Source organism: Lygodium microphyllum, chromosome 12 (assembly GCF_053477565.2).
Source record: "Lygodium microphyllum isolate KBCC chromosome 12, Lygodium_microphyllum_v1.1.10, whole genome shotgun sequence".
NCBI classification, from domain to species: Eukaryota; Viridiplantae; Streptophyta; class Polypodiopsida; order Schizaeales; family Lygodiaceae; genus Lygodium; species Lygodium microphyllum.
In genome coordinates, this window is record NC_141146.1 from 110,151,837 (window position 1) to 110,296,015 (window position 144,179).

Below are 144,179 nucleotides of genomic sequence, written 5' to 3' on the forward strand. Positions count from 1 at the left end.
TGGATAAGTAGGACTGGCTGATTGATATATCAGTTTGGGGAAAGTAGGATTGTATTACAATCAGCTACAGGGACGGAATAATAATATGGAGTGGGGTCATGGATTTTTAGGAAACGGTAAGTCATAGGAAGATTGGGGTATCCCTTCCTTTCATACCCGTTCTTCTCATAGTGCCCTAACACTTTGATTTTGTCAGCAGAGATTACCCGGGTCACTTCTTCATAGACATACTTGTTCTGCTTGACTTGCCGTCTGCTAACGTGCAAAGTTGCATTTACGTGAGCTTTGACAAAGATGAACAACTTCACGATCTTTAAATCCCCCATCGACTTGATTCTCTTCAAGTTGGTCTGAAGGTACGCGAGTCGGTGGGCTACTAGGTAGTATATTCCTAAGTCTCTCGTCCATCTTCGTTCCGCATACAGAGGCCAAGGATTATAGATGCAGTCCAGAATATCCATCATGCCAAGCCTCTGACGATAATTCGAAGCATGCATTGCAGTCATAAACATGACCTGGAACACCAAGAACTTGCTCCATGCTCGTGACTCTGCAACCCAGCATCTAAGTGAGTAAAGAAATGTTTTCAACAGAAAACACTGCTCTATTCTACTCACCTTCCCCTGTTTATCCCCTTATTCTCTTTATTTTCCTCCATTAAGTTCCCTTGTAATCTTTAGATCTCATTGGTTCGCTCTGATACCAACTGTAACGTGTCCACTTGTCCAATTGTAGGACACGTCTTAGCAGCCCATCGGGAGGGGAGTCTAGAAAGCGCCACCTGGCACTTGCAAGGAACGTCACAGGGTTTGCGATCTAGGTCTTCTTGAGTCTGCCCCGAAGCAGAAGTATTCGACCATTCCCACTTAGGATTGACCTGAAGTCAGGGTTTCTTTCCTATTAGCCAAGTCTCTAGGAAGTAGCTAGCGTCGAGCTCCGGATGAACCACTTTGCATAGGAATAACAGAGTCGAAGCGCATTTATGTTGCACTTGGTTCATGGAGAATGGAAAACGAGAAGGATGCGAAGCTCAACCTCTCTGTCCGTAAGGCATAGTTCCATTCTGCTCCCCTAAAACAGCACAAATCGGGATTCTAACTCTACTGACTCTAGGTCTTCATAATGTTGTTATCACGTCTTTTGAGAAAAGTTCCCAGCTAACCGGGACCACCCTTCCGTAGGACAGACCCAAGTCACATCCACCGCACTTTCCTCAGGTTGCTTAGTTATCTAATTACCTACCACATTATGTTTGACATGCAAAAGCAACTTCCTTAATTACCCAATTTAAACATAGGTTCCTTCACGCAACTTAGGCACTGACAAAAGAAAACAATGTCAAGCGAGTTCTTTTTCCAAAATATTCGATCTTTAATTTTCATAGTCTTGGAATACATCAAGTATCATGCCCCAAGGCTATCCCAACAATCAACAGGATTGCTGCTCCAAGTTTCGCCCATAGACTAGTACACGGGCTTCGAGATCCCATCTTGAGTCATGTCGGCCTCTTGTGCGGGATCCGGATGTTGAGATATCGAGCTCCACTCGTGATATGCCAGGGTGACCGTTGTGCATTTATGTCACCGACTTGTTAGCTGCAGATGCGGTTGGTACACCGCCCATGAATAATAGCTAGATGACAGCTATCCTTATCTACTCTAGTTCATGGCTCAGTTAGTATGCCACCTTAGTTAGTTGAGTTTGGTTTGAGACCCATATATAGGGTTCTTCTATTTCTCTGTACTAGAGTTTTTTTGGCTTACACAACTAAGAAGAGGAAAATTGTTTTCAGCCTCCACCTTTGTGTGTATTCCCCCATTGTGTAAGTGAGAAAGCTACAAGTGAGAATCCTTCCTTCTCTCCCACAATCTTGACATGGTATCAGAGCCTGGTTCGTGGTAAGGAGCTCAAGAAAGCAAACCAAGTTCGCGGTGTTCTGGTAAGAGGACCAGTATTGCTTTCATTTTTCGAGTTTGGGAGTAAGTCTCTACAGGTAGCACAGCCGGAAAGTGGAAGAGTGCATTGTCTCAGATTGAGACACCCTTCGTGGTGTAGTAAGAGGGCAGTATATGCTGCGGGATAGGCCTTTAGCCCTTGGTTGCTTTGTTTTTTTTATTTGAGGCCATTTCGGGGCCTCTTTTGGAGGCGGAAGTTTTCTACACGCACTCAGGAAAAGGCCCTGTTTTATGCTGTGCGACCACTGTTCTACAGGTCGGTGAAAAGTTACCACAGAGATTGCATCGTATGCTTGTGTGCAGAGACATTGGGAGTTACAGAATCATCCTTGTTTCCTGTTTATGCAAAATCATCACTAGGAAGTGACTGTGTGGTCAAATACCACTTTCGCTAGTTTTGCAGATTTTTCCTTGTGAGGGTGAAGCTGTGGTTTTTGCAGTGACAGATTTTTTTGCAGTGTTCTGTAATGGCGTCTGATTCTCTTTCACAGATTGTAACTGAAAAGCTTGACAAGAACAACTTCCAAGCATGGAAGTTTAGAATGACGAACTTCCTTATGGGAAAAGGATATTGGGAATTCGTTGCAGGAAACGAAGAAGAACCAGTTCTTCCTTATGTTCCCAATTAACAGCAAATGCAGGCATTTTATGGATGGCATGAAAGAGCTAGGAAAGTTATGTATTGGCTGACTATCAGCATTTCAGACTCTATGATTGTGCATATTCAGGATGCAAGTACGCCAAAGGAGGCATGGGATACTTTGTCAAAAATGTATAGCATAAATACGCAAGCCAGGAAAATGCAGCTCAAGCAAGAGTTGCACAATGTGCAAAGAGAAAGTATGAGCATCAATGACTACCACATGAAGGTGAAGAAGATTGCAGATGCACTTGCTTCCATTGGGTCGCCAGTGGAAGATGATGATTTAGTTTCTGTGACCTTGAATGGTCTAGGAAAGGATTATGCACAGTTCCGAACATCGATTTCTGTCCGTGAAAGATTTTCTGATTTTGAAGAGTTGATTGCTCTTCTAATCTCTGAGGAGCAGAGAAATAGTGGTGCATCTTCTTCAGGAGGAATTTCAAAAGAAGCTGTCTTCTACTCAAATGCTGGAAGAGGTAGAGGCAGAGGTAGAGGAGGCCGATCTGGAGGCCGTGGTAGAAATCAGAATATGCAGCAAACTCAAGAAAACCAGTCCTATGGAGGAGTATGTGGTAACTCTAGAGGCAGGGGGAGTCAAAGAGGTCATGGTGGATGGCAAAGAGGTCAAAATGCAAACAACAATGTTGAATTCTACTACTGTGGTAAAATGGGTCATATGGCTAAAGACTGCTATAAAAAGCAGAATGACATCATGAATGGAAAATTGCAACAAGGAAATTATGCATCTTCTAGTAGACAGGGTGATGATAGAAATGAGCATTTGTTTATGGTGCAGCACATGACCAATTCTGTGACAAGTGCAGAAGAAAGCAACGATGTGTGGTATGTTGACTCAGGTGCATCAAACCACATGACAGGTCATGTAGAATGAATGCAGGATGCAAGGAAAATGGAAAAACCAGGATTTGTGGAGACTGGTGATGATACTGCACATCCTATTGTGCAGATTCAAAAATTTCCTTTGTCTATGCAGGATGGGAAAAAGAAATACTTGTTGGATGTATTTCGTGTCCCAAATATCACCAAGAACTTGGTTTTCGTTGGTCAAATGGCTGAGCAGGGCTTGCAGGTCAGATTTAATTCTCATGGATGCTTTGTTGAGGATATGAAAAATAAAGGTCGCTTGATAGCAAAAGGAAAGAAGAAGGGCAGAATGTTTACGTTGGATGCAGACATGCCTGAATTGAGTGCAGCAATGTTTGCACATGGGACCTGTATAGTTGCAGATATTGATATCTGGCATCAACGCATTGGTCATGTTAATGTACAGCGACTTAAAACAATGCAAGCCCAAAATATTGTTGCAGGATTGTCTAAATTCAAGGTTGCAGAAATGCATAAGGTATGTAAAGCTTGTCAATTTGGAAAACAGGCAAGGAAACCATTTCCTAGACATGTTCAAGAGAGTAAGAAGCCATTGGAATTAATCCACTCTGATGTGTGGACTACTAAAGCTGCATCTATTGGAGGCTGTCATTATTTTGTCACTTTTATTGATGACTATAGCAGAAAAGTTTGGGTGTATTTTATGAAAAAGAAAAGTGAAGTTTTTGGGCATTTCAAAACTCTTAAAGCTATGGTTGAAAAAGAAACATGCCTGCAAATAAAATGCCTAAGGTCAGATGGAGGGGGAGAGTACCTCTCAAATGAGTTTGCAAGGTTCTTGCAAGAGCATGGCATAAAGCAACAATATTCATGTAGTCATACCCCACAGCAAAATGGAATTGCAGAAAGAAAAAATAGGCATATTGGAGAGGTATCTTGTGCCATGCTCAATGAAAAAGACTTGCCAGATTTTTACTGGGCTGAGGCAGTTGCTACAGCAGTCTACATATGAGCAGGACTCCCACTGCAGCAATACATGGCATGACTCCAGAGGAAAGGTATACTGGTAGGAAACTAGATATTTCTCATTTGAAAATTTTTAGTTGCATTGCCTATGTTCATGTGCGAGATGAGTTGAGATCCAAGTTGGATCCAAAAGCTGAGAAGTGCATCTTTATTGGTTACTCTCTGCAGCAAAAAGGGTATAGATGCTATAACCCTTCTACTCGTAAGTTTACAGTGAGCAGATATATTGTTTTTGATGAGATGAGTAGCTAGTATAAACCAGTAAATGTGATTGATGATGTAGATGCACAAAATGGTAATGCTGCACCGAATTCACAGCAGCAATCACAAAATATTAGTGGACCTGGAGTGTCCTCTAGCAGTGGTTCACATTCTTCGCCATGGACATGCAAATTGAGATCAGGAGAATCTTCTCAAAACAATGCAGATAGTGGTATGCAGGTTTCATGAAAAGGAAAAGAGAAGGTAGATCAGCCCATGTTTGATGTGAATGCATGACACTCTTATGTGGATGGTGAATCCAGTGGCTCAGAACAGAGCATTGATGATGAGTTGGGTATTCCTTCTATTGTTACACCTGGAGTAAGGAAGACCAGGGATGTTTTGAGAGCACCTAGGAGTGAACCTAATTAGCCCAGGTCTACCAGAGCTAGGTATCCTATGGATAGGCTGAAATATGATGGATTTACAGCCATTCACTATGCCTATATGGTCAAAGTGATATAGGAACCAGAACTCACTTCTTTTGAGCAAGCCATGGGAAAAGAAAAATGGGAGAAAGCCATGGATGAAGAAATGGATGCCTTGGAAGCAAATGCTACATGGGAGTTGGTACCTTTGCCTAAAGATAAGAATGCAATTGGTTATAAGTGGGTTTATAAGGTGAAGCATAACACAGATGGTTCTGTGACAGATACAAGGCAAGATTAGTAATCAAGGGGTATGCACAAACATATGGAATTGACTATAAACAAACATTCAGTCCACTTGCAAGGATGGCAACCGTAAGAGCAGTCATTGCTATGGCTACATCAAAGGGATGGTCTTTACATCAGATGGATGTAAAGAATGCCTTCTTGCATGGTGATTTGCAAGAAGAGGTCTATATGGAGCAGCGACCAGGTTATGTGCATGCTGTTCATCCTGAGTTTGTTTGCAGGTTGAAGAAAGCCTTGTATGGCTTGAAGCAAGCACCTAGAGCATGGTCTGACAAGATAGGACAGTATCTTGTCACTATTGGCTTTCAGATTTCCAAGGCAGATTTCTCACTTTATGTGAGAAAAATAGAGACAGGTATTATGCTGCTTGTCATTTATGTTGATGATTTGATTATCACACGTGATAGTGATGAAGATATCCTTCATGTGAAAATGCTATTGAAGCAAAAGTTTGAGATGAAGGATTTGGGAGAGCTGCGTTATTTCTTGGGCATTGAGGTGATTAGATCACCAAGTGGGATATGGCTCTTGCAGAGGCAGTATGGATTGGACATGCTATCCAAATATGGGATGACAGGTTGTAAGGCTATTTCAGTTCCTTTGGAGCAGAATGTGAAGTTGAGCGCAGATGCAGGTGAGCTTCTCGAAGACCCTACTATGTACAGACGCATAGTAGGAAGTTTGATTTATATGACTATTACCAGGCCATATTTGAGCTATGTTGTTGGATTGGTAAGTCAATTTATGCAGGCTCCAAGGAAACCACATTTGGATGCGGCTAGATGCATACTCAGATATGTGAAGTCCACATTGCAGTATGGACTATTTTATGAGACTGGGGTTCAGATACAGTTGCATGGATACACTGATGCTGATTGAGCTAGTAGTATTTTTGATAGACGATCTACCAGTGGATATGTGTTCTCTTTTGGGAGTGCTGCAGTCACTTGGAGCAGCAAGAAACAGCCTACAGTTGCCTTGTCGAGCACAGAGGCTGAGTACAGGGGTGCAGCAATGGCTGCATGTGAGGTAGCTTGGTTGCATAAGCTACTTTATGATATGCATCAGCCTATAGATGGGCCAGTTGTCATTTATTGTGACAACATGAGTAGTATACACTTGGCAAATAACCCAGTCTATCATGCTAGAACAAAGCACATTGAGGTGCATTATCACTATGTGCGGAGAGAGGGTTTTATAGGTCTTATTGATCTAGTTTATGTCAGCATAGAGGATCAGGTAGCTGATATATTCACGAAGGCATTGGGCGTAGAGAAGCTGCACAAGTTCAAAGACCTGCTTGGTGTGCAGGAATTGGGATTGAGCTCGAAGGGGAGTGTTGAGATATCGAGCTCCACTCATGATATGCGAGGGTGACCGTTGTGCATTTATGTCACTGACTTGTCAGTTATTGCAGATGCGGTTGGTACACCGCCCATGAATAATAGCTAGATGATAGCTATCCTTATCTACTCTAGTTCGTGGCTCAGTTAGTATGCCACCTTAGTTAGTTGAGTTTGGTTTGAGAGCCATATATAGGGTTCTTCTATTTCTATGTACTAGAGCTTTTTTGGCTTACACAACTAAGAAGAGGAAAACTGTTTTCAGCCTCCACCTTTGTGTGTATTCCCCCATTGTGTAAGTGAGAAAGCTACAAGTAAGACTCCTTCCTTCTCTCCCACAATCTTGACACGGGATGTAAGGACTTTAAAGCCAGAGCCTCCCTTGGCACCCAAGCGTCCTCCCGCTCCAAGCAACACCCACGGAGAGACCTCTCACGGTAGGTTCGGTCCATATACCCGGCGCGGCTAACAACCCCCTTGGATAGGGCCAGGCAGGCAGTCGGATGTAACTGAACTTGCCTCTCCCTTCAAGCTATTAACTTGAAGCATTTAAGTGTTTGACCTTGAATTAGTTCCTTGAGCAAAGAAGTTCAAACAATGTACCTAAGTATGCAATCACGATCATTTCTGTGGTTGTTCGTACGACCAACTGCTAAGGTGTGAATCCTTCTTTCTGAATGCTCCCAGCATTCGGTCCTGGATCGTCCATGACTTGGCAAGATTCCAGGGGCTTGGCAAGCTAGGTTGCTTGTTTTCCCTTTTTCTTTGGGTTAGGGTTTGTACCCTACCGACCCTAATTATCCTTACCTTAGGTTTCCTTGTAAAACAGATCAATGACAACCCCGTCGTCCTCGGTCGGTCAATTTGCTGGTTATCTCCTAGATCCCTTGAAGTACCTATGTACCTTTATCTTTGATCTTACTTGATCAAGATTGTCTATCCCTTTGACCATGGTCGGTTAAGATGGTTCTGTTTAGAACAGTTCCTACTCCGTCTTAAGTATAATCTTCTTAAGCCCTCTTAGTAATGCTCACATGCACTAAGCTTTTACATATGCCTCTTGAAGTCACCAAGGAATTTGACATGGGACTCATGGATCTCAGTCCCATTTGGTAAATTACAAACAACGCTGAATTTTCCCAACTCTAATGCACGCAACGTAATGCCATGCCTTCATTTCAATGCTTACAATTTTGATATAATCCATACGGTATTTTATGCCACACATGTGAAGGTATTTTCTATGCATGCAATCTTAACATTATCCTCTATGTAATTATTTACACAATTTATAACCTTCTTGAATGATATGATCTTTATAACTTTATGTGATTATTGTATGGGTCTAGCTGCACTTTAATCTTTTCTGCAGTTTATTACACCTTAGAATCCATCTTGCGATATGGAGATGCACTTTGCTTCTTTCGATGTCCTCTGAAATGTATTTTGCAGGAACTTGTGCAAAGAGCAATGCACTTTATGCAAGAATTCATGCAAGAAATTTGTTTTGGGTAATTTACGATGCAATTACCTAATCAATTTCACCTATTATGATGTCATCTTACAACGAAATTTATCTTGTTTGTTGCAAACATCACAACTAAATTCATACCAAGGCAATTACCCATCAATTGCGCAATTAATGTGATGCGATTTAAAACTTTCCCGAACATTCCTATGATCTTTTAAAACAAAGCATTCAATCATAGTACATTTCAATACGATTAAGACTACTCTATGCGAGTTTATACTTATTATATCCATATCATGCGGAAATGAAGAAGGTGAATTTGCTTCCGCAGGAGGGGTATTGTCAGTTTTCGTGCTTCGGGTGGGGACTCCTACATGTGCACCTCTTACTCTCGCGTGTGCTCCTCTTATGTGGCGCTTGGGGGCCATTGCAGTCGAAACTTGGGAATAAGTCGGGCAGATGGAGGGTGTGCGGAAATTTCCTGCAAGTTGGCAGCTTCCCCTTCCCGCAAGGAACTCCCTTCACAGACAAACTGTGCCCCTTTACACGATCCGCAGGTGAAGCACCCTTACGAAGGCACTTTAAGGAAGCTTCTTAACCTTTTTTTTCTTTTGTTTCCTGCCTTTTGACAGGGGGTGTCGTGCTGAAGATGGGGAGGAAGACGAGAATGATGATGATGATCAGGTGGGGGGGCGGCGTTGTTGAACACAGAGGGGGGGGGGGGGGGGCGCTGCCTCAAGCCATGAGGGAGGGGGGGATTCCCCTTTTAAAGTGGAGGGAGGGGGTGGTTTATGGGGGGGGGGGGGAGATGGCTGTTCACGGCCGCCACCCCTTCCACTTGGGGGGCTGCATGCCCCCCCTTGTCTCTCTTTACTCCCTCTCTCTCTCTCTCTCTCCCCGTCATGCTATCGGCAAGGGGAGAGAGGGAGAGAGTAAAAAAAAATTGAATTAAATTTAATAAATTTTTAAAAGGAGGGGGGGTTCTCATGGGGGAGGCACGGGGGGGGCAGATATTACATGCTTGATGTTGAATCTTTCCCTCCTTGTTGATTTGATTTGCTGGGAATTGAGTGGAGTAGCAGATTAGAGTAGCAGTGACTTGGTTGAGCCAAGAGAAGTGAGAAAATGAAGTAATAAGTGAGCTTGGAGGTCAATGGCTAAGGTTGCCCTTTAGGGTTTCTTGGGCCTAACTAGTTTTTCTAATGTAGTAGCTCCAACAGTGGACTATTTGATCTCAAAATTTGTCAAAAGAGAGCCCATAGCATTATCTTCAAAAGCCCTAAGGTAGTTGGACTAATTGTGGCAAGTGTAGATGATGCATGCTATATGACAGGTGGACGACATAGATTTGACAACGAGCTAGAAAAATCGAAATGCTGAGCAATAGAGAGGCCAATGTTATGATGCAATGTGATAAGGAGTTGCACGCAAGAAGTCAGGGGAAAGATCTCCAGAAGGAAGCTCATTGAGATATGCTTTGTATAGAGAGATCCGAGAGCTCCAAGACAAGTAGGTATTGTTGGCTATGGAGGTTAAGAGTATAGAGTGAAACAAGCTCACATGTCTCTAATACCATGTTGAAAAACATGGATCTTAAGCAAGGTTAGCTATCGAGGTTGGAAGTTAGTGACAAGAAGCATGATGACTAATGACTGGACAAGACTCTTATTCAAGTGAATTAGGTTCCAATATAGATTATCTTAGACTCATAAACACAATCTTGAGTAGACATGGACAAAGATCGAAAGTACAAAGTACAATAGCATTGCATTCAAATGATTGTACCAGTTTCCTCCACTATGCCTATGGGATAAAGGTGGCTCTTCCTAAATTGAGTTGCATGTTCCTTGCCTAGCTGTTCCATACAAAGAGGCACATATGGGTGTGATTGCATATTTCTCAACAGCATATACATGGCTGCTACAACCCTCATGATCCAAAATGAGGTCAAGATGGGTCAATGATGTGATGATGTGACCTTGGTATCTAGTTGAATTTCATGCCACTTGCCAACCACCATCCCCCATGATTGGAGTGGAGATGATCTAGGTGTACCCTTTTGCTTGTTGTGTCATGTGTATTTTGAGTATCTAGCCATCATTTTAATTAAGACAATAATCCTAAAATTGATGTTCTAAGGTATCTTCTAGTTTTGCATTTCTTCTTGAAGCATAGTAGTAGCTCCATCTTCTCTCCTTTAGCTAAGGTCATGTTCTAGTCTACCACAAGTAGAGTGCATCTGTGAGAGATCTCTTCTTCCATTCTTTCTCTTCTTCCATTCTTTTTTATAGCACAACTCATGTTGAAGAGGCAAATAGGTGTGTACATAGTCCACAACTCCACTTCTTGCTTTTCAATGATCATTCACATGTCTAGTGTGAAGCTAGCTAGCATCATTAGCCCCCACACAAAGATGGGTTTGAGGTCACTTCTACTCAAGATCATTGTCCCTCCTTTCCCACTTATGTAGCTTCCCACAAAAGGGCAATATGCATAAATCAAAAAGCTTTGAGCCTCTAGCTCTCTCATTTTAATTTCTTGTAGGCCTAATAGGTTTGGCTTGCATTGCTTGATGAGTCTAAAGTGGTCAACCTTCTTTTTCTTATTTTCTTGTGAGCAAAGTCCATGGACATTCTAGAACATGACTATCATTTTCCCATATACTTTGCTCATTGGCATGAAGATGAGAATCCAAAAGTTAAAAATCCATCATCTTCCCCTTCAAAGATGCATAATATCTAGAGGCAATTGGGGCAACTCTATGACTTAGACTTTCTTCTTACCTTTACCTCACTCCATTGATTTGCTACAAGGGTATTCGTCAACATTGCCGGTTAGGTAAGGGCATGTACTATTGCAATGGTAAAATGATTCTTCTTTGAAAAATTACCCGAGTTAACATTAACATTGCTTACTCAAAGAGAGAGTGCTTATAACACCCTCCATAGCACCATCTTCCCTCATTGCCCTCTTGCTATTACTCTAATAGTATTTAATTACTATTCAGAAATTACATCACAGTTTCTGTCGAGACCTGCTAGAAGGGAGGAGGAGGAGATGCCGGGCTCCACGTCTGCTCCTGCAAGGGGGCCTCCCGATTCCCCTCGCTGGAAGCCATGGCCGAGATGCCTGCCTATCAACACCTCGTCTCCAAGTTACAGCAATGCAGACAGCAGAAGAATCCCTACCTGGCCAAGCAACTGCTCGACCACATGCGCAGACGCATGCTCGACACCCACCGCGTCCTCGGAAACCACCTTGTGCCCATGCTGGTCGATTGCAGAAGCCTGCCTGATGCGCAGCACGTCTTCGACGGCCTGCCCCTTCGCACAGAGCACTCTTGGAGCTCCCTCATCTCAGGTTACATAGAGAGTGGGCAATTCCAACATGCCTTCCAGGTCTATCATGACATGCATGCTGCCCATGTCCATCCCAGCAGTTTCACATTCGTTACCCTTCTGCGAGCCTGCGCTCTGCTTAAGGATGAGGAAAGGGGCAACAGCATACACGCAGAAGTCATCACACATGGCTTGGATCGGAATCCTTTTGTTGGGAATATCTTGATTGATATGTATGGTAAGTGTGGCTTGCTTGCAGAAGCTCAGTGTGTGTTTGACAAGCTTCCTTCCCTTACTACAGTGTCCTGGAATGCATTGATTGCAGGATATACTGAACAAGGTCTTGGGGATGAAGCATTGGGCCGCTTTGAACAAATGCACCAGCAAGGTGCATCTTTAAATGATGTTACATTCTCAATCGGCCTGAAAGCTTGTGCCAGCATGGGGTTGCTAGAGACAGGCCATGAAATACATGCCAAGATTGTCAGAAGGGGAATGGAAACGGACCTTTTTGTAAGCAACTCATTGATAGACATGTATGTCAAATGTAGTGCACTTGTGGAAGGAAAAGATGTGTTTGACAAGTTACTTGTTCGAGATGTTGTATCATGGAACTCCATGATTAAAGGATATGGTGAGAACCACAATGATAGAATGGCCATAAAGTGCTTTGATGACATGCAAAAGCAAGGCATGAAGCCAAATAATGTCACATTCACATGTCTTCTTGTTGCATGCAGCAATGCAAACTTGGTTGATAAGGGGAAGGAGTACTTTAAGTTGATGAGAGAGGAACATAAGATTGAGCCAATGATGGATCACTGTGTGTGTATGGTTGATCTTCTTGCACGGTCGGGACATTTTCATTTGGCAGAGGAATTTGCTGAAGGCATGCACTGCCTTGTGTCTAAAGAGATATTGAGAGCACTACTTGCTGCCTGCAAAACATATGGCAAAGTGGAATTGGGGTTGAAGTACTTTCAGCTTCTTGTACAGCTCAACGAAGAGACTGCTTCAGCTTACTTGCTTTTGGCAGATGTTTATGCAAGTGTGGGTAATTCTAGTGATGCTAATAGAATAGAAGAGATGAGAATACATGTAAAGGCAAAGAAGAAACTCGCAACTGCGACATTACTTATACAAAATGAGTTGCATGAATTTACTGTGGGTGGCAACCATTGCAAGGACCTAGCTTTATTGTTTGAAGCTTTGCAGTCGTACATGAAATTTGAAGGATATGTGCCACACCTGGATTTTGTCTTAAAACATCTAGCAGAAGAGGTAGTTGATACATTGTAGAAGAACACTGCACTTGCAGAAGTTCAGAATGCAACTAAATTGGGGCAAGTCATAGACTGCAGATGTAATAAATAGGCAGCTATTGGAATGGCTAATCAGCTTCCATAAGTGATCACTGGAATTGAGATACTTGCATCAGTGTTTTTCATGATAGTTGGACATCTGTGCTGCCAGGATGTTTTGAAAATTGATGTCTAGCCTGCATAAGCAAGCATTGGAAGCAAGAGACTTGTATCAGTTGAAATATCTTTGTCATGATCGTTGGATATCAGTGGGACCAAATGTTTTAATAGAGATGTCCATTCACAAGCTGCAATCTCATTCATGGTGTAGTGAACTACTACTTGAGAGGATTTCAAGGGAAAAAATAGGTGCAATCAATTAAGGCTTGTAATGAAGATATTATGATAGCATTCCAGCACAGAATATCTAGCAGTGTATCAATACATTATATGCTTGATGAACCTGCCCTTAGTCACAACATAACTGTGCTCCTGACCATCAGTAGTTGTATCATGGAGCTACAGGTCTTATAGCCCAATGATTTGGCTTGCCATGTGCCAAAGGGAACTCAAAAGCCAGAATCAGGATTGGGACAGTTTATATGTAGGACATGATGTACTCAGGGCCAACCCAATCAACACAATCGTGGTAAGCCACCATTTGTAACAGTCTTAGTTGAACAAAGTACTCCTAGTAGCTCCTCATAGTTGCTATACAACACATTGCAATTAATATGCCCCTATTAATAATTTCACAAGTATACTAAGACACTTTAAAAGCACACTCTAAACACGATATTGTACTACTAAAAACAAAATGAACAATGCATGATAAGACCAGTCAATGTGGCAAAATATGTATTCAACTCAAGACTCAAATCTATCTAAACAACGCTCAAGGATTGCTAGGCTCCTCCAAGTTGTCTAGGATAACACCTTCATCTCCCATCTCATTGCTACCCTCCACTATTGCCGCCTCAATTTCTCTAGCCTTTCGCACATTCCCTTGTGTATGCTCCTCTTTTGTTGTGTTAATGGGCTAGTAGAACATCTATAACATATCTAGAATGGAGCATGATCCATCTAGCCTATCTAGGTCCTACTTTCTTGTTAAGTCCTCTTCTTCATAGTGGAATTGGTACCAATGCTTGAACTAGTCTTGAGCTTTATCATTGCAATATCCATTGCTAAAGACCCTCTCTTTTCTATTTTGGTTTAGGGGGTCTAAAATGCAACATGCAAGGACATGTTATGACTTGTTTTCTATTAGTATTCTAAATGTTGAAACAAAAAATATGAAACACCTAATGTAAGCATGTTAAGGGAATGTGAAGATGAAGCAATAAAAAGTTGGGCAACACCTACTTGGGTGGGTGCATGTAGTTGAACAAATGTCCTAAAATAGGTATGGCAAATTCGAGTGCTAGCAATCTATTTAATAGTGTTTGGGTGACCTAAGTACTTTAGGACCAAGGGGCATTGCCATGGATTTCATGCTCATTGATGGAGTTGGCGAGGAGATTGTACAACGATGACATTATACTATTAACATTTGGAATGACTATTTCAAATTGTGAAAAAAGAAGTAACTTCATATAAAACAAAGAAAAGTGACATTAAATCCAAACTCCAAAATCGTAATCTAAAAAATCTAAAGGTTAAGAAATTATCCATTGAAACCCCAATATCAAAGAAACTAATGTTGGAGGTCTACATCTTAAAGAATCTATCAAGAATAAAATGCTAGCACTAAATGAATAAAAATAGAAACCCTTTAACTCAAAACAAGAACATAAATATTGATGTTTGAAACCTATACCTTTGAAACCCCATAGAAGACAAAGTATGAGAAAATAAATGCCATAAATGGCAACTTTGAAACCCCAAACATTAAGATATAGAAGAGGAAGTATGAGAAAATATATGCCATCGTAGATGATGAAGAAAAATAATGCTAAAATTTCAACTTCAAAACCCTAAAGATTAAGATATAGAAGATTAAGTGTGAGAAAATATATGGTATCATAGATGATGAAGAAAAATAGTGCTAAAATTTCAACTTTAAAATCTTAAAGCTTAATAAATCTAGCATCAAAACACTAATTTCAAAATAAAAAATATTTGAAACTTAAACATTTAGAACCTACATAGTGCACATGCGCATGATGCACGATGCAAATGTGCACAGTGCACTAGCACAAACCCATTCAATAGCCTCATTAATTCATCCACCCTACATCTAGTTCACCGCATCTTAGGACATCCTATAATGATGGCACATAATAAAGATGTGGTTTCACAATACGTTGTCAAGATTGTGGGAGAGAAGGAAGGAGTCTCACTTATAGCTTTCCTGCTTGCACAATGGGGGAATACACACAAAAGTGGAGGCTGAAAACAGTTTTCCTCTTCTTAGTTGTGTAAGCCAAAAGAACTCAAGTACATAGAAATAGAAGAACCCTATATATGGGTCTCAAACCAAACTCAACTAACTAAGGTGGCATACTAACTGAGCCACGAACTAGAGTAGATAAGGATAGCTATCATCTAGCTATTATTCATGGGCGGTGTATCAACCGCATCTGCAACTGACAAGTCGGTGACATAAATGCACAACGGTCACCCTGGCATATCACGAGTGGAGCTCGATATCTCAACACTCCCCCTCGAGCTCAATCCCAATTCCTGCACACCAAGCAGGTCTCTGAACTTGCGCAGCTTCTTTGCGCCCAATGCCTTCGTGAATATGTCAGCTATCTGATCCTCTGTGCTGACATAAACTAGATCAATAAGACCTAGTAAAACCCTCTCCCACACATAGTGATAATGCACTTCAATGTGCTTTGTTCTAGCATGATAGACTGGGTTATTTACCAAGTGTATACTGCTCATGTTGTCACAATAAATGACAACTGGCCCATCTGTAGGCTGATGCATATCATAAAGTAGCTTATGCAACAAAGTTACCTCACATGCAGCCATTGCTGCGACCCTATACTCGGCCTCTGTGCTCGACAAGGCAACTATAGGCTGTTTCTTGCTGCTCCAAGTAACTGCAGCACTTCCAAAAGAGAACACATATCCACTGGTAGATCATCTATCAGAAATACTACCAGCCCAATCAGCATCAGTGTATCCATGCAACTGTATCTGAACCCCAGTCTCATAAAGTAGTCCATACTACAATGTGGACTTCACATACCTGAGTATGCATCTAGCCGCATCCAAATGTGGTTTCCTTGGAGCTTGCATAAACTAACTTACCAATCCAACAGCATAGCTCAAATCTGGCCTGGTAATAGGCATATAAATCAAACTTCCTACTATGCGTTTGTACATAGTAGGGTCTTTCAAAATCTCACCTGCATCTGCGCTCAGCTTCACATTCTGCTCCAAAGAAATTGAAATAGGCTTGCAGCCTGTCATCCCATATTTGGACAGCCTGTCCAATCCATACTGCCTCTGCAAGAGCCGTATCCCACTTGGTGATCTAATCACCTCAATGCCCAAGAAATAACGCAGCTCTCCCAAATCCTTCATCTCAAACTTTTGCTTCAATAGCATTTTCACATGAAGGATATCTTCATCACTGTCACCTGTCATAATCAAATCATCACCATAAATGACAAGTAGCATAATACATTTCTCTGTTTTTCTCACATAAAGTGAAAAATCTGCCTTGGAAATCTGAAAGCCAATAGTGACAAGATATAGTCCTATCTTGTCAGACCATGCTCTAGGTGCTTGCTTCAAGCCATACAAGGCTTTCTTCAACCTGCAAACAAACTCAGGATAAACAGCATGCACATAACCTGGTGGCTGCTCCATATAGACCTCTTCTTGCAAATCACCATGTAAGAAGGCATTCTTTACGTCCATCTGATGTAAAGACCATCCCTTTGATGCAGCCATAGCAATGACTGCTCTTACGGTTGCCATCCTTGCAACCGGACTGAATGTTTCTTCATAATCAATGCCATATGTTTGTGCATACCCCTTGACTACTAATCTTGCCTTGTATCTATTCACAGAACCATCTGCATTGTGTTTCACCTTATAAACCCACTTACAACCAATTGCATTCTTATCTTTAGGCAAAGGTACCAATTCCCATGTAGCATTTGCTTCCAAGGCATCCATTTCTTCATCCATGGCTTTCTCCCATTTTTCTTTTCCCATGGCTTGCTCAAAAGAAGTGGGTTCTGGTTCATGTATCACTTTGACCATATATGCATAGTGAATGGCTGTAAATCCATCATATTTCAGCTTATCCATAGGATACCTAGCTCTGGTAGACCTACGCAAAGTAGGTTCACTCCCAGGTGCTCTCAAAACATCCCTGGTCTTCTTTACTCTAGGTGTAACAATAGAAGGAATACCCAACTCATCATCAATGCTCTGTTCTGAGCCACTGGATTCACCATCCACATAAGAGTGACCTGCATTCACATCAAACATGGGACGATCTACCTTCTCTTTTCCTTTTCGTGATACCTGCATACAACTATTGCATTGCTTTGAGAAGATTCTCCTGATCTCAATCTTCCTGTCCATGGCGAAGAATGTGAACCACTGCTAGAGGACGCTCCTGGTCCACTAATATCTTGTGACTGCTGCTGTGAATTCTGTGCAGCATTACCATTTTGTGCATCTACATTATCAATCACATTTACTGGTTTATACCAGCTACTCATCTCATAAAAAACAACATCTCTGCTCACTATAAACTTACGAGTAGAAGGGTTATAGCATCTATATCCTTTTTGCTGTCTGCAAAGAGTAACCAATAAAGATGCACTTCTCAGCTTTTGGATCCAACTTGGATCTCAACTCATCTGGCACATGAACATATGCAATGCAACAAAAAAATTTCAAATGAGAAATATCTGGTTTCCTACCAGTATACCTCTCCTCTAGAGTCATGCCATGTATTGCTGCAGTGGGAGTCTTGTTCATTATGTAGACTGCTGTAGCAACTGCTTCAGCCCAGTAAAAATCTGGCAAGTCTTTTTTATTGAGCATGGCACGACATACCTCTCCAATATGCTTGTTTTTCCTTTTTGCAATTCCATTTTGTTGTGGGGTATGACTGCATGAATATTGCTGCTTTATGCCATGCTCCTGCAGGAACCTTGCAAACTCATTTGAGAGGTACTCTCCCCCTCCATCTGACCTTAAGCATTTTATTTGCAGGCTTGTTTCTTTTTCAACCATAGCTTTAAGAGTTTTGAAATACCCAAAAACTTCACTTTTCTTTTTCATAAAATACACCCAAACTTTTCTGCTATAGTCATAAATAAAAGTGACAAAATAATGACAACCTCCAAGAGATGCAGCTTTAGTAGTCCACACATCAGAGTGGATTAATTCCAATGGCTTTTTACTCTCTTGAACATATCTAGGAAATGATTTTCTTGCCTGTTTTCCAAATTGGCAGGCTTCACATACCTTATGCATTTCTGCAACCTTGAATTTAGGCAATCCTGCAACAATATTTTGGGCTTGCATTGATTTAAGTCGCTGTACATTAACATGACCAATACATTTATGCCAGATATCAATATCTGCAACTACACCGGTCCCATGTGCAAACATTGCTGCACTCAATTCAGGCATGTCTGCATCCAACGTAAACATTCTGCCCTTCTTCTATCAATTAGCTATCAAGCGACCTTTATTTTTCATATCCTCAACAAAGCATCCATGCGAATTAAATCTGACCTGCAAGCCCTGCTCAACCATTTGACCAACAGAAACTAGGTTCTTGGTGATATTCGGGACATGAAATACATCCGACAGGTATTTCTTTTTCGCATCCTGCATAGACAAATGAATTCTTCTAATCTGCACAATAGGATGTGCAGTATCATCACCAGTCTCCACAAATCCTGGTTTTTCCATTTTCCTTGCATCCTGCATCCATTCTGCATGACCTGTCATGTGGTTCGATGCACCTGAGTCAACATACCACACATCGTTGCTTTCTTCTGCACTTGTCACAGAATTGGTCATGTGCTGCACCATAAACAAATGCTCATTTCTGTCATCACCCTGTCTACTAGAAGATGCATAATTCCCTTGTTGCAGTTTTCCATTCATGATGTCATTCTACTTTTTATAGTAGTCTTTAGCCATATGACCCATTTTACCACAGTAGTAGCATTCAACATTGCTGTTTGCATTTTGGCCTCTTTGCCATCCACCACGACCTCTTTGGCTCCCCCTGCCTCTAGAGTTACCACGCCCTCCTCTATAGGACTGGTTTTCTTGAGTTTGCTGCATATTCTGATTTCTACCACGGCCTCCAGATTGGCCTCCTCTACCTCTACCTCTACCTCTACCTCTTCCAGCATTTGAGTAGAAGACAACTTCTTTTGAAGTTCCTCCTGAAGAAGATGCACCACCATTTCTTTGCTCCTCAGAAATTAGAAGAGCAATCAACTCCTCAAAATCAGGAAATATTTCACGGATGGAAATGGATGTTCGGAACTGTGCATAATCCTTTCCTAGACCATTCAAGGTCACAGAAACTAAATCATCATCTTCCACTGGCGACCCAATGGAAGCAAGTGCATCTGCAATCTTCTTCACCTTCATGTGGTAGTCATTGATGCTCATATTTTCTCTTTGCACATTGTGCAACTCTTGCTTGAGCTGCATTTTCCTGGCTTGTGTATTTGTGCTATACATTTTTTACAAAGTATCCCATGCCTCCTTTGGCGTACTTGCATCTTGAATATGCACAATCATAGAGTTTGAAATGCTGATAGACAGCCAGTACATAACTTTCCTGGCTCTCTCATGCCATGCTTTAAATGCCTGCATTTGCTGTTGATTGGGAACATCAGGAAGAACTAGTTCTTCTTCATTTCCTGCAACGAATTCCCAATATCCTTTTCCCATAAGGAAATTCATCATTCTGAACTTCCATGCTTGGAAATTGTTCTTGTCAAGCTTTTCAGTGACAATCTATGAAAGAGAATCAGACGCCATTACAGAAGACTGCAAAAAATTCTGTCATTGCAAAGAACACAGCTTCAACCTCACAAGGGCAAATCTGCAAAACTGACGGAAGTGGTATTTGACCACACAGTCACTTCCTAGTGACGATTTTGCATCAATAGGCAACAAGGATGATTCTGTAACTCCCAATGTCTCTGCGCACAGGCATACGATGCAATTTCTACAGTAACTTTTCACCGACCTGTAGAATAGTGGTCGCACAGCATAAAACAGGGCCTTTTCTTGAGTGCGTGCAGAAAGCTTCCGCCTCCAAAACAGGCCCCGAAATGGCCTCAAATAAAAAAACAGAGCAACCAAGGGCCAAAGCCCTTTCCCGCAGCGTATACTGCCCTCTTGCTACACCGCGAATGGCGTCTCAATCTGAGACAATGTACTCTTGCACTTTCCGGCTGTGCTACCTGCAGAGACTTGCTCCCAAAACAGAAAAATGAAAGCAACACTAGTCCTCTTACCAGAACACCGCGAACTTGGTTTGCTTTCTTGAGCTCCTTACCACGAACAAGGCTCTGATACCATGTCAAGATTGTGGGAGAGAAGGAAGGAGTCTCACTTATAGCTTTCCTGCTTGCACAATGGGGGAATACACACAAAGGTGGAGGCTGAAAACAGTTTTCCTCTTCTTAGTTGTGTAAGCCAAAAGAACTCAAGTACATAGAAATAGAAGAACCCTATATATGGGTCTCAAACCAAACTCAACTAACTAAGGTGGCATACTAACTGAGCCAAGAACTAGAGTAGATAAGGATAGCTGTCATCTAGCTCTTATTCATGGGCGGTGTACCAACCACATCTGCAAACTGACAAGTCGACGACATAAATGCACAACGGTCACCTTGGCATATCACGAGTGGAGCTCGATATCTCAACATATGTGGGATCATATTTAAGAAGATTGATAATCTCTTTTTGTAGATTGAATGGCATTGATGTGGTTTCTTCACCATGGCTAGTAGGGAGGGTTGATATTCATGAGGTGTAGGATACACAACGGAGCTCCACTGTGCTTCAATGGAGATGAAGGTTTTAAAAAGAGAGAAGACACACATGTGTGGGTGCGATTAGTTGTAGCATTTTAGGTTTTTCATATAGATATATCAAACATGGTACAAGATCTCCAGTGTATGTTCACACCCATACATGGGTGCATGCACAATGGCCCTTTATTTCCAATAACCTCCCACCTAAAGGCAATGTGCCTGAAGGTAGAGAAAAGAATCAGCTAAGTCTAAGTATGTACAAAGCTGAAAACACTATATGTATCCAACTCCCATCATTTGGCAATAATGAGAAAACCGCTCTGTTGGAAGACCGTGAGAAGTCTATAGGGTTATCATTTGTATGTACCTTGACAAGCTCAATGCTCTTGCTATTAAGTACATCTTTGATAAAATGATACTTTGCATGTATGTGTTTTATCTTTGTATAAAAGATAGGATTCCATGGTAACATGATAGCACTCTGACTATCACAGTGGAGGACAAGAACCTCTATAGTGCCAAGCTCTCCCACCAGATGTGAAAGCCATAGAGCCTTCTTGCATGCCTTAATGGCAGCCACATACTTGACCTTTGTAGTAGACACAATACAACACACTTCCATAGTCTGGATATCTAAGAGACTGCTCCTTCTATGAAGGTGAATACATACCCTAAAGTAGACTTCCTGTAGTCAGTATGACTAGCATAGTCTACATCCGTAAAGCCAACGACAGATGCCTTCTGCTTTCCAAAGAAGATGCACAAATCCTTTGTGCCCTTAAGAAAACTCACGATACCCTTCATTACTTTTCAATGCCTTTTGCTAAGGTGTGCCATGTACTTGCTAACCACTCCTACTGCAAATGCTATATCAGGACATGTAGCAACCATAACATACATCAAGTCACCAATATCTGAAGTATACAGAATCTTGGCTAGTTCAACCTTTTCATCATTAGTTGTAGGGCTACCCTCTACACCGAGTTTCACATATGGAGGCAATGGTACACCAATCACTTCCCCCCCCTCCATATTGAAATGCTTCAAAATCTTGGATACATACCCCTGCTGTGATAAATAGAGAAGACTCTTCGATTTTCCCGTGAGTATACACATCCCAAGAATACGATTTGCTTCACCAAGATCCTTCATGTCAAAACTAATCTATAGGATTTGTTTCAAAGTGTCCAAGGTATGGATATCCCTACTTGCAATCAATATGCCATCCACATACAAAACCAAGATAGTCATGCTGCTATCTACTACTGCCTTCTTGGTGTATAAGCAATGATCCACTTGACTCCTATTAAACCCTTAAGACTGCATGAATGTATCAAAATTATGATACCATTCTCATGGCATGTTTAAGTCCATACAAACTCCTATTGAGTTTACATACCATCTTCTCTTTTCCCTTTGCCACAAAACCCTCAAGCTGTGCATATAAATGTCCTCATGTAGATCACCATATTGTAAGAAAGCAATCTTTACATCCATCTGTATGAGCTCCATTTGCTTAGATGCAAAATCGAAGCTCGTTTGCAAAGTAGTCATTTTGACTACAGGAGAGAAGATTCCATCAAAATCAATTCCATGTTCCTACTTATACCCCTTTGCAACAAGCTGTGCTTTGTACTTTGGCGAGGAACCAGAAGTGACTTTCATCTTATAAACCCATTTTCATAGTAGTGCTTTCTACCCTTTAGGAAAATGAGTCAAATCCCAAGTTCCATTCTTCTCTAGAGATTCAATCTTTGACAGCATAGCCTTATTCCACTTCTTGCTATCTTATTTGTCCATTGCTTTCTTGAAGCATGACGATTCACCACAATCAGTCATACAACATGATATAATTAATAGCATACTAAGCACTAGGGAGACAAACCTATCCAATTTCCTTGAAGGTCGGGTTGACCTATGGACCAAAGGTTCATCATTTGTGGGCTATGGGGCTTGCAAATCTACATTTAAAGCTTAATGTCCAGAAATTTCAGCATGTTGTCCTGCCATTTTCGGTTGTCCTAACTACATATTTTTGTGCATGGGAAATTCCTTATCAACCATTTTCAACATCATTCCCTGCATTTTTAGGGTCATTTATAGTAGTAAGTATCTGTTGCTATCCAATGGGCATTCTTTGCTGTCTAATAGGTACATCTTCCTAGAATACAACCCTTTTGACCTCCTTTGTCTTTTTGGGTTGTTTATGCATGCAATCTTCCTGAAATATAATATCATTGCTATGTACTACTTTCCTTTTCTCGGGATCCTATAATCGATATCCCATTTCACCCTCATAAACATATCCTAGGAAAATGCATTTACAAGACTTTGGCTCAAGTTTGTTGTGTTCTTCTTGCGAATATGCACAAATGTTATGTAGCCAAACACTCTCAAGTGAGCATATGAAGGTGGCTTGCCCGACCACACTTCTTCCTAAGGGACTCTTCCCCCCAAAGACCTATTCGATGATTGTGATTTATCAAGTGAATGGCTATCATAATAGCCTTTTCCCAAAAACCATGAGGTAATGTAGCATGAGATAGCATAGTACGGACCTCATCAGATGGTCCTATTTATATACTCTACAACTCCATTTTGGGGTGGATTATGAGGGGTAGTGAGCTCCCTCTTTATCCCTTTACTGTCACACAGAGTCCTGAAAGTTATTAACACATAGTCCCCACCATTGTTAAATCGAAGATACTTGAGTGTCTTACCAATAATATTTTTAGCGAATGCTAGGAATTCCTTGAATTTATCCAAAGCCTCTTCCTTATGAAGGATAGAATATACTTTGCATGACATAGCATCATTAACAAAAGTGATAAATCACTTCTTTCCCCCTAGAGACAACCTTGGCATTTGACATACATATGAATGTACCAACTCTAAAGGAGAAGATTTCAACAAAAGAGACTTTTTATGTGATGTTTGAGCATGTTTACCATAGACATAATGATCACAATGGTCAAACTCAACATACCTCAAATATGACAAATAATCCAAATGAGAAAGCACTTTCATTCTAGTTTGACTTATGTGTCCCAATTGGCCGTGCCACAAAGAAACACTCGGCTACTCGGTAATGGCAACAACATGGTCACACACACTAGATACATGCAGGATATAGACTATCACTCTTAGAGCCTCTAGCAATGATTCTAGATCCCTTACATATCTTCCATTTTCTATCCCCAAAAGTGGTGTGGTAGCCTTTGTCATCTAGTTGCCCTATGCTTATTAAGCTCTTCTTAAGCTGGGGTACATGCCTCACATGATGCAAGGTAAACATTGAACCATACTAAAATTCCAACTTGTACATTGCTAATCCTTGCAATATCACATGCATAGTTGTCCCCCAAGTGGACAACACCAGGTCTACCACCATTGTAATCATTGAACCACTCACGAAGTGGGATTACATGAAGTGAAGCACTTGAATCAAGGATCCAAGTGGCCATGTCATTATCAAAATTTGCGATCAGAGATTGTGCACTAAAAGAAGAAGCAAAGAGGATATCACTGCCACTATCACTCTCATGACTGACTACATTGACTTCCTCTATCTTGAAATTGCTCTTCTTTGAAGGCTGGCTATCCTTTTTCTCATCCTTGCTATCGTCATCGATCGTGCCATCAGTACCATTGGGGCTATTTGGAGTTGAAAAACTGGACGAAGGGGCTACATCTATCCCATTGAGCACAGACAAAGCAGGTTGGCATATAATTTTCTAGGCCTAGTAATCTTGATGTAGCCTCAATCGGGAAAGGAAGTCGTAGGCAAGGAGGAAGATAATTGAAGCAAAGATCAAGCTTAAGATGACGACTCTAACCATTAGGAAAAAGGTCACAGATGTAGAAGCAAAAACTTCCGCTCCTAAGACTGTGGAAAAGGGGAGTGCCAAGGTCGAGGAATACCCCAACCCAAAGTGCTAGCTTGAAGCCATAGATAAGGTCAAGGAGTGGGTGAGAGAAGCCCAAGAGTACTTGAAGGATGCTGATCCCATCCTAGAAGATGAAATCAATGAGCTCTCTAGTGTGAGCATACTAGTTTCACCTACGCAACTGAAGTCAAGAGATGCATCTGCACCTTGACTAGTGCCGCATATAGACAAAGATTAAGTGCCACGGGCTAGCAAACTAGCCAGGGCCATTGGCCAAGAAACACAGAATTAGGAGGGTAGCAAGTAGTTGACAACCTTCTTATGACACTAGTGACAACCCCTGTGTCTTTGCGATGATAGGAGACTTGCTTAGGCAGCTCCCAATGATGTTGCAAGAGTGGAAGCAATGAATGGAAGGACAACCCGAGCAAGAGGAAGCTGACCTACATGACCATGATGCAGTGACTCAAATACCTAACTTGACGTTGCACTCAGTGCCCTAAGTCCTTACACGTTAATGCCTTTAAAGAGTCTTAATGCTAGGAGACACCACGAGGAAAGAGATAGTGGACACATGAGCTGGAGTCAGCGTACTTAGCCACGTGGTCCTCTAGGCTTGCATTAACCCACCTATCAAGAATGTTAGGTTCAATGTCACATTGGCCAAGTGAGATTGGATGCACATGCTAGGCACCATCAATTTTCTATTCTCGGATGATGAGGAGGGATATGAGCAAGCTATCAAGATAGTTGGTGAGCCCATGAAGGATCCCTCGGTACCATTATGCATGATGACTAGAAGCTCATATAGCCAGCCCACCCCTCCCATGTTCCATGTCCCAAATAACAAGCTAGAAATCCACAGGATCTTAGAGTACTTGACAAACAAGCTAGCTGGAAACCCATTGACTAACCTTAAACCCCTCAAAGATCTCATGGACAAACAAAAGTGGAAGTGGACCAACGTACATGATCTAAACCTGACGTGCAATTGGGCCTTGGTCACAAATGAGAAAGAAAGAAGGCATGTAAACATAGGAGATGATGAGTAGTCTTAGAGAAGGATAATTCAGATGGCGAGTACGAAGACTGTTGCTCCCTCAATGAAGAGAGCAAAGAAGAGATTGACACAATAGAGTATGACACTGTGACGGACATGTGATTGAGAAAACACAAGCAAATTCCAACCCACGGAAGGGAGATACCTTTAAAATCAAGAGAGAAATCATGCAAATGGAGTGCAATCACGTGGTTGGAACACTTAGGGGCAATTGATCATGAACAAACAGGGCTCACCCAACCGAATGCTGCACTGATTTTTAGAATGGAATCACCATCAGAACTACGACCACTAAGAGAAACTCCCTCTTCTAGGTAGCGAAAATAGAGAGTTCAATTCTGAGTTGGAAGTAAGCTCAGATAGCGATCTTGAAATACCCCAACCACCTAAGACCAAATGCACCAAAGGGGACCTACCAGTCCACCTAAGATGCAAAAGACTCAAGGAGGAGAGAAAGAGACAACCTAGGGAGTCAAAAGCTAAGGAGCAGAAGAAACCGCAAGACCTACCAAAGAAATTCACAAAGTTCAAGAAGGGCAATAGGGTAGTGATCTTGCTAGGTGCCAAGAGGCAAGGACAAGCGGACGAACCCATAAAAGGGCCTGCCAAAGTCAAGGAGCTAGACCTGGCCAGGGGAGGGGAGAAGCCCCAACCTATCTTCATAGCTGACGACTTGACATAGTAGGAATAAGTAAATGTCATTGCACTCCTACGAGAGTACATAGACATATTCGCTTGATCCCTCGATAATCTGAAGGGAGTAGATCCAAGTGTGGTGACTCATAATATCCCCATGACACTAGATGCAATGCTAGTTAAGCAGTGGCCCTATCCGATGAATCCCAAGCATGCTTATGCAATCAAGAAGGAGATAGAAAAGCTGTTAAGAGCTGGATTCATCTATGAAGTTGAGCACACGGATTGGGCTTGGGTTTCACCAATCCTAATCATCTTGAAGAAGAACATAAAGATCAAAGTGTGCATCAATTACAAGAAAGTCAATGCTATATGAAGAGAGACAACTATCCACTGCTGTACATGGAGCATATGCTCAAAGAGTGCTAGCAAAGAAGCCTATAGTTTCTTAGACGACTTCTCAGGTTACAATCAGGTGCAAGTGCATCTTGATGACAAGTATAAGACCACATTCACTACCGAGTGGGGCACCTTTTCCTACATAGTCATGCCCTTTCCCATGTTCTAATGGCTCATGTGTGTGACATGCTTAGGCGTGAGCTAGAAGTGTTTGTTGATGATTTGTGCATTCACTCAAGTTGGAGGGAACACCTAGACAAAATCCACATAGTCTTTGAACAATGCAGATTATATTGTCTCTCATTGAACCCCCTTAAGTGCCACTTCTGGGTGAAACATGGATGCATCCTAAGGCACATGGTGTCCAAGAATGGCATTGCCACTAACTTCTCAAAAGTTAAGGTTATTGTCAACCTTCCACCACCAACCAACTATAGGGGAGTTCAATGCTTTGAAGGACATATAGGGTACTATCGCTGATTCGTGTTGAATTATGTGTTGATCACTAGACCACTCTATAAACTATTGATAATATTTGAATGGACCAAGGAATGCCAACACACATATAAAGAGTTGAAGAAGACTCTAACAATTGCGCAGTCCTAAGAGCCCCAGATTGGACCATAACCTTCAATATACATATTGATGCCTTGAAGTTTGCCATGGGAGTTGTTTTGTGCCAGCCTGGTGAACACAATCTAGACTATTGAGTGAGCTTTGCTAGAGTAGACAACTCAGGGACAATAGTGAGATGAACTATTCCACCATTGCGAGAGAAGGTTGGCCATGATGTTTGATGTGAAGAAATTCCAATATTATCTTTTAGCTACGCCTTTCACTTTCTTTGTAAACCATCAGGCTCAGTTGTATCTCATAAACAAACCTTGTGCTACCGATGCATAGCCAAGTATCTGCTACTTTTGGTAGAATTTGACTTCTTTGTGGTTGTAGGTAAAGGGAAGAAACACTACATGGCTAATCACATGTCCCGCATACCCATGGGAGAAGCCGTTGTGGACAGGGTATGGCAGATGATTTACTAGATGCACATCTTTTTAACCTGTCTAGTGAGAAGGATTTATTTAGGGCTAACTTGATGCCATACTGGGCAAACAACATAGTCCAGGTGTTAGAGCACAGACTACCCAAAAGACCTATCGAGAAGACCCGTGGCTTAGGCGACTTATCTTCAAATTACAACCCTACCAGTTAATAGGTGGTCGATCAGCTCTACAAACTAGGACAAGATGGCCTACTACGACGATGCATGTGTGAACATGAGATGCATGACAGACTTATGGAGGCACATAATGGAATCGCTAGAGGACACTTCAATAGAGACACGGCAGTGCGCAAGGTGCTATCGTCTCAACTGTGGTGGCCCACACTTCTTTGTGGTGCAACATGATTTGTGAAGCACTGTGATGAGTGCTAATGGACCAAGGTCCCCATTCGCAAGGACAGGATGGAGCTAATCCCAATCATCACAAGGCAACCATTTGAAAAATGGAAAATTGACCACAGATTATCTCACAAAGTGGGAAGAAGCACAATATTCATAGGCCAAGTATATCATAGTCGCCCACGAACTATCTCACAAAGTGGAAAGAAGCACGAGCCACTAGGAAAAATGACGCTAGGACCACGACCAAGTTCCTTTGGGAGCACAACACGCACTTCATCAACGAAGTGATTGCCCACCTCCTGCATACATTCATGATCATCCATAGGAAATCTTCACCCTACTACCCTCAAGCAAACGGCCAGGATGAATCCATGAATAAGATCTTGGTGAACGTCTTAACCAAGGTAGTGTCTGCTTCACGCAATGATTGGGACAATAAGCTAATGGTAGCCTTATGGGCCTATCGAACAGCTTATAAAACGACTGTGGGGCAAACCCCCTTTAAGTTGACCTACGACACTGAAGCCATTCTACCGGTGGAATTCTTTGTCCCTAGCCTGAGGCTAGCCATCCAAGACAAACGGGATGGAAAGGAGGAATGGATGGAATATCTAGTTGAGCTAGAATGCCTATTAGAGACTTGATTTCTAGCTACCCATGCATTAACCTATGAAAAGGCACGACTCAATAGCTGGTTTGATAAGCATGTCAAGTAGTGAGACTTCAGCGAGGGTGACCTAGTATTGTCATACTCAGTGAAAGGCCATAAAAAAAAGATGAAGTTTAGGGGATTAGGGCCTTTCAGGGTCCATACGATTAGTTGAACCGGGAATGTAAAGCTCAAAACCCTAGATATGGAGAGGGCATAGGATTCTTCAACGGTAGCTGCATAAAGAAATACTATCCTATCAACATGGATCCACTATATGAGACTCCAATGCTAGAGTCTCCTGTGAATATACGAATTGCCACAATTATAGAGATGGAAGAAGAGGATGAGGAAGTAGTAGCACCCGCTTACCTAGACATAACAGTCACTGCCCAACAACCACATACTTTCAATGAGTTGATCGATGAGGGGGGCAACTTTAATACCTTGACTCATGATCATTGGACTCTCATTGGTCAACCACAACTACAATTCACAAACGCTAAACTCAGCCCATTTGGGGGTCAATCATATGCACTTTTGGGAAAGTGCAAAGTTGCAATCTCTATCAAGTCTGAGAGCATACCCATGGTCTTTTATGTATTACCAAATACAAAGGATGCGGGTAAGGAATCACTATTAGGACACACATTTAAGAAGCATGCACATTACAATATCAATTACAAGTCATAGCGCATTCACCTTGCCCTCGGCAATGTACGCATCATGATAGCTTTTAGCAATGGCAATGCGACTCCATCAAAGCCTCAATGACTCGTCATGACTCTCCAAGTCTCAATGTCAATAACCTGCTGAGAGTGCATTCAAGGCAAATGAACCCAAGTTCAAATGGGTGCCTAAGCACCAAGGACTACCACACAGAAATATGCAAACATGACCTTGCACTACTAAAAACTCATACTCAAGGCCTAGGAGGCAAAGACGATATTATAAGCAAAGATGAATAGTCAAGCTGCGATGGGTTCCCAAAACCCTATTACAAGCGTAAGGCTATTATGAGGGCAATACCTAGATATGGGTACCTAAAGCCAAGATGGTTAAGTGCAATGTTCAAGCACCACCCTTGAACTTACCTATGCAAGGTCATGCCACAATTAAGGAACCAAAACCTCAGGCTACAAAGCCTATAGAGCCCAAAATTGCTAAGCTTGCAAAGCCTCAACACATCTACCAATAGAAACTGTAGCTTGCTGCTTCGAACCTGCCTCAACCTACCACTGCTAGTGTCCCAAAGGCATCACAAGCATCCTTAACCCTTCAACCATAATCATTGGAAGGATTCACATCATTCCCAGGGAGGAGGGAATAAGGTGGAAATCAATTGAAAATCAAAACACAAAAAAAAAAGAATAAAACAAGTACAGAAAGGAAACAAAACAATAAAGGAACCTTAAAACTGAAAAGTGATTTTATACTTTAAAAAAGAATAAGGAGGAAATGCTTGCTTGGAATAAATTAACCTCTTGAAGTGAAAATTGTGTTACAATCCCTTTGTCTTCTGATTGAGAAAACGATCGTGCAAATGAACTAATGGAAGCTTGTTGTGCTATAACAAGAGCTAGAAATGGAAGGACAGCAAGACCGTGCCCCATCGACTTCCGTTCATGGAAGAAGAGAGAAGACAATATAGCATTGCCCTCAAGAACCATATAATTACCTAAAGTTCAGGACCATTGATAGTGTCGACAAGGTAATGGTCGAAGAGGAAGTAGTCAGAAGGATCAAAAAACAATGAAACCTCACAAAATACATCGAGAAGTTTGGCAAGAGATTGGCTACAATCAATGCATAGAGTTCTTGAGAACCTATGACTTGAATAGAGCATGCGGCATCGTGACTGTGGGCAGGGGCGAAGAGGTCAAACAAGTGCAAGTAGAGTTGAGAAAAGCCTTGGTGGAGAAGGCACTAGGGTTAGCACCGCAGGTGGAGAGGAGACCAAAAAGAGATGTTTATGCCATGCTCAACATGAACAAAGACTAGGTCCTAATGAATGATGGCATCAGCATCCAAGATATCCCTGATCCTGAAGTGAGACTCTAGGATTAAGTCATCCATACACTATTTTCAAGCCAGAGATACAACTCGCTCATGCAAAGGATTGTAGTGCCTCTATTGTTGGAGAGCTTGGCAACCCATTCGTCCGACGAAATCGACTGGAATGGTTATGTGTGGAAGATGATTGACCAATCTGCCAGAGCACTAGCCACAGGGAGCAAGCCAGTTGGTGGAGAGTTCCCAGCATCAAAAGTCAGATCCAATCCCTCCCTCTCCACCTTTAGAAGATTCAGAACCCATTGACATAGAGGATACTGACTCCCCTCCTCCATTGGTCATTCGACGGAAGCGCTTGAAGCATGTAGCAGAGACAATTCCACCAGTCATTCCTTCAGTGTCAGTTCTTGCTACCTCTAGGAGTGACCTCCCTGCCTACCTCACATGCAACAACTTATTCAGGGCACATCGAGAGGGTTCTTTGGATATATCAGTTCCTTCACTGAACAACTTAGTGATAGTAGAAAGAGAGAAAATTGCCGCAAAAGCCTCATTCATAGGGTTCAGTGGAATACTAATGGCCCTCATCCAAGAAGCAATGGGAGAGGTGGTAGGTGAAGAAGAAGTAGGAGAGACACCCAAAATGACACCACCTCAAGAGCAAGAATAGTCCAGTGAAATAAAAATAAGCGAGAAGGAAGAATAGGAGACAAATCTAGCCATGGACGGCCTAAAGAGCCAAAGGATAAGACTCCCTAGAAGTAGCAGAAATCAAGAAGAGAGATGGAGGTAGGAAGAAGAGAGATGGAGGTAGGAAGAAGCCAAACTACAAAGGATCCAAGAAGATTCTAAGAGAGTTGAAGAGGAGAGAAAGAGGAGAGTAGAAGAAGAAGCAGACAAGCTATGAAGAAAGGAAGATGAAGACATGGCTCTAGCAATATGCATGTCAGTAGAGAAGCCCTCCAAGTAGGAGGAGCTAATTGCCATGAGCCCGTGAGGAGAAGAAGGCCTAAACACTAGTGCCCAAGTATCGAAAATTGCACCACCACCAACAAAAGAAAGGCCAGGGCAGCAATATCCCTTTATATCCAATCCTAGTAGTTCTCATGCCTACTACCCCAACCGTCACATCCATCCATGGCACCTCAACCATGGTGGATAGAAGCAACCTCATGACCTAGGTGCAATACTTAGTCAGTAAGGTACAAGAGGTTGCACCTGCACCCAGCAAAGGAGCCCCTCTGGCAGGAACCAAGAGACCAACTCTAGATGCCGAATCAAGACAAGATCCAAAGAAGCTAAAAATAGAGGCATCCACAACATCCATCCTACAACAATGCCATCATCCATGGGCTACAATGAGTACATTAAAGAGCTGCTATCACAGCTGGAGAGGGCTAAGGAAGAAAAGAAAATTGTAGGGCCAAGCTGGAAGTGGAAAGAGAGACACTAGCATCCCTTCAATTGGAGAGGATTTGCCAAGTGATTGGTTATCAAAAAGAGATATGAGAGCTGAAGGTTGCAAAAGAAAGAGAGGAAGATAGGTGGCAAGCAAGGCTTGCAGAAGAAGCACAAGAGCTAATCAACTTACAAAGGCAGTACATGAGGACCTGGTAGAGCAGATGAGAAGAGTTCAAGAAAGCATGGACCATCTCACAGTAGGGGAAGCAAAAAGAGCTTAAGTAGGAGAAGAGAATTAAAGAGAGGTGGAAGAAATGAGAAATAGACTACTAATGGAAATTGAGGAGCAAGGAATGCTAGAAAGAGCAATCAATTACTTAGACGAGGAGAAAGAAAAAGTAACTCAAAAATGGAGAGACCAAAAGCCAATCATAGTGGCCTTAGCCCAAAGACAAAGTAAGAGCCTAGAGGAGATGAAACAGAAGGCCAAAGTGTGGGTGACCTAGAACAAAGGAAATGTAAAAGACCTAGCAAGCCATCTAGCCCGTGCAAAAGGTGATAGAGTATTAGCAAAGATCATAGCAGAGGCCACAACCACAAGATTGGAAGCCCAACAATGCACCTTCATCAATTCCATCTTGGGCATTTGTGTATCCAATCACAAGGAGCAAGAACTAGCCTAAGCCAATAGTGGCAACAAGAGCTGCTAGACTTTAAGGAGGAACAAGTTCCATGAACACCATCTCCAAGACCTTAAGCCTAGTAGGACGTGACCTGAAGATGCAACCGTTGAAGGAAAAAAGGAGGCCAAAGGAAGAAGGAAGAGGCTACTAGGGAAAGCACAATGATTCACTAATGTAGTCATCCATTTTTGTCAACAACTTCTTTGAGTATACGAATGGACTTAAAAGACTATATGCAAATTAGGAATCTCCTTAGTAAATGGCTTAAGCCGCTAGCCTCCCCCTCACATGACTCAAAATATGAAGATTATCTTCTCATGCATATATTTATTTATTTATTTTTCAAGAGTAGAAGAAAAAGAAGACACAACTTTATTAGTACCACAATCACTGCACCTAGGGGTCCTCAAGCTAAGCACGTCCGATGGCCTTGGTTGGCCTAACCCCCTAACCCATTTTGTTCCCCACTTCATGCTTAGGGCACATCAAGGGCATGACACACCTAGGGAGGTCACAATCACCTATGGCTATAGCCATGTCTTCCTAAGTTACACTCACCACACTTTCCCATACATAAATTGGATCCTCAAGTGTGGGACGACATACCAAGCTTGCCTCTGGTTCGTTGCTCACTGTTCGACCAAATTCCTAGTTCCACTAGCAATGTAGTGGGAGCTCACGCTCTATCGCCAAGACTCACAAATGTGGGAGCCTTCACTCAACCAAGACCCACAGACCGCTTATTGCTTCAAGCGTTCCAAGCGAGCTCTAATGGCTACCTCTCACATAGCCGATGCGCCATCGATCCTACAAGTGTAGTGAGATTACCTTGATACCGATATGAGTTTCCTTATCTCTTGCACACACCGGTGGCTCCACGATCTTAGATGCTAGCTCAAGCATCCTCAAGCCTTCTCCATCTCCAAGCTCCATCCGCCATAGCCGCGCGCGCACCAAAAGAGAAGAGAAGAGAAGAGAAGAAGGGAAGAGGAGATGGTGAAGAGCTTCACCCTCTTGATCCCTCACTCTCACTCACTCACTCTCTCACACTCTCACACTCCCTCTCTCAAGAGCACACATGAGCAAGAAGAGGAGAATAAGAGAAGAAGATAAGATCTCTTGTTAGCCACACACCAAAGAATGAGCTTCCATTCACTTTTTGAACTTTATATATACAAACCCTAAAACCCCATGGACACCCATCCCTTTTTACATGACCGGCCATTGTGGCAAGGTCCTTTTTTCTAATTCCCTCTTTTTTCTTCATGCCCTAGGCCTATATTCGACTATTCTTTTACAAGTGGCATAGGAGGGAGCCTAGCGCTAAGTTTACAAGAGTTTTTGGAGTTTTTGAGACACCTTTTATTTAAAACTACGCTTTTGGCCCCGACTTTAGCTTTAGAGGCCGCCTGCGTGTCTTTGCTCCTTCTCCATCTTCTTTTTGCTTTTTCATTCATTCTTCTGCCTTCTCGGCTTGGGGTTAACATTACCCCCCTCCAAGACGGGTGCCAGTCCCATGGCACTCTTGTCGATTGTTGGTGTTTAAGAGGTAGTTGGCGAAGCAGTCGTGTAAGGGCAGGGCGATGTGTAAACTTGAGTGCTCATGGAAGCGTGGTAGTAAGGTTGATTGGAGAAGTCAAATGGATGGAAAGTGGTTGACGGGGGCCTCCAAAGTTAGTGGTTGGTCGCCTTGGTGATGCTTGACAGGATAGGGTGTGGTGCTCTACCTAAGGAGGGGATGTCTATCTTATTTGTGTAGTGCATTATGCTCGTGCGGGGGGAATGGGGAGTTGGTTCTAACACAGGGTAGCATGGGTGATATCCCATGCGTGAGGGCCCCATTTATGCAAGAGGTGAGTGGGAGTAGCCTAGGGTGACAGGTCTAACCATAGGCGAATGGACCTCCCTAGGTATGTTCTGCCCCTTGATGGGCCCTAAGCATGAAGTGGGGGAGTAAAAGGGGCTAGGGGGTTAGGGGTGGAGCCAGCTGACCGGAGCCATTAGCATGCCTAACTTGAGGACCCCTAGGTGCAGTGATTGTGCTTTATGTGGGGCTAAGTGCTTGTGTAAGTGAGTGTTTTGGTTATTCCATGTGTAATGTTCTGCTTGTTCTTCCTTGGATTTTTTTAAAAAAAATTTAAAAGTGGTATTACAGTAGTAGAAAGACAGCTTGTACCTAATCTTCATTGTCTGATTCACGCAGAGAAGGAGGTCGGATGGATTTGCTAAAAAATTGATGGCTTTGCATGTACTTCATGCGGACGTGGAGGGGGGTGGTGGAGAGGAAGGGATGGTTGCACCTAGTGAACTAGCTGTTGTTCATATCCTCTAGGAGAGCTAGGCAAAAGGAGGGAAGAAGGCTAGTTCTCATCAGTAAACGCGCCATGGCGCAGCTGTCAATGGCGTTAGGGTCAAAAAAGAGGGGAGGCAAGCCACACTCTTGTGGGGTCCGGTCCTGCTTGAGTAGTAGCTTAAGTAGCCTAAGATAATTACAGGTAGTTATGAAGGCTGGATCAGGGCATGAAGAGAAGTTTGCAAGAAAATGTGTCATGGAATCATTTAGGCTTCCCGAGTCAAAAAGGAGGGCATGCTCGAAGGAGGCGGCATTGGAGTTGTAGACGATGGGGAAATCATGATGCCCATGGAGGGTGGCAACAAAATCCACTCCTAGCCTACGAGGATACACCATGAATGTGGGGTTGTTCCTCTCATAGGGCAGGGTGTTACAAAAAGCCATCTAGGCGAGCATGCTAATATCGCACACTTGCCTCCTCCATAGGGGTTGGCAGTTGTAGCCCTGCACAATATGTGGTATTTCGAACACCTTGTCTTGCCAAAACTCTGCTTCCTCCGTTCCCCACAGAGTGGGGGTCCTCTCCCTTTCTTCCAACCATTTTTGTCCCAGTCAGCCATGCCAGTCGCGATCACCTCCTCTATCACCTTGATCGGTAGGACCCTCTGCAGGCTGTTAGGCATGAGGAAGCTGAAGGTGAAAGAGTCTTTTTCGTTTTCATGCCATTCCCAAATCACCAGCTCTATGTGGAATCCAACAAGTAGGTCATCGGGGCACGGTGGGAGGGGTGCGGACAGCTGCACGACTGGTTTGGCCCTTAACTACTTCCTACCTTCTTCAACTAATTTTCTCCGTCTCTCCCTTAGCGCGTTTTGTCTTTCTGAGGGCTGATCAATCTGTTGTTGTTCTTGAATATGCAGTGAGGGGGGTTGTGGGATTATCTCTTCGCTGGTTCTCCCCATAACGAATGCAAGGTCAGCCTCCTCCCCCTGCTGGTCTTCTAGTTGCACTCCTTCCTCAAAGTTTAGTGCATTCAATTCCTGGGGGGTTAGGTCGGCTAGTAGTAGATACTTCCATTGCTCTTCTAAGCTTAGCCTAACCTCCGCAGGTTGGGGTGACATTTGTAGCCCCGCATGCAGGGCTCTGTGTGCGATGCTCAGTTTTTTCTGCACCACCTCCAATGACTCCCTTCTCTCTAGCCGAGTCGTGTTGAGGAAGGCCTGTTGCTCAGCAACACTGAAGGCTGTCTGGGTGGCTTCTGCTTTACTTTTTGCAAGGATTTTTTCTTTCTCCACCAAAGCAAGGCGCCGTGCCAGTGTCTTCACCTGTTTCTCCTTCTGTGCGGCCCATTCCTCTCCTCTTTTGTTCATTCCTTCCATGCTCTCCCCCTGCTTCTGTGCCAGGGTTGCGAGCTTTTGCTCCTGGGATTTGAGTTCTCTGCTCATATTCTCGTGCTCTTTCCTTCCCTGGTGTAGTTGATCGGTCGATCTCCTTTTGCTGATGCTCCCTCTCTCACTTTCTCTCCTCCTCTTTGGCATTTAGTTCCTCCATCATTTGCTCGATGTTGGCGGTTTTTGCCTCCAATTCCCCATGTTGCATCAGGAGGAGCTCGTATTGCTGTTGCATCTGCACCAGTTCTTGATTTCCATCCTCAAGCTGCTATTTGTAGCTTTCTTCCATGTCTTCCTTGGCCTTTAATTCCTACTTAAGGTCAAAGATTTGTCGTTGTTGCATGGCTATTGTGCGGGTTTTCTCCAGCTGGAAGGCAGCTCCTGACTCCTTTTCCGCCATCAACTCACCACAGCCATCCTCTTTTCCTCCTTCACCCTCTCCAATTGGGAGAGCAACTCGGCGACGTACTCGTCGTAACTGGCTGGTGGCATCATTGTTGTGTGGGTTGGAGTGGTCGAGGCTTCTACTCTCGGGCGCTTCTGGTCTTGTCTCGACTCAGCATCTGCGGATGTTCTCTTTTTCCCCGTGGCCGTGGTTTCTGTGCTCTTTCCCTAGGCCATTTCTTTACTGATAAAATATTGCATCCAGGCCACGAGGTTGGAAACCTCCATGCTGGTGGGGATGCTAGGGGTGAGGGTGGTTGGTTCGATGGAGGGTGCCATGAGGGTGGGGATAGGATGGAGGGCCTTGCCTTTGCCTTCAAGGACAGTGGACAGTGCGACTTCTGGTACCTGCGTGCTAGAGCTAGGCCCTTCTTCCCTCAATGGGCTCCAGGCTCCCAGATCATCAGCCCTACACTGTTGCTCAATGGACCGTCATGTGGCTTCAACCAAGTCCTCCTCCTCCTTCCTTCTTAGTTCTGCTTCTTCCTCCATAGCTCTTCTTTGCCTTTCTTTTTCAGCTTTCCTGTACTCTTCCTCTAGTTTCTCCTTTTCTTCCTGCTCTTCTCTTTTTCTCTTCTCAGCCTCCTGTTTTGACACCTTTTTAGCCCTCTCGACTTCTTCTTTTGTTTTTTCTTCTTTGTGTTTCTTCTTCTTCTTCCTCTCCTTGGCCTCCTTGAAGGATTGTCTTTTTGCCTTTTCCAAATCCTCTTTCTCCTTCCTGGGCCTTCATCCGGCTTCTTTTTCTTTTGTGTTGTCTTCTTCTTGGGTTCCTTGGCCTGCTTTTTGCTTGATTGTTCTTCTTTCCCCTGCCCTTTCTTATCAGTCTCGGTCCTGTCACTGGACCTTTCTTGGTCCTAATGGGGGGTGACCTGTTGGGCATCTCTCCTTCCCCTTCTTCTGCATCCTACATCACTTTCACTGCCTCCTGGATGAGCGCAGTCAAAATGCTTCCATAGGCAATGAACGAGGCCTTGGACGAGGCCTTCTTTCTTTCCGTGGCCTTGGAAGCTGGAGACTCTCCTCCTGTGGGTGTGCTTCCTAAAGCTAGTGCTTTGGCTGCCTGGTCAATAGTTTTGCGCACATAGCCATTCTAGTTGACTTCATGCAGGGTGTGAGCCGCTACATTCTCCAGCACGGGCATGCTGATTTGGTGCATTAAGGCGTTGTAGCGTTGATTGGAGAAGAGCGCGTGTACTAGTTTTGCTTGCAATCTGGTTTTCGCATCAGGGATATCCTGGATGCTGATGCCGTCATTTGTTAGCACGTCCTCCTTTCTCATTTTCAGCATGGCGCACACATCCCTCTTCTGCTTCTTCTCTATTTTTGGCTCTAGTCCCAACACCTTCTCCACCAAGGCAGGGGTTAAGCAAACCTGCACCTGTTTGGTGTTTTGTTCCCTTCCTATCGTGATGGTGCAACACTCATTGTCGGGGTCGTAAGACCTGAGAAACTCCACACACTTTGTGTAATCAGGTTCTTGCGAAAAATTTTCAAGGTACTTGGTGAAGTTGCATTTTTCAACGACTCTCCTGGCCGCTTCCTCCTTGGCCACCAAACCCTCTATGTTGTGAATGGTTCGAAACTTTAGCTGGTTGTAGGCGCGGCTCTCAAGAGTGATGCTGTACTGCGCTCTTTTCTCTTCCGTGAACGAAAGTTTGTGGGCACGGTCTTGCTGCGACATCTTTTGTTCTTGTCATAAACCCAAGTTTCCATTAGTGCTTTCAAATTAACAATTCGCAAGAAAAGTCATAGACTAAAAAAGAAAGACTCTATGTGTTTATTGAATGAAAGGATTAAAATCCTATCCAAGGTGGAGTCTTCCCTTTCAGCTTTAACTTTTTGCCCTTTATTTCAAAGTTCTCTTGACATTTTCCTACCTCGCTCGTTGTCTATGTGCTTATGCGTTTTGCTTGATTTTCATTGGTTTTAATTGATTCACCTCACTCCTGTGTTTATTGAATGAAAGCATTAAAATCCTATCCAAGGTGGAATCTTCCCTTTCAGCTTTAACTTTTTGCCCTTTATTTCAAAGTTCTCTTGACATTTTCCTACCTTGCTCGTTGTCTATATGCTTATGTGTTTTTCTTAATTTTCATTGGTTTTAATTGATTCACCTTTCTTGATTCACCTTACTCCCCTTCCCTTCCCAGCTTGAGAAGAATCCTTTCTAGGATTGAAGGTTTTGGAGGTTGAGGACCTTTGGCAATGGGTCTTAGGAGTTACCGGTGTAGGAACCAAGTGTAGAAATCGGGGTTGTACTCTAATTGAGCTGTGCGATCAAGATCAAAAGGGCGAGTGCCAATGTGTTATGTAAGTGAGAACATTTGTTAGGAAGTCACCGGAGGCACCGCGGCTAGCAATATGTAGCTCCTCCTCAGTCAATAGGCAATTGAGGTAAGGGTGTCCCTTGATGTGTTCTTCCAGGGGGCGGTTGCGAAGAGTGTTAACACTCTATACGAGGTTGGCGCGATATAAGTGGGGTCGTATTCCGCTGTTTTGATTGCGTGGCATTGCTCCGCGTTGGTCATGACTCGGCATCCCTCTACTTCCCATTGCAACCTAAGAGTGTATCAGTGCCGCAAGAATGGGGATTCAGTCTCAGCAAGTTTGGATAATTCTGCAATTTCTTGGTCGGTGATGGTAGAAGTGGTTCGCTGATTGTATGACGTGATGAGGCGTTGTTTGAGGGCTTGCTCTTTAGAGACCTCGCTGTTGAGCAATACAACAGCGGAGTTTGCTGCCTTTGCAAAGGCAAGTTCAAACGTCTCCCAAGCATAAGGCATCGTATGAACCTCGGTTGCAAAAGGCTCGGGCAACAAGCCTAAGTCCAAGCGGTCATAGCTCAGAGCTAGCTCTCTGAAGGTGGCATCGAGCCATCTAATGCAATCAACCACATCATCCCCTGTATCTTCGGCTAGATCTGAGGCTAGTGTTAAAAATGATTTCTGCTCATAGAAGGGTTTAAGATGTACTGGTGGTTGGGATTTGATAGAACTAGAGCATGTGACAGTGGATAGTTGTGGGTGCGGGTGTGCCTTAGGTTGTGGTTGGGCTTCTTGGCTTAGGACCGGGGAAGCAACAGCGACTTCTAACACGCTGCCGCCTTCAGAGTGGATTAGTGTAGTCAGATGGGCTCTGGTGGGTGATGGGTCATGTGACGGTGTCTATCGTTTGGGCCAATAGGCTTGTTCCACTCTCTCAGGCATGTGTGTGGATAAGCTTGATGGATGTGGGAATGGGAAGCACTGTAGTTTATGGTTTTGAGGTTTTATGGGGTTGGGGGTGATCAGGCTTGGGGGTAGCATACGAGTGGTGGTCTTGGTCGTGTGGGATTTAGGGATCCATAACCAAGCATTCCCCTTATAGTAGCCTTGCGCGTGCAGGAGGGCTTTAGGGATCCACCTTCGCCTGATCATGCACCGACTTCTATACCATGCCTTGGTGTCCTAGGTTTAGAGCTTTGGGTCTTATGAGGTCGTGCATGACGAATCCTAGGCGGCGGTTGCGGCCATTTAGGCCTCCATTGGAAACTAGGTTGTTGAGCCTTAGCTTTTGTTACCACGAGCAGTAGTTCTTGAGAGGTGGTGGGTGGTGGCCGAGCACTATCCTTCTCCTTAGATTCGGCTACTGATAGTTCTATCGGTGGCCATGAGGATTGTTCCATCGTGCAACCCTTGTTGAAAGGTGTATCAATGTGGATGTTGCCTATGGCAAGGTGAATGCGCTGCAACTCATAATCAACATGGCAACGAGTTTGCTTCTTGAAGGCTCGCCCTAGCAGCATCTCCGTGCCTGCGTCCTTGGTGTTTGGCAGTAGCACATAGAAGATCATTGGTATAGTTTCAGACTCGACAGAAACGGCGGCCCTGCACTTACCGAGAAGTGCATAGGAGCGGCTACCATATGGATTTAATCTGGCGTTAGTGGGTTGTAGTGGAGGTTTGCCAAGTTGGGTCCAATGATCATGAGTCAAGACATTGAAGTCTACTCCTTCATCAATTAAGGCATTGAAGATGCATGTTTGCTTGGCAGTGACCGTGATGTGCAAGTATGCAGGCTCCATGATTTCCTCATCCTTGTCATCGATTTTGGTGATGGTGGTTGCTCGGACCTTGACAGGTGGTTCCAACATCAGTGGTTCATGCAAAGGATTCATGGGGGGATAGTATTTCTTGACACGGCTGCCATTGAAGAAGCCTATTCCTTTGCCGGCTAGAGTCTCGAGTTCGACATTGCCCGTTCGGCTGATCGCACGAACTCTGAAAGGTCCAAGATCCCAAAACTTCATTTTTTGCTTGTGCCCCTTAACTGAGTATAGGAGCACTAGATCGCCTTGTTTGAAGTAGCATTGCTTGACATGCTTGTCAAACCAGTTCTTGCATCATGCCTTCTCACATATGAGTGCATGAGTGGCTAGAAGGTGAGTCTCCGAGAGGTGTTTGAGCTCTACTAGGCATTGCGTCATGCCTCCTTTCCTTCCCATTGCTCCTGAAGTGCAATTCGTAGGCTAGGCACGAAGAATTATATGGGGAGAATTGCTTCGGTTCCATAGGTCGACCTAAAGGGGGTCTGTCCGATGGCCATTTTGTAAGCTGTTCAGTAAGCCCATAAGGCTGCCATCAGCTTGTTATCCAAGTCGTTGCGTGAGGCTGAGACTACCTTGGTTAGGACGTTGACAAGAATCTTATTTGTGGATTCTGCCTGGCCGTTTTCTTGAGGGTAGTATGGGGAGGATTTTTGATGGATAATTAGGAAGGTGGATAGGAGATGAGCTATCACTTCATTGATGAAGTGTGTCCCCTGGTCACTGACTAGTTCAATGGGACATCCGAATCGTGAGATCACCTACCCCCACAAGAACTTGGCAGTCGTTTGAGCATCATTCTTTCGTGTTGCCCTCGCCTCTGCCCACTTTGTTAGGTAGTCTATGGCCACAATGATGTATTTTGCCTGAGAATATTGTGGAGCGGGGCTGATGGGTCCTATGAAGTCAATTTTCCATTTTTTGAAAGGTTGTCATGCAATGATTGGGGTCAACTCCATTTGATCCTTGTGAATTGGGACCTTCATCCCCACTGACATTCATCACAATGCTTAACAAGTCGTGCGGCATCACGGAACAGTGTTGGCCACCATAGTTGAGACTGCAACACCTTGCGGGCCATCGTGTCTCCGCTAAAGTGTCCACCAGCAATCCCATTGTGTGCCTCTAAGAGCACGTCGTGCATCTCATGTTCGCACATGCATCTGCGCAGTAGTCCATCTTGCCCTAAGCAATATAGCTAGCCTACTATTAATTGGTAGGGTTGGATTTTGAGGATAAGTCACCTCAGCCTTGCCTTCTCTATTGGTCATTCAGGCAGTCCGTGCTCAGCACTTGGACTATGTTGTTTGCCCAATATGGCGTTAGATCGGCTTTGAATAAATCTTTCCCGTTGGAGAGGTTAAAGAGGTGGGCGTCTGGCAAGTCATCGGTAATGCCTTCTCCAGCGGGTTCTCCTATGGGGACTCGTGACATATGTTCAGCCATGTAGTGTTGTTTTCCCTTCCGTACAACCACAAAGAAGTCAAACTCCAAAAGTACAAGGAGCCACTGAGCTATGTGTCCCGTAGCACAAGGTTTGTTTACTAGGTATAGCAAGGCTTGATGGTCTACAAAGAAGGTAAAGGGTGTAGCCAATAGATAATGCCGGAACTTCTTTACAGCAAACACCATGGCCAAGCCCTCTCTTTCTGTCATCGAATAATTCATTTCTATCTCCGTGAGTTATCTACTACCAAAGCTTACTGGATAATCTAGGTTGTGCTCGCCAGGTTGGCACAACACTGTCCCCACAGCAAATTTAGAAGCATCAATATGCACGTGGAAAGTTATGGTCCAATCCGGGGCTCGTAGAATTGATACTGTGGTTAGAGCCTTTTTCAACTCTTCATATGCTCGTTGGCATGCCTTAGTCCATTCAAAGACAATCGATAGCTTATATAAAGGTCGAGATATCAATGCGTAATTCAACAAAAACCGCCGATAGTATCCCATATGGCCTAAGAAGTATTGAACTCCCTTGTAATTGGTTGGGGGTGGAAGGTCAACAATAACCATGACTTTCAAGAAGTCAGTGGCAATGCTGTTCTTTGACACCACGTGGCTGAGGATGCATCCATGCTTCACCCAAAACTGGCATTTCAAGGGTTTCAAGGAGAGATGATATAGGCGACACTGGTCAAAGACTACTTGGAGTTTGTTCAAGTGTTCCATCCAGGTTGAGTGAACGCAGAGGTCATCAACAAAGACTTCCAACTCCTTGCGAAGCATGTCTTTAAATATGGTGCACATGAGACATTGGAAGGTGGCAGGGGCATTAGTCAACCCGAAAGGCATGACTATGTAAGCAAAGACACCCCACTCGATGGCGAAGGCAGTCTTATGCCTGTCGGCAGGATGCACTTGCACCTGATTGTATCCTGAGAAGCCATCCAAAAAACTGTAGGCCTCCTTGCCTGCTACTCTTTCAAGCATGTGCTCGGTGTATGGCAATGGATAATTATCCCTTTTAGTAGCAACGTTCACCTTCTTGTAATTGATGCACACTCTAATTTTTATGTTTTCTTCATCATGATGACTATGGGTGATACCTAGTCTATGTGCTCAATTTTGTAAATGAATCATGCTCTCATCAGCTTATCAATCTCTTCCTTGACAGCATGAGCATCTGGCGTCATGGGTATGTTATGAGTCACTACACTCGGGTCTACCCCCTTAAGCTCTTCCAAGGACCATGCGAATACGTCCAATACTCTCGCAAGAGAGCAACAATACTCGTTTCTTCTTCCTTAGTCAAGTCATTGGCAATGAAGACTGGTCGAGGTGTATCCCCTTCCCTGGCTAAGCTCACCTCTTTAATTGTGGCTGGTCCCTCGATTGGTTCGCTCGTTTGCCCCTGCCGTTTGGCACCTAACAAGATCACTACCCTATCTCCTTTCTTGAATTTTGTAAATCGTTTAGGGAGGTCTAGTGGTTTTCGTTGCTCGTCCATTCGTGTATCCTTGGGTTGGTTTGCCTTTCCCTGCTTGAATCATCTGTGCCTCAAGTGGACAGGTAGGTTCTCGGTTGTGCGTTGAGTCTTGGGCGGCCTAGGTATTTCTGGGTTTCTATCCGAGCTTACCACTGACTCAGAGTCGAACTCGCCGTCTTCGCTAGAAGAGGGGGTCTCCCCTGATGGTCGCAATTCAGATGGTGATTTTGCCCTAAGCATTGGTGTCGCTCCTAGTTGAGCTAGGCCTGCTTGCTCAAGGTCTATGGCTCCTACGTGTTCTAACCAGGCGCGATCACAATTTATGTGCATGAGTCCTCGCTCTATCCTATAGGCACTTCTTTTTTGCGGCTTGGAATCTGCTCATATTTGTTCTATTTCATGTCCCGCTGTGTCATATTCTATCAAATCCATCTCACCCTCACTTCCATCACTGAAGGGTTGGCAGTCTTCGTACTCTTCATCAGAGTCCTCTGCGCCAGACTGCTCATCGCCTCGTAGGGCTTGGTACATCTCTTGTCGTTGATCCGGGACTAAGGCCTAGTTGTACATAAGGTTCAAGTCATGCACCCTGGTCCATTGCCACTTGGATTCGCCTAAGAGATCCTGGAGTGGTTTGAAGTTTGCTGTTGAATTTTCAGCCAGCTTGTCTGTTAAGTATTCCAGGGCCTCTTGGAGTTCTCTCTTGTTGCCTGGCACTTGGAAGGTGACGGGCTTAGGTCTCCCAAGAAGGGTTCCTTCCATCATGCAAACTGGTATAGAGGGCGTGCCATCGATCATGCCCATCATCTTGATGGCTTGCTCATGCACCTCTTGATTCGAGAACGGCAGGTCAACTGTAGCAAGGACATGCATCCAACCCCGCTCATCCTCTGGGCATGGGATATACTTGGTCAGGGGCCCATAAGACTTCTTGACCTGACTGTCACCCTTGAGCATCAAGGAGATGGCATCCAAGTTGACTGGTGAGGTCTTCCAAGTGTCCATCTCTACCCTCACAGCTTCTATCCTGTTGCCTAAGAATACCATGCTTGATGTTCATTAGTCATACTAGCAGATTGTTAGAGTATCCAAGCTCAGCCAATCTCTTAATGAAGAGATTCTTGAGGTTATTGAAGTTTGCCCGCTTTGCGGCATCTAAGAATGTTGTCACCTAAGCAGAGCCTGAATGCTTGAGAATGTTGCCCTTGTCACCTAAGCACAGCCTGAATGCTTGAGAATGTTGAGTCAAATCGCTGAGGCCATTGGCTTCGCAGACTTGCTCGAACTGCTCTACAAAGCTATATGGGTCATCATGGGGTTGGTACTTGTCAAGCTGCTTTGTGTCTATTGGGATTTTAGATTGGCTCTTAGAGCCTTGGGTTGCTCCTAACCTTGCCAGTAGTGAGGTCACCAATGCTGCAGCACTTTGCTCTGCTGCAGTGTTGTCTAACAATCGCTTCATAAGAAGCTTGCTCAGCTTTAAGTCTCCTTCTAGGGCTCTCTCGTGATCCGTTCGATTTCTGATGGCTAAGTTCAGCACTCGCTATACCTCACGCAACTCCATGCTTTGCCTTTGACTCCTGTCCTACTAGTCTCTATTGTATGTGGCTATGCCTTGCAATGCCTTGTGGGCTAGCTTCCTCTCTTCTTCTAAGTCTGCGATGATAGCATCTGCTATTCGACTGCGGTGCTCATACTGGGCGTGCACATCATAGCTGCTGACCAGTTGTTGCTGAACAGCCTCCGGGAAGACGCCTAAGCCGAGTTCCTCATTAGTCCTGTGGTCTGAGCTTTCCTTTGCCATAGTCGAGTTCTCATGCTTCACCAAGCTATCAATCAGGTTGAGTGGGTTTGCCAAATCCCCTTTGTTTGCTCCTCTTGCTTGGTCCTACCTTGTATGTTGATGGTTTGTCTCTATCTGTGGGTTCTCTCCTATTCATGGGTTCCTTGAGTGGCTTATTTGAGTGAGTTCCTTGACTTATTAAATACAATCCTCAAGTTATTTCCACTCCGTGCAGGTGTTCTTTCTAGTGCACTTGTGTTCAATCAGGCTTTCAGTTTTTCTTAAGTGTACTTCAAGTGCGGAAATTCAAGGTGAGTGTGGCAAACAGCCTCTAAGTGTCTCATGCACCCTCGTGCCTAATAGGCTTTGTCGATCAATTCTCTGGCCATCTAGATGGGGTTTAGGGCCTTTCGGTTACGTTGCCTTACCGTCTTTGGGCTCAATCAGGGTCTTATGGCTCAGTGGGTTACCTCTAGGTCTCTGGGTTTCTAGGTATCTCGACAGCCCACTCAAACTGTTAAGCAGCTATGCCTTACGATTTTGTCTACTCTGTGCGCCAGAATCAGGTTCTGAACGTCAGGAGGGCTTACGACATGTTGCACTACTGAGCTCTAGTTGGGTCAGGTCAAATTTTTGAGAAATTGAGGTAGACACACACTCGACCCAATTGGTCTGAATTGCAGGGGCCAAGTGAGTGACTTGGACGAGCTGAATCACACTTGTCCGAGTGCAAATTTTTTTTCGCGGGCCGAGGTTCAAGTGGTGTGACTCAGACGGGCGGAGTCAAATATTGGGCCGAGGGTTGATTAGGGTTCCAGGGTCGAGGTTCAAATGGGTGGGTCCAAGGGCCGAGTCTGGGACTCGGCCTAACAAAGGCCATTCAGAGGAGCCGAATGCGGCACGACGAATGCCGTGGGATGATGATTTCGATCAAATCTCCCGAGTCAGGCAATCATCCCAAGCACAAACTTCCAAATCTTGGATAAGGCACCAAGGGAAGTGATTGGTATATCTGGGGTGAGTGGTAGGCTCTCTGATGACAAGATCAAATTGAATCGTTGCAGGCTCTCTCTCTCTCTCTCTCTCTCTCTCTCTCTCTCTTTGCAATGGTTGCAAATGAGCTCTCCCTTGGCCTCTTGGCTCTTAAACCCCTTCCCAGGTAAGGCTTTGACACTCCCAATCACTCACTTGCCAACATTAAGCATCCCAAGTAAGCTTTTTGCCATTTTTTGCATGATTTATGCCCTGTTTTTCCCTGTTTGCAACATTAAACCCTATCCTTTCCCGGTCGATTTCCTAATCCTATCCTAGAATAAATGCAACAAGAATCGAAAAAAACAATCTGAAATGATTTCTCCCTGTTTTCAATCATCAAACAAATAAACTAACCCAAAATACTTACTTGTTTTGAAGATCAAAACACCCAATCTTCCTACCTATCTCAAGCTCCGTTTTGGGGATGAATCCCTTACTTCGATGCTCGATATGGGGCGCGCAAGCGCTCAAGCTTGAATCCATTGGTCCTCGCAATGGAATCAAAATGTGGGAGCCTGCGCTCAACCGCCAAGACCCACGGACCGCTTATTGCTTCAAGCGTTCCAAGCAAGCTCTAATGGCTACCTCTCACATAGCTGACGCGTCGTCAATCCTACAAGTGTAGTGAGCTTACTTTGATGCCGATATGAGTTTCCTTTTCTCTCGCACACACTAGTAGCTCCACAATCTTGGATGCTAGCTCAAGCATCTTCAAGCCTCCTCCATCTCCAAGCTCCATCTGCCATAGCCGCGCGTGCAAGAGAAGAGAAGGGAAGAGAAGAGAAGAAGGGAAGAGGAGATGGTGAAGAGCTTCACCCTCTTGATCCCTTACTCTCACTCACTCACTCCCTCACACTCTCACACTCCCTCTCTCAAGAGCACACACAAGCAAAAAGAGGAGAAGAAGAGAAGAGCTCTTGTTAGCCACACACCAAAGTATGAGCTTCCATTCACTTTTTGAACTTTATATATACAAATCCTAAAACCCCATGGGCATCCATCCCTTTTTACATGACCGGCCATTGTGGCAGGTGTCAAGAATCGCGTGATGGGGGGACTTGCTCAAGATGCTGCACCGATCACACACAGAATGCACAAGGAGAAGCTCACTCAAGAGACAAGAAGAGAGATGGAGGCCAAAATGTTTTCTTGCTGATTTCTTCTTCTTCTTCCACACACTTTACAATATACACAAAGTATAGATAAGTTACAACATAAAGGAAAGTGGCCTACTAAGTCAAACAATGCATAACCGACTACACTAGTCGACTGGCGCTATAACTATGCCAACTGTAAATAGGTGTAACAACCTGAATATAATAAATAATGAGTCAGTGGCCATGTGAGAGTCATAATGACCATTGACGTGCTAAGTGTAGACATGTGGACCCATCTAACCAGGCGGTCCATCATCAATGTCCACATGTGTTGAGCTTGTCATCTCAACACTCCCCCTCAAGCTCAACTGCATCTCTGCAACTCCAAGTAAGCTTCCAAACTTTTGAAGCTTATCTGTACCCAATGCCTTCGTGAAGATGTCAGCTATCTGATCCTGTGTACTGACATACACCAAGTCAATCTCACCTGCTAGTACCTTCTCTCTCACAAAGTGGTAGTGTACCTCAATATGTTTTGTCCTGGCATGGAACACAGGGTTCCTAGCCAACTGTATACTGCTCATGTTGTCACAATAAATGACAACTGGACCTTCCACCTGCACATCCAAATCAGCCAATAACTTTTGCAGCCATACTACCTCACGTGCTGCAACAGCAGCACCTCTATACTCAGTCTCTGTACTCGACAAAGCAACTGTAGATTGCTTTTTGCTGCTCCAAGCAACTGCTGCACTACCAAGAGAGAACATGTATCCGCTGGTAGATCTTGTATCAGACATACTACCAGCCCAATCTGCATCTGTGTATCCAAACACTTGTACATCTGTACCTGTCTCATAGAAAAGTCCATAATGTAATGTGGACTTCACAACTCTCAATATGCGTCTGACTGCATCCAAATGTGGCTTTCTAGGTACTTGCATAAATTGACTCACAAGACCAATAGCGTAGCTCAAGTCTGGCCTTGTAATGGTCTTGTAGATCAAACTCCCCACTATCCTCCTGAACATAGTAGGGTCTTCTATCTCATCCCCAACATCAGCACTCAACTTTACATTATGCTCCAATGGGACTGAAAGTGGTTTGCATGCTGTCATACCATAATTGGACAACATATCCAAGCCATACTATCTTTGGAACATCCATATACCATCATCACATCTGATCACCTCAATGCCAACGAAGTACCTTAGCTCACCTAAATCCTTCATCTCAAACTTCTTCTTCAAAAAATCCTTGACTTCAGCAATCCCACTATCACTATCACCTGTAATAATCAAGTCATCCACATAGATGACTATGATGACCAAACCTGCATCTCCCTTTCTCACATAAAGTGAGTGATCAGCATCAGAAACATAAAATCCAATATTGACAATATACTCTTTGATCTTGTCAGACCATGCTCTAGGTGCTTGCTTGAGCCCATAGAGTGCCTTCTTCAACCTGCACACATACTAGGCCTCTTATGCTCACCAAACCACCCTCATGGCCTTGTGGCTAGGAGCATCTAGAGGGTATATACTAATCTAGCTAAATCATGCATTTGTATTGATTTGTGGTCCAACAATCTTTCCCATCCCAACTCCAATAGAGAGAGTATACTAGACATACTAGCGATCAACACCTCGTATCACATACATAAATAGCTCCTCCCCAACAGAGTGTTGTGGATCCTACGGCTCTCCTGTACCCCAAGGATTGTCCCCGGGATGCACTGTTTAAACATAAAACACAATTGTAACATTGTCCACTCTTTTGACAAAGCATTCCAAGAGATAATTTTGTTTCCTCACTTAATCGGTCCCCAAAGAAAATCATACTATGTATAGCTTGGGAATCCTCATATGCTCTCATCATTAGTCGAACATTTTAGTAATCAAGAGCCATGCATCTCCAAGAGATTTTATCTTAATACCATAATCAAATGTAGATGCAATGTGCAATGCCATATAGCGTTCAAACAAATTAGCCACAAATCAGCCAACTTATCATGTTCAAAAACATTCTTTCAATGATTTTTTTCCTAATGTATTGCTTGTTGGTTAAAAACAACACAAGACTAACCCGTGCTATTGTCCCTTTAAACACAACTAAAATGAGTCCTATGTGTTATTATATGTATGAAAATAAAAATTTAATTGGTACTTAAATTTTCACAACTCCTTTCTACCTATCGTTTAGGTTTTGCAATTGTGCATCGGTTTAAGAGGGCGTTTTATGTCATTTTTTTCATGTAAAAAAGTGGTAAACACACACTTTCACATAAGTATGGAGGTAGGTTGAGGCAAATCTCCATACCCTACCTTCACCATATTACACATGTACCCAATTTATTGTATATTTTTACACATTAAAAATAAAATTTTCTATCAAAAAGTTATTTTTCATCATTTATTTTAATATTAATTGTTGGTTTTTTTATTTTTAGATTCATAAAATTATATGAATTGTGATTCAATATAACTCTATAGGAACACTATTTGAACCATATTATCATTTTCCTATTAAATCTCGCATTGTGATTTTTTAAATTTTAATTTTCATCACATGAATTGTTAGAAATTACTCATTGTCTTATAATTTCAAATATATCTAAGTATATTCAACCATTTTCTATCACAAGAACAAAAGATTCATCATAGAAATTTGATAAAAGACACGTTATAAATCCACATATGCACATATCGTATTTCAAAAATGAGAAGTCGCTAACACTTTTTTATAGCTAGTGATGCCTCTTTTGTACTTTCTTGATCCATTTCTTGCATTTTTTAAATTACAAATTGATTCCCATCCCCCCTTGTTTTCTCAACCCATATGAACCGCATATATAACAAGAGAAAAAGAGGAGAGATAAAGATTGAAATCTAAACTTTTCATTCCTTTCATCAAATTGCGAGCGGTCTAGAGCAAATCACAGCAAAGAATTGCATGATCTCATCCCCTAAGGAGGAGAGCTGATACAAAGAGTTGTGAATTGCTATTTTTTTGGGAAAAATGAGGTGGAAAAAAAACCCCTCTCAATAGGTTTTTCCCATTTGCATGCTCTTTAAACCATGATTAGTCATAAACTTTTAAAAAACCTAGTTTATCTCTCTCATGTTCACACTATTATACAGAAGTGTTTTTGGGCAGAGGAGGGGCAAACAACCTTGGATTTGCAATCTGACTCGACAAGTGACTTCTAGCATTGAAATCTTATCATCCTGGCCTCTGTCATGTGCTTCCTGGCTTCCTAATCCAATAGTTGCTTCATAACACCAAACCTTGTGGCCATTAAATGGCAGTTCGAATGGACTCCAATCACGACGATGAACAGACACTTGCATTGGATTCCTGGCATCGAAATGCATCTAGGAAAACTCCATCTCCTTGATCTATGATTGTTCTATTTTTTGCCAAAGCTGCCTCTTTTATGGATCCCAGGCCACATTTGCGCTCTAAATTTGGCTTTAAATTTCTTCTCTCACGCTATCCTAAAATACCACACTGAGGGCATCCCCTTTAGGAAACTACATATGCTTCTTTAAAGAGATTCTAGATGTATGAAGTTGCTATTTAGTGTTGGTGGGGGAGGGGGGATGGGCATAACCCATGGCAAAAATTCAGAAATAGCCTACACCTACTACATTGTCGGATGGCACCTTGCATGAAGAACAATTTTCCATCATAATGGGCTCCTTGATTTGCCATGTTAAGGGAGTGAGCATAAAATGGGAGCCATATGAGAGCAGATGTACTAGAGATCAAGAAAGCAAGTGTGATTGAAGGAGATTGAGATATGGAGAAATTTTCACATTTGCACATAGATTTTGAGCATAATCTCCATCTTTTGTGGAAAAGGCATCACTCCAAAAGCAATAAAGTCTACCCAAAAGCTTGGGTAAACTTTACAATTTAGGGCCTTTTTTGATGGCCTACTATGATAATGGTCTCAAATATTCACTATTTTTAAATACTTTTTTATCATAAAGATTTCATTATTTTCATTAATAGGTGATGGGATGGCTATTGGCCTTTCCTACATGCATATGAACTTTAGGGATACACAGATGCAAAGGTCATGATTGTCATTGTTTGTCTTGATATCAAGGGGCAGGAAAAGCAATTAGTCTCTCCCCTTCACTTTCCTACATGGTAGGGAAAGTAACTACGGTATCATGCTTCTCACTGTACATGTATTGTTGAGAGACATGGATTTGAGCATGGTTTAGCTATGGAGAATAGAATGCATAGACATGAACCATGATGACATAGACAAGAGACAATGACTGTTACTCAAGTGAATTAGGTTCCAAGGTTAACTTCTTGGACTCATAAACATAATCTTGAGTAGGACATGACAACAACAACGACACAGATTGGAAGTACAAAGTACAATAGCATTGCATTGAAATAAGAACCAAGTACATCCTTATATAACCTTTGGGTTGTTCCACTCTCCTCACTATGCTTATGGGATCTTGAACATCTCTTCCTAGAGCATACATCATTTTTCATATCTTTCAACACCCCCCCTCAAATGATGAGTTCCTACACTTGCTGGATTTTGGCCCCCTACATGATGACATGGCCCATGAGACTAGTTCATAGGCAGCCTAGTCAAGTTAAAGCTTAAAACTTTAAATATTTGGCAAGTGTTTTTTTTACAAATAAAATCTACTAAGGGAAACAAAATTCACTATGGGAAAACACAAGATCCACTATGGGAAAGATACAATGAAAATTTCTTCAAAACAATCTATCAAAGTTGTTGTCGATAGCGAAAGCATCTTCTTCATTCATGAACTGATTTTGATTGTTACCATTTTGCACATGTTGTGCTCTTTTCCTATGGAAACATTCACACTATTAATTTACAATGGGCAGCAAGCTTTTATCAAAGATTGTTTATGCCTAATTCCTACAAGCCATTAGGTGGTATAAAGTATTTTTTTACTTTCATTGATTAATTACTGACATAAGGTATGGGCATACCCCATTAAGCAAAAGTCAGAAATCTTGGCTACATTTCAGTGTTGGCTTGACTTTTTCGAGAGCTAGTCTAGGTATAGGCTAAAATACTTATAATCTAATAATGGGGGCGAGTATGTATCTACAGTTACAGTATGTGACTGGCCTTCCCTTATTCAAATGTCACTGAAAGAATAAATAATAAAGTGATAGTGATGGGTGTCCACCACTTGCAATGTACAAGTGTGTGGGTAATATCAGTGTAATGAATACATGGGTGGCTAGCTATAGGCACCTTTGCCCCCAACACTCAAGCCATTTTTAGAGCGCGTTGTCATCGTGTTGGGGGTCAAAGGTCTACCATCGGGGTTTAGAGCAGAAGAGGAGTGAGGGATTCAAGGTTAGGAGAAGGAGAAAAGAATGGGGTTTGATAAGTCTTGGGTTTTAGGGATGATTCAGTTGGAGAAGAAGACCTCAAGCTTTTACATATTCTTAGCATACATGAATGGAATTAAAGACTTTGACTTGATTACATCAAATGCGTATGAGTTTAAAAGACCAATACATATAGAGATTTTATCTCAAATTTAATCCAAATACATGTTTCAAATGCAAGCACAAACGGTTTCAAGTTCATGAATGCCAATCAACAACAACTCCAAGATACAAGTATTTGAGTGGTATACTCCACTATTTCCAAGACATAGATCAAAAACTCATGATATGCATTGTCAAAGCTTTTAATTCACTTCAGCCCTGTTTTAAAACAGTAATTTCCAGCCCATAAACAAGCTCCAAAAATGCACACAATCTCAAGAATAAGCCTCTCTAATCACTCTCAAATGAAGCCCTGATGTTTAATGGTCAATACTATCACTTGTAACCACATAGGTCACTTAATTTTCCTTCAAGAAGACAAGAATAGTGGGTTGCCCTATTTATGACAGGTTTTAACAGTCCAAAACAGCCCCATACACCTCCAAAATCTCCCCTTTACTTGCCCCAAAGTCACTCAAGTACTTGGGCACAAGAAGGGCTTCAATGGACCATGAATATGGAAAGAGAATGGAAGAAGACGTACATAAGAGCAGGCTGAATACTTTATCTCTGGTTTTCCCCTTTTACGGACTATCATACCACTCATTTTTGTCATACCAAATGGATGGGCAAAAAGGACTCTCACCTTCTTTGTTTGTATCTCCTCTTTAGCTTCAGTTTGCTTAGTGTTTGCATGTTTTGGAGCATGCACCATATCCTTCAGCTCTTCCTCCATCTGCCACAGGTATGCAGGCCCAAAAATTGTGCCGAAAAATGCGGGCTGCTCTTCTCCTCAGCTACTACACAAAAGTTGACCATTTAGGTCACTTACAAGTCACACAAGTCCATTATTCCAGGTCCCATACAAACCAAGTGGACTTTTGGGCACTCTTCTTGATTTCCAAGAAAATACTCCTCATAAACCAATGTGACATAACTTGTAGACTGTCAATTACCTCCTGTTAATCAAGTTGAGGGTCCCCATAGACTTAATTTTTGTCAATTTACATGATACAATCTAAAATTGCATGTCAAGTTACAAAGGAGCTTATGAGATTAAATGATATCTAAGTCAAATGTTGGGAAATAATGACTGAATTATTTATGAAAGTTTCTCATGTGAATCCTAATGAAGTTCTTCTGCAAACATAAGAACTCCATTATTTATACCATGAACAGAAAATTCTTTGACAGTGTCCTTAAAGATAGTGAACATGAACCTTTGAAAGGTTATTAGTGCATCAGTTAGCCCAAAAGACATGACAATATAAGCAAATATCCTCATTCAATGGTAAAGGTAATTTTAGCTCCATCGTCCAATTGGAGTTGCACTTGATTATATCCTGAAAAATCATTTAAGAAGCAATATTCTTCCTTTTCTACTATCCATTTGATCATATTTTTGAGAGTAGATAGTAATCTCTCTTGGTTTCAACATTCACTTTCTTATAATTGATTCACATATCAAATTTCCCCTTCTTCTTAAGTACCACAACAATCTATGATACCTAGTCGACATGCTCAATTTTATAGATGAATCCTTCTTTTAGTGACTTGTTGATCTCCTCCTTGATATGATAAGCATATCGATGGATTCATTGAATAGATTCATTTCTTGATAGTCTTGATATCATCCTTGAGAGGAATTGTGTGGGTAAGAACTTTTGGTGAATACCCTTAAGATCAACAAGGCTTCATGCAAAAAAGTATTTTGTAAAGTTAAGAAAGATCCGAGATTCCGACTCCGCAGTCGTTTCTAACAACATATCTCAGTATTTCCTCAACAAGTTGATTATATTCTTCATCCTCTTCACTAAGGTCTTGGTAATATAAACAAGCTTAGGGGATTCATCATGCATTGTTATATTTACTTCCTTGACCTTTACCAATCCCTCAATGGGTTCAGTAGATGCACCTTTGCGCTTTCTACCTAGGAAGAGAGCTACCCAAATATCATAAATCTTTTTAACTCGATCGTTCATAGGTAGATCAATATTTTAGCACTTTTGTGAATGGCAGTTCTAAGATGGTGAGAATGTGCATCCAATCTTGCTCATCCTCAAGAGAGGGAACGTATATGGCTAATGTTTGGGAGGTTGGAGGGTTGTCATTATCTGCACATAAGAGTGCCAAGATAGTGTCCATGTCAACTAGTGAGGCTTTCTAAGATTGATGTGAATTTCCTCCATCTTGTTCTTTAAGAATATTAGATCGTTGCCCCAGTCTTCAATGAGACATGCTTTGTGCATCTATGGTTGGTGGACAAGTAACAATACATAGTCCATGCCTTTCATAATAATAAAGTCAACCTTGAATTGTATCCTAGCAATCTTGACTAGCTAATCTCTTAAAACTCCCATTGGTCTAGCTTTAAGTCTTTCAGCAACTGTTAGGTTAAATCTTACATGTTTAATTGGTGGATTTTCCTAAGCTTGGATTATGTCTTGACTAACTATGCTCATGCTAGCTCAAGTGTCTACGATTCTTGTAGTGAAAACTAGGAACTTGAAGATAAGATGATAATGTGCACAATAAGAGATAGAGATCGAGACAATATAGAGAAAGTAGTGAACTGCAGTTAGGCATTTCATTGCTAGTGGTTGTATATATACAATGTACATTAAATGAGGTAGGCAAGCTTTATCTCTAAATATCTGAGATATTTACAAAGTGGATATCTATGAGATCCTTTTATCCACATACTGACTTTTCCTTATCTTATCCAAACTTTTATCCTTATCCACAACTTTATCTTAGCATTCCCCCTCAAAAGGATTCCATAGGTATTTGTAGAGAAAATAAAAGATTACATTGAATTCATCAATTTAGCTAGATGTTTTCCCCTCCCCGATCACATCATGCAAAGGATTTGCATGGCAATTTTGTGCTTCAAGTGAGGAATTGATTTGGTGAGGAAATCAGCAACATTGTCACATGATGGTACATATTAAAGGATGATATGGAAACTTTCAACTAATTCACGTACAAAATGATATCTCATATCAATATGGCGGAGTTTAATGCTTAATTTTGGTCCTTGAATGACAAAGATTGATGCTTTATTGTCGGTGAAGATTGGAATTTGCTAAGGCTGATACCCAAAACTGATGTCTTCCAAGAGTTTCTTCAGATAAATTATTTCCTAGGTGGCCATGCTGCATGCCACATATTCGGCTTTAGTAGTAAAAAGTGCGACGGAGTGTTGCTATTTGGTACTCCAAGAGATGGGACCTCCTGCTAAAGTGATGATAAAACTAGTGAGAGATCTTCATGTAGCAAGATCACCACCCCAATCTGCATCAGAATAGGCTCATAAGAGAAAATTGTTGCTATCTTTTGTAAAACAAATTCCCACATTTGATGTTTCTTTTAGATATCACAAGACCCGTTTGAGCTGCTTCTAATGTTCATAAGTGGGTTGATGCATGGCCTTGGAGAGAATGTGTCCTGCATAAGATAAATCTGGATGGGTACAAGTAATTAGAGGAATAGTCTCCATTTCTCGAGCCTGATCAGTTGAAAGAGAATGGGATGAGGATGGATTCAATTGGAGATTTTGGGCAAGTGAAGTGACCATGGGATTAGATTTTAGCATGGAATAACGGGAGAGAATAGACATAATGTAGGTATGTTGATGCATTTTGATGGATGTGGGTGATTGTTCAATTTCAATGCCAAGACAGCAATGCATAGGACCATAGTCTGTTATAGAAAATTGTGAAGATATTATAGTTTTGGCTTTGGACATAGCATGAAGAGAGTTGGCAAGAATAGGAATGGCATCAACATAGATACCTAAGATAATGAAAATGTTGCCCTGAAGAAGAGTATAAATGTTGTGATCTATTTCTAGCCTTCGAAAGCCATGGTGTAGTAAGTGGGAATGAATACAAGCGTGCCATTTCCTTGGTGCTTGTTTTAGTCCATAAGGAGCTTTATGTAGTAGGCAAACGTGTGAAGGAAATTTGGTATCAACAAAGTTTGGTGGTTGAGACATATAGATTTTTTCTTCTAAGTGACCATGCAAGAAGGCAGTTTTGATATCAATGTGGTGAAGAATTAATTTAAAATGAGCTGCCATGGAGAGTAATACCCGTAAAGAGGACAAAGAAAGTACAGGAGAGAATGTACTTTCGTAATGGAGGCCTTCAGTTTCTTCAAAACCACGAGCCACAAGTCGAGCTTTGTACTTGTCGATGGAGCCATCTGGTTTGAGATTTTTGCAAAGTACCCATTTGCAACTTATGGCAGATTCTCCAGGAGGAAGGGGTACCAATTTCCAGGTGTTATTGTGAAGTAGAGCTTTGTATTCATCAAGCATTGCAGCTTGCCATTGAGAGGCTTCGATACTTTGAAGTGCTTGAGTAACAATAGGTTGGAGCTTTGGGAATAGTAATTGGAGGTGAATCTCGAGCTTGGTTGGCCAAGGGCAATGTTGGCTTGAAGATGAAGATCATGTAAGTTTTTGAAGCAAGGAGTTGATTGTGATTGTGCCTCTTCAGTGTCGAAATCAGATGTACTAAATAGAGTAATCAGCATTGATGCAAAAGCTGGAGATGGAGGCCGTAGAGTCGTAACAATGAGAGCCATAGGAGAAGTATTATTGAATGTTGAAGAAATTGTGGCTATGCGAGTAGACCTTCGAGGTTTTTGTTCATCAGTGGGGATGGAGCTAATTTGGGAGTTGAGGCATGGAGTGGAGTTGAATTTTCATGAGGAAATGAAGCTTGTGGAAGATAGGAAACTTACTAATTATATAGATTTTCTCCTTCATCTTGGGAGCTTTGAAGTTGTGCAGATAATAGAGTATTGGGTGGAGTGTGAATCTATTTATTGCAATTAGTGGCAAGCTGATTGCTTGGATAGGCAGCAATCGAGCTGCTATGGTGCACTAGTTGTTGCTGTTTTGTTGTGATTGAAGACGACTATTCCTGCTTGGCGTGGACTGGCAATTTTGGACTATTCAAAGAGTTGATATGATGTGTGTCATCTTGTGAAGACGATGGTTGCTGCTGCGTGGCGCTAGTTGCTGTTTGACGTTTTGCACCGTTTGGATGGACATCATGCGTGATTTTCACACCGTTTGGATTGACAGCTTGCGTGATTTTTGCTAGTTGACGGCTCGAGCTTTAATAGCTTCTAAAGATTTTAATAAGGCTTGATATTCATTAAGGTTTGAATATTTTGGAGATGAGGGTTGTTCACATGACTCGATGGCCTTGGAACCTCTAAAAGGAGATAAGGGTGATGATAAATGTGAAGAGCTGTTGTGGCCTAAACTGGAAGAAGAGGATTCTGTCGAAGATATGTTTGGATTTTTATGAGGCATGTTTAATGTCAAAGATTCGTGGATGGGAAAAAGTGTGAGAGATGGAAATTGTGTTGTGTTGGATGGAAGAATATTAACTTCATGAAAGATCGCACTTCGGCTATAAATAAAGACCTTCTCAATTGGATCATAGAAGTGATAGGCCTTGTGACCATGTGGCTCTCCATATCCTGTAAAAATTAGTTGTGTGGCTCTAGGAGAAAACTTGGATTTTTTATCTTTATTGACAAGAAATGCAGTGCATTCAAAGACTTTAAGATGTGATAAGTTAGGAGGTGACCAAATCACAATCCGTAAGGAGTATTATTTTGTAGAGAGTTGGAATACAACCTGTTTTGAAGATATGTTGCAGTAGCAATTGCTTCCTCCCAGTAGTCCTTTCCCAGACGAGCTAGTGATAGCATAGCTCTTGCAGCATTGAGTAGTGTACGATTCTTTCTTTCGGAAACTCCATTTTGTTGTGGATGATGTGGTATGGTAAGCTCATGTTGAATGCCAAAGGCCTTGCAATAATCTTCAAATTCATTTGAAGTATATTCTAGTCCGTTGTCAGTACGAAGAGCTTTGAGTCGTAACTCATGCTTGTTTTCAACTGCTTCCTTATATTATTGGAACTTGGAGAATACTTGTGCCTTACTCATGAGAAAATATACAATAGTATATCTTGAATAATCATCAATAAGCACCATAAAGTATTTTTCTCCAATGAGAGAAACATGATTTATTGGACCACAAATGTCAGAGTGTACTAATTGAAGTGGTTGAGTTGTAATGGAGTAAGATTTTGGATAGGGAATATTTGTGGCCTTACTGAGAGTACAATCTTGACAAAATTGAAGTTGAGAGAGATAAGGTGGAATGCCACGGATAAGCTTCTTGTGAATAAGCTATTGGAGAACATTTTGAGAGTCTTGACCAAGCCTAGAGTGCCATAGGAGTCCATTCTGTGGTAGACTTGTGAGTGAAGTGGAGTTAGCTGAAGCATTTGAAGAAGGTTGTAGTAGTGAATACCCAAGTGTATAAAGCCGACCTTCCTTGGGGCATGTAAGTTTGAGAGAAGGTGAGAGTAGCTGTAAGATGTAGTGGTCTTTATAGAAGTGAGCAGTGAGAGAGGATTGAGAAGTGAGATTCACTGATAATTCATAGATTTTTCTTGAGATTGGGAACATAATAGACTCTGTGTACCTTGATTATGTGATTGGAGGGAAGCTCCACTTGAATTGTGTCATAACCTTGAGCTTGTTGAATGCTGTTGTCCCCCATGGCAACATGGAGTGGAGTAGAGATCTCTTTGGAGTCGATTAGCCCTTCCTTGTGAAAAGTCATATGATGAGTAGCTCCAGAATCTAGAAACCATGTATATTCTTCTTTGGAGTTTGATGAAGGTGCCCAAACACTTGTGGCTAGGTTGATGATTGTTTCTAGTTCCTCTTATATGTCATAATTGCCGATGCTAACAAAGTGAGCCTGACCTTTTGATTGATATTTGTTGAATCTATTTATTTTATGACAATCCTTTTCAATATGACTTTGCCTTTTGCAAGCATTACATATGAGATGATAATGAGGGTTTATTGTTAAGGATAGGGATTGACAAGACTGGTAAGAGTTGGGCTTATGTTGAGGATTACCAAGAATCCCTTTGAAATCAGACCAAGAAGAAAACTTGGGCTTTTGATGAAAGTGTTGAGTTCTTTTGTGAAGATGTCTTGGGTTGTAAGCAAATACTGCAAGAGCCTTGGATTCTTGATTTGAAGAAGTAGAAAGGGTATCTCTCATGACTTGCTCTTGCTTGATTCTATTAATCAGTGGCTCAAGCTTGAGTTTATCAATGGAAGTTTGAGTAGTAATAAAGGCTCTCCAAGATAGAGGTAGGGAAGAGAGTAGAAACATGGCTTGTAATTCTTCTGAGATGACTAAACTAGATATTATGGTTTCAACTAGTAAAGATTGCCAGTATTGCGATCTCCACAACGGACAAGTATTTCCATTCTCTTAGCTGCATATCTTTGCATCCAATCTTCCTTGTCTGCTCCTTCTTGTTCAGGGCAGTCTTCCTTGCCATTGATAATATTCCATAGGTTTGCTTGAGATAGGTAAAGTTCCATCCTTGGCTTCCACACTTGATAGTTGTTCCCATTGAGTTTTTCAATCTTGATGTGTCAATTGTAGGAGGTAGTGGCATTGACAAGAGCCATTGGAAGAATGAGAGTAAAGGAGGACGAGTAGTTTGTGAATTTGAGGAGAGTATGATGAGCTAGAAAGATAGGACCTGGTGCTTTGATACCATGTAGTGAAAACCAAGAACTTGAAGAGAAGATGATAATGTGCACAATAAGAGATAGAGATAGAGACAATATAGAGAAATTAGTGAGCTGCAGTTAGGCATTTCATTGCTAGTGGTTGTATATATACAATGTACATTAAATGAGGTAGGTGAGCTTTATCTCTAAATATCTGAGATATTTACAAAGTGGATATCTATGAGATCCTTTTGTCCACATATTGACTTGTCCTTATCTTATCCAAACTTTTATCCTTATCCACAACTTTATCTTAACAATTCTTCATTGAATGGTATCTCCAGCAGTCTCAATAGGAAGGACAATCTATCACTCAACTCCTTCCCATAATGTTTTAACACCTAAAGCACTTAGGGTTGGGGGTGTACTAAAGCTAGCTTGTGGAATATGGTGAAATGTGGCAAGGTTCGTTCCTTCTACCCAATACTTTAATCCTTTCCAAATAAATGGGCTAACTTTGAGTAGAGTTTTGAGTGGAGTGGTAACTTTTATGGATGCATGAACTGAAATAATTATGAATTTGATAGTCTCATAGATATACTACAACCTCCTTGCATCAAGAATAAGAGAAGTTTCTTATTCTATGGGTTGTGATCTGTGCAAGAGAAGTCTTTTATTCTATGGGTTGTGATTTGTGCAAGGGTTTTGTTGTGATTTCATCGGGCTATTGAGGCTTCTCTTGTGGAGGTGAATATGGCATGCTTGGAAGGCTCAAGATCTCATCATCTTGCCCTATCTACAACATCTTGAGTTGCCTTTACCCATTCCTTGACCTTGTCAATTATAGCTAGATATTGAACTAGGTCAGGGTATACCTTATCTTTGGCAATGGTTTCTTTAGCCATCTATGGTGTTGTTATAGCACTCTCTACAGTAGCTGTTTGGAGTAATGATATGAGTTCTTCACTCTTAAGCTTGGGTTTAGCTCTCTTTCTCTTTTTCTTAGTGCTCTTTTTGCCAATAATCAATCCGTGCACTGTCATGAGGCATGCAACGCTCACTTTCCCAACTTTACTTTGCATGGGAGTGATGGCATGCACAAGAATGGCATGCACAAGAATGGGGATACTATCTTTTTCATTTATCATTTCTATTGCAAATAGGCTCAAAGAAACATATGGCACTCTTGCCTTGCCAGTGTTTGCCTTATGCTATGGACAATCTGGACACATGTGACTGATTTCACATTCAAGGCAACATTGGTCAACATCATTGACCTTACAATACTCTTGTTTATGTGGACACTTTGAGGAAACTTGACTTGGATGCCCAAAATTCCAACATCAATAGGGTCCCAATTTATAGGCATGCCTCATCCACAACCTCATCCTAGGATACAGGATGGTAATCCATGAGTATCAACTACCCTTCATCATCATTATAGTAAACAAAGGGGTTTGTGTATTTCTCTTGTTTCATTAGTTCTTCAATGAAATGGATAGGGGAATTGCTAGGTGGTAGATGTATAACAATTGGCACTAGAGATCTAGGAATTCCTAAACCATTTATCTTAATTCATTGCACGTTGCTAGAGGGGATGATAGTGCTAGTTGTGGGGCAAGTGGAGGCTGTCTAGTATAGTTTGGGCCATGGTTAAAATGTTAGTAGGCAAAGTTAGGAGCAAGGAGCCTATGTGAATCTCTCTAATATGTCGCCTCATGGCCAAATCATTTGTGCATGATCATGGTGATTGGGGATATTTTGAAGGTAGGTGGTCCCCACCATCTACCTTTTTGCAGTGAATGTAGTGGACATTTTGGTGGTATGGTCTAGAAATTTTGAGTGGCTTAGCCATCTTAAGTATCTCTTGCTACTATTTTCTAACATATGCACTTAACTCTTGCATTCATTGGTCTCTACGTGGTTTTGTCCTACAAGCGTATCTTGACGAGATCCATGTAACCCTTTATCTCTACTACATTCATGGTGAAGATTGTCCACACAAATAGCCTGATCTAGAACACTGTTGATATATAAGAATAGTCAAGTTTGAAGTTCCCTACTAAGGTCTTGCAGATCCTTTCATTGCATATGCCCTTAATGAAGTCTTTCATGACTACCTTGGTAATGGGTCTCTCTATAGTTGGGATCCATTTTTACACACTTTAGACCTTAGAGACATGATCTCTCATGCTCTCATCCTTTGGTTCAATATTCATGAGCCAAATAATGAGGTTGTCCCCAAAGTGGAATTCAAACAATGAGGTTGTCGCCACAGTCAGCTTTTGTCAAAAGCATTTAATGAACAAGTCCTTGAGGAGCATGAAGAAAGACTTCTCATGAGTATCAGGATTGGTAAAGTAGGTTCATCCCTTCTTTCCTATGAAAAATCCAAAAGATTGTGCTTGCTTAGCATCACTAAGAAGATTAATGGCCTCATGAACTTGTTCAAATGGCTTGATGAAGCTATAAGGGTCGTCCGTGGTGCGATACTTATCTAGCTATTTTACAACGAAGGGAATTTTTGCCTAGCCTCTAGCACTCAGAGTGTTTCTCATTCTTGTTAACATGGTTTATGTGATGTGGGTCTCTACTACATCATGGCCAAGCAATCAAATAGGCATCATTAAAGCAGATATGAGAGGGAATCCTATGACAAATCCATTACTCTTATTCCGTAACTCTATGAATACTTCCCATCTCCACTTGCATGGTCCCAAGCTAGTGCAGAGTCATTGTTAAGATCTAGCAGTTGGTTGAGAGTTTTTGCCCACTAGACTTGCAATTCTCAAAATTTCCTTTTCATAGCCTCAAGGGTCATAGTGGAGACATTTAAATCCATAGCTTATTATAAGTTGTCAATTGAAGCCTAAAAGTCATCTGAGGCATCTCTTGAGCCCTCAAATCTCTCCATTGTGCTTGGTGTCATCCTTGTGATTTCTCTCACTTCTAGCTAGACTAACTTGGATGACTTGATCAAATAGGTTGTGAATAGGTGTGTTTTCAACATCTATGAATCTGCTATGGTTGGGGCCTCTACTTGATGTGGGTGTTGGAAGGTCTCATCTGTTGCCACACATGCATCTATGTCATGAAATTTTTTAAAGTCCTAGATAATTTTTTGTATGTTATTTTACTTTTTTTTTCTTGAGCCTCCTACCTTTATTCAAATCTTTTGAGTATTGAACAAGAACAATTTCTCTTATTATAATTTGGTTGTTGTCTGTGCAAATAGGCTTTCTCCTTTCATCAAACAATGTGTGCTTAAGCTGCTTAAGCTTTTTGAAAAAATGTGGTTGTGTTAAATTATTAAATGTTGCTTGTTTTGGCTTTTGTGGTAGTTTTTTGTTTTATTGAATTTGATTTGTTCCCTTGTGCATCCCATTTCTCAATTATTGTAGTTACCCTTTCCATTCATTGTGCCTATGTGCTGATAACCAAGAAATCAGTACAAATATAGCCACAAATTGTGCTCAACATGGGAACATCTTTTATGAAATGGAATTTTGCTTTTGTACTCTCTCGTAAAAAACATTTATGAAGCAATGTAAAATCTGTAGTTCAAAGGCTCACATGACAAAATATTGTCCTAGAAAAAGGGATTATCAAACACGTTTGCCTCATCCTCAAATAAAGGGTCTTTAGACCTTAGCCAAGATGTATGCAAATTCAATTTTATCACATCAAGAAAGGAAAAGGAAGAGGCTTGTCGGGTAATTTGAGGAGGTGGAGGTTGAGGTGGTTACACCCTCTCTCTTCCTTTATCTTCTCCTCTCACGCTTCATTTCTCTCTCTCCCATTTATGCACAACACTTGCCTTCTTGTTATTGTCTCTTTCTCTTATGCTTCATGCTCATTTTTATGGAGAATGAGGAAGAAGAAGAGGGTGAGGATGGTTTGGATTTCTCAATTTCTTGTGTGCCTCTTTCTTATGTGTTATAAGAGTATGGATTCTTGGAGAAGAGGGTTTTCTTGCAGGTTTTTGTAGTAGCCACCAAGTCATTTGCAGCCTCTACTTAGCCAGTTTGTGGTTCCTAATGTGCTGTGGAAAGGTGCTATTCATTTGGGGCACTGGCCGGGAAAAGAGGTGGCTATGAAACTTGCAAGAGATTCAAACGGTTTGCGGTCAGATCTAGGTCATGGAAAGCTCCATTCTTAGCTATATCTTCAAGATGAAGAGATCAATTCTCTAAAGTCAAGGAGAGAATGGCTTTATCAATGAAAAGATGGAGAATAAGATCGGTTGTTAAACCCCTATTCTTGCTATTTATTCTTCGTCATTTCTACCTTCTAAAATAATTATTAAGAAGGCTGCCACCACCCAAGGAAGTAGTTGCATATAGGAGCAGATGAGGTAGGAGGTGGTGTCATCTGATAGGAGCCTCTGGTCAAATTTGAGGATGCCGTGGCCTCGTAGGAGGTTGCTGAAGAAGCTGATGTAGAATAGGGTCTGGATGCCCGTGTCTAGAGCGACCTCCTCAAACCCACTCCAACTGTTGCATGGGCTCCCACCTCAGTGGCTTCACCAGCGTAAACATCCCATTCTTTAAAACCCACATGCCTTCTATCATTGCACGGTTTCTCCATCACATCAGCAACTAGATCTTGCAACCATCAATGATCGCTTATGGCATAGAAACCTAGTCATACTCTTGAAATAACAGCAACATTTAGAATTATATGCCTCATTTTTCCCTCCTCTCATCTTCACACAATAGTTATCTATCAACAACAATTATAATTTTTTTTTAAAAAAAGGGAATTGATTATTAAGTTTAGAAAAAAAACCATTTTCAGTGGTTCATATCTTCGTCTTACCCTCAATTCAATCCTTATTTTACCAAGATTGTCATCAATTACACACAATGAATCTCCTTAAGTTTTCTTTTTGTCAATTTTCATTGTTTTCTTTTTCATAAGACTTGCCTTCCTTTTCTTTCTAAAACATATTTTTCTAGGTGCCAGAACTCCAATTTAATATCCTTCATAAGGGTGTGCTTAATGTTTATATTTTTTTCAAGTTTTCTCATGTGCTTCATAGTACAATTTTATTTTCCCATATCTTGAGTGTGTTACCATTCTTGCATGCAAAATTGTTAAAGAGCCCTATCTTTCGCATTTTTCTTGTGGTTTTATTTGGTGTGTTTGTGACCTAGGCTTTATGAACCCAGTTGTGTGTTTCTTTTGTTTGTTATTTTCCTTCCCTATCCAATGACAATTTAAAGACGATGAAGAAAAGAAAAAGAAGATGGAAGATGAAGATTTTTCAAGTGTTCATCGTCGTCTTCTCCTCTTTGTTCGCGGTCGGAGATGCTTCACACTTGAGTGTGGGAGGAATAATAGCCAAGAAATTAGTGCAAATATAGGCATAAAATGTGCTCGACATGGGAACATCTTTTATGAAATGGAATTTTGCTTTTGTACTCTCTCGTATAAAATCATTTATGAAGCAATGTAAAATGTGTAGTTCAAAAGGCTCCCATGATAAAATATTGTCCTAGGAAAAGGGATGGTCAAACACTTTTGTCTCCTGCTCAAATAAAGGGTCTTTAGACCTTAGCCAAGATGTATGAAAATTCAATTTTATAACATCAAGAAAGGAAAAGGAAGAGGCTTGTCGGGTGATTTGAGGAGGTGGGAGGTTGAGGTGGTTACACACTCTCTCTTCCTTTATCTTCTCCTCTCACGCTTCATTTCTATCTCTCCCATTTTGGCACAACACTTGCCTTCTTGTTCTTGTCTCTTTCTCTTATGCTTCATGCTCATTTTTATGGAGAATGAGGAAGAAGAAGAGGGTGAGGATGGTTTGGATTTCTCCATTTCTTGTGTGCATCTTTCTTGTGTGTTATGAGAGTATGGATTCTTGGAGAAGAGGGTTTTCTTGTATGTTTTTGTAGTAGCCAACAAGTCATTTGCAGCCTCTACTTAGCCAGTTTGCGGTTCCTGATATGCTATGGCAGGGTGCTGTTCATTTGGTGCACTGGCCAGGAAAGAGGTAGCTATGAAACTTGCAATAGATTCAAAGGTTTTGCAGTCAAATTTGGGCCATGGAAAGCTCCATTGTTAGCTACATCTTCAAGATGAAGAGATCAGTTCTCTAAAGCCAAGGAGAGAATGGCCTTTATCAACGAAAAGATGGAGAATAAGATGGGTCACTAAACCCCTATTCTTGCTATTTATTCTTCGTCATTTCTACTTGCAAAAATAATTATTAAGAAGGCCGCCACCACCCAAGGAAGTAGTTGCATGGGAGCGGATGAGGTAGGAGGTGGTGTCATCCAATAGGAGCATTTGGTCTGATTCGAAGATGCCATAGCCTTGCAAGAGGTTGGTGAGGAAGCTGGTGTATTATAGGGTCTAACTGCCTGTTTCTAGAGCGACCTCCTTAACCCACTCCAGCTGACGCACGGCTCCCACATTGACTACTTCACCAGCGTGAACACCCCATTCTTGAACACCCACACACCTTCTATCATTGCACGGTTCCTCCATCACATCAACAACTAGATCTTGGAGCCATCAATGATCACTTATGGCATAGAAACCTAGTCATACTCTTGAAGCAGCATCAGTATTCAGAATTATATGCCTCATTTTTCCCTCCGCTCATCTTCATGCGGTAGCTATAGGCATGTCTACTTATCCATCAACAACGATGATTTTTAAAAAAATCAATAACAAGGGCATTGATTATTAAGTTTAGAAACAAAAACCCTTTTCGGGGGTTCATATCTTCGTCTTACCGTCAATTCAACCCTTCTTTTACCAAGATTGTCATCCATTACACACAATGAATCTTGTTAAGTTTCTTTTGGTCAATTTTCATTGTTTTGTTTTTCATAAGACTTGCCTTCCTTTTCTTTCTAAAACATATTTTTCCAAGTGCCAGAACTCCAATTTAATATCCTTCATAAGGGTGTGCTTAATGTTTATATTTCCTTCAAGTTTTCTTATGTGCTTCATAGTAGAGTTTTATTTCCCCATATCTTGAATGTGTTACCATTTGTGCATGCAAAATTGTTAAAGAGCCCTATCTTTCGCGTTTTTCTTGTGGTTTTATTTGGTGTGTCTGTGACCTAGGCTTTGCGACCTAGTTGTGTCTTTCTTTTGTTTGTTATTTTCCTTCCCTATCCAATGACAATTCAAAGACGATGAAGAAAGAAAAAGAAGATCGAAGATGAAGATTTTTCAAGTGTTGATCGTGGTTCTTCTCCAATTTGTTCGCGGTCAGAGACACTTCACACTTAAGTGTGGGAGGAATGATAACCAAGAAATTAGTGCAACTATAGGCATAAAATGTGCTCAACATGGGAACATCTTTTATGAATTGGCATTTTTCTTTTGTACTTTCTCGTAAAAAATCATTTATGAAGCAATGTAAAATGTGTAATTCAAAAGGCTCCCATGATAAAATATTGTTCGAGAAAAAGGGATGCTCAAATAAAGGCAAGAAAGGAAAAGGAAGAGGCTTGACGGGTGATTTGAGGAGGTGGGAGGTTGAGGTGCATATGCACAAAAAGGGAAAGCTGCTACACATCCAACAACTGCTACACATCCAACAACTGTGGCCTCTTTGTATGAGGTTGTATCCCATATGCACAGAAAGGGAAAACTGCTACACATCCAACAACTATAAAGCATTATACTTGACTACCACTTTTCATATGAACGAATACATGATGATGCTTTTCTTTATCAGTTAGTGTCAGTCTTGTACTTGTCAATCCAATGCACAAGATTGTGTTTATGAGTCCAAGGTGCCATCTTGGAACCTAATTCACTAATGTAACAGTTGGTCTCTACTTGTCTATGTCATCATGATTTTGGTCTTCATCTTCCATCCACCATAGCTTTTGCCATGCTCTAGATCCACGTCTTTTTACATGGTATCAAAGTGCAATTGAGCATGGCACAACTCCATTTTGCTCTCATCTAGCTTAGCTTGAGCTCAAGATAAGTACAGGACCTCATCTCCCACTCCTTCTCCACTTGACCTTGTGGTAGCCATAGCTAGCAGTACCCTGCCTATTGGAAGCTCTCATATCTCTCTCTACCAGCCAAATCATACCAAGATTCCTTTTGGATAAGTGTTCCCTACTACTGAAGCTTCTCTATATCTCTTGAAACTTCAGCATTGCCCTGCCACAAGCTCAACATTATCAATTTTCTCAGGCTTTGTTCTATGTCTGCCATAACCAAATCTACACCTATCTCTGATTGAGCTTCTTGATCTCCCCCTACAAAGCATAACTCGAATTGCTTCCTTCTAGGGGATTGCTCCCTAGCTCTGGGGGCTACTGCCTAGCACATCAAACACCAACATTATTGCTCAACTAGCCCGATATTACAAAAATTCATGATCATTGTCAAAATTGTGCCTGTTCACGTTCTCCAGCTTTACGTATAGCGAATCAGCAACAACCTAGATGATTAGCATAGGGCTTTGATAGAGCATCAGATGAACTTCATTTCCATTACAAAAAGTTTTCAAAATGATCCACTATAGCTCCTACAATCTGCAAAAACCAGGCTAGGTCAAAACCCTAATCTAGGAAGCCATAGCCAAACTTCACTAAAGCTTCAATGTATACCTTCTTTGATGTTCATTGAGAACCTTTGCTCCAAAACGAATTGCATACCTATTACATTCAAGGTATTCTTGGCCAACAACCCATCCTATCCCAATGGGACTTGTATCCACAGTAAGGATGATGGATTTCCCTTTTGAGAGTGGGTTGACCATTTGAATAATCAGCCCTTTTGAGAGTGGGGGCTGAAATTAACAACTTCTTTAGTTTGTGTATAGTGAGAGTATGTTCTTTCCCCCAATAGAATCTTTGGCCTTTTCTTAATAATTGATAAATATTTTCGGTGACATGAGTAAAATGTGGTATCCATAAGAGATACAATACACATGCGCCAAGAAATCTTCTCACCTCTAAAATATTTGTGCATTCTTCTTGCATTTCTATTGATGGCATCTATCTTGATTGGTGAAGGTTTACGTTCATAGGGCCCACACAAATGTTCGACCACTAGGACTTCTTCTACTCCAAAAATTGACTTAGCTCTAGAAAGGGTAAGATATACCTCTTCTAGCCTTGTCAAAATCTTGTCACAATCATGAATATGGTTAACTACAAATGTCTTGCAGCCATCTTCGTCAAGCTCCTCATTCTTTTCATTGAATTCACATCCCTTGATAGGTACATCATCAAGAAATGGAAGAGTAAGTTGTGGAATAAAGTCCCTTAAGACTTTGTGCATATGGCATTCATCATATGGGCTACAGAGTTTGTTGCACCTTGTGGTAGAGTGCACATGCGGACCAATCCAAGAGGTGTCTTCATTGTGGTAATGTCTCAGCTTTCTAATGAAGGCTAAAATTGGTCATATCTTGAATATAGGTCGCCCATAGAATAAATTGCTCTACCTGCAAAAGCTTTAGCAAACTCGTCAACAATTGGACCCGAACCAACATTTTGGATTGTGACATGATTAACAGGCTGTAGATCTTGGATGAATCGTAAAGATCCATTTTTCTTGGGTACGGTAAACCATCGATTTGAGTAAGGTGCTAAAGAAGGTTCTAAGATCTTCATTTTGATCTTTTCATTTAGAAGTTCCAGTAATTTGGGCAAATGTTCCCTTGGAACAGGAATAGGCTTGAGGTCCCAAGGCACATGTGGGACCGTAAAAATGACCATAGGAGCCACAATATTTGGATCCACACAGCTTATTTCACTTGGTTGAAATGCAAAATATTTTTCATGTTTCATTAGCATTTGCATAAAAGAGTGTTTTTCAGCCGGTGAAAGGAAATAATTTTTACCTATTTTGAGCTATTTTATACTTTCAAATGTGAACTTGTGACCAATGTTGGAAGGATCACGAAGACTTAGCTGATTTGCTACCCTATTAGATAGCCCTTCACTTTCAGGAGGCAGTGGGACTGCCATAAGCTTGACTTTCTTATCCACCGTCTTGTATTTTGTCTCCACTTGTGCTTTAACCTTGTTAAGTAAACCAATGTCTTCCTACTCAACAAATTCTTGAATTGTTTGATAAAAATCCAATGTACTCTGGACTAATTTTCAATGTGATTTTTTGTATAAGCAGCTGCATATATTTCAGCCATCATGTCATAAGTTTTCAACACCCTTTTTACATGACATAAATATTTTCTTTCAGCTTTAGTCATGGCTGGAAGAGACTTATAACAACCCATACTATTGGTTGTACATACATACAGATTTGCTAGAGACTCAATTTTTGTAGCACAAGGAGGTTCAATCTTTTTACATGATGCACTGCCATAGCCTCCTTTTATAGTAGTGCAGCTCGAAAACCCTTGAATTCTCAGGCATTAGGAGGCACAGAATAATCACGCAGTCAATCTCTGTTTCGATTATGGTTAACACACACAATAAGAAATTGGACAGCTCATTCATTATCCTTGCTTCGGATTCGAGCATAGGAAGAACCATCATCAAGAGCTTTTGTTTCCAAGCGGGCTTTAGAAATGTAAGGTTGCCCAAGAATGATAGGGTAACTACAAGAGTCTTGAACAAAAAAGTGAAAATTATATTTTATGTCTCCAATAGTTACATGCACATTAGGACATGCAGTATATAACTCTCCAGAAGAGTTGTTTACAGCTCTCATTCGTCAACATGGATCAACATCTATGGGCCATCCACCACTTTCCTAGAGACTCCTTGCCATGACATTTATCTCCGAGCCATGGTCTAAGAGTGCAATACATGGTGTTTCGTTTTCTCCAATTTTGACGGATGTCTCCATTGTTGCTCTTGCTCCATGTGTACGGGAGTAGTGGTGCACAGATCGGATGTTGTATGCTCACATAGTGAACGTCAGAAGGTCCCCAAGAACAAAAGAACTCTACTTTTTGCACAAAACTCAAGGTAGAAAGCATGCACGACATGAACAAGAGACCAATTGGGTGCAATCTCCCCCCATGCCTTGTGTGAGTGCTCCACAAAGCATGTATTTTATGTACTAATCATCTTCAAGCTCAAATAATAGCCCAAATTACAAAATAGCACGCTTTTGGCTTTTGAGTTTGCTTTAGTACAAAATAGAAATAAAGCTAATGGGCGGGCACCCAAAGAGTCAGGCATACCCAATACAATGTCCAAATACAAATATCATAATCATGCGCCCATGCGCATACAAAATAATAAATAAATATCCAACGCCTTAATAAATAGGCGTGACAAAATATAGGCACCATGCCTAAGGTATGATCCCATCAAAATATAAGTGATGACTCGAATACACGCTATCCTCCAATGCTTTCCTCCGCCACTGCTGCTATCTCTACACATCAACTGAAGCATTCACAATCGTTAGTAAAATAATACAATTAAACCGACAAAAGTGAATACCTAGCAGTCTTCAACTACATAAATAAATCAACTGGTTAGAAATCAATCCTAACCTTAATTTATTACGAGTGCGCACTCTAAACTCATAAATGTTTATTAATTTAATATGTATTTTGCGGAATCACCCGCTATGGAATCACCCATGTACACACTAAATTAATGAAGTGCGCGAAAAGGATAAGCGTCCCCATCAACTTCTCGCACAAAGAATCCACTTTGTATATGAGCCTCGGTCAACAAAGTTTACATAATCCACCGTAAAACCTCACGGAATCCACCGTGGCACGAAATCCACCGTGAAATATGCCTCCTGACATCATACCCCCGGGGTGGGATAGCAATTGTCCTCAATTGCTATTAGCTCAATGTGGAGCTAACAAAGTGGGGAAAGCATTTAAGTCTCTAGCATGCATCCATTGAGCCTCTTCAATAGGATGGTTTTTAAACTTGACCAAATATCTAGAATATCTACGGCCAGTTCTAGTGGTCATAAAGTCAGTATCTATGATAGCTTCAGGTTCAAGTATTTCAGTCTCTTCATCTAACAAAGATGGGTTTTCATAAACAGGGTGTACAGGTAATTGGCCTCTAAAGGGTCGTAATAAACTAATGTGATAGGTGTTGTGAATTTTCCAGTGAGGTGGTAGTTCTAACTTGAATGCATTGTCATTGATTTTGTAAATGATCTTAAATGGTCCATAGAATCTAGGTGCTAATTTCACAACTGGGTATTTATCTACACTTTGTAATCTATGTTTTTCTATTCTCAACCAAACATAGTCATCAACTTTGAAATTCATGGCCTGTCTTTTCTTATTCGCTTGTTTTGTATATGATTGCTGGGCTTTGGCAATCATGTCTTTAACCTCATCAAAAATAGTAGCATGCATGTTAGCAATATCATCAGCACTCTGAATTCTATTTGATAAAGATGCAACACGTGTAGACAATCTATAACCATAAATCACTTCAAACGATGCTTTCTTTGTAGCTGTGTGTGGTGTATTGTTATATGCAAACTGCAGTAAATGTAAATGTGTATCCCATGTCTGTGGTTTAGAAATAGTGTAAGCACGTAAAAGATCTAAAATAGTACTGTTACTGGCTTCTGTTTGTCCATTAGTTTCAGGATGAAATGCAGATGAAAAATCAATCTTTGTTCCTAGGTTAGCAAACAAAGTAATCCAAAAGTTATTACAAAATCTAGAATCACGGTCAGAAATAATAACTTTTGGTAATCTATGATTAGTGAAAACAGTTTTCAAAAATAATTGTGCTGCCTAAGATGCTGTTAAAGTTTTCTTACATGGAATGAAATATGCTTGTTTACTAAACCTGTCTACAACAGTCCAAATCATATCATGGTTAGCTTTAATGTTAGGTAAACCAGTAATAAAATCCATAGAAATCTATTCCCATGGTCTTGATGGAATAGATAAAGGCATAAGTAACCCATACTGTTTACCATGATGTCTCTTAACTCTTTGACAAACCAAACATTCAGAAACAAAGTTAGATACATCAAAGTCCATATGTGGCCAGTAAAAATCTTCAGTTAATGTACGTAAAGTAGATATGATACCTCTATGACCTTGATATGGAGGACAATGAATCTCATTCAAAATAAAAGATCTAAATGGAACTATAACACATAATCTCTTTTCATAAAACATGAATCCATCATTGTAAGACAGCGAATCAATAGGAATCCAGTTATTTCCAACTAATTTATTCCAATCAGCATGAAAAGTAATGTCCTGATGATAAGTATCTTTCATAGGGGTTAGAGAATCAAATGATATAACAAAGATATTATGAATGGTCGGTCTTCTACTTAATGCATCGGCCACTACATTTTCTTTACCTAGTTGATATTGGATAAGGGGATGGAAACTCTGAATGAAAGCTGCCCATTTGATATGTCGGTCAGATATTTGGGGTTGACTAAGGAGATGTCTAATGCTTTGTTGGTCAATCTTAATCATAAACTCAGAACCCATTAAGTAATGTTTCCATTGTCTTAAAGCTTATACAACAGCTAACAATTCTTTATCATATGTGGAATATTTAAGTTCGGATGGTTTCAGTTTACAACTAGAATAGGCTATGGGATGATTATCTTGCATAAGTACGGCTCCTATTCCAAATCCGCTAGCATCAGTAACCACTAAAAAGAATGGTCTATTAAAATCAGGTAGTTGTAATACAGGAGCATGGGTTAATGCATGTTTCAATAAATCAAAAGATTTCTGTTGATTTTCAGACCAATGATAAACAATACCTTTCTTTAAAAGTTTAGTCAAAGGCAAAGCAAGTAATGAAAAATTTCGCACAAACTTCCTGTAAAAACTAGCAAGACCTAGAAAAGAACGTAACTCATGCACATTTTTGGGTATAGGCCAGTTCAATATTGCTTCTATCTTCTTAGGGTCAACCTTAATACCTTCTGATGACACAATATAACCTAGATATTCAATTTTTGTTTGAAAGAACTCACTCTTTTTCGGATTAGCATACAATTGATTATCTTTCAACAACTTGAAAACCAAAGACAGATGTTCATAATGCTCTTTCTCATTTTTACTGAATGCCAAGATATCATCAAGAATACTACAACACAAAGCTGATATTTCAAAAATATGTGATTCATCATTCTACTAAATGTAGCAGGTGCATTAGTCAATCCAAAAGGCATCAAATATATCAGATTTATCTAATCTCACCTGATGATAACCAGATTTAAGATCTATTTTACTAAATATGGCAGAACCTTGTAGTTTATCCATAAGATCATCTACCCTAGGAATTGGATATCTATTCTTTACAGTAATCTTATTTAGGGCACGATAATCAATGCACATACGATAAGTATTATTCTTCTTCTTTACCAATAAAATAGGTGCACCAAATGGAGAACTACTAGGTCTAATTAATGCTCTGTTTAATAATTCCTCAACTTGATTTTGAATTTCTTTATGTTCAATCTAGTTATGCCTATATGGCGCTTTACAGGGTGGTTGTGTACCAGGAATTAAATCTATCTTGTGGTCTTCAGGACATGAAGGAGGTAGTCCAAGTGGTAAGTCCTCAGCAAAACAATCTTTAAATTGTGCAAGGAAGTCTTTATGCCTAGGGTGCATATGTTTTTCTTTAGCTTGAAGTTCATTCACCCAAATTAGATAAGATTTACTACTTTTGCGTAATGCACGTTAAGCTTGAGTATGAGTAAGCAGTGGAAAATTATTAGATGCGTGCGTACCATACAATGTAATGTGTTTTCCTTGAAAATGAATTTTAATTGAATGCATGGAATAACCTATGTCAAGATTATGCTGATGACGCCAAGGCATACCTAAGATAATATCACTGGATTGTAATGGTACAACTAGAAAATTCCTTATTTCATTTGAATTTCTAAATCATGCACCTCTTGTGTTCCATTATATCTTGTGTCTAAGAATGCTGCTTTAATGCGATAATGCGTAGGAATAGTTTGTAATTTCAATTCTTTCACTAACTTTGCATAAATAAAATCATGTGTACTACCATCATCATGCAAAATAATCTTTTCTTTTTCATGAACTAAACATTTAATTGTCAACAAAGAATGTGGAGTTGGCATACCTGGTAAAGTATCCGAAGGAGTAGTAACGTCATCCTCATCTTCCGTAAAGTCAGGCATTTCCTCATGTTCTTCATCTTCCATTGCGCCAAGATAGTTGATATGGATAGGTGGCTTCTTCGATTGGCAATTGGCTGCTAGATGTCCAGGTTGATGGCATTTGTAACACACTATAGGTTTGGCTTTAGATACATTGTTTGCAATGGCAGGAAGTCTAGGAATATTAGGATTTGGCTGTGAAGATGGCTTAGGGTTTTGATTGGTATTTGATGGCAAGGCAAGTGGTTTTATCCAAGACTTACGGAAAGATGATGAAGGAAATCGACTTTGATTGAATCTTCTAAAATTTGAATTGAATTTCTTAGAACCATAGTTACCATTTGCTTGAAATTGTTGTGGATGCTTGTCTCTTCCTCGAATCTTGTCTTTAGTGTCATGAGCTAAAGAAATTGCATCTTTAAGAGTTGCAAGCTTGAACATATTGACTTCAGCGTAGTAATGCCCAAGTAATCCAGAGCTATACTTGCGCTTGTGAGTCGCTTCAGGTACGTCTTCAAGCATGCGTAATTGAAGTAAGGTATTCCAAAAGCGTTCGGTGTACTGGGAAATAGGCTCATGATCTCTTTGCTGAAGAAGGTCCCATTGTTTTATGGCTTTTTCATGGAATTGTGGAGGAAGGAAATTCTGCATAAACTTCGTTTTGAAACTCTCCCAGGTAGTGGGACAATCTATGCTCTTACGAACCACGGTCCACCAAAGAGATGCTCTATCCACTAAATGATTAGTGACACACTTGATTTTATCTTTTTTAGCGTATGTCTCTTCATGAAAGTAATCATCAAATTGACAGATGAATGCAAGAACAGTTTTTCCATCTCGAATGCCATTGAAAGTACGAAATTTGAAATTTCTTTTACTTATCTTTGTTTCTTTGCGGATGGATTGAGCTTCCAGAGTCGCATCAATGGTTCGTCGAATAAGATCTTCAGGTTGTGGTCCATCTTTGTCAGTAGTCGATTGTTGTAAATTGGCCAATTGAACTTGCAAGGCTTGCCGGGCTCTTCGTTCTTTGTCCAACTGTATCATAATTAAATCCAATTTTTGTTCCATGGTAGGTTTAGGAAGATCATCTTCAGCCATTAAATCATCCATATTTTGTTCCCTCATCCTGTAAAAATTCAAAAGACCTCACACTCTCAAAATCCAATTAACGGGATGAGCGTAGCTCAAAGTCGGGTGTACAAGGCTTATAAATTTTTGTTTGGCTTCCACGGTCTTCGACTTTTACAGTTGCGGGATTTGAAATCTTCGTAAAATCTGTGTATGACCTTCTGCGCGTGCTGAAACTGGTTCAGCAAGTCTGCGTATGCAAACAGAGTCTTCAGGGATCAACTTTGCAGTTCAGTGCTTCTGCACAGGAACAGTCCTTATGGGAGTTTTTGGCATAAGTCAGTTCTGACTTCTGATGACTTGATTGACTTGCGAAGTTGCAAAACTTATGGAACTTGATCAACTTTGAAGATTTGTATGATTTTGGACTTGAGTGATTAAGCTTGAAGCTTAATCTGTCAACGACGTTGAATTTTAGGGGGAGAGGGCCGTTTTTCAGCGCGAAAATTACGATGATCCTCTCCTGATGCCGCCGATTTTGCAATTAGGTTGGCTAAGCTTTTTAAAAGCTTAGTTTTGAAGCTTTTAAACTTTATGAAGAATATGAAACTTATCTCTGATCTCTGAGAGAACGACTTGATAAAAGGAGATGTTGATGTGGTCCTCCGCCTCCTCAGGCCGGTCCTTCGCGATCAGAGGCTGTAGACAGAGGTTCTTGACCGCCAGGAATCCACCCGTACCAACCATTTGCGATGAGACTAACTATAGATCTCGATCATTCCAGGAGCTCCGCCTTCGCACAAGATGGGTAGCGATTGGAAGCTCTCGATCTCAACTTCGCTCTGATACCACTGGTGCACAGATCGGATGCTGTATGCTCACGTAGTGAATGCTGGAAGGTCCCCAAGAACAAAAGAACTCTACTTTTTGCACAAAACTCAAGGTAGAAAGCATGCACGACATGAACAAGAGATCAATTGGGTGCAATCTCCCCCCATGCCTTGTGTGAGCGCTCCACAAAGCATATATTTTATGTATTAATCATCTTCAAGCTCAAATAATAGCCCAAATTACAAAATAGCACGCTTTTGGCTTTTGAGTTTGCTTTAGCACAAAATAGAAATAAAGCTAATGGGCAGGCGCCCAAAGAGTCAGGCATACCCAATACAATGTCCAAATACAAACATCATAATCGTGCGCCCATGCACATACAAAATAATAAATAAATATCCAATGCCTTAATAAATAGGCGTGACAAAATATAGGCGCCATGCCTAAGGTATGCGCCCATCAAAATATAAGTGATAACTCGAATACACGCTATCCTCCAGTGCTTTCCTCCGCCACTGCTGCTATCTCTATACATCAACTGAAGCATTCACAATCGTTAGTAAAATAATACAATTAAACCGACAAAAGTGAATACCTAGTAGTCTTCAGCTACATAAATAAATCAACTGGTTAGAAATCAATCCTAACCTTAATTTATTACGAGTGCGCACTCTAAACTCATAAACATTTATTAGTTTAATATGTATTTTGCAGAATCACCCGCTATGGAATCACCCATGTACACACTAAATTAATGAAACGCCCGAAAAGGATAAGCTTCCCCATCAACTTCTCGCACAAAGAATCCACTTTGTGTATGAGCCCCGGTCAACAAAGTTTATGGAAACCACCGTAAAACCTCACGAAATCCACCGTGGCACGAAATCCACCGTGAAATATGCCTCCTAACATCAAGTAGTGACTGCTTGGAATGAACCGAGCCTCTTCCTCCTCATGCATGTATTGTAGATGGCCTTCTTTTTTAGAGGTGGGCTACCCAACTGGTTTGGACTAGCCAACCATTACATTTTCAGCTTTCACTTCTTTAATTTTTGCATTCATGCTTTCTTTGTCTTCAGCTTCAATTGTTGCAATTAATTATTTAACTGCTTCAAGATGAATTCATTGTGAAGTCAGCTTCTCTTCATCTTGCACAAAAACTCGAAGAACTTGCAAAAAGGCATGCACTGTTTCTTCAACTTCATCACCAGCATATTGTCTTTTTCTTTTTATTACATTAATAATTACATCATGGAATTCACATTTGGCAGTTCTAAGAATTTCGCCTAAGGTGAATTCAATTTTGCTTCCTAAAATTCATTCTTTTAGGACTCATTGCAAATTCTATGTCAGACTACAATTTATAGCCTGGCTTCTTGCCTTTGTTCTTTCCTTCGGTCTTCTTTGTTTGTGGCGCATCTTCCATCTCTTGATCTGGGGTTATATTTTCAGTAAGCTTTGGTTGTTCAGGCGTTCTTCTACTTACCTGTTTCGGAGGGCTAGGAGAGAAAGGCCGTGGTTCATCTTCTCATCTTCTCTTTTCTTCAATCAAGACTTATTTATGATTGACATCAGCCAAATGTGCAAAGGCAAAAAAAGAATCTACTGGTTCTTTCCAACCAGTTATTCCTCGAATGCACTGACTGGTGTTAGCCAAATCTTCTTTAGCTACTCTACCACGTTCCATTTAATATAGTGCCTGTATCCATACTTTAGATTGCATATTAGCTTTACATGCTTTCAAATTTGATTTAATTGGTTCAATTTGCAACCCATAGGTAGCTGAATCAATTGCTGCGTTGCCATTCTTTACAGCTAAATCTTCTAATCTTTTCTTCATTCCACCATTACCAAAATTTGGCTCTAGTGGAAGATGAGTTTCAGCTGCATGAATTTTTTCATCTTTCCAAAAGAGGAGCTTCTGTGCTTTAGCCTCACGGAAGGCAAAACACTCCCTCTTATCATGTTGTTGCCTATCACACCAAATACAATGCCTCTTAAAGCCTTCTCTCATGGGTCTTTGAATTGATGATCATCCTCGTTCTTCAACTTTGACATCCAGCTTCTCCATCTTGGAACTAATTTCTGTAAGATTCAAATGAAGGTCGCACATGCTTTTAATAAGTTCATCCATGACATCATTTTTAGAAGGAACAGAAGAAGAAAGAGTTGGTTGATTAGTCAAAGGAATAGGGGATTTTGAAGGTGGAACAAGCTCCATCAATGGAGTTGATGAAGTTGAAGTAGATCCCAATCTTAGTCGCATCCGCTCTCTTCAAGCAATCATGTTAATTGCATCAGTAACATATGTCCTCCATGCAGTCTTGACTCTTGATTCGGAGGTAGCATCTTCTAGGTGATCAGCAAGCTTCTCTTGCAGAATGGGATCTGCAGCCTTAAGAAGTAATTCAATCTTCTGACCTTCCATACTTTGTTGGTCTTCAACATCAAGTTGTCCAAATTTACTTTCAAACTCATGGTATAAAGCTGTTGCAGCTAAACCTTTGTTGGGTTTCTCAACCCAATCAGTGAAACTTCTCTTCATCATTAGGCTGGAGTCTTTTAAGAAGAATTCTTCGTGTAGGGCTTTTTTGAATGCAGCCCAATCCACATCTCGCTGAAAAAGACCATGGATTCTTCCTTGAAGAAAACAGAGATATTTTGACCATTAAATTCTTTTAAATCCTGCCCAACTTCCTCAAGGGCCTTGATAGCTGTGGAATCAATCTTCTCTTTGTCTTTCCTTTGTTGTTGTTGTTGTAACATTTGGATTTGTTGTTGTTGAGTTTGCTGCAGTATGCACACCAATTGTTGTAGAATATCTCCTGAAGAATCCCCCATCTTGAAGTTATCTTAGACTTTCACGTCAGGTTCACCAATGTCACAATGCATAGGGTTGAAGGTCACCACAAGGGTTTGGCAAGAAAACTAGATAAGATAGATAGAGATGTATCTTCAAGAGATAAGTAGATTATAGTTAATGTTTAAAGGTTCAAGAGGTACTTCACGGTCAATCACAGGGGTTTGAGAGAGAAGAATGTATGGGGATTCAAGAGCTTAGACTCTAGAGATGATAGAGATAAGAGAAGGGTTGAAGGTTTCAAGCCAAGTTCTTGAAGATGTTAATAGAGCTTCAAACTGCATGTTCTTAGCAAAGATCACAAGAGTATTATCTCATAAGTTCTAACTCAAATCAAGCTTAGTTTCTTGACTATAAGAGCAATCACAAATTATAAAATCAAGTACAATATGCTATCATGTAACATAAACTACTCTCCATCCCATCATTCATACACAATGCCATAGCATGAATCAACTTTGCATGATTACATTCAATGTAAACTGTTTGGGACAAAAGCTTATGAGTCAATTACAAGGCTTGTAGGGCAAAGAGACTTGCTTTAAGAGAGCTTCAAATTGAGTTCTTGATAAGGATAAGTTAGCACAGCCAAGAAATAAGAGAAAAATCTCCTCTTAGTTCAACTCGAAGCATCTATGAATGATCTACAAACATTGCCCTGCCATAGAGGCACATAATACTTGCATATTTTGACAATATGTCTTATGTAGAGTAAGAAATGAATTAAAAGAATACTGATGTAGCTAATTCTCTGAATATGGCTGAAGATATCAACCCCAAATCAGCCCAAATATCTTCCGGAATTCACCTATGATGGTAGCATAAACTTCCACTAGCACAGTATTGAAGCGTTTGGCGTCGAAAGTCCACCATGGGGGTAAGAGACGGCATGATGAAGGGAGATTTAGCGAGAGGAGTAGGTGGAAGAGAAGGGGTTTGAAGAAATTGAACATGTAGAAGATGAGTCCCAAAAAGAATTAGAAAATGTAGAAGAATACTAATAGATATGAAGCCTGTCAGTTTATTCCTGCATTATGAGAAGATAAAACTCTTGTAGGGTAAAATGTGTATAAAATAATACATTCCTCTATGCTGCTCAGAATGCCAATATGATGCCTCCATTGGCTCCAAAAGGGGGGTAAAATGCCTCCATTGGTTCTTGATGTGATGTGGCAGGGTGCCGTTCATTTGGTCCACTAGCCAAGAAAGAGGTGGCTATGAAACTTGCAAGAGATTCAAAGGGTTTCCGATCATATTTGGGTCATGGAAAGCTCCATTCCTAACTACATCTTCAAGATCAAGAGATTAGTTCTCTAAAGTCGAGGAGATAATAGCTTTATCAGTGAAAAGATGGAGAATAAGATGGGTTGTTAAACCCTTTTTCTTGCTATTTATTCTTCGTCATTTCTACCCGCTAAAATAATTATTAAGAAGGCCACCACCACCCAAGGAAGTAGTTGCATAGGAGCAGATGAGGTAGAAGGTGGTGTCGTCCGATAGGAGCCTCTAGTCATATTCGAGCATGCCATGGCCTCGTAGGAGGTTGATTAAGAGGCTGGTGTAGAACAGGGTCTAGCTGCCCGTGTCCACAACAACCTCCTTGAACCCACTCCAGCTGCTACATGGGCTCCCGCCTTGGCTTCTTCACAAGCATGAACACCCCGTTCTTGAACACCCACACACCTTCTATCATTGCACGGTTCCTCCATCACAACAGCAACCACATCTTGTGGCTATCAATAATCGCTTACGGCACAGAAACCTAGTCATACTCTTGAAGCAACATTAGCATTCAGAATTATATGCCTCATTTTTCCCTCCCCTCATCTTCATGCAGCAGTTACAAGCATTCTCCTTATCCATCAACAACAATGTTTTTAAAAAAAATTTTAAACAAGGCCATTGATTATTAAGTTTAGAAAAAAAAAACCCTTTTTAGTGGTTCATATATTCGTCCTACCCTCAATTCAACACTTCTTTTACCAAGATTGTCATCCATTACACACAATGAATCTCCTTTTTAGTGGTTCATATATTCGTCCTACCCTCAATTCAACACTTCTTTTACCAAGATTGTCATCCATTACACACAATGAATCTCCTTAAGTTTTCTTTTTGTCAATTTTCACTCTCTTTTTTTTCATGAGACTTGCCTTCCTTTTCTTTCTAAAACATATTTTTCGAGGTGCGAGAACTCCAATTTAATATCCTTCATGAGGGTGTGCTTAATGTTTATATTTTTTCCAGGTTTTCTTATCTGCTTCATAATATACTCTTATTTCCCCGTATCTTGAGTGTGATACCATTTCTGCATGCAAAATTGTTAAATAGCCCTATCTTTTGGGTTTCGCTTGTGGTTTTATTTGGTGTGTTTGTGACCTAGGCTTTACGACCCAATTGTGTCTTTTTTTTGTTTGTTATTTTCCTTCCCTATCCAATGACAATTCAAAGATGATGAAGAAAAAAAGAAGAAGATTGAAGATGAACATTTTTCAAGTGTTGATTGTGGTTCTTCTCCAATTGGTTTGCGGTCGAAGACGCTTCACACTTAAGTGTAGGAGGAATCATAGCCAGGAAATTAGTGCAAATATAGGCACAAAATGTGCTCAACATGGGAACATCCTTTATGAAATGGCATTTTGCTTTTGTACTCTCTTGTAAAAAAAATTATGAAGCAATGTAAAATGTGTAGTTCGAAAGGCTCACATCATAAAATATTGTCTTAGAAAAAGGGATGAACAAACACTTTTGCCTCATGCTCAAATAAAGGTCTTTAGACCTTAGCCAAGATGTATGCAAACTCAATTTTATAACATCAAGAAAGGAAAAGGAAGAGGCTTGTCGGGTGATTTCAGGAGGTGGGAAGTTGAGGTGGTTACGCCCTCTCTCTTCCTTTATCTTCTCCTCTCACGCTTCATTTCTCTCTCTCCCATTTTAGCACACCACTTGCCTTCTTGTTCTTGTCTCTTTCTCTTATGCGTCATGCTCATTTTTATGGAGAATGAGGAAGAAGAAGAGGGTGAGGAAGGTTTGGGTTTCTCAATTTCTTGTGTGCCTCTTTCTTCTGTGTTATGAGAGTATGGATTCTTGGAGAAGAGGGTTTTCTTACAGGTTTTTGTAGTAGCCAGCAAGTCATTTGCAACCTCTACTTTAGCAGATTTGTGGTTCCTAATGTGCTGTGGCAGGGTGCTGTTCATTTGGTGCACTGGTCGGGAAAGAGGTGGCTATGAAACTTGCAAGAGATTCAAAGGGTTTGCGGTCATATTTGGGTCATGGAAAGCACCATTCTTAGCCACATCTTCAAGATGAAGAGATCCATTCTCTAAAGTCAAGGAGAGAATGGCTTTATCACTGAAAAGATGGAGAATAAGATGGGTCATTAAACCCATGTTCTTGCTATTTCTTCTTCGTCATTTCTACCTACTAAAAATTTTATTAAGAAGGTTGCCACCACCAAAGGAAGTAGTTGCATAGGAGCAGATGAGGTAGCAGGTGGTGTCGTCTGATAGGAGCCTCTGGTTAGATTTGAGGACCTCATGGCCTCACAAAAGGTTGCTGAAGAGGCTGGTGTAGAACAGGTTTTGGCTACCCGTGTCTACAGAGCGACCTCCTTGAACCCACTCCAGCTGCCGCACGATCTCCCGCATCGGCTGCTTCATAAGCGTGAACACCCCGTTCTTGAACACCCACACACCTTCTATCATTGCACAGTTCCTCCATCACAATAGCAACCAGATCTTGTGGCCATCAATGATCTCTTATGGCACAGAACCTAGTCATACTCTTGAAGCAACATTACCATTCAGAATTATATGCCTCATTTTTCCCTCCCCTCATCTTCATGCGGCGGTTACAAGCATCTCTCCTTATCCATCAACAACAATGTTTAATTTAAAAAAATTTTAAACAAGGGCATTGATTATTAAGTTTCGAAAAAAAAAACCATTTTCAATGGTTCATATCTTCATGTTACCCTCAATTCAACCCTTCTTTTACCAAGATTGTCATCCATTACACACAATGAATCTCCTTAAGTTTTCTTTTTGTCAATTTTCACTCTCTTTTTTTTCATTAGACTTTCCTTCCTTTCTAAAACATATTTTTCCAGGTGCGAGAACTCCAATTTAATATCCTTCATGAGGGTGTGCTTAATGTTTATATTTTTTTCCAAGCTTTCTTATGTGCTTCATAGTATAGTTTTATTTCCCCGTATCTTGAGTGTGATACCATTTCTGCATGCAAAATTGTTAAAGAGCCCTATCTTTTGGGTTTCTCTTGTGGTTTTATTTGGTGTGTTTGTGACCTAGGCCTTACGACCCAGTTGTGTCTCTTTTTTTGTTTGTTATTTTCCTTCCCTATCCAATGACAATTCAAAGACGATGAAGAAAAGAAAAAGCAGATTTAAGATGAAGATTTTTCAAGTGTTGATCATGGTTCTTCTCCAATTGGTTTGCAGTCGGAGATGCTTCACACTTAAGTATAGGAGGAATCATAGCCAGGAAATTAGTGCAAATATAGGCACAAAATGTGCTCAACATGGGAACATCCTTTAGGAACTGGCATTTTGCTATTGTACTCTCTCGTAAAAAACATTTATGAAGCAATGTAAAATGTGTAGTTCGAAAGGCTCACATCAAAAAATATTATCCTAGAAAAAGGGATGGTCAAACACTTTTGCCTCATGCTCAAAAAAAGGGTCTTTAGACCTTAGCCAAGATGTATGCAAATTCAATTTTATAACATCAAGAAAGGAAAAGGAAGAGGCTTGTCGGGTGATTTGAGGAGGTGGGAGGTTGAGGTGGTCACACCCTCTCTCTTCTCCTCTCACGCTTCATTTCTCTCTCTCCCATTTTGGCACAACATTTTCCTTCTTTTTCTTGTCTCTTTCTCTTATGCTTCATGCTCATTTCTATGGAGAATGAGGAAGAAGAAGAGGGTTAGGATGGTTTGGATTTCTCAATTTCTTGTGTGCCTCTTTCTTATGCGCTATGAGAGTATGGATTCTTGGAGAAGAGGGTTTTCTTGCAGGTTTTTGTAGTAGCCAGCAAGTCATTTGCAACCTCTACTTAGCCCGTTTGCGGTTCCTGATGTGCTATGGCAGGGTGCTATTCATTTGGTGCACTGGACGGGAAAGAGGTGGCTATGAAACTTGCAAGAGATTCAAAGGGTTTGTAGTCATATTTGGGTCATGGAAAGCTCCATTCTTAGCTACAGCTTCAAGATAAAGAGATCATTTCTCTAAAGTTAAGGAGAGAATGGCTTTATCACTTAAAAGATGGAGAATAAGATGGGTCGTTAAACCCATGTTCTTGCTATTTCTTCTTCGTCATTTCTACCTACTAAAAAATTTATTAAGAAGGTTGCCACCACCCAAGGAAGTAGTTGCATAGAAGCAGATGAGATAGGAGGTGGTGTTGTCCGATAGGAGCCTCTGGTCATATTTGAGGACCCCATGGCCTCATAGGAGGTTGCTGAAGATGCTGGTGTAGAATAGGTTCTGGCTACCTGTGTCTCGAGAGCTACCTCCTTGAACCCACTCAAGCTGCCGCAGGTGCTCGTGCCTGGGCTGCTTCACAAGCTTGAACACCCAGTTCTTGAACACCCACACGCCTTCTATCATTGCACGGTTCCTCCATCACATCAACAGCCACATCTTGTGGCCATCAATGATCGCTTATGGCACAGAAACCTAGTCATACTCTTAAAGCAGCATCAACATTCAGAATTATATGCCTCATTTTCCCCTCCCCTCATCTTCACGCAAGAGTTACAGGCATCTCTCCTTATCCATCAACAAAATGATTTAAAAAATGTTAAAAACAAGAGCATTGATTATTAAGTTTAGAAAAAAAAACCATTTTCAGTGGTTAATATATTCGTCTTACCCTCAATTCAACCCTTCTTTTACCAAGATTGTCATCCATTACACACAATGAATCTCCTTAAGCTTTCTTTTTGTCAATTTTCATTCTTTTTTTTTCATCAAGCTTGCCTTCGTTTTCTTTCTAAAACATATTTCTCCAGGTGCGAGAACTCCGATTTAATATCCTTCATAAGGGTGTGCTTAATGTTTATATTTTTTCCACGCTTTCTTATGTGCTTCGTAGTATAGTTTTATTTCCCCGTATCTTGAGTGTGATACCATTTTTGAATGAAAATTTGTTAAAGAGCCCTATCTTTTGGGTTTTGCTTGTGGTTTTATTTGGTGTATTTGTGACCTAGGCTTTACGACCCAGTTGTGTCTTTTTTTTGTTTGTTATTTTCCTTCCCTATCCAATGACAATTCAAAGATGATGAAGAAAAGAAAAAGAAGATTGAAGATGAAGATTTTTCAAGTGTTGATCGTGGTTCTTTTCCAATTGGTTTGCGGTCGGAGACGCTTCACACTTAAGTATAGGAGGAATCATAGCCAGGAAATTAGTGCAAATATAGGCACAAAATGTGCTCAACATGGGAACATCCTTTATGAAATGGCATTTTGCTTTTGTACTCTCTCGTAAAAGAAATTTATGAAACAATGTAAAATGTGTAGTTCAAAATGCTCACATCATAAAATATTATCCTAGAAAAAGGGATGGTCAGACACTTTTGCCTCATTCTCAAATAAAGGGTTTTTAGACATTAGCCAAGATGTATGCAAATTCAATTTTATAACATCAAGAAAGGAAAAGGAAGAGGCTTGTCAGGTGATTTGAGGAGGTGGGAGGTTGAGGTGGTTACACCCTCTCTCTTCCTTTATCTTCTCCTCTCACGCTTCATTTCTCTCTCTCCCATTTTGGCACAACACTTGCCTTCTTGTTCTTGTCTCTTTCTCTTATGCTTCATGCTCATTTTTGTGGAGAATGAGGAAGAAGAAGAGGGTGAGGATGGTTTGGATTTCTCAATTTCTTCTATGCCTCTTTCTTGTGTGTTATGAGAGTATGGATTCTTGGAGAAGAGGGTTATCTTGCTGGTTTTTGTAGTGGCCAGCAAGTCATTTGCAGCCTCCACTTAGCCGATTTGTGGTTCCTGATGTGTTGTGGCAGGGTACTGTTCATTTGGTGCACTGGCCGGGAAAAGAGGTGGCTATGAAACCTGCAAGAGATTCAAAGGGTTTGCGGTCATATTTGGGTCATGGAAAGCTCCATTCTTAGCTACATCTTCAAGATGAAGAGATCATTTCTCTAAAGTCAAGGAGAGAATGGCTTTATCACTGAAAAGATAGAGAATAAGATGGGTCGTTAAACCTATGTTCTTGCTATTTATTCTTCCTCATTTCTACATGCTAAAATAATAATTAAGAAGGCCGCCGCCACCCAAGGAAGTAATTGCATAGGAGCGGATGAGGTAGGAGGTGGTGTCGTCCGATAGAAGCCTCTGGTCATATTTGAGGACGCCATGGCCTCGTAGGAGGTTGATTAAGAGGCTGGTGTAGAACAGGGCCTGGCTTCCCGTGTCTACAGCGACCTCCTTGAACCAACTCCAGCTGCCGCACGAGCCTCCGCCTCAGCTACTTCACAAGCGCGAACACCCACACGCCTTCTATCATTGCACAGTTCCTCCACCACATCAGCAATGATTGCTTACGACACAAAAACTGAGTCATAGTCTTGAAGCATTATCAACATTCAAAACTATATGCCTCATTTTTTCCCTCCCCTCATCTTCACACGGCGGTAACAAGCATCTCTCCTTATCCATCAACAAAAATATAAATTTATTTTTAAAAAACAAGGGCATTGATTATTAAGTTTAGAAAAAAAAACCATTTTTAGTGGTTCATATCTTCGTCTTACCCTCAATTCAACCCTTCTTTTACCAAGATTGTCATCCGTTACACACAATGAATCTCCTTAAGTTTTCTTTTTTTCAATTTTCAATTTTTTTTCTTAAGACTTGTCCTCCTTTTCTTTCTAAAACATATTTTTCCAAGTGCGAGAACTCCAATTTAATATCCTTCATAAGGGTGTGCTTAATGTTTATATTTTTTTTAGGTTTTCTTATGTGCTTCATAGTACAGTTTTATTTCCCCATATCTTAAGTGTATTACCATTTTTTCATGCAAAATTGTTAGAGAGACCTATCTTTTGGGTTTTGCTTGTGGTTTTATTTGGTGTGTTTGTGACTTAGGCTTTACGACCCAGTTGTGTCTTTCTTTTGTTTGTTATTTTCCTTCCCTATCCAATGACAATTCAAAGACGATGAAGAAAATAAAAAGAATATTGAAGATGAAGATTTTTCAAGTGTTGATCTTGGTTCTTCTCCAATTTGTTCGTGGTCGGAGATGCTTCACACTTAAGTGTGGGAGGAATGATAACCAGGAAATTAGTGCAAATATAAGCACAAAATTTGCTCAACATGGGAACATCTTTTATAAAATGGAATTTTGCTTTTGTACTCTCTTGTAAAAAAACATTTATCAAGCAATGTAAAATGTGTAGTTCAAAGGGCTCACATGATAAAATATTGTCCTAGAAAAAGAAATGGTCAAACATTTTTGTATCATGCTCAAATAAAGGATCTTTAGACCTTAGCCAAGATGTATGCAAATTCAATTTTATAACATCAAGAAAGGAAAAGGAAGAGGCTTGTCGGGTGATTTGAGGAGGTGGGAGGTTGAGGTGGTTACGACCTCTCTCTTCCTATATCTTCTCCTCTCATGCTTCATATTTCTCTCTCCCATTTTCGCACAATTCTTTCCTTCTTGTTCTTGTCTCTTTCTCTTATGCTTCATGCTCATTTTTATGGAGAATGAGGAAGAAGAAGAGGGTTAGGATGGTTTGGATTTCTCAATTTCTTGTGTGCCTCTTTCTTATGTGTTATAAGAGTATGGATTCTTGGAGAAGAGGGTTTTCTTGCAGGTTTTTGTAGTAGCCATCAAGTCATTTGCAGCCTCTACTTAGCCGGTTTGTGGTTCCTAATGTGCTGTGGAAAGGTGCTATTCATTTGGGGCACTGGCCGGGAAAAGAGCTGGCTATGAAACTTGCAAGAGATTCAAAGGGTTTGCGATCATATTTGGGTCATAGAAAGCTCCATTATTAGCTACATCTTCAAGATGAAGAGGTCGGTTCTCTAAAATCAAGGAGAGAATGGCTTTATCAGTGAAAAGGTGGAGAATAAGATGGGTCATTAAAACCCTATTCTTGTTATTTATTCTTCGTCATTTCTACCCACTAAAAAAAATATTAAGAAGGCTGCCACCACCCAAGGAAGTAGTTGCATAGGAGCGGATGAGGTAGGAGGTGGTGTCTTCCGATAGGAGCCTCTAGTCAGATTCGAGGACACCATGGCCTCGCAGGAGGTTGACGAAGAGGTTGGTGTAGAATAGGGCCTGACTGACCATGTCTAGGGTGACCTCCTTGAACCCACTCCAGTTGTTGCACGGGCTCCCACCTCGGCTGCTTCACAAGCGTGAACACCCCAATCTTTAAAACCCACACTCCTTCTATCATTGCACGGTTCCTCCATCACATCAGCAACCAAATCTTGCGGCCATCAATTATTGCTTATGCCATAGAAACCCAGTCATACTCTTGAAGCAACAACAGTATTCAGAATTATATGCCTCATTTTTCCCTCCCTCATCTTCTTCATGGTTCGTGACCATTGGGAGTCTAACTCTGTGGCCCGCACAATGGACATGCATGATAACCTGAGGTAACCATACCTGTTTCAACAACACGACCCAGTGAATACAAGCTTGAACAAGATAAAATATAGATATTACCAAATAGAATGGAGGCCTATTCACCTGAGCACTCTCCGAATCTCGGAAAGTCATGCATCATCCACATGAGAATGGATCGAATATTGGCAGACCGTGACCATCGCGCTTGCTCATATCTTGCACGGTGACCCCCTCCTCCCACAAAATCTTAAGCTCGTCGACTAATGGACGAAGATACACGTCCATATTTTTGACTTTGTAGCGGCCGAGGATGAATAAGCTAAGGATGAGATGTCCTTTCTTCATAGAAAGCCATGGAGGGATATTGTAGTTGATAAGGACTATAGACCACACACTGTAAGAAGTTGAGCATAGACCGAATGGGTTCATGCCATCCATTGCAAGACCGAGCCGAAGATTCTTTGGCTCTCGGGCAAAGCCTGGGAAGGTAGAGTCAATGTGGCTCCATGCGCGTGAATCTGCTGATATTCGTTGAACTCCATCCGTGGACCTATTCTGCGCATGCCACGTTGTCAAGCTTTCCATGCCGGACGTACGAAACATGTGGTTTATGTGGGGGATAAGCGAAAAGTGTCTGAGAACTTTTTGAGGGATGGTTTGTCCTTGCAAGTCCTGTCGATACCTGTGAACACCACACTTTGGACATGTCTCCATAGTCTCGTATTCTCCTCGAAATAGTATGCAATCGTTGATACATGCATGGATGTTGTTTTAGTCTATGCCAAGCTTTCGTAAAACATGTCGTGCATCATCACGAGACTCAAGCATGGTATTTGCAGATGGTAATATATGATATTTCAATAACCTTAAAAAAATCATAAACACCTTGAAAAAACACAAATGTTTTTAATAATAGTGTCGAAAAAAAAATTCAACGAAGCGTATGTACAAGGTACTTGAATAACTCGGTCACACTCGCATCGCTCCACCCGTATTTTGCTTGCACACTTAAGAGTGCAAGCAGTGTCTTCAGGTGAGATACTCGGCACCCATCATATAATGGTATGGATGCTTCCTCTCTAAGCGGATCAGAAGTCTCGACATCCATGGGAATCAATGCATTGATCATTGCCTCCATCTCAGGCTCCAAGATTGTAGGTAGGTCTGGAAGGCTACCTGTCTTCTCTGGCATTGACGGTATAGATTGGCCTTGTAAGTGGTGGATTGGCTTATGCACTCCATCCATCGCATGCCCACGAACTCTTCTAATTGGTCACAAAGGGTGCACTCCTCCTTGGGATGAGACATCACCACCCTGGATAGAAAATTTGCTAGCCAAACCTAATCTTATTGTATATGGTATTCAATTAGCTTGCGAGTACAATGCATGATTGATATTAACTTTTCTTACTGTTTGCTGAAAATCCACAATCGCCTGATCAATGATCTCAGATTGAAACTTGCCAAATCGTCATACTGTTCTATAGACAATCGACATTTTCGTCTAATTGCCAGGTTGCATTGAGAGCAAGGACATGGGACACGTTGATTAAGATATGCCTCGCGATCTTGAACAACAGGACCTTCATCGTTTTCCATTTTGTCTACGTTATAACAAACAATTTGTTTTTGTTATCATTCTTTTTTTTTCTTAAATTGTTATCCTCTCCTTCCATCTCTCTCTCTTTTTCTACGTTACAACTATGACCACGATCATGACTACAACTATGACCATGACCACGACTACGACCACGACCATGACCATGACCACGACCACGACCACGACTACGACCACGACCACGACCACGACCACGCGTGGTCCACGACCACGACCACGACCACGACTATGACTACGACCACGACCATGACCACGACCACGACCACGACAACTATGACCACAACCATGACCACGGCTACGACTACCACCACCACCACCACCACCACCACCACAACTACGACTATGACCATGACCACAACTACGACTACGACCACGACTACGACCATGACCACGACCATGACCACGACCACGACTACGACTACAACCACGACTATACTACAATCTCTATGAGGGTATGAGATTGGGATCTCCACAGACACCAAAGCACGATCTCTAGCTTGATGGTTGCATATATACTACTACTACTCATGGAATAAACCTTAAAATAGTTATTATGCTAAAATATATGCTTGTTAGAGCAGAAATTTGTTCCTAAGACTATTCTAAGGTTAATGATAAAAGAGTGTCCTTCCTTGCAAGTGATTTTATATTATATTTATTAATTAAAATTGATAAGTTGAAGATGAGTTTCCTAAGAGATCTTGTGGTGATGTTGTTTTAGTTTTGCGAAGCATATGAATGATGTTGTTTTAGTTTTTTGTATTTGTCTTTTTAAGAAGAGATTGATTTTTATGGAATATCCAAAGTTATTTTTGGATTTACGTTATGAAAAATGAATGTTTTTCATACTGATAGGCTGATTGCCTTCGTTGTATATTTGCATGGTGGAGGCTAGGACAAGCCCCATGTATGAGAGGTCTCTTTGCAAGAACATTATGCTAGGAGGCACAAGTATGCTAGGGCTCTCTAGCCATATATCCCTTAGGTTGGTTGAGGATCGGCCTAACCCCTATGAGCCTAGGATGAGCTTATTGTAAGGTCATATTTACTTTTCTCTCTTTCTCTCCCTCTCTCATTTCCTCTCCCTCCCTCACCTTGACCCTCTCTTTCTCTCTTACCCTATTAGGTTTAATGATTTTTCTCTCTTTTTCTCTCTCCTCTTCCTCTCTCATTTCTTTTTCTCTCTCCTCTCCCTCTCTCATTTCCCTTTCTCTCTTTCTCTCCCTCTCTCATTTCCTCTCCCTCCCTCACCCTAACCCTCTCTTTCTATCTTTCCCTATTAGGTTTAATGATTTTTCTCTCATTTCCTCTCCCTCCCTCACCCTAACCCTCTCTTTCTATCTTTCCCTATTAGGTTTAATGATTTTTCTCTCTTTTTCTCTCTCCTGTCACTCTCTCATTTCCTTTTCTCTCTTCCTCTCCCTCTCTCATTTCCGCTCCCTCCCTCACCCTCACCCTCACCCACACCCTCTCTTTCTCTCTTGATTGATAAATAAAGATCAAATGTTGAAAAGGAACTTGCTTGACATTATTTTTCTATGTTAGCATCTAAGTTATGTGAAGGAACCAGTGATTAATTGGTTAATTAAGGAAGCTGTTTTTGCTTGTCAAACTAAATGTGGTAGGTAATTAGATAACTAAAGCGACCTGAGGAAAGTACGGTCGATGTGACCCTGGGTTCGTCCTACGGAAGGGTGGTCCCGGTTGGCCGGGAACTTTTCTCAAAGGAATTGACAGCAAGGTAACAATGACCTAGAATCTAGAAAGATAGAATCCCGATTTATACTGTTTTAGGGGAACCGAATGGGACTATGCCTTATGGGCAAAGAGGTCGGGAGCTTCACATCCCTCTCATTTCCCATTCTCCTTGAACCAAGTGCAGTATAAATCTGCTTCGACCCTGATTTTTCTACGCAAAGTAGTTCGTCTGGGGCTCGACGCTAGTTACCTCCTTGGAACTTGACCATTAGGGAAACCCTAATTCAGGTTGGTCCTAAGTGGGAATGGACAGAATGCTTCCACTTCGTGGCAGACTCGGGAAGACCTAGATCGCAAACCCCGTGACATTCCTTGGGAGTGCTGGGCGGTTCTTTCTGGATTCTCTTCCCGATGGGCTGCTAAGACGTGTCCTACAAGCGGACATGGGGACATGTTATAGTTGGTATCAGAGCAAACCAATGGGATCTATTACTTGCAAGGGAACTTAATGAGGGGAAGTAGAGCAATGTCGCCAATAAGAACATCTCCTTACTTACTTATGGATGTTGGGTTGCAGAGTTGCGAAGCATGGGACAAATTATTGGTGTTCCAGGTTATGTTTATGACTGCAATGCGTGCTTTGGATTATCGACAGAGGCTAGGTATGATGAATATCCTAGACCGCATCTACAATCCTTCACCCATGTACGTGGAACGGAGATGGACGGGTGAATCAAGAATTTATTACATAGCTGCCCATCGACTTACGTACCTTCGGACCAACTTGAAGAGAATCAAGTGGATGGAGGATTTAAAGATCGTGAAGTTGTTCATCTTTGTCGAGGCTCATGCAAACGCAACCCTACATGTCGACGGTCAAAAGGTCAAGCAGAACAAGTATGTGTACGAGGAAGTGACTCGAGTAATCCCTTCCAACAGGATCAAGGTTGAGAGCAGAGTTTTGAGCCCGGGATGTGCCTAAAGTTTGCCAAAAAATCCAAAATTTAGGGAAAAAATATTTAACATCGAAGGCGGCAGCTCCAGCTAGGACGATTTTAAGTATTAAGTGAAAGACGGCTTTTAAAAGGCACCCGAGCGACACTTGTGGATTTTTGATAATTTTTCAGACTGCTGTGTGGGATGTCAGGAGTTGCCAGTCAATGCGGGATGCCAAGCCAGATGCTTAGGATTTGTCAGAGCTCGATTTGGATGCCGGACGAAGAAGGAGCCAACAAATGGTCAAGATTCGAAGAGGTGGACAAGTTTGTGACCAAATGGGGTGGTGCCATTTGGAGCTTGACCCCCCAAAAATTTTATGCCACATGAAGGAAAAAACGTGCAGAGAGAAGATGAAGAAATCATGGAGGATATGGCACCACCAGGCGGCCGAAATTTGCGCCCTCTCTCCTCATAAGGGTGATGCCTGGCTATGAAGACCCCATAGAACTGATCATGGGGCTGAACTTCTCTCTCTTTGCTAGTTCAATTTCCGCCCTTCACGCGAGCAGTGGCTGTGGGAATGAAGAAATCTGATTCTAGTCTTTCTCTCTCTTCCCTCTCTCTCTTCCCTATGGGCTGTTCATGTGTGCCATCTTGATGAAGGAATTGGTGAAGGAGAATGAAGAAAGTGATGATGAAGATTGATGAAGATGCTGAAGAATGAAGTGCAGCATTGGATTGAGAGCTATGGAGGCTCCACCTACTAGTTATGCATGCATTCAAAGCACCTTAGGTAATGAAAAACACGGTATGAGCATTTTTATGAAGAAAAATGAAGGATTTTTGATAGTTTATGATGATAATTATGTTCTTATTGGATCAAATTTTTTGTGTGGGATATTTGCAGTATGAGTAATTGATATATATCAGAAAATTTTGAATTTACAATGATTTACATGCTTTATTTAATTTCTGTAAACCCGAAATGCGGGTTTTAAGTGGTAAAATGCTAGTTTCTCCGTTTCGGGTGGGGGAAATTTGTTCCCATGGGGGGAATATGAAAGATAAATTGATTGTTGACATGCTGAAGTGAGTGGGATAAGAAAAACCAGAAAATGGCTTATTATATTAATAAATAAATCAAGAAAATGGAAAAAATGAGTGGAAAAATAGAAATACGACTTGGAAAATAAGAAAAAATACAATAATCGTTTGTGGATGTATGGTAATGGCAAAGCATGAGGTTTGGCCTCAGTTTGCCCTATCTCTTTGTAAAAGTTCGTGATTTATCGCTTTCTATACATCAAAAAACCACAAAATGAACCTCTACACCTATGCAACGAAGTAATACCTAAACGTAAGGGGTTGGGAGGTTTGAATGGTGTGATTTGTGTGCTGATTGTTGTTGTCCTAAGTGCACAATCACAAGCATTCCAGTGGTCATTTGTACGACCAACTGCTAAGGTGTGATTCCTTCTCCCTGAATGCTTCCAGCATTCGATCCTGGATCAATCGTGACTTGGCAAGATCCCAAGGGTTTCGTAAGCTAAGTTGCTTGTTTACCCTTTTTCCTTGGGTTAGGGTTTATACCCTATTGACCCAAATTGTCACTACCTTAGGTATCCTTAAATTATAGACAATAAATCCTGGGCAACCTTATCGCCTTAACTTGGTTGGCCAATTGCTTTCTTGGCAATTCATTGGTACCCTGGCTTGACAAGTCAATCTTCAAGGAAGAGTGTTGAAGCGAAACGCCTACTCAATTCCTAGGAAATTTTAACTTGCAATTAGAACTTTCCAAACTCGGTCTAAGGAGTAGCAATACTATTTTGTGATTTAGACACAAGATCTTACAACGTTGCAGCTCGTAGCACGAGATAGGTGTCATATCTCACTTGTGGGATTGTATCTTCCTTCGTAGGGTCTTTCTTGATCAAGAATACCTTTGATCAAGATAAGGGCTTGGGAGTCCTCTTGACCCAACCCAACCCTAACCCTACTAGGCCGATAATGCTTTGGCCCTAGGGTTCCTAAATTCCTTGCAAAGGTTTAGTATTTGGTCAATGATCCTTAGGGTGAGAACCCTAGATCATTCTTGCACGGGTGATCTGACAACCCTAACAATTTTGAGAATGTGGATAGGATCTTTGGGATCGAAAATATTAAATTGGCATCCCAAGTGTGATACTAGGCAGAATTTTATCATAGCTTAACCCTACCTAGCACATCGAGGTGACCGTCATATGCTAATTAATCACACCTTTATGAGTTTCATGTAGGCTACTCATTTACACATGAATTACTTAGTTGATCTAACCAATCCACGATTAGAAACGATCATCCCTTTTAAAGATGCAAATGCTTCCTTCTAGAGTTTGCAAGACTTTCTTTAAAAGATGGAAGTAACTACAAGATGTATCATTCCTTGCGAATATGCAATTTTGAATCCATAGACCTTTTGCCTTTATGCAACTAAAGGATCTACCAAGATCTTTCTTTTCCTTGCCCTATACTATAATGATTGACATTCAAAGCTAACTCTTATAAACCCTACGTTGATGCATCGAATTCAAAGCTTTAACATTTTAATGAAGATGCATCCTTTCCCAAATACAAACTTCGATAAAAGAACTCCATGCATGAGTGAATGCCATGAGTCCATCATTGACTTAATCCTTCTTTTAGCACTTACCCCAACCTAGAATGTAATTATCATTGCATGCAATTTGCAAAGTACATAAATCATTTCCATGCATTGCAACTATTCGGACATCATTCAATGGGCGTCTATAATTATTTTATACACGAATCACAACTATGCATTATGTGTTATATGCCCTATCCTATGCGCAATGCAACAAATATACCTTTGCACAATTCCGTCTTTTTACTTATGCATCATACGTTTAGAATTTCAACTACTCTTAACCACGAAAGTGCAAGCAATTGCAAATACTTGACATGCAACTAAATTTGTAGATCGAATGAACAAATTAATTTCCCAATGCATTTAAATTTCCTTGCGAGAATTAAAGTCATGCTTAATGCATCCTTTTCATGCGGGAATATTATCGAAACCTAGGCATTAAGAATCGAGGCATTGTCCACTCTCGTGCTCGGGTTGGAAGCTCTCGCATGTGCTCCTCTCGCCTTTTGTTTAGGAGCCATTGATGCAGTAAATTTCGCCTCAGCAACTCTCCCTTGGTTCACTTACGCATTTTGAAGTCACTCCGTCTGAGATCCCCTCTTCTGCGCAGGACTCAGGCCTTGCAAGACACGATTTTAAAAAAACCGGGAGCACGGGGTGAACTAGTCCTAGGGAAGCCTTAATAGAAGCTTCCAAGCTTCTGGGGAACAGGGAAATGACGTGGAGGTGGGGAGATGATTGGGAGGAGATGATGATGAGAGAGGTGATGACGATGATGATGAAGATGATGATGATGATGTAGGCGACGGGGCGCAGCAGCCTGCGGTAGTTTGAAGGAGGGGACACACGTGGCAGGGTGCGTGCCCTCCTCCCCATACTTTTCCCTACTCCACACATACTCCCTCTCCCCGCCATGCAACGGGTGAAGGAGAGGGAGTTAATACATAAAATTTTTTGCAAAAATTATCCCTTTTTTTGCCGTGAAGGGGTGTTCTTGCGGTGGACTACATTTTTTAGCCCCACGGTCCCTTATGCACAACGCGGGCTGGAGTTTGTTAGTGCCCGAAAATGGAGCACTTAGCCCAAGGTTTTTTTCTATTGCGGGAGATTACTTTGAACTTCTTTTGCGCGAGATCTAGGGTCTTCAATATTTGGTTGCAGAAATATTACATGATTGCATGGCCGGGTCTGAGATGACTGATTGCCATGGAAACAAAAGGGATGTTTTCCCTAGTAAATGTTATTAAGCTGGTTGCTTCAGTTGTGGTTGATTTCCTAAAGTGATAATTAAGGAAGGATGGCGCTAGCTACCCCCCGCGAACCGCCAAACCCTAACCAAGGGGTTTATCCGCGTCGGGAATGTGGACCGGACCCGCCGTGAGAGGTCTCTCCGTGGAAATTACTTGGCATAGGAGGACACTTGGGTGCCAGTGGGGGCTCTGGCCATAAATCCCAATGCCTCTAGACCCTACACAAGAGTTCTACGTGACTCGAGATGGGATCTCAAGGCCTTGATACTAGTTACAAGGTGGAATCTTGGTAGGATAAACCTTTGGGTTTTTATTGCCGGGAGACAGAATGATTTTTCTGCGGAGGCAGAAAAGAACACCTAATTCTCCTATATGGGCGGGAGACAAACATTAATTTGAAGATAAGTTAAGGAAGTGTTTGATCTTGTTTTATCTTTTCTTTGTGTTAGTGTCCTAAATTATATAAAGGAACCTATGATTAACGGGTTAATTAAGGAAGCTGCTTTTATGTGTCAAACATAATGTGGTAGGTAATTAGATAACTAAAACAACCCCCAAGGGTAGCGTGCTGGATGTGACCAATGGGTCCATCCTACAGAAGGGTGGTCTCGGTTAGCCGAGAGCTTTTCTCAAAGGAAATGTTAACGGGAATATTAGGAAAAGTCGAATGATGACCTTAGACAATGTTGGTTAGAACCTTGATTCATACCATTTTAGGGGACCGGAATGGGACTATGCCCTACGAGCAGAGAGGTCGAGCGATGCATCCCTCTTGTTTCCCATTCTCTTTGAACCAAGTGCGGTATGAGTCTGCTTTGGCCCAGTTGTGTCTGCGCAAAGTGGAGCAATTGTAGACCAATGCTAGAAGGCTGTTAGGAAGACTCGACTACTAGGAACCTGGACTTTAAGTCGATCCTACTGGGAACGGCTGGATAAGCTCTGTTGCGGGGCAAACTCGAGAGACCCTAGTTGGCAAACCTCGTGTCACTCCTTGGGAGTGCCAGGCGGTGACTTCTAGATATATCTCTCGATGGACTAGTAAGACGTATCTCTCGCGATTTGAGGAGTGTGCACGTTACAGCACAATCAAGGCAATCAGCCCAATATTATTTTCCAAGAAAACATTCCTTTATTTTCTCATGGCAACTTCTCATTACAGACCCCTACCATGAATTTTCCAACAATCACAAGCACTTGGAATAATCATCCAAATCACATTCCACAATCAGTTTAATGCAAAATCATTTAGGATGTTATTGGATCAATCAACAAAAACAATAGTGTCCTTTTCCAAACATTGCAGGAATAATCGTGATAACCTTTCCATCGTGTATTTGCTCTCCCCCTTGGGATCAAGAGCGGTTCTATGTAAAATTTAACACACCCTCCTTTCGACTAAGGCATATGTTAAGGTTTCAAACATTGTACAAGACATAAGTTCTATTAATCACTTACACTGATCGATAACTCAATCCTGAATTGGATTGGTGAAAGTCGTAGTTACCATACAGATCTCAAAACATTCTAGTTTTAATCCTTATGATTAGTTTCTTGTACTACCTCTTAGCCAAGCCATGAAGCAAACATGAAATTTTTCTCATATATCAAGCATGTTATAGGCCTAACGTGTAAATACTTAATAAGATATGTGTGAGATGATTTCAAACAACTAGACTCCAATAAGCCTTGCATTGAGCTAGAATCTAGCTTTTCTTAATATTTGGGCTCTTAGGCTAAGTATTTTTGAAGTATCCAAACTTTAAACTAGAACCTTCTATTTCCCGATTCTTAATGTCATATTCTTTTGGCAATTATGCTAGTTGTAACCCTTGACTATGCTTTAACCTAGCACTTGTATGCACAATCTTCTAGTGTCGTTCTTTTAGCGACTATACCGTTCATAACCCTTGACTAGTTCCTCCTTGCAATTATGCTATTAGCAAATAGGCCGTATGCAACTAAGTTGGGTTAAAAGGAACAATTGGAATGCCAAATTATAATGATAGGAATAAGTTCAAGCTAGTCCTTTGCATGAATTCATGCGCATAACGAAGCAATATAGCCTATGACTCATGAATAGAGAAGATGGCAAATAGTACCTGGGTATTGAGATATGGATTATCCATACCCGACATTGTAATTGTATTAGCAATAACGTCCAAGCCAGTAGCTCCACTGTTGGATGCGAGATTACCATTGGTACGTGTCTCCCTCCGTTTGGGGGCCATACTTTTGGCTTATGAATCTCTCTCTCCCTCTCTGTCTCTCATTGCAGAGATAGTGTGCCGGGGTGACTCTTCTTGATTGAGATGGGGGTTAAACTCGTGGGGAGATGGGGTGTTAAACTCATGGAGAGATGGAGTGTTAAACTCATGTGGAGATGGAGTGTTAAACTCGTAGGGAGATGGAGTGAAGAGTAACACGTGTGGTCACCCTCTAAGGAGGGGAAGAGGAATGGGATCATTCAGAGACTCTCTCTCTCTCTCTCTCTCTCTCTCTCTCTCTCTCTCTCTCTCTCTCTCTCTTCTTCTTCTTCTTCTTCTTCTTCTTCTTCTTCTTCTTCTTCTTCTTCTTTTGCTCCTCCTCCTCCTCCTCCTCCTCCTCCTCCTCTCTCTCTCTTCTCACCTCTCCCTTTATTTCCCTCTCTCTCTCAACATCAAGGGGAGGAAAGAAGTGGTATCCCCTGTCCGGTTAAGGAGGGGGGAGGGTTTTATGAGGGGGGAGATGTGGGTATTATTGGGCTTCTCCCCACCTCCACCTCGATGGCGAGGAATGCCTTGTCACCATGCAGTCAACAGTTTGGGGGGGAGGGGGGAGAAAGAGATAGTGGTGGGGGGCTTCATTGTCTCCATCTTCTACTTCATTGTTATTTGTGTCAGCTTCCACATCATCCACATGGCCTGATTTCTCCTCGTCATCCTCCACGCTATCATCTACTTCATCTTCCCCCCTGCCACCTGTGTTGATGATGACAGTGAGGGGATTTTTAAAAAAATCAGTTATTTTCGTTGGAGCGAGGCGGTGATATCACATCCTCTCCCCCTTAGATAACTTGAGATTTTCTCATCTCGGAAGAACTAGGAAAGGCAAGCATTAATGGGGCTTAAGGCTTGTGGGTTAAGACCCACCATGTGTCTGTTGCACTACTCGTAATGACTCAAGTAGTGCAACTCATATTATTGCAATTAACCATAGGTACAAGAGTAGGATTTATTCTAATACAAGTTGTATTACATGTGAATAAAATTTGCTAATCATCTTGAAAAGGTGTAGTGGGTTCTAAGTCTTCGTCTTCATCTCATCTCTCTATATATCCGAAGACTGCACTTGTGTAGCTTCGTTTTCTTAGAGGTTCAATGTCTTCTGGACTTAGGTCAAGGAAGTCTACTTGGATGTGCTCTAGCTCATTGCAATGGAAGCATTGATAGGGACATATCCTATGGATGTGCCCTATCTCTCCGCACGTATGGCATCTCTTGCCCTGATCTCGCTAATCATCTTTGTCACAATTTCCCGAATTAAGTTTTTCTTGGGCGATTGGTTTTTCTCAAAGTAACACATCTTGCAAGTCCATTGGATGCATTGCTTCAAGATGGTGGTTCAGAGGAGTGTTTAGGCCATGGAAAAACTTGGATACTTGCTATGCAATATCCATAGGTGGCACGTATTTTAGTAGGGTCACAAACTTTGAGTAGTAAGCTTCTAGAGTTAATTCTAGCTACTTGAGCTTGAATAATTCATTCATCTTCAATGTTTGGTAGGTTGGCAAAAGGTATCGTCCACGTACATCTTTCTGTTGAGCCCAAATGACATTGGCATCAGAAACACCTTGATCCTTGCACCATTTCTTCCACCATAATCGAGCCTGGACAACTAACTTACGTTTGGCTATCATTGCTTGATTGGTAGAGGCAGTTCCCGAAGTAGAAAACTAGTCAACCAATGACTCAATCCATATCTCCGCCTTTGTTGCGACACCTATTCCTTCTCCCTCAAACTCGAGTGCCTTAATTTTCTTGAGAAGGAATTTCTTCTCTAACATGTGTCAGCATTCGTGGGTGCAAAAGGTATCTGACAGTCAAGCCATACCACTTAGGTTATTTTGTTTAAGATATCTCTACAAACCATACATAAATCAATCCAATATCATTACCAAATTTTTCTCTAATACCAACTATAATGTGCCTGCCTACTATCGACTGTCCAGGCACATTTTTAGCAATCCGTCGCCACCCAACACTCTCATGGAATGTTATGGGGTTTGTCGCCTAGGGTCTCCCGAGTTTGCCTCGCAATGGAACTTTCACAGCCAAACCCATTAGGATCGATATGAAATCTCGGTTTCTAGTGGACAAGGTATCCTGGCAACATTCTAGCGTTGGACTCTAGACTTCCTACTTTACGTAGAGATACCCAATCCGAAGCAAACCCATGTTACACTTGGTTCAACGAGAATGGGAAATGAGAGAGATGAACTTCTCAACCTCTCTGCCCGTATGGCATAGCCCCATTTGGGTCCCCTAAAATGACATGAATTGGGTTCTAACCTAACAATACCTAAAGGTCGAATGACGATAAACCTTGTGAGAAGCCTCCCAGTTCTCTGGGACCACCTTGCCGTAGGACAGACCCGTCGGGGTTCTGCCCACCCGCTTCCCTAGATAGCTTTAGTTTTCTAATTAGGTCCTACCACAATTATGTGTGACATTTAAAATTAGCTTCATTAATTAAGCCTTTTAGGGAAAAGGTTCTTTTTCATAATTTATAGCACAAACACAAATACAGCGCAAGAAATCCTTTAACAAACAAGTTCAAACAAATTTCTTAACTTATCTTCACGTTAATCTTTGTCTCCTTCCCATATAGGAGAAATTATGTATCCCTTCTATCCAACAAAAGTACCCTTGCAGGAATAGTCGTGATAACCTTTCCATCACATATTTGCTCTCCGCCTTGGAATCAAGAGTGGTTCTATGTAAAATTTACTTAACACACCCTCCTTTCAACTAAGGTATATGTTAAGGCTTCAAAAATTGTACAAGACATTAGTTCTATTAATCACTTACATTGATCGATAGCCCAACCCTGAATTGGATTGGTGAAAGTCGTAGTTACCATACGGATCTCAAAACATTCTATTTGTAATCCTTATGATTAGTTTCTTGTACTATCTCTTAGCCAAGCCATGAAGCAAACAGGAAATTGTTCTCATATATCAAGCATGTTATAGGCCTAATGTGTAAATACTTGATAATGATTTCAAATAACTAGACTCCGACAAGCCTTGCATTGAGCTAGAATCTAGCTTTTCTTAATATTTTTACTCTTAGGCTATATACTTTTGAAGTATGATGGGACCTAAAATGGGCCATCACTGGCTATGGCACTAGCCAGACCTCATGCTCATAACAGACAAACACACCCTCACGACCTCGCGGACCAGGAGCATCTATCTGCTGCTAAAGGACAAACTGCCCTAAAGCCTAATCTATGCATTTATAATTTCATCGTTTTGTAGTCCAACGTTTCTCTTTTTATGAACTCCACAGGGGGAGAACCCATACACATTGGAAATAAGTACCACGATAATCACATACATGGAGGCAACCTCTCGGTAGAAACACCGCGGCCCCACTACAGCTCTCCTATATCACAAGGATTAGCCCCTTGATGCACTGCTCAACATATAAAACAAATGAACACACTCCACTCTTCCATTTCGAATCCAGGAGATATATCATGTTTCCTTTCCAAATAATCCCCCAAGAACCGAACATCTATCCTACGGCTAAGGATGCCTCTCCACACTCAACCTGGGTCATTGTCATTGAAAACAGGTGCTATACATCCAAGATTTTCCATTTTGATTCCATGATCATCATGCACATGCAAAAGTGATTGATTCTAAAGTGCCCAAACATCATTTTAAATCAGCAACGTGCTTGTGCACAATCAGGCTTTATAATGCATTTATACTAACCCGTAGCGGCGATGAAAGGATAGCACCGAGACCACTCGTGCTACTATCCTCTTAATTAAAATAACATGTACTCTATGACATGAAATGCATCAGAAAATCAGCAACAATCAACACGCAAATCACACCATTCAAACCTCCCAACCCCCTACGTTTAGGTATTGCTTTCGTTGCATAGATGTAGAGGTTCATTTTATGATATTTTGATGTATAGAAAGTGATAAATCACCAACTTTAACAAAAAGATAGGGCAAACTGAGTCCAAACCTCATTCTTTGCCACTACCATACATCCACAAATAATTATTATATTTTTCCTTATTTTTCCAAGTCGTATTTTTATTTTTCCACTCATTTTCTCCATTTTCTTGATTTATTTGATAATAAAATATGCTATTTTCTGGTTTTCCTTATCCCACTCACTTTACCATGTTAACAATCAATTTATCTTCCATATTCCCCCCATGGGAACATATTTCTCCCACCCGAAACGGAAAAACTAGCATTTTACCACTTAAAACCCGCTTTTCGAGCTTATTACGAGAACTAAATAAAGCATGTAAATCATTGTAAAACCAACTTTTTTTTATAAATAGCAATTACTCATAATGCAAATAGCACACAAACAAGTTTCCACCCAATAAAAACATAATTATCATCATAAATTATCAAAAATCCTTCATTTTTCTTCATAAAAATGCTCATACCATGTTTTTTCATAACCCGGGATGCCTTAAATGCATGCATAACCAGCAGACAAAGCCTCCATTGCTCTCAATCCAATGCTGCTCTTCAATATTCAGCATCTCTATCCATTTCCATCATCATTTCCTTCATTCTTCCACCTGGATTCCTTCTTCAAGAGAGTATACATGAACAGTCCATAGGGAAGAGAGAGAGGGAGGAGAGAGAAATACTAGAATTGGTTCTTCCCATCCAGGCAGCCATTCCACAAGTGAAGGGTGGCAATAAGATCAGCAAAGAGAGAGAAAATCAGCCCCAATGTCGGTTGCGTAGGGTCTTCACAACCTGGAATCTCCATGAGAGAGGATGGGGGCGAAAAATGCGCCACGTTCCTGATCATGCCATCACACCATTTCTTCACGATTTGATGCATGTCCTTTTGATCATAAAGTTTGGGGGGGGATGGGGTGTCAAGATTTTGGGAGAGAAGGAAGGAGTCTCACTTGTAGCTTTCTTGCTTGCACAATGGGGGAATACACACAAGGGTGGAGGCTGAAAACAGTTTTTCTCTTTTTAGTTGTGTAAGCCAAAAAGAACACACATACAAAGACATAGAAGAACCCTATATATGGGTCTCAAACCAAACTCAACTAACTAAGGTGGCATACTAACTGAACCACGAACTAGAGTAGATAAGGATAGATGTCATCTAGTTATTATTCATGGGCGGTGTACCAACTGCATCTGCAACTAACAAGTCAGTGACATAGATGCACAACGGTCACCCTGGCATATCACAAGTGGAGCTCGATATCTCAACACTCCCCCTCGAGCTCAATCCCAATTCCTGCACACCAAACAGGTCTCTGAACTTACGCAGCTTCTTTGCGCCCAATGCCTTCGTAAATATGTCAGCTACCTGATCCTCTGTGCCGACATAAACTAGATCAATAAGACCTAGTAAAACTCTCTCTCGCACATAGTGATAATGCACCTCAATGTGCTTTGTTCTAGCATGATAGTCTGGGTTATTTTCCAAGTGTATACTACTCATGTTGTCACAATAAATGACAACTGGCCCATCTATAGACTGATGCATATCATAAAGTAGCTTACGCAACCAAGCTACCTCACATGCAGCCATTGCTGCACCCCTGTACTCAGCCTCTATGCTCGACAAGGCAACTGTAGGTTGTTTCTTACTGCTCCAAGTTACTGCAGCACTCCCAAAAGAGAACACATATCCACTGGTAGATCGTCTATCAAAAATACTACCAACCCAATAAGCATCACTGTATCCATGCAACTGTATCTGAACCCCAGTCTCATAAAATAGTCCATACTGCAATGTGGACTTCACATATCTGAGTATGCGTCTAGCCGCATCCAAATGCGGTTTCCTTGGAGCCTGCATAAATTGACTTACCAATCCAACAGCATAGCTCAAATCTGGCCTGGTAATAGTCATATAAATCAAACTTCCTACTATGCGCCTATACATAGTAGGGTCTTTCAGAAGCTCACCTGCATCTGCGCTCAGCTTCACATTCTGCTCCAAAGGAACTAAAATAGGCTTACAGCCTATCATCCCATATTTGGACAGCATGTCCAATCCATGCTGCCTCTGCAAGAGCCATATCCCACTTGGTGATCTAATCACCTCAATGCCCAAGAAATAACGCAGCTCTCCCAAATCCTTCATCTCAAACTTATGCTTCAATAGTATTTTCACATTAAGGATATCTTCATCACTATCACCTGTGATAATCAAATCATCAACATAAATGACAAGCAGCATAATATATTTGTCTGTTTTTCTCACATAAAGTGAGAAATCTGCCTTGGAAATCTGAAAGCCAATAGTGACAAGATACTTTCCTATCTTGTCACACCATGCTCTAGGTGCTTCTTTCAAGCCATACAAGGCTTTCTTCAACCTGCAAACAAACTCAGGATGAACAGTATGCACATAACCTTGTGGCTGCTCCATATAGACCTCTTCTTGCAAATCACCATGCAAGAAGGCATTCTTTACATCCATCTGATGAAAAGACCATCCCTTTGATGCAGCCATAGCAATGACTGCTCTTACGGTTGCCATCCTTGCAACCGGACTGAATGTTTCTTCATAATTAATTCCATATGTTTGTGCATACCCCTTGACTACTAATCTTGCCTTGTATCTGTTAATGGAACCATCTGCATTGTGCTTTACCTTATAAACCCACTTACAACCAATTGCATTTATATCTTTAGGCAAAGGTACCAATTCCCATGTAGCATTTTCTTCCAAAGCATCCATTTCTTCATCCATGGCTTTCTCCCATTTTTCTTTTCCCATGGCTTGCTCAAAAGAAGTGGGTTCTGGTTCATGTATCACTTTGACTATATAGGCATAATGAATGGCTGTAAATCTATCATATTTCAGCCTATCCACAGGATACCTAGCTCTAGTAGACCTGCGCAAAGTAGGCTCACTTCCAGGTGCTCTCAAAACATCCCTTGTCTTCCTTACTCCAGGTGTAACAATAGAAGGAATAACCAACTCATCATCAATGCTCTGTTCTGAGCCACTGGATTCACCATCCACATAAGAGTGACCTGCATTCACATCAAACATGGGCTGATCTACCTTCTCTTTTCCTTTTCGTGATACCTGCATACCACTATCTGCATTGCTTTGAGAAGATTCTCCTGATCTCAATCTACCTGTCCATGGTGAAGGATGTGAACCACTGCTAGAGGACGCTCCAGTCCACTAATAACTTGTGACTGCTGCTGTGAATTCTGTGTAGCATTACCATTTTGTGCATCTACATTATCAATCACATTTACTGGTTTATACCAGCTACTTATCTCATCAAAAACAACATCTCTGCTCATTGTAAACTTACGAATAGAAGGGTTATAGCATCTATACCCTTTCTGCTGCTGCAGAGAGTAACCAATAAAGATGCACTTCTCAGCTTTTGGATCTAATTTGGATCTCAACTCATCTGGCACATGAACATAGGCAATGCAACCAAAAATTTTCAAATGAGAAATATCTGGTTTCCTACCAGTATACCTCTCCTCTGGAGTCATGCCATGTATTGCTGTAGTGGGAGTACTATTCATTATGTAGACTGTTGTAGCAACTGTCTCAGCCCAGTAAAAATCTAGCAGGTCTTTTTCATTAAGCATGGCACGAGATACCTCTCCAATATGCCTGTTTTTTCTTTCTGCAATTCCATTTTGCTGTGGGGTATGACTACATGAATATTGCTGCTTTATGCCATGCTCCTGCAAGAACCTTGCAAACTCATTTGAGAGGTACTCTCCCCCTCCATCTGACCTTAGGCATTTTATTTGCAGGCCTGTTTCTTTTTCAACCATAGCTTTAAGAATTTTGAAATGCCCAAACACTTCACTTTTCTTTTTCATAAAATACACCCAAACTTTTCTGGTATAGTCATCAATAAAAGTGACAAAATAATGACAGCCTCCAATAGATGCAGCTTTAGTAGTCCACACATCAGAGTGGATTAATTCCAATGGCTTCTTACTCTCTTGAACATGTCTAGGAAATGGTTTCCTTGCCTGTTTTCCAAATTGGCAGGCTTCACATACCTTATGCATTTCTGCAACCTTGAATTTAGGCAATCCTGCAACTCTAATACTATTTTAGGCACGATACCCACAAGCTGCTTATTAGTACTTTCGACTTGCCCGTTTGCTTGCGGATTATAGGGGGTCATTTTATTATGCTTGATTTGCCAAGCTTTAGTCAAGATTTTGATCACTTTATTCAAAAAGTGGGTTCCACGATCCGACACTAGTTCCTTCGGTGGACCGAAACGACTGATAATCTGCTCTAAAAGAAAACTTACAGTCTCTTTTGCATTGTCCTACCTCGTCACCCGCGCTTCTGACCATTTTGTAAAAATAATCAGTTGCTACTATAATGTACGTCTTCTGGGTAGTAGACGACGGGGTGATAGGACCCACAAAGTCAATGCCCCACTTCTCAAATGGAAGGATAGCCATGATAGGCGTAAGTGGACGTTTCCTATTCTCTCTACTGTCATGTCTTTGAAAGGTATCAAATCTCTTAACATACTCAAAGGAATCTTGGAAGATGGACGGCCACCAATACCCAGCTCTTAAATCTTTCTATGCCATTAACCGTCCAGCGAAGTGCCCTCCACATGCAGAGTCATGGCACTTCTCTAAGATGAAAGGAACCTCGTCAGGCATCACACATCGGCGGTAGATATCATCAACACCCTACCGATATAGTGTTCTTGCGATCAAGGAAAACTTCAAAGCTAATGTTTGATTTTTCTCTTTTCAGATTTTGATAAACCAGCTTCAGTCTCTCCCCTTGATAGACAATGCGTGATAGCAGCATACCAAGATGGAATAGAAGCTGTATCAATTTTAAACATTTCTTCAGTATCACTTCCTTCAGCCAAAGTCTCTTTCGGCTCCTCGAAATCCACAAGGCATTCCACAATACCCTACAACCTCAGTGGCTTACTCTTAATCTCATAATCAAACTCCTGCAAAGTGATTAACCACTTTGCCAGACGATCAAGCGGTTATAGCTTGTTCATAAGCAATCTAAGCCCTTCCGCCTTCATATAAAAAACTACCTTCTCATAGAGAATGTAGTGCCTGAATTTTTTAGTCGCAAAGACCATCGCAAGGCACAACTTTTCCATGTAGGTGTAGTTAATTTCTGATATGCCTAATTTTCGACTAGCAAAAGCTATCGGATGATACCACTTTTCTTCCCAAATTTGGGCTAAACATCAGCTGATACTATGCATGGTGCCTGCTGAAAATATGTAAAATACCTCGCCTCTTTTAAGTGCTTTTAAAACTGGTGCTTTTACTAGCTCATGTTTCACATCCTCAAAAGCTACTTTACAAGGATCGCTCCATACAAATAGATAGCTAAAGGATAATAAGTTTGTTAATGGCAACGTCCTTTCTGCCAAGGCATTTATAAACCTCCGATAGTACCCTATAGATGACAGAAAGCTATGAACCTCTTTCGGAGTGCGTGGTGGACTCATAGTGACTATAACCTTAATCTTTTCAGGGTCAGTTGCTATCCGTACTAAGCTGACCACATGGCCTATTAATAGCCCATAAGGCACTCCAAAGACACACTTCCGTGGATTAAGAGCGATACAAAATTGTCTGTAGTGCTCAAAGCACTTTCCTAAGATAATCAACATCCTCTCCCTTACAGTGGCTGTCCCCAAGTCATCCATAAATACTTTCAACTCATCTGGGGAGATATCACCAAAGGTATTGTCTACTATTCGTTGCCATGATCCAGGTGCATTGCACAATCCAAAGGCCATCACATGGTATGCAAAAGTACCAAAGACAGTAATGAAAGTTGTTTTCAACTTGTCCTCTTCTGCAATTGCCATCTGATTGTATCCCACAAAGCAATCCATAAACGAATATATTTCCCTACCCGCTAATTGATCCAAAATCTGGTCAATAAATGGCAACGAGTAGTAATCCTTAACCATCTACTTATTCAGCTCTCTAAAATCTACACATACTCGGATTTGGTTGTTTTTCTTCTTCCTGATGACAACTGGTGAACACCATTCTGTGTTTTGTATAGGGAAGATTACACCAGCTTTCCTTAACTTTTGTAACTCCTCAAACAGCCCGTCCCTCAATTCAAAAGGCAAATGCCTTACTTTCTAACTCACAAGACGACTACCTTCTTTTACAGGAATAGTATGAATAGCCAGGTTGGGAGGAATACCTCTCAGCTTGTCATAACTCCAAGCAAAGATGTCACAGAATTCTTGAATCAAGGACACATAGTCCTCCCTTTCTACTGAACTGAGCATGCAACCTAATTTAATTGGCCGCGAATCATTCGGCATACCAAGGTCCAACTCAATCACATCTGCGTCTCTTATCCTATCTTGCGGCTCTATCGGCTCATTTAGAGTTATCTGATAAATATCCTCTGTAGTGGATCCCTCTTTAGATTCATCACTGGATGATGTCTCAGTACACCAGCTAGATCATCTGGTGTTTCTACTTCAGTAGAGGACAAAGGAGCTCTCTCACTCTGAGGAGACTCAGGGTAAGCATCGACTATTACTCGATTAGCACCTCTACCTAGAACCACTCGAACGGTGGGTATATCGACTTGGCAGTCTGTTCGTAAGATCCAAGGCCTGCCTAGCAAGACTCGATAGCTAGGACGTCCTACAAATCTTATCACCCTAAAGTTCAAGAAGCATTCTACACTTGCAACTGTAACATGAACTTTATTAACACAATCTTCTCGTTGCCTTAAACTATCATCAGCCATTCTAAGAAGGGTGGAGCTATCTTTTTGAATGCCTAGACCCAACCTCTCCATCAACTCTGAACTCATGATATTGACGGAGGACCCAGTGTCTACGATAGCATGCTCTACTAATATTCCATCCACGTATGCTGGAACCCTAGGGCAATTCTTTTCAGCATGATCAAACCAATCTTCCCCTACTCGTGCTATGCCCAAAGGTTCTACAATATACCCAATACGCAGGATCTTCTTGAATTCCTTGCGTACTCCTGGAGATAATTTATTCAACTGTAAAAGGTTTACATCTGGTTTGACTTTGCAAAGGGAACTTGCTAAATCGAGATCATGATAGGTAGCCAAAGCTTTCTTTTCTCGCCACACCATCCTTTCTTTTGGTCTCGAGACCGGCTTTGGTGCTTCTTTTTTAGCTCTTGCCTTCTTTCTTGGCACTTTCTCATCCTTCTTAGGATCGACTTTTTTGTCAACAATCCTTAGAGGTCTACCTTCCACGCCAGGACTCAGGACTTGCATCCCCTTATCCCCTTGCTTAGGGTTTCCCTCAACCGGTTTTGCATTATCTCTATCACCCTCTTTAGCCTTTTGGCTTCTTGTCATGGCTCGTAGGTTAGAGATTTCAGCACCATTGACGCATACAGCCTCAATAAGGCTGACTCCATTGCCTTGTGGCAACTCTTCTATAGTGGTCTTTCCCCTTTGCAGTATTTGTCTTGGTCCATCATTTTGCTGGAGGTTATTACCTTGCACTCTATAATTAACTGGACCTGGCTGTTTACTCCCTTGTTGGAGGGAACTAATCTTACTCCAACAGGTAGCGGCTAAGTGGCCCGACTTCCCACAAATATCACATTTAACATTTGGACAGTTTCTAGGGAAATGTTGTCCACCACACCACTTACAACTGAATCTTGATGGACCACCCTTTTTAGGGCATCGACTCCCTATCAGATTCTGCTGCTTCTTCAAAAAATTGACGTCAACAGCTATTTTCCGATATTGTTCAGAAATCATATCGGTGTAGTGCTTCATCATATCCTTAACTTTGCCAAGGACATTAAAGGCACTCGACTCATAGCCTTGATCGTCTATCCGTCGTTCCATTGGCCTAACAATTTGATTGGGCATTGGTTGTTGACTCACTGGAACAACATTAGGGTTCGAATCTTGGCCTCCAACACTTGGTGGAGCCAACTGACTAGCCATAGGCATAGTCACACTGGGAGGAGCTGGCAGCAAAGGTACATTTTGAACCATGCTTCCTCTCCCGTTAGGGTTATTCATAGGCATCTCTTGACTTCCATTTGTCAATGGTAAATTGCCTCCAAGTACTAAACCCGCATTAAGATTTATTCGAGAGGAGTAGGCCATTTGTAATCGTGTCTCTACTCCTTCTGCCCGCGCGATGGCGGTGTCTATGTCAGCCAAAGCCACACTGCTCAATTTTACCTAAATATTGAAATCCAATCCATGCAAGAAGTATTGCAATTGGGCAGCCGATGGAATAGGAATGTGAGTTTGTAACTTACGAAACACTTCCTTCAGCTTCTTGGCATAGGCTTTCACATTCTCATGGGGGTCTTGGCGTGTTACATTCAACACACGGAACCAATATTGGCCACCTCTTTCAAGGGCATATTCTCCTCGAAAAGCTGCATAAAATTGATCGATTCTAGTGATGGTTCCAATCTCTATACTATGATACCATACTGTAGCCCTTCCTTTTAATGTCATGTTAAAGAACATCATAAGATGTCCCTCATCTTGGATGCGGTAATTAAACATTAGTCTTTGGAATTCACAAATGTGAAACTCCGCGTCCTCTTCGGCTAACCCATTAAAAATGGGCAAAGGAACTCCTAAAGGTGGCAGATCCGGCGTCCCTTCAGGAATTGCAATGGGTTGTGCCATGGTGACAATCGGATTGACAATAGGAGTTTGAAGTGATGGAATTACACCCCCACTTGAGGTGGTTTGTCTCGGTGGAAGAGAGGAAGAACTTACGCTTCCTCCTACACCTAAAGGACTATGTGCAGCAGTCGGGTTACTAAGACCACTGCCTTTTATGCATATCGGGCTACTCATTTGAGGAGAATAACAACTTATAATCTCCAACCACAGTCTAGCCCTCTCACCACGTTCTGCTTTTTGTATTTTTGCTTGACGGTCCTTGTCAAAGGACATAAACCAACCTTTTGGTCCCTAAAAACCCTAGATTCGAGAACCACCACTTATTGGTAGCTCCCAGCAGATGCACCACTGATGGGACCTAAAATGGGCCGGCACTAGCTATGGCACTAGCCGGACCTCATGCTCATAACAGACAAACACACCCTCATGACCTCGTGGACCAGGAGCGTCTATCTGCTGCTAAAGGACAAACTGTCCTAAAGCCTAATCTATGCGTTTACAATTTCATCGTTTTGTAGTCTAACGTTTCCCTTTTTATAAACTCCATAGAGGGAGAACCCATACACATTGGCAATAAATACCACGATAATCACATACATGGAGGCAACCTCTTAGTAGAAACACCGCAGCCCCACTACAGCTCTCCTACATCGCAGGGATTAGCCCCTTGATACACTACTCCACATTTAAAACAAACGAACACACTCCACTCTTCCATTTCGAATCCAGGAGATATACCATGTTTCCTTTCCAAATAATCCCCCAAGAACCGAATGTCTATCCTACGGCTAAGGAGGCCTCTCCACACTCAACGTGGGTCATTGTCATTGAAAACAGGTGCTATGCATCCAAGATTTTTCCATTCTGATAGCATGATCATCATGCACATGCAAAAGTGATTGATTTTAAAGTGCCCAAACATCATTTTAAATCAGCAACGTGCTTGTGCACAATCAGGCTTTATAATGCATTTACTAACCCGTTGTGGCGATGAAAGGATAGCACCGAAACCACTCGTGCTACTATCCTCTTAATTAAAATAACATGTACTCTATGACATGAAATGCATCAGAAAATCAACAACAATCAGCATGCAGATCATACCATTCAAACCTCCCAACCCCCTACATTTAGGTATTGCTTTCGTTGCGTAGTTGTAGAGGTTCATTTTATGATATTTTGATGTATAGAAAGCGATAAATCACCAACTTTAACAAAAAGATAGGGCAAACTGAGGCCAAACCTCATGCTTTTCCACTACCATACATCCACAAATAATTATTATATTTTTTCTTATTTTTCCAAGTCGTATTTCCATTTTTCCACTCATTTTTCCCATTTTCTTGATTTATTTGGCAATAAGATATGCTATTTTCTAGTTTTCCTTATCCCACTTACTTCAGCATGTTAACAATCAATTTATCTTCCATATTCCCCCCATGGGAACATATTTCTCCCACCCAAAACGGAAAAACTAGCATTTTACCACTTAAAACCCGCTTTTCGGGCTTACGGGAATTAAATAAAGCATGTAAATCTGTAATTATCATCATAAACTATAAAAAATCCTTCATTTTCCTTCATAAAAATGCTCATACCGTGTTTTTTCGTAACCCGGGATGCCTTGAATGCATGCATAACTAGCAGACGGAGCCTCCTTTGCTCTCAATCCAATGCTGCTCCTCAATCTTCAGCATCTCCATGCATTTCCATCATCATTTCCTTCATTCTTCCACCCGGGTTCCTTCTTCAAGAGAGTACACATGAACAGCCCGTAGGGAAGAGAGAGAGGGAGGAGAGAGAAATACTAGAATCTGTTCTTCCCATCCAGGTAGCCATTCCACGAGCGAAGGGTGACGATAAGATCAGCAAAGAGAGAGAAGATCAGCCCCAATGTCGATTGCATAGGGTCTTCATAGCCTGGAATCTCCATGAGAGAGGATGGGGGCGAAAAATGCGCCACGTTCCTGATCACGCCATCATGCCATTTCTTCACAATTTGATTCATGCCCTTTTGATCATAAAGTTTGGGGGGGGGGGGGGGGGGGGGGGGGCGTTAAAATTCCAAAGGGCACCCCCCCTTTTGGCCCTCCTCAATGTCCACCTCTTCGAATCTTGACCAATTTGTGGCCATTTCCCTGTCCTGGCTCCAATTCAAGCTCTCAAAAATCCTAGGCATCCGGCTTGACATCCCGCATTGATTGGCAACTCCTGACATCCTGCATGCTAGTCTTAAAAATTATCAAAAATCCACAAGTGTCGCTCGTGTGCCTTTTAAAAGCCGTCTTTCACTTGATGCTTAAAATCATCCTAGCTGCAACTGCCGCCTTCAAGGTTAAATATTTTTTCCCTAAATTCTGGTTTTTTTGGCAAATTTTAAGCACATCCTGGGCTCAAAACTCCTCGGTCAAAAAAATTATCAAAAATCCACAAGTGCCGCTCGGGCGCCTTTTAAAAGCCGTCTTTCACTTGATGGTTAAAATCGTCCTAGCTGCAACCGCCGCCTTCAATGTTAAATATTTTTCCCCTAAATTTCGGATTTTTTGGCAAATTTTAGGCACATCTCGGGCTCAAAACTCCGCTCTGAAAGTATCCAAAATTTAAACTAGAACCTTCTATTTTCCAATTCCTAATGTCATATTCTTTTGGCAATTATGCTAATTGTAACCCTTGACTATGCTTTAACCTAGCACTTGTATGCACAATCTTCTAGTGTCATTCTTTTAGCAACGATACCATTCATAACCCTTGGCTAGTTCCTCCTTGCAATTACGCTATCAGCAAATAGGCCGTATGCAACTAAGTTGGGTTAAAAGGAACAATTGGAATGCCAAATTATAATGATAGGAATAAGTTCAAGCTAGTCCTTTGCATGAATTCATGCGCATAACAAAGCAATATAGCCTATGACTCATGAATAGAGAAGATGGCAAATAGTACCTGGATATTCTGATATGGACTATCCATACCCGACATTGTAATTGTATTAGCAATAATGTCCTAGCCGGCGGCTCCACTGTTGGATGCGAGATTAACATAGCTTATGAATCTCTCTCTCCCTCTCTGTCTCTCATCAGGGAGATAGTGTGCCGGGGTGACTCTTCTTGATTGCGATGGGGGTTAAACTCGCGGAGAGATGGGTTGGTTAAACTTGCGGGGAGATGGAGTGTTAAACTCATGAGGAGATGGAGTGTTAAACTCGCAGGAAGATGGAGTGAAGAGCAACATGTATGGTCACCTTCTAAGGAGGGGAAGAGGAATGGGATCCTTCAGAGACTCTCTCTCTCTCTCTCTCTCTCTCTCTCTCTCTCTCTCTCTCTCTCTCTCTCTCTCTCTCTCTCTCTCTCTCTCTCTCTCTCTCTCTCTCTCTCTCTCTCTCTCTCTCTCTCTCTCTCTCTCTCTCTCTCTCCCTCCTTGTTATTCTTATCCTCCTCTTCTTCTCCTCTCTCTCTCTCTCTCTCTCTCTCTCTCTCTCTCTCTCTCTCTCTCTCTCTCTCTCTCTCTCTCCTTGTTATTCTTATCCTCCTCTTCTTCTCCTCTCTCTCTCTCTCCCTCTTCTTCTTCTTCTTCTTTTCTTCTTCCCCTCCTCTCTCTCTCTCCCTCTCTCTTCCTCTCTCTCTCTCTCTCTCTCTCTCTCTCTCTCTCTCTCTCTCTCTCTCTCTCTCTCTCTCTCTCTCTCTCTCTCTCTCTCTCTCTCTCTCTCTCTCTCTCTCTCTCTCTCTCTCTCTCTCTCAATGGCAAGGGGGGAAAGAAGTGGTATCCCCTACCCGCTTAAGGAGGGGGGAGGGTTTTATAAGGGGGGAGAGTTGGGTATTATTGGGCTTCTCGCAACCTCCACCTAGGCGGCAAAGAATATGCGCTACCACCATGTAGTTGGCAGTTGGGGGGGGGGGGGGGGGGGAGAAAGAGATGGTGGTGGGGGGCGTCATTATCTCCATCTTCTATTTCATCGTCATCTATATTGGCTTCCTCGTCATCCACGTGGCCTGCTTTCTCCTCATCATCCTATGCTATCATCTACTTTGTCTTTCCCCCCTACCACTTCTTGACAATGTTTTTCAAAAAGTCATCTCACAATCAGCCATGCCTACCTTTTATGAATTTAAGTCGACTAATGTGTTATACTTGATTGTTCAACCAATTCCATAAAACAATCTCTTTCTTGTGTAACAACGAGGGCTTTTGTTATCACTTCTAAGAAGGGACAACAAGGGAAAAGCAAGAAAAGGCTCAAAACAAAAACCAAATCAAAATAATGAATCATAAGGGAACACCTAGCCGCAACTCAAACCTAGATGGTAGAATGTACCAAGAAAAATGGCACTTTCAACATTGTCAAAAATAGTTGCCATTTTGACTATGAGTGTCATTCAAGGGTTAAAGGTACCCAACCAAAACAAAGAAAAATCAAATCTCCACCCCTCAATTGTCACAAGGTAATTGCTAATAAGGGAGGTAGAGTGGTGGCTAAAAGTCAAATCAAGGGCAATGGAGATCTCAAAATCGCAATGTCACTAGTCAACTCATCATAGTTTGCATTGTTCTTAACTTTGAATGGCATGTTTGATTGGTCTATTGGATTGATGGACTTTAGTCCTCAAACCCCTCTTGTCTTTGTAGAGACATCCAAGATTGTAGACTTGGTGTATATTCACAAGTTTTCTCCTAACGAGGTGACCATACATGCCCATCCTACCTAACTTAGTAGCTCTCTAGGCACTTAGATTGTGGATAGTGGAGCCACACATCACATGACCCCCATCTATAACATCTTCATCTCCCAAGCCTCTACAATGAGGAATGTCCAATGTGAAAATAACTCCTTGGTCAAGATCCATCTCATTCGTGTCAAGTTTCGTATTGACACATGGTCTAATCTCACTTCGTCAAATGATGTCCATCCCCTAGGTCAGGGTGAATCTGTTATCCATCCAACAACATTGTCAAGTGGGGTGAGTAGTTTTCTTTATAGTGACCACAATTGAGGTACTTGATGCCCAAAAAATTTTAGTCATTGCTCCCATTGAGGTATACCTAGTGACCTCTATATGATGATAAATTTTCTCTCCTAAGCAACATCCAAGGGCTTTGAGTTCCATCATCTTCATACCCTAGCCATTACTATGGGGAGTCTACGAATGATGAGTGTCTCTAGCATTTTCACTTTGAACACCTTGAGAACAAATCTTTTTATGAGTTTTAATATTGTCAAATGGTTGACGTCCTTCCAGGCTATCCAAGGATATCTCTATAAGGCTTGTCAACTTGGAAAACATCAATATAGACATCATTTCCTTAGCAATCCACTCATAGAGCTAGGCCTCTTAGGTTCATTCGCATTAACCTTTGTGGTCCAACATCCACAACTACCATTAATGGAAAATTGTACTTATTCCTTTTTGGATGACTTCTTGATATATATGTGGGTCTACTTTCTAAAGCATAAATGTAACACCACTACATATTTCTCTACTTGGGTGCATCCTATGCAAAATGAGTGAGGTGTCCATGTAGGAACTATGAGGAGTGATAGTGGTGGTGAATTCACCCCCCATGAGTTTTTCAAGTTCTTGAGCATGGCCTTAAGAATTAACTCACCTCTATCAACTCCCCTTCACAAAATGGAGTAGTAGAGCCATAGGAACTAGGCAGTGATACACATGGTATACTCTATGTTATTCCCTGCAAAGCTCCATGACTACCCATGGATTGAGGTTGTTAACTTGATGTACATCCTCAACTATTCCCATGGCAATCCCTAAAAAGACCCCTTATGAGTCATTCTTTGGTTCTTGTCCTATCATCTCTCACCTTGGATTCTTTTGGTGTCACACATGTGCACTTACTCTTGATGACAAGATAGGAAAGCTCATGGGCTAAGTAGAGCTTAGCCTACATTATGTGGGATAATGCCATTTGAGTGGTCTACTTCCTTCTCCTAACCTACCCACCATAGAGACTTCAACTCCTAGGTCCCCTTCCAAGGATACATTACCTCACTAGTATTAATAGACCATGTGGGATCAAGTATCAAGTTATTTGTCCCATCGTAAGCAGCTAACTAGCATTCAAAAATGCAACTTAGGTGCACATTGCAAGCAAATTTTGCATGTATAGATATCCAAACAACTAACTAGATAATAATGATTGTGCATCTTCTCTACATTTACTTAACTGTCTAGAAAAGTATATGTGAGGTCTCTACCACTGTCATGTCCTTAGCATTTAGTTGTACATTGGTATCTAAAACTCTAACAAGTTTTTGATCCTTAATATAATTATATATCAATCAAAGGTGAGCATCCCTGGGATTAAGAAGAAGAGAGTCAAGAATGCCACCTATTCACCTGTTATAGGGCTCTAGATTTGATCAAGAGGTTGTCTTCCATGCACTTATCAAACCATTTATAATTTGTTTGTCTTCCAAAATGACATGTTAAATTTGAAGAGGGGAAAAGGTGCCTTTAAAGGTCTCTTCACAAAAGCTAATCTTAGAGTAATCAAGATAAGGATGCAGTGTAATATCTTATACTCCCCTAGTATAAGCTAATCTAGTGATATCCACTTCCTATCCACACATGCATATTTTTTTGCTCAAGTCTTGTACCCCTCCATGTCTCCCCAACATATGGATTGTACTATTTCCATATATGATTTTCTTTCTCTTTTATATTCCTTTCATTAGTGAGACCTTCACCTTTTACAAATGCAAAGTTCCTACCATGTAGATTTCCTTCCATCATTCCACTCAATCTGTGATGTATCTCTTGGATCACACATCTTCTTTGAGTACCCATACCAAATGACCAAGGGAATTTGAAGATTTAATCAATCCAATGCTAGCATTTAGCATGACCACTTGATGACTCTTGGGTATAGAATAAAGCCGCATCAAGTTTTTTGCCATCAATACACAATGTTATAGAAAGAACACAACTAGTCCCATCCTAGAAGATTGTCTTTGGTTGTAGCAATCATGCTGGAATAAGTGTGCTCCCTCTTCCCCTAATACATGAGCTAACAAAACAAGTGTAGTCTTTACATACAATAGTTCAATATCAAAATGATTTTTCATCTCCTAAATAGTTACACTATATGGCTTCCTACCTCTAATTAGCTACATGTAGACCTACAATTTAGCTTTCAAACACGACCTTCTTATAGTCCATTTTACCATGGTGATTCGCCTCATGGATTTAACCATTAAGGTAGGTTTTTTGGGCATTAGGGTCCAATTCATCAAAGAGGCCATAAAATTAGTGAAGCTTTTAAATATTCTAGCTAGCTTCTCTTTTTTTGATTAAGGGGCCTTGTTTTTTTTAATCTTCAATTGAGTGTCTCGCCATCCTTGCATGTTCATTTCTATTCTGCAACTTCTCCACTTCAAATCCTAAGTCTCATTGCCTTAAGCTTGATGGAGGTCACTTGACAATTGGGCGTATGGCTTCTTGGGATGTTGAATGATTTTAAGGAAACCCCTTACTTCTTTTGACTAGAATGATTGGGCTTTGATGAAGCTTTAAGTACAATGCAATCCACCACTACTTTTTGCTAAGAGCTTCCTTCTTGCTTATCTTCTTTTACTAATGTTTTGGGGTAGGTCCTTACAAAATGTCCTATCTCATGAAAGGGTAGCAACCGTCAAAAACATGTGAGGATTGACAATTTGTGAGAAGGATATTGCATGGTGGTGGAAAATTGCCTTGCAAGTTTGAACCTCATAGACTATCTCGAATCCCCCGCTATTGTGTAGTTCCAAGACTTCTATGGGCTCCATCAATCCTAGAGTTTACATCCATGGTGTTCTCCCTTAGGGTTTGAGGCTATGGAGATAGAGGAATTTTGTCAAAGCTATAGCAAGGATTCTAAATTTGATCTCCTAAATGGAATGCATGTTTATAAAGGTAGCCCAAATCAAACATTGTGTTAACATTAATCCTTTCAATGAGAATGTAGTTGAGTAAGGCATGACATGGATGAGATTCCCCCATGAACCCAACAGCAAAGAGAGGACCAAGACATTTCTCTTTGAGCTCCCACTAAAACTTGATAAAACCCTTGCACCAAACGTATAATAACATAAAGAACAATGAGAATGATGGGTCAAAGCAAAGGACAATGACTTTAGGAAGACACATGCAGTGGAAAAGTCATACATAGTGCGAATAGGCTCAATAGGCAAAGTGATATTGGCCTTGCAAACCTTCTTACCAACTATGCCAGTAGCCTACTTCTTAGCATTTTTCATCTTCTAAATGTCTACAAGTAGAGCTTTGGATGTAGTCTTGTGACATCAACCATCTTCTCTTTTACTTGCAAGGCATGCGTTTCTACCTCAATTTCCTACCCGTCCTAAGTTCTCTATGCCTTGAGCTTAACATCCAGCATGACTTTTTGTTCTTCTCCTACCCTTTTTCCTACATGCAAGCATGCACGGGGGAAGGAATACATGCATTCAAGCTTGCTTGAATGGACTTAGACTTCTCTCCCTCATATTTCACTCCTTCCCACCTTCGAAAGGCCCAAGTCCCAATCACTGGTTTTACTTGTTTGTGTTATGATTTTTACAATTGTAAGACTTGATACAAGAAATATCCATCTAACTTACCTAATCCTATCCATCTACTCATCTACTCCCTAAACCACATTCATTTGTCCATGTATCTTAAAAATCTATGACATCCAATGCTATCATAGTCACCAGCATGATCCAATGCCCTCAGTAACACCTTCAACTACATGCAAGGACTACTTAGGCTGCCATTGCATTCAACATTCAATTTGGATATAGTGCAGATTTAGCACTCCATTATTCTCTTCTCTTTTTGTATATCTATTATCTTGCCTCTTTGTATTCTTGATTCTCTTTCGTTGTGCACACCCATGCCTTTTGGATTGATATAGTAATGTGGCTAGTTTTAGATTCAATATATATAACCAAACTACTCCATGTTAAGCTCAAAATCCTAAAAGTTTTTGTCTTTCGGGCAATTTATTTCCACCTCGAAAACTAAAACTAAAAATTAAACTTTTATTGATCCCATCTCACTGTATGAAGACATTCTTGTAGTAACACTCAACTAATTAATATTTTTCTGTAGGGCATTTTGTAGGCACTATGCCTTCTATCACTAGAGATGGATTATTGATAGTGCTACAAAGACCCTTATTGGGTTGTAAAACCCACTCCTGAAAAGTCTTGCATGTAATGAAACTTGTATCTTCAATGTAAAATTATTCCTTGAGTGTCTTCTTGAAAGCTACCTAGTCAGCATCTTGCATGTATAATTCAGTAATCCGCTCTTTCAATTCATGTATAGTAACACGCACAAAATACCGGCTCCATGTAAGTTGAGCCACCCCAAAGAATTCCATCTTTTGAGCATAGGTATGTACATATGCAAATACATTCCTGCCATTGAATAACTTCATCTCACGCTCAACTACTTGCAAAGCATTCATCACAACACTTTCTATTTGAGCAAAAGCATGCATCACCTATTGTTGTTGTTGTTGTATCTGCATAAGCATATTCATATTCTGCACCAATTGTTGCAAAACATCACTGGAAATTTTGTTCGAAGGTTCCCCCATCTTATCTTTCCTTCTGACAACCTTTCATGTTGGGTTCGGAGGGGTTTTTGTCAAAAGGTCATATCCACCGGGGATCGGAGATAGAAGGAAGTAGAGATAGGAGATGGAAGAGAAGAAAAAGAATAGACAAGAGTTAAACACGATAAAGACAAAGCAGAATGAATTGAATCAATATGTATTGATAGAATCTGAAATCCTTTGTCTCGCACTACTCAGAAGCAATCTCCAGGCATTAGATCTCCTGCAGCTCCTTTGTAGAACAAAAACGTGCATCAAAATAACATGTGAGGTGCCTCCTCCAATAGACCCGGAGGAGTCCTCTAATAGTCGACTGAAATTCATATTCATGCACATCACCATCCCGTCCCCCCCATGGGAAACCTTGGACTTAGTTGAACATGGGAATCTCAGTTCTACTTCACAGGGGAAGCGTGGATAAGTCACCCCTATTAGCAATCTAAGACCCACCTAAGAAATACCACTTTTTCATCAATCAAAGGCACGAGTGAGGTTAACACCGCACTTGGTTCAAAGAGAGTGAGAGACGAGGGAGAGTGTAACTTGATCCCCCTACCCATAAGGTAAAATCTCACTTTTGGCTCCCTAAAACGGTAATAAACCTGGTAACTAATCCTACTAGTATCTGGAGGGTCACAATTTAATCAGCTCTATCTAATGTTGCGACTTATCGGGTCCACCCAGCCATAGGTGTCCAATCGTTAGGATCGAAGCTTCCCACTTTCCTCGATGGGTTTCCTTAGTTTTCTAATTAGCAAAGCATACTACCACGTTGTTTGGACATATAAAATCAGCTTCCTTTTATTACTCCATTAGACTAGGTTCGTTAAACTCAACCTTTAGCACATAACAAACAATTAAGAAAATCAGATACTTTATTTCATGATAACATCTCAAACCATCACTTCACAGAGTGGTACAAAATCATCTTTCTGCAGAAAGACACCGTCCAGCCTAGGATAGGAGCTTCCAATCCCTCGGGATTGGGTTGTATGTGATCGCAGTCCATCCGCGGTCAATGGGAAAATTTACTGGTTCAGAGCCCCTCTAAGCTTCCCTGAGCCTCAAGAAGCGTCCTACATAACAAGGGCACTTACCACTCGGCCCTTTGCCCTCTCAGGTACTCGAGTGATCAAATCAAAAACACCTACCTCCCTCGAGAGCATAGGACCCCTACCCGCAGGTGAGTTTTTCAACACTCTGCAGAGTGTAAGGGAGCATTGGGTTGAGGACGTCATATGAACTCAAATATAGTCATTCGGATACTTAAAACAATCGAAATGCATCTGTCGACAAGCCAACATTGGTAGAATTGCAAAAATCTATCAAAAATAGGTGAAAATAATGATTTTCTTAAATCACATTATTTTTATCGATCTTTTATCTTGGACAACTTATTCCCTTAAAAATAAGTCACAATATATATTTGGATCCATCTAAAGTGGAAATTAAGTCATCTAAACATGATGCTAGAGATTTCAAACTATTCTAGTAAACTAGTCCTACTTCTTATAAATCTTATAGAGATTCTGCAGTTTTTTTTTCCATGTGTGGATGTGCAACATAAATCAATTTTCTTTGGAATGTATACGCACATTGTTTATTAAAATAAACTAAGTAATGGGGACATTACATTCTCCCCTCCTTAAACAAATCGAGATGTCCTCATCTCAAGAAAAACTTGGGGTATTCTTTCATAAGGGTTGCCTCATTGACCCAAGTGGCAACATCTTCAGGATAATCCTTCCATTGTACTGGGTGTTCTCTTAGAATTTGGTTTCTTAGAGGTTTCTCCCTTGTATCTAGGATCCTCTCGGGTTGCATTTCCAGAATCCCTTAGGTAGGCATGACTATTTGTTCATCATTAAGCACATGATCGGGGTTCGATACATAAGGTTTCAATAGGCTTACGTGAAACACATTGTGAATCTTGAGATGGGGTGGCTATTTAAGCTTATAGGCTTTCCTTCCCATTACTTTGATTACTTCATATGGTCCACAGTACCTTGGACTAAGCTTTTTGTATTTCCCCAAGGATAATGAGCTCTTTTCGGGTCTTACCCTTAGAAACACCATATTACCTTCCTTAAATGTTCTTATGGATCTTTCAAGATCTGCATAGGATTTTTGTCGATCTTGAGCAGCTTAGATATCATGTCAGATCAATTGGATTTGTTGGCCCATCTCTTCAAGCATAGCCTTAGAAGCCTCTACTTTGAGAGTGGGATCTGAGAAGTTTAGAGGTGTACGACATTCTTGCCCATACAAGGCTTGGAATGGTGACATCTTGATTGTTTGTTGAAAGGCAACGCTATAAGCAAACTCCACCAAAGATAAATGTTCAATCCACCATTTTGGTTCTTTGCCACAATAAGACCTTAGAATATCTTCAATGGTCTAGTTCACCCTCTCAGTTTGGCCATCAGTTTGAGGATGATAAGCAGTACTAAAGCATAGCTGCGTTCCAATTGCTTGGAATAGGCAAGTCCAAAATTTAGAGGTGAATCTAGAGTCTCGGTCCCTGATTATTCTCTTTGGCAATCCATGTACCCTAAATACTTCTTTGATAAAGACTCGAGCAATGTCAGATGACTTATAGGTTGTTTTTATTGGGATCAAGTGTGTAGATTTTGTCAATCTATCAAGCACTACCATGATGGAATCATATCCATTAGCAGCAGTAGGTAATCCAACAACAAAGTCCATATTTATTGACTCCCATTTCATTTAGGGAATGTCCAAGGGTTGTAACTCTCCAGGCATCTTGATCCTTTCTGCCTTGACTCTTTGACAAGTCAAGCATTGAGTTGCATACTTTAATACATCCCTTTTTAATCCTAGCCAATGATACCTCTTACAAACTGCATTGAGTGTATTGGCATACCCCGAATGCCCTGCAATGGGGCTGTCATGTGCTTCCCATAAGATCTTGGCCTTCACTTTTGGTCTTTTTGGGATACAAAGGCAATCATGGTAATATAGACAACCATTGCTAGCACAATAATTCTTAATCTTAGACCTTTCTTTGTCAGAGCCTCCCCCTTGTAGTACCTTAGCCATGAGTCCTTCATATTATTTATCTTGAGATATAGCTTGGCGTACAAGCTCAAGTACAGGGTTATCAAGTATGGATACGATTCTTAAGATTCTAACTTCTACAACTCTATTAAGAAAGGCTTTTCGACTTAATGCATCTGCAACAACATTGTCCTTCCCTAGATGATATTTGATTTTAAAATCAAACTCTTGCAGTATCTCTATCCATCTTCTTTGCCTCATGTTTAGGTCAGCTTGGGTGGAGATCCACTTAAGACTTTTATGATCTGTCACTAAAGTGAATTCCCTTCCCAATAGATAGTATCTCCACAGTTTCAAGGCATGGATTACTACAAGTAACTCAAGGTCATGAGTAGCATAGTTGGATTCGTAGGGTTTCAATTTTCTAGAAGTATAGGCCATTGGACTTCCTTCTTGTACTAGCACCCCACCGATTGCAAGTCCACTTGCATCAGTGATCACTTCAAATGGTTGATTGAAGTCAGGGAGTTTCAATACAGGTGCAGTGGTTATAGCTTCTTTAAGCTTATCAAAGCTTTCTTGATGCTCGATGGTCCAAAGGATTACTGTATTTTTCTTCAAAAGATTTGTCAAAGGTGTAGCAATGAGGGAATAATCCTTGATGAAGATTTGATACCATCCTGTCAGTCCCAAAAATCCTCGGATTTCTTTTATTGTCTTAGGTATTGGCCATTCTAGGATATCTTTTACTTTGGTAGGGTCTATAGAGATCCCATTAGCGGAAACAATGTATCCAAGATATTCAATCCTATCAGTGAGAAATACATATTTACTCATCTTGGCATAGAGCTAATTTTCACGAAGTGTTATCAGAGCGATCTTTAAGTGACCTTCATGTATTGATTTGGAGTATACTAGTATATCGTCAAAAAATACTGCACAAAATCATCTAGATATGGTCAAAAGATGTCTTGCATTAGACAATTGAATGTAGCTAGGGCATTAGTCAATCCAAATGGCATGACTAAAAATTCATAATGACCATACCTAGTGCTGAAGGCAGTCTTTGGGATATCTTGTTCCTTGATTCAAATTTGATAGTATCCAGACCTTAGATCAATCTTGGAAAAAACCTTGGCTCTATGTAGGCGATCTAAAAGTTTGTCTATCATGGATATGGGGTACTTGTTTTTTATCGTAACTTGGTTTAGTCCTCTAAAGTCAATGCAGAGTCTAAGTGTTCCATCCTTCTTTTTCTAGAAGAGGATAGGTGCTCCCCAAGGTGAATTACTTGGGTGGATGAATCCTTGTTCTATCAGTTTCCTCAATTGTTCCTTAAGCTCAATAGCTTCAGGAATAGACATTTTGTACGGTCGTTTTGACACTGGTTTGGCTCGAGGAATCAATTTTATTTCATGATCAACCTCATGCTTTGAAGGTAGTTGAGTTAATTCCTCTAGGAAGACATCCTCGAAGTCATTGATCCACGAAGGTAGAGTGCCTTCATTAGTCTTTTCGACCTTATTCAATCAGATCATGTAGATTGGTTGACCTTTCTTCAATCCCTTTTACTGAGTCGACTTGCCTTGGCTAGTTGGACTCTAGTTCTTCCAACTTCCCCATATGCCTTTATGCTTTCTCCTTCCAAGTCTTGAAATATTATTTCCTCTTCAGCACATAGAATCTAGGCTTTGTTCTTCTTGAGCCAATCCATTCCCAGAATGCAATCATAGCATCCTAGTGGTAGGATTCAAAATTCTATTTCAATTATATGGCTGTCACAGTTTTGGTTGAGGCGATTTCCTTCCTACTAGCCAATTCTACTATCATTTTCATTGTCCCCCTGGATTCTAGATGCAATCTTTTAACTGTCTTGGGTGCAAGAAAGGAATGTATGCTACCACAATCAATTAAGATCATAAATGATGTACCCTTGTAAGTAGCAGGAGATTGAATTACTGAACATTGGTGGTATGCTCCTTTCTTTTCCTCAGCAGCATGAATGGATCCTCTTTCAAATTCTTCACCTAACATGCATTCCTCGGGCTATCCAATCATGGTATTTACCCATGCACTAGCTGTTCTTCCACGTCCATGGCCTGGGTTGTTGTTGCTATTCCCTCAACCTCTTCCACCAACCTAGTTTGGGCTAGGATTTTGAGGACGGTTAGGACAATTTTCCCTTAGGTGTCCAATCCTTCTACACTAGTAGCATTGCATGATTCCTATCCCATTTGGTCCTTGGGTGATAGCATTAGCTCTAACATTTCCTCTGGCATTGGTCATGTCAATACCACGGTTTGGGTAGCCCCTTTCATAGTTGTTTATTGGACGGTTTCTTTGGCCATTTCGAGTGATTTCTTTGGCCATAGGTTTTGCTCTCATAAGAGCCTCTTTGAGAGTCATTGGTCTTATTGATTCAAGGAGAGTGTCCAAAGGTGGATTTAGTCCTTGGCAGAACCTTGCAAACTGTTGAGATGTTGTCATTGGGGGTCCATATTTGCACAGACTCACAAACTTGGAATAGTATCCTTATAAGGTTAGGCTTAATTGTCGTAAGTTGTAGAATTCATTCATCTTTATTGATTCAAAATATGGGGGAAGATAACATCCTTTCACAGCTTCTTTGATCTCGTCCCAAGTTTGGGAAGCTTCTGTTACCCCTTTATCTCGGCAAAATTGTTCCCACCAAAGCTTAGCTTCACCAGTAAGACGAAGACGAGCAGTCATGGACTGATTTGCAGCACTAATTTCAGTGGCTAGGAAATAGTCCTCCAAAGCCTCAATCCATACTTTTGCATATCTTGTTCCACCTTGGTTCCTTCACCGCTAAACCTAGATATTGGTATGTGCTCGAGAAGAAACTTCTTCTCTTAGAGTCCCTTGTATGTTTCATCAATTCGCACCATTTAGTGATTATGATTATCTTCATAACTTCTTTGTTACAAAACGAGGTGTCTCTAAGAATCAGTTAGATTTTTGGAAGATTGTGATACTCTAGAATCTCATAATCTTTTGACTCTACACTTCCGGTATAAGGGTTATCCGAGAGATAACCTTTGTATATTGGTCATACACCCAACGATGTAGGGTCATTGGCTCCCCATTAGTTGTCATAGTATAAGAACATCGATTAGTTTTAGTTCTTCAAGCCATTTCAACAACTTGAGATGGACTTTCATATCTTCGTATAGAGTTGAGTCTAAGTACACGTAAGGGTCATCCCTCCCCCAAAATTGGGCTCCAATTGTAGCCCCTTCATAAGCTTAAACAACTCCATTAATGAGTCTTCCGTAAGATAGCCATTATGCTTTCTCTTAATTCCAACATGTTTGACTCGTAAGCAGTGGAATACATAATCTCAAAATTCACATGCACAAATCGTAATTCATCAACTTGTCAAAGCAGTTCAACTATCATCATAAGCTCATAACTCATGCTCTTCAAAAACAATAATGAGACTTTATATTTATGAAAAGTACTTACAAAGATGTATTTGATCATACTATGATCTATCAATACATCATCTCATGGATCCTTTCCTCATGAAAAGTATCAGGGTCTATATTCTCATATCTTGGGGGATTCTCATGTACATGGCAAACAACATAATGTGGTGGCTCTTGGGGATAACCAAAACATCTAGTACCAAAATAAGGCCTTCTTGGTACTACAACAACTCTCTTGGGTAGTACTATTTGTAACACTTTCCGATATACCCACAAGGTTTCAGATGTAGGCTCATCCCCAATGTCTAGTAACCATTCAACAAAGGCACTAAGCAGAAGATATATCTTAACAATCCTTAAAACACCATATTGGGGAATATGGGAATTTTCCATAAGTTTGGGACATGTGGTCAAATCTTTGGATTTGTCATAACTTGAACATTATAACTCCAAATCAAGCACTCTATAGCTCAATAGATTGCATTTTTCAAGTGCTTTCCAATGATAGGTCACACCATATGGTTTTGAGAAACTTATGAGCAGGTTATCCGGGTGCCACCTTTTTGGTATTCAAAAAATGGGAATTGGGAGATTCCCAAACTCTCTAATATTGTGTTTTAATTTTTCAGCCCATCAAATCCTCCATAGTTCATGATGAAAAAGAATGTTATGGTCACAATATATCTCCATATGTAACCCATTCCTTGGCCATAAATCTCTCACATACCATGAGTTAGGAGGAGGTTGCAATATAGTTGGAGGAATAAAGATCATCTCCATTATCTCAAATATAGCCTCGCAATATGAGAATTTATTCAACCCTAAGGCTACTTGATACACGATGGGAAAAATATCCCGCAAACATGTAGCTTCCTCATCACTAAGTTCCTGATGAGCACAATGTGTATGCTAGTGTTAGTGCAAGATAATCAACAAAATTTTCCTTCAAACAAGTGTAGTTATTTTCTTAATTCCTTTTATACGTTGACTACTTAACCTTGCACTAAAAGCTCATTTGAAATCTAGGCTCTTTTGAAACCTAGGCTATGATACCACGTGTGCAGGTGCCTCCTCCAATAGACCTGGAGGATTCCTCTAGTAGTCGACTGAAATTCATATTCATGCACATCACCATCCCGTCTCCCCATGGGAAACCTTGGACTTAGTTGAACATGGGAATCTCAGTTCTACTTCACAGGGGAAGTGTGGACAAGTCACACCTAACAGCAATCTAACACCCACCTAAGAAAGACCTCTTTGTAATCAATCAAAGCACAAGTGAGGTTAACACCGCACTTGGTTCAAAGAGAGTGGGAGACGAGGGAGAGTGTAACTCAATCCCCCTACCCATAAGGTAAAAACTCACCTCCGGCCCCCTAAAACAGTGTTAAACCTAGTAACTAATCCTACCGGTATGTGGAGGGTCACAATTTAATCAGCTCTATCTAATGTTGGAAAGTTACTCGACTTATCGGGTCAACCCAGCCATAGGCATCCAATCGTCATAGGATCAAAGCCTCCCACTTTCCTCGATGGGTTTTCTTAGTTTTCTAATTAGCAAAGCATACTACCACGTCGTTTGGATATATAAAATCGGCTTCCTTTTATTGCTCCATTAGACTAGGTTCGTTAAACTCAACCTTTAGCACACAATTCAAAAAATCGGATACTTTATTTCATAATAACATCTCGAACCATCACTCCGTAGAGTGGTACAAAATCATATTTCCTCAGAAAGACACCGTCCAGCCTAGGATAGGACCTTCCAATCCCTCGGGATTGGGCTGTATGTGATCGCACTCCATCCGTGGTCAATAGGAAAATTTACTAGCTTATAGCCCCTCTAAGCTTCCCTGAGCCTCAGGAGCCGTCCTACATAACAGGAGCACTTACCACTCGGCCCTTTGCCCTCTCAGGTGCTCGAATGATCAAATCAAAAACACCTACCTCCCTCGGGAGCATAGGACCCCCACCCGCATGTGATTTTTTTCACAGTCCGCAAAGTGTAAGGGAGCATTGGGTTGGGGACCCTAATGTCCTAAACCACCACAATCCACAATTTTTCCGACTGTGCAAGCCTGGAATCATAAGAGCCATAATTCATCATTCACAAATCCAAAAGCAGTCATAACCATAAGACATTTTAACACAGTTGTCAATGCGATGCATAGAATCTATCTTCATCAATTTATGTGTTCCTTCCTAAAAAGCACTTGATAATACTAACATGCTTTTACAAGTCTAAGTTATAACTAATCATGATCCATATCTTGGGTACTAAACTGATTGTCTCTGTTTGGCCATCCATCGTGACTACGGTTTATAGCCGCAACCTCGATTTGTTGTGGGATGGCTGGTTCTTCTGTTTGAATGGGTTCGGGCTTAACTTCTGCTTGTGCTTCAGCATCGTGTTGAGTTTCGTCAGCAACAGCAGCGACCACTTTCTCATGTTGGGGAGGTCTTTGAGCGTGACCTCGCTCAGCATCTCGACATCTCTTGGGAGCCATGGAAGAAGCTTGATGGGTTAGGGCAGTGCTTCCGTGTAGGGGTGGAGAGAGAGAGAGAGAGAGAGAGAGAGAGAGAAAGAGAGAGAGAGGAGAGGCTCGGCTGATTGCAACAGAGCTTTGTCACGTCAATAGCAGTAGAGAGACATATGCATGGGTCGTTGTGTGTCTGTGTGTGTGTTTGATGTGACACTCTACCCCTGTTTATATAGTAATCAATGGGGGTAAAGAGAGGGTGCCTACTTTTTGGCGTTTTTTATGACATCATTGATGACAAAGATTTTATTTTTTTAAACCTTGCAACTTTTTTGGATCATAACTTTGTCATATGAACTTCAAATATAGTCATTCGGATACTTAAAACGATTGGATCACATCTGGTCGATAAGCCAACATTGGCAGAATTGCAAAATTCTATCAAAAATAGGCAAAAATAATGATTTTTGTAAATCACGTTATTTTTATTGATCTTTTATCTTGGATGAATTATTCCCAGTCACAGTATATATTTGAATCCATCTAAAGTGGAAATTAAGTCATCTAAACATGATACTAGAGATTTCAGACTAATCTAGTAAACTGGTCCTGCTTCTTGTAGATCCTGTAGAGATTCTGCAGTTTTTTTTTCCATGTGTGGATGTGCAACATAAATCAATTTTCTTTGGAATGTATGCACACATTGTTTATTAAAATAAACTAAGTAATGTGGACATTACATAACAGCTCCTTCTCTGCTGCTTAGAACCCAAATTTGATGGCTCCGTTGGCTGCAAAAGGGGGGTAAAACCCCAGGACACCTATTCCAGAATCTCCTAGTTCACTCCTTCTTCCAGTTCAAAGTGTTTTTTTCTGGCTGTTAACTGCGATCACGATGCGCGTAATTTCACCAATGTTTCTTTTTTATGAAAAATCCTAAACTTGCTGAAAAAATAACTTGCTTTTTGCATGCCATCCTAATCTAGAAGTTTTCTTAGCTTTTTCAAATATTTACAATAAATAATATCCAACATATCTAAAATAGGCTAAAATTGTCCAAAAATTTAGTATTTTTGGACCATCCATGCCACTCACACTAGCACTAATGACTTAGATCACATTAACTCTCTTGATCAATAAGAAAGTCGGATGATAATGCACTCCACAGTTTTTCACACTGTGCCTACATAGTGGCATGACAACATAGGTAGGGCTTGACACGTGAGGAGATTGAGAAGGACAAACAAAGGTACATGACACTCTTGGATGGCACACTAGAGGCTACCATTGAGAGGTTGTCTTGCTTGATATTTCCACACTGTCCAAGAGAAGGCACCTTAACGAGCATTGAAAATGGGATTTAGAGAATGTGGCACTTAGATTCTTATCTGTGGTAGCACCCCTCTTCCATCAACTTAATCCGTGCAAAATTTGGGTCATGTCACTTAGGCTGAGGGATTGAGGAATGGACTTGAAATATATGTTATACATAAATGCACTTTTTACATTATTTTTTATCTTGTCTCTATGTATTAGTGAGCATCCAATATGCAAGAACAAGAGTGATACGTCTTAGTCTTCAAGATTACGAGTTGTTATAGAGACTCCAACTCCTCAGACTACTACAATTGTACCTTCTGTATTTGTGGCCCTAGGAGTAGGAGCCATTGTCCTCCTAGGTATATACTTCTAGCTTATTGACAGTATTTTACTTTAATTATACACATGTTTTGCAATTGCCTCTTACATTTCTTTATATAGTTGGATTCCTTTATTCTCTAAGTTACACCACTTGCACATATGGTGTTACATGTAATATTGATGTGGATTCCTTTTTCTCTAGGTTACATCACTTGGATTCCTTTGTTCTCTAGGTTACACCACTTGCACAAGAACATATGGTGTTACATGTAATATTGATGTGGATGGCCATATCATCTCACTTAGAGAAGGTTTGATTTTTTTTATGGATGCACATGACACCATTGACCTATATATGTCACATGTTACTTTTAAGTGGGTGCAATTATAAATCCAATCTTATTTATGAAATATGAATCTATTTATTATGCTAACTTTGTTTTTGTTATTGCAATGGAATATAGAAATCAAGATACCATGTTAAAGAAGTTTATTCTCACATAGTTAGAGCACGAGTTTGGAATGAGTTGGAGCCATAAGGGAGTTTTGGATAACATGGCGCTCCTACTATACCGTAAACAAGGCCATGCATGACATGTTCATATTCATTAAAGTTAGATTTCCTGAGTTGAATTGATCAATGGAAGTCTGAAGGAGAGGAAACTGAAGAGAAAACATAGAATATATGAACATGACTAAGACACAAGTACTCAAACATTAAAGCCATCTATAGTGATAAGATGGAAGAAATCACATGAAGATTTGCATAATCATAAGATGGTATCACTCTAAATCTTAGTAGCAACTTTTCCACACTTCTTCAGGTGGATATCTCAATTCAAGACTCTTGTCCCACACCCCTTCCAATGGATATTTATAGTGAGCTTACACCCCTTCTAGTAGATATCTCAGTTGTTGGAAAATATATTCCACACCCCTTACAATGGATATCCATAGCCAGTCTACACCCCTTTCAATGAATATTTTAATTGAAGATTTTATCCATTAGTTGTTGTATGTATTTAGCTCTCCTTCCACTACTAGCAACTAATTTCTAGCATGCTACCATCCTTCCTTGGCTACATTTTTTTGCTATTGATCTATACATCCAACTACATTATCAACACCATAGTGTTTTGCTGTAGGAATAATTAGGCTACCCTACTTAGCCCCACCTCGTATTTTCAGGTCCTCCATCTGTTGTCACCAACTTCTCCATTGTTGTCTACACACTTGCATGGCAAATACCTCAATTTGTGGTTGCGGTGGTGACCACCCTTCTCCATCAACTTTCATGAGCCCTCCAAACCATGCGCTTGTTGCCTAGCAATATTCTATAGCCTACTAGTGGAAATTTCTAGCCTTTACTATCTACTACGAGAGAAGTTGTTGCACTTTGCATTTGCTATTGCTAGATGATTTTATGCCTATATTTGCTAATTACTACTAATATCTTCATCCACAAGGGTAGCATACTACTATGTTTTGCAATTTTCCACTCTTTTGAGGTATCCAATATTATTCGACACTAATCCAAACTCTCCAATTATCTAGACTTTTGAGTTGACTAGTCATCAAACACTTTGCATGCCATAATCCATGAGATTTTAGATCCAAAAATGGATTTAAAGGAGCATCCTATTCCTCTAATTTCAAAGGTCACTACTCATCCTGTGATCCTTCACATACCTTGGCAAAAATCATTTGCATTATTCATCTTCCCTCAAATGGAATGGTTGGCATCGAGCTACCATCTCACCTATTGATACCCATAATCTATAGGTTCTACCTAGGTTGGGGCCTTGGATGTTTTAGTTATGACTTGGTGGCTATGACTTTGCATTCTTATCAACATCAAGATATGGAGCTAGTGGCTTCTCTCTCGAGGTCAAGTTTCACGTACTATCATTATACCATTTCTATCCACACCCCAACCTTAGTGGATATCTTAGTTTTTGGTGTTGTCAAGCTAATCGAGATGCATTGCCAAATGCGATTTTATTCTAAATGTCTTTTTCATATTACCATCATCTCAACAAACTCCAGATTGTTGTGTTTTGATTCTAGGCCCCAACGCTTTATTTCATCTGTCTTACCAACATCTCTAAACACTCCAAGTTGCTACCACCCTAGCAAGAAATGTAGAGTAGGTCACCTTCGTCATTATTATGTGTTTTTATCTCTCCATAGAGCAACCTTTTTCCTTGTTCACTGGCACCTCTACCTAAAGGATTGCATTTTTCACTGCGTGGATTCCTTCCCGATGATGCTGCCATTCTGATTAGCCCACTTGATCAACTAGGGTAGTGAAGTCATCTCTAAGATCCACTCTATTGTAACTACATGATTCTTTTAGCATGGTTTAGTGTTCATCATTCTTCATTCATCTTCTTCTTTAGTGTATTGGAGCTTCTTTGTCTCAATGTGTGTTGTGCACTCTATGTTTCTCCCCACAAGCCCTATCATCTCTTGATATAGTATTAGAGCATATGGTTCTTTTGATAGTATCTAAATGGTCAGCAACCTATCTATTTATAGATGGATAGGCCCTCCCAAATTATGGTTGGGCTTATGGGACGTACGTAGTCTCTAGGATTGTGTTTCTTTTTAATGAAAGTTTGGTAATTTACATGTTTTGGGGTCATTTAGTGAGCTAATTTAGTTTATAATGCTGCTTTTTTAGGCTCAATTCAAGGTTTAGCTAACTCATTCCTCATTATCTCTAGCTATTGTTATTATTGCATCCAAAGGCTTCCCACACCTAGGTTTGATTCCATCTCTATCATGATACCATCATTCTAGCTCTTTATTTTACTATTGCATCACATGTTTCAGTGTTCCCAATTGTTGCTTTTATCATTAGGACCTAGTGGATGACACACATTGATACCTCCCACTCCCACAAGAGCCATCAACTATTGGACAGCTCTTCCTTTGAATTCTTTATTTTTCAATCATGGTCGTACACTCAATGTTTTATTTTGCAAACTCTAACATATCTCCATAGATAGAAGTTGGGATAATGGCTAAGTTTTGCACATAAGGATGAAGACCTACAAGAAAAGGGATTGACTAAATGGTGCATATCCTATCTATTCATATATGAGAGGATCCTTGCAAATTAGGATTTGGCTTATAGGACACAAACACTCTCTAGGACCATGTTTCATTTTAATGAAAGTTTGGCAATCAGCATGTTTGGAGGGTTTTAAAGAGCTTATCAATTGCATTTTTAGCTTAATGCAAGCCACTAGATACTCAACCTCTCCACCATCGCCAACTTTGATTTCTTCACTAGAGAGAGTTTTGAAGGATCATTGGCCGTGGGCCATCAATGGTCTCAATCACAAGAAAATTTGATCTATGGGATGAAAACCAACCTATCCACCAACATGAGTTCACATTTTATTTTCATATTGTAAACCTTCAACAGTTATTTGTTGAAACAATGGCATGAAATAGTCATACATTGGGCTAGTTTTTGGGTTGTGATTGAGTGATTGATGAAAATGGCCCGATTCATTCCTATAAAGATGATCATGAAAAGCCATGAGCTAGCTAGTCTCTTTGTTGAACATCTTTATAGACTTTATGGTTCGCCCAATGAAATATTCAATGGCATGGATCCTTGTTGAGAGTATACACATATGAACTCTCCTTATGCAGGAGTGGATAAGGGCAAGCATGTGTGAATGGTCCTAAGGGGAAGGGAAAACCCTAACCCTAGCCAGTTGGGCCTATATAAAAATCCCGTGGGTCTACATCAAACTGATTAAGTGAGGTGACCCTAGTTGTACTCATAAGCAACTTTATAAGCAAGACATGTTCTTGTACTTTGTGCCTCCTCTCTCTCTTGTGCACGCACTTCAATGTTGGGTTGCACTTTGATTTCTTCACATGGTATTAGAGCCACCTCTGATCCTTAGCTTCCCCCAGCCTCATTACTCCACTAAGTGCACTTGAGTTGTTCATGTCATCTTATCCTCTTCTTCCACCATAGCTACCTTAACCTTGGAGGGCTTGGGGAGGAGACTAGGCAGCGTCTCTTCATGCTTTCTTCTAGAGAAGTGTCCAGCACCTCAAGGCCCAACTGCACATCGCATCAGACCCCAACATTGGTGTGCGCTCAGTCCAGCATTGTTCATTTTGTAGAGATCAGGCACATGCTATGGCAGCGAGAGGATTCGTACAACAGTAACACACTATAGGGGGTGCAATCTTGGTGGCCATTATAGGGCTTTTGTAGCCCCTATAGTAGGCCATCTCCCCCTAAGAGGGTTTGGCTTAATTCTCTTCCTATTGCCTGTGTTGTAGACAAAACCCTAACTGTGGGTCATAGTCTGCCATAGCCAAAAGCTTGCAAGCTTGGGCATTTGACTTATTTTTTAATCTGGGCATTATCAACAGTGATTCTAATCACTAAAAAACCTTTGTCAGGATAAGTTACTACCCTATGGAGCTCAAATGCAGAGGTTTTTCTCATCTCATGGGCACTACTAAGCTCGTGAAGTTTAACCTTAATTATGAGTAGAAGAATGGAAGTTGGTACAAGTGCTTTTTAGCACTACTGATGTATTTAGCTAGTGTTTCTTACTGTTTGCTACTGGTAAATCAGAGAAATGAGTATTATTGTACTCTCCTCTTATTCATCCCATAGCATAGAGTTGATTGATCAGCCTTGTTCCACCAAGAACTCCTCTAATAAGCCACATCATAAGGAGGAGCCAAAAGTGCAATCTAAGTTCACTTCATTAAAGCCAAGGAAAACAATCATACATAAAAAAAGGTTTCTTCAAAGGCAAGGACCACCTAAGTCCTATTTTGAAATACTCCATACGTATGATTTTCAACCATTCTCATCCTTGCAGTTTTAATTGTAAAATCTACATTGTTTTCGTTCTTGCACTAATGGTCGTTTGTAAAGGATTAGACACTGCTACTTGCACTAATCAAGTAGTAAGACCTTCCTATGGCCTCAGCCTATGCCAACCTTCGTCCTCAAATTTGTAATTTGATGGCAAAGTCTTTCACCCTGGCAAGTACTCATTAAGTACAAAATGATGGAGAGGTTATTAGCCTCTCATTCAAGGGACTAGAGTTGTTGATTCTACAAATCCTTCTGATGTGGAGGATGATCAACATGCTCAAGCAATAATCATGTTACACTTAGATGAATCATTGATTGATCGTGTTGATCAGCTCTCCACCACTGCCAAGGAGAAATGGGATGAGCTTGAAAAGATCTATGGTGCTACATGTAAAAACATTAAGATTTTCCTTAAGATTGAATTCTTCAGCTTGGAATATAAAGAAGGAGAAGACTTGGGAAATTTTATTTCTCATATGAAGGCCCTCATGGCACATCTTTCTTCAATGCAAGCACCAATCCATGATGAGGATGCTATTGCCATTCTTTTAAAAGGTATCAAAAAAGTCTTTCCCACACTTATAACAACTCTTACTAATATTCCCAATCCTACCTTGGCAAGTGCCATCCAATCCTATCTAGATAAAGAAAAAAGGAATCACAAAGAAGGAAGCGCTAGTCAGGCATCTACTTCAACATCCCATTACCAAGTCTTGGTGCACACAGTTGTCAATAAGTGTACTTTTTGTAAGAAGAAAGGGCATATTGTAAACAACTATTGGAAAAAATACCATAAAAGATGAAATGTAATAAATGTAAGAAGACAAGACATATTACCAGTAAATGACCTAACCATCCTGAAGTACGTAAGGAATTGGAAGCCAATTTTGCCTCCCAATCCACCGATGATCGACTTTTCTGAGTCCTATATCCTTTCTGCCTATAACCATCCTTGTAGCCTAATCTATAAAGGCAACCTATTTTGGGTTTAGGGGGGGAATTCCCTTATGCTTTGTATTCCAATGCCACCTGTCATTGAGGGGGGGGGGGGGGGGGGGGGGGGGGGGGGTATTGAGAGTAAAGGTATATGAACTCTCCTTATGCAGAAATGGATAAGGGTAGGCAGGTGTGAATGGTACTAAGGGGAAGGGGAAACCCTAACCCTAGCCAGTTGGGGCTATATAAATAGCCCATGGGTCTACATCAACTAATTGAGTGAGGTGACCCTAGTTATACTCATAAGAAACTTTATGAGCAAGACATGTTCCTGTACTTTGTGCCTCCTCTCCCTCTTGTGCACACACTTCAATGTTGGCTTGCACTTTGATTTCTTCACAATCCTAAGTTTACTGGCCACTTCTGGCAAACAATTTTCCAAAAACTCAAAACTCTATTATCCATGTTGTCCTTAAAAACCAATGGACAAACTAAAAGGACAAATCAAACTGTGGAGGATATGTTGCATGCATATGTCTCCTATAGCCAATCTAATTGGGAGTGTTATCTTCCTCAAGTTGAATTTTCTTATAATAGTGCTAAGCATTTGGCTACTAGTTATAGCCCGTTTATGCTTATATATGGTTATGAGAAAAAACCATTGATTGCCATCAAGCTTAAGAGTGAAAATGCAGTCCACACTTGACTTTCTGCATGATATATAGGAGATGTTAACAATTTCTAAGGAAAGCATTAAAATGACCTAGGATCATAACATGTTTTATGCTAATCAATATCATACTCCATGAGAGCTCCATGAGGTCATTGGGCTTACCTTAATGTCCAAAAGGACTTCGATTCTATGACTACTAGAAAAAGCTATAAATTATCTTCGAGGTATTGTGTTCCTTTCTAGATCACCAAGAAGACAAGTAGCATATCCTATGAGCTAGATTTACCTTCAAAAATTCAAGTTTACTTTGTGTTCCACATTAGTCATTTGAAAAAACAAATGGGACAAGGTGAACTGATGTTCCAATTGAGGAAGTCCCGCAGCTTGAGGATATTGTTTGATATGTTCCACTAGAACATGAATTGGTTCTTGATAACTGACTAAATAATGATTTCTTATCCTAAGTACTCATTCAAGTGGAAAAACTACCCGAAGACTAAGGCTACTTGGTAGTTGGTACATTCATTGAAGGGTCATTTTCCCCACTTCATTCCTCAAGATATTGCTAAGGTCAGCCATCATTCATAAGGGGAAAAGTCACATCTTTGGAAATCCAAATGGGCACTAGAAGTATTGGTCATAATGTTCATGAACTGACTTAATATGAATGCACTAAGGGCACTTCGAGGTTAGGGTAGTGGAGCCCTATTTATAGGACTCAGGGCCCTATTGTGCACATCATTGTGTGATCACCACTCTTAGACTCTGTATCCATACATCAAGATGAGGTGGGTTGGTGGTATGGGATGCCAACCCTTGGGATGTAATGAGGTGGGTTGGTGGTATGGGATGCCAACCGTGGTCATGAACCAGAGTGTTGCTAGCTTTCCCCTTGGATCCATTCCGTCTTCTTTGGCTTTTAGCCACATCCAGGATCTAAGAGGGGGACTTAGCAGTCATATGAATAGGAAGCTCTGTCTAGAGCATACATTTGCTTTTCAATCAAATTTAGAAATGTTCACAATTGCTATATATTTTCTAGCTTAAGTTTTCAATGGATTTGGATTGTGTTCACACTAGCTAGGATGGGGCCCCTAGCATTTATGATGTCAATCAACATTTTATTTATTATTTTATTATTATTGATCAGTTGGCTAGCATTTTTGGCCCCTATAGGTGGTAGTTGGCCATTTTTGCATATTTCAACTATTTATAGTTGTCCTCCACATTGGGCTAGTTATTCACGTGCACATCCTTCACATGTTTCAGTACACTCTGATATATTGGGACTCTTCTCTATCTTTTGGTGCTACCTTCCATCATTAGCCTGATCTAGTGCCCTCATTGATGCCTTTGTCTAACTAATCAATCCTCTTTGTATTCAACTTCCATTCAAAGTTGAGTGCATATTTTCTTCTTCCATTCTCTTCTTCATTGTGGTCTTTCTCTTCCCTTCTCTCTACATGTCCATGTTTCCTCTTCCATTTTGCACTCTCGCAAATACATCCATGATCTCTCACTATTGCTACAATGCAATCAATGAGGATTTTACATGAGTCTCAATCCAAGACTGAATTGATTTGTTGAATGAAGTCTTAACCCTAATTATCAAACAGTCTTATTTGCCCTAATTGATGGACCTTCAATTTGCTATCAAATAGAAGCGATTTGAACTTGTAGATCTTTTGTTCATAAGCCCTAATCTTTGACACATGTTTACCTAATATTAAATTTTGAAATTAATGCTTTCAATGACTAGAAATTTAGACATACATGTCTCAATACATTTTTCCTAACGTCTAACTTGAAACTTCTGCGCAACATAATGACTATGATAATGATAAGAAGTTCATTATAAGAAGTAGATCAATTAACATGCATGAAAGCTTCTTCTCTAATTAAAGATAATATCGTTAATGGACCATAGCGATGGTATTTATTGATGTTATGTTGAATCTATGTATAGGATCATTAACTATGCTACATTACATTATGAATAAAGATAAATATAATCTTTTGTTCTACTTGATCATCAAATATTTTCTATTCGATTTCTTAAATAGAAAATATGTGATGATCAAGGAGAACAAGAGGCCACTAACATTTTCAAGAGAGTCCCAGAGCTATTTCATTGGGAGATGCATTCACATATGACATTTCCTTAGCAAAAGGTATGCTTCATGTTTTTTTTTCTTTAAAGAGTTTCTAAGTATAAAAGTTTTGTAGTTAAATGTTTGGTTTTTAAATGTGATAAGAGGTAGCACATGCTAAGCTATGAGCAGGATACACAACCCGGTTAGGACGAATGGGCAAAAGAGGATTTATTATTGTGACCTTTGTGAGTACATAAGCACATATTTATATGTTTTATTTCATAAGTACGTGGAGTCTTGTTAAATTAGTCTTTTGTCTATAAATAGACAAAAGACTATGGGCAACCTCTCGATCTTGCAATGATAAGAGTTCACGACATTCCGAGCCTATCCAGTTTTGTATGTGATGCTTCCTCCAATGCACAGCTATGCTTTCATAAGTACCTAATATACTTCTAACCCAATGTGATTTATAAGCAATGCTTTCTTTTACTAATAGATGACTCACAAGCGTAAGAGATGCACAAGACATGCGCAATGGAGGCCGTTGATCGAGAGGAGGCTGAGCGTGGTTGGCTTGTAAGTGGAGACTACCCCTAGTGAGGTTTCAGATATGCCCCAGAGAGGGAGCACACCCACAAAGAGTATGTCCATTCATCTAAGAGCATTCTAACTCTGATACTGAGGCTTGTAGTAGCAATGACTTTGATGACGATGATGATCACATAGTTTGAGTCAACATTATGTATTAGCTGGCACTTTGGCCATTGTTAGAGTCATATTTTTATTTGTCAGCTACCCACTTGGCCATTCACATATCATGCTACTCTAATATTTATATACATGTATTACTATTATGTTATGATATTGTTTCGAGGCATACTCTGATGTTGGCTTGTGTTGTATTCTCAAACTTGCATTCTCAATCGAGCTTGCATTGTGTTCTTAAACTTGCTAATTAAATTAGTTAAATGTTCGAGTTTATTTAAATAGTTAAATCAAATAAATTAGGTAAATATTAAAATAATTAAATAAATATAAATTAGTTTACAAGTTTTAAGATAGGAGTTAAATATAGGTTAATTTAGAGTTTTTAGCTAAAATTGTTATATGAAGTAGATATATTTATTTGTAAGTAATTTATATCTTACTTTGAATGTTAGAGTTTTTAGAATGGTTCAAATGGTTTCAAGGGGGAGAGAGAGAGAGAGAGAGAGAGAGAGAGAGAGAGAGAGAGAGAGAGAGAGAGAGAGAGAGAGAGAGAGAGAGAGTGTGTGTGTGTGTGTGTGTGTGTGTGTGTGTGTGTGTGTGTGTGTGTGTGTGTGTGAGGGAGGGAGATTGAGATAGAGATAGATTGAGAGTTTGAGAGGAGACAAAAAAATTGGTCTTTTTTTTAAAGGCTATGATTGATTAAGTGATGTAAACCAAAGTATCACAAAGTCGACACCCATTGTTGCATATGCGATGACATGTCGTAAACCACATCAAATAAGCAACTAACATAAGTGACAACTATAGCAACACCATGTTACTATTAGAATATCAAGCTCCCGCTACTCTTCAGTCAGTCTATCTTCATGTGTGTGACCGACATTACCTGTATCAGCTGTACACCTGTGACATTCAATAAGTCGGTGTAGTCAGTGACTTAACCACAGTTAGTCTTGGTTAGTCATACCTATGTGTGTAAGTCTCTTTCAGTTAGTATGATGGAAGAATAATGAAAGAAGAACAACAATGAGCTTAGGCTCATCTTCTGCTCCACTCTGTCTCTCTCCCTCT

General features: G+C 40.9%; 1 protein-coding gene across 1 annotated transcript; it reads left to right on the forward strand.

The window, feature by feature from the left end:
* Nucleotides 1-11,244: 11,244 nt before the first annotated feature.
* On the forward strand, nucleotides 11,245-13,973 carry LOC148028157 (pentatricopeptide repeat-containing protein At2g33680-like). The gene is made up of 2 exons (XM_087689004.1): nucleotides 11,245-11,798; nucleotides 11,886-13,973. The coding sequence occupies exons 1-2, from the start codon at nucleotides 11,339-11,341 to the stop codon at nucleotides 12,857-12,859; spliced, it is 1,434 nt and encodes a 477-aa protein (XP_087545130.1). The 5' UTR covers nucleotides 11,245-11,338; the 3' UTR covers nucleotides 12,860-13,973.
* The last annotated feature ends 130,206 nt before the right edge of the window (nucleotides 13,974-144,179 follow it).

Bases quoted from the DNA above. Each gene is read 5' to 3' on its own strand.
- LOC148028157 (XM_087689004.1), top strand. From the start codon at position 11,339: ATGGCCGAGATGCCTGCCTATCAACACCTCGTCTCCAAGTTACAGCAA. The intron at 11,799-11,885 runs GTAAGTGTGGCT...CATTGATTGCAG, and splicing joins TATCTTGATTGATATGTATG to GATATACTGAACAAGGTCTT.